Genomic DNA, 110,784 nt, shown 5'->3' with positions numbered 1-110,784 from the left:
AGAATGAAATAATGTTACTTACATAGCTTCCAAATACGAATAATTTTGAAAAGAACCAGTTTTAACAATTGAAAATTCATTTCCTGCTAGGTTCCTACAAAAAATAATAAGTCTGCATTTTGATTGGTTATGAATTTTGAATGTGCGTTAATCTAATCTTGTAATTTTACCGGCCGTATTACCTTTCAATATAACGAAAAGTATTACTCATTAAGTATATGTTATTAAGTACATTAGATATTTTTTACAAATAATGTACTGGTTAAACTAGACTACTATGATATCTTGTATTGCAGATGTATAAAATTTAAAAGCACAGTACCAATTTTATTACAAGCAGAACAACAGATGTTGAAACTATTTAGTTAGTTTTAATTATCTCAACATTGAAATATAACGAGAAATTACTTCTTTAAGCAAATGGAAAGACATAAAGCAGTGATCTCAACTTACCAACTGTTTTAGGAATTTGGACATTTGATGTTTAAATTAGTTTTGTTTATTACATACTCGTGTAGGAATTGTTTTTAGGCGTAAAATTAAGCCACACCAATAAAGGGGCTCCGTCAGGAAACTATAAATATGTATTTAAAAGAACATGAAAGGTAGTGTAATTGCAATTGTTTTATGTTTCATGAAGGTAAAAGGTGAGGACATTTAATTCCTATGTGTATGACTCACAGTGACAACAACTTAACAGTGTTTGAGCATTTGAATTGATTATAATAAGAATTTACCCATAACAATTTCTCCAACTCCAACATGATTTTAATTTCAATATTTCAATAAGAAAAATGAAATATATTTATTTCTGTTCATAGTTAATCAAACTAATTCGATAGTTGCGATCAGAGATCATGCATGTATTTGTTTCTTATTTAATTCCTGTTTATTTACTTGATAATGTCTATCTCATATACAGATATATAAATATATATATATAAAAAAAAACACTCAAAAGTTATCGAAGTCTTTACAGATGTCATTTCTGGACTACCTTTCAGCTTTTAAAAAATTAGGATCTGCGAAGAATTAATCACAATAGGTGTAGAATGTGATTAAAAGTTTTAAAATTATATCAAAATAACAAAGGTAAAAAATATCTGATCCATAGAAGTATTTTAGATATTTATCATTCAATTGTCATAATTTAGTTCTATTATGCATGCAGTCCATAATCAATACATGTGACATATACTCACATATACAACAAATTGTTTGGAAAGTCCGACGGAATGCTTGTCAATCCTTGATCTAAACACTCCACACTTCCACTGGAGCATGTGCATAGTACTGGACAGGTTGAAACCGTATTTAATTGCATTGAAGTAATTATAAACAGGACCAAAACCAACAACAGCTGAAACCTAAAATAACTTTTTTCGACAACACTGAAAAAAATAAAATAGTGCTTTCGGGATAAAAACAAATTTTATATATTTGATTATATTGATTAACAGTGTTATGATTAAAATACTCCTGTTTCCGTTTTACGTAACTGTGATGTCATTCAGTTGAGAATTAGAATGAGCATGAAACTAATTTTTTTCATTGTCTGTATACAAAGTTTGGCAGAGGACATTTCAGCTTGTATTTGCATGTCACAGAAAACGCTGTGATAATAACTTTAATTTTGATAATCATAGACTTGGTTTAACGGACATTTGTGCTTTTTATCTATGAAAATTTCCTATCACCTAAACAAAACCTACTAAAGGCATTGTAAGATGTTTCCATCTCTTTGACATTTGTCTCGTATAGAAAACAAAATTAAATTTTGCGTTGAGAAAAAGAGGAATTGAACATTTTATTAAGTGAAGTGAAACATTATATTTTACAAACAAGTAATAGCAAGAATTTATTATTACATTTACAAAATATATAAGAACTTTTCTACAGTATGTAGCTTATTTTTATGTCACAAAATAATCTAAATAAAGATACTTGATATATTTTCAATTATAAATTAATGTTATTTTAAATTTGATTTTTACCAATTATTCTTCTGGCAGTTTAACAATGTCCCATTATCTGCTCTTTACTTTAACGATTGAGTATAAGTCTAAATGTTGATTGTAGGTTTGCCAATATATAGATGTTATATATACAATGATATATTTAAAAGCAAAATAGCAGCGGACTTGTTTTGAGGCTATCAACTATATTTACGTTTGATTTCGTTGAATACTGAAAGCTTTTACATAAAGTATCGACCATGCTATTGCTTGGCATCCATTGTACTTTTCATTTGTATTTTATTTGCAGTGATGAATGTTGTCACATTTAGAAAAACTGTTAAAAAAAATAATGTTTTAAATTAAAAAAATCATTGTAATTCTTGTTTTAGCGTGCACATATATAATGTTAACATATAATTTTACCTACGTTATCACTGGTCAAACAAAGAACATGTATTTAACCCCCCACCCCCCCCCCCCCCCCAAAAAAAAAAATTCTCAGAATTATGGCTATATTGCTTCAAAGTATACGTTTTCTTATCTATATTTAAATTTTATTTTAAATCAAATGTCTAGACTCTGTCTATCACTAGTAAGTTATTTAATGTCGAAATGAAAACTTCTGCAGAAAATCTGGTACTTTTGTATTGCGTGAATAAAAAAAAACATGGAACAACTGTAATAAATTTAAAGACGACACACCATGATAAAACCCGGGAAAGAAATAATCAACAAAATATAATATTATGTCACTACAAGTAAAATGATAAATCTTTAAATTTAAAAAAAGAAAAAAAAAACAGCAAAAGTCTTACCTTGCTGTCGTCAACATAGTTGGTTGCTTCTAATTACTATTATTTGTAATGATGTTTGTCCAAGCAAGTCACTGGTCTTGGGCATTTTTATGTGGACGTGCATTTGTATTGATTCATTATGCAGTTTACTGCGTCATTGATAAAGCTGTAAATATATAAACAGAAATGTAATACAACTGAATTAAAATATTTTTTTTAATTTTCAACAACTTATACAATGTAATATATAGCTCATATATGACATATTCAAGGTTTTTATCAATTGTTTGCGTTTTATATATGGTTATGTTGTAATCACGATTTACGACGTATTTGTTGCTATAAGACTCAAACGTTAAAAACGATACGTTTTCGATATTGGCTACATACTTTGTCTGTTGAATTGTTCATGTTAATATTTGATTAGCTTTTCACATGTCAAATTACAAATGTATGACGTCTATTAACTGCACATGTTCAGGTCAAACTGTATAACTCAATTTTGCCAAATAAATGTTGGTAGACCTAGAACAATACTTTAATACTAAAAACTAAAATTTATGATAAAAGAGATGATTTCTCATTTCCTATCGTTAATTATCCATTTTTAGATGTAGACGTATCCTTTTCACAATCCTACGGTGTTTATATATCTCAACTTGAACGATTTGCTCGTGTATGTAACAACGTTTTAGATTTTAACGAAAGAAATTTATGTATTACTGAAAAATTATTACACCAGGGTTTTCGATATCACAAAATAGTCAAAACATTTACTATGTTTTATCATCTCATCTCATAAACATGTTTAATCCCGCCTCATTTTTGTGCCTGTCCAAAGTCAGGAGTCTCTGGCCTTTGATAGTCTTGTATCATTTTTTATTTTAGTTTCTTGTGTAAAATTTGGAGTTTAGTATGACCTTCATTATCACTGAACTAGCATATGTATTTGTTTAAGGACCAGCTGAAGGACGCCTCCGGGTGCGGGAATTTCTCGCTGCATTTAAAACCTACTGGTGACCTTCTGCTGTTGTCTGTTCTATGATCAGATTGTTGTCTCTTTGACACATTCCCCCTTTCAATTCTCAATTTTATAATATTTCTACTTTCAAAGTTTTTAAAGCCAATTGTTCCAATCATTTGTGTGTTACTTTGTGTTTTTTTTTACATACAGTTAATTTTCCTCTTATTGCAATATATTAGTATTCCAATTTTAATAGTGTCTTGCCTGTACTAAATGTGAAGCACATGCTATTTTAAGTTTTGTAAAATTGTTTTACACAGGCATTTTCCGTGGATTATTGTTTTAATAAAATAAAGACATTTTGTTTTGTTTAAACAAAACTAGAACTTTGAGTATTTTTTGCAATTAAATTTGTTTTCGGTTATTTTGATAAGAAAAAAAAATAATGTGATTTTCTTTTTTTAATTTCGTTGATCTATGTCTCAATCGACACGATTGGCAGCAGCCTAATGCTTTTTAAAATAAACTGAAATGACGAGTAGTTGTAAAAATCCATGTACATAGAAAAATAATTTCCCTGGTACAGATACCGTTACTATTTTTTTGTTGTATCTATGATTATTTTATTGAAAATTAAATAGATCGACTCATTTCATACGGTACAACAATTTGTGAATAATTTTGAGAGAGGTCAAAAGATTTGGTATAAAAAATTATTTTGATAATCGGATATCTTATATAATCATGTCAAGAAAATGCTACTCTTATTCTTTCTGTGACAATACTCATTGGCATACCATATGAACGCTTTGCGGGATGTAAATTTCACATGAATGTTTTTTTTATTTTTTTATCTAATGGTGATGTATGATCAAATGTATGGAACGCCGGAACTGTCTTATAGTGTAAATATTTAATGTGTTCTGTCGCTTTGTCTATACGTTCTGTCGTTTCTTCTTTATGTTATGTGCAAATGTCTGTATTCCATGACACGGCATCTCTGTGTTATGTCAAATTAGTTATTTGTTTGGTCAAACAGTAGTATGATTTGTCATTGCTGAAGTTTGTTGTGTACAATAGGCATTACATCATGCTTATACTACTATATATTCTGTGAATACTTCGAAACTTTATGATCCACCACCTTTACATTCTCTCATATTTTATCTATGTTCTATCTATTCTTCTTTCATGTAAGTCAGTTAAAAATTGTGTCCTGTTGCAAGTGTGATTGTTATGCCGAATTCTCTATAGGTTTTGTTTTGATACACCTTTGTTCTATGTAAACCTCATGATATTATAGTCTTTTGGCGTTATGTTGTGTTAATACATATATATCTCCATTGAAAAACACAACACATTATGGTATAGTTTCTATGCGTTTTGCCGAAAAATTGATACTCTCTGTGAGCATTCATTACGTCTTGTGCAAATGCCTTTTACATTATGTGCAAACAACTTATACGTTTTGTGCAATTCTCATTTACCTTATGTGCAAACATCGTTGCTTTAGGTGCAAACATCGTTTACCCTATGTGCAAACATAGTTTACCTTATGTGCAAACACCTATTGCGTGATGTGCAAATACCTATTAAGTTATGTATAACAACTACATCATTATGTGCAAACACTATTACGTTATGTGCAAATACCGCTTACATTATGTGCAAACACCATGTAAGTTATGTGCAAATGCCTATTACATTATGTCCAAACATCTATTACGTTATGTGCAAACACCTATGACGTTATGTCCAAACACCTATTACGTTATGTGCAAACACCTATTACGTTCTGGTAAACGCTTTTTTGACATAGATAAAAACAAACCGCATCAGTGATATACATTTTAAAAATTACGAAAATTATATGTTTTAGCTTTCTAAAAAGCTCTGAACTACTTCGCTGTATTCTTTTTCAAGGTAATATCAGAGGCGGATCCAGGGTTGGGGGGGGGTTCCGGGGGTTGGAACCCCCTTTTTTTGGCCGATCAATGCATTTGAATGGAAGCATATAGTTGGAAACCCCCCCCCTTTACTCTGGATATGTTCCGTCGATTTAAAGGCGAACACAATTGCATCAATTCAAGATTTTTACCGCACTTTGAGGATAATTTGGATTGAATCATATGAACTTCATGTCTCACTAGCTATCATAATAATATATAATAATCTCGCTTTAACAGTAGCCGAGAAAAGGGGGACCGATATATCTAAAAATGGCAATATTTAACGGAAACTGTCAAAACATATTCTAGATAATAAAATTAGATCCAAAAGAATATATTTGTATGAAATTTTATATTTTTTAACATAAGATTTCTCAAAATAATGATGTGCAGCAAATCCCTTTTATGAACATTTCGCTTAATTGTGTATTTAGCTATATTAATCGAACCATTCGCGTTCATAACTGAACGCATCGAAGCTTACCGTTTATACCGTATATTTCGCAATAATATTCATTGAATTTATAACTCTCCTTTCGGAAAATAGGTTGATGTTCCTAATTCATACGACGATATTCGTTGAAATATTGAACAAAAAGATAAATTCTTATCAACAACTGTGGAATAATGTATTGATTATAAATGTTCTTTGTCGGTAAACGTGAAATTTATTTGTACGAGCTTTAGAAACAGGACGAAAAGCGAGGCTTACCGAATTTTCTCCTGTTTCGCAGCAAGAACTAATACATTTTATATTTCTGACAATGTGCATATATTGTTTACAATTTACACCTGGCATTTGAGCATAAGTTGTTTAAATCTTAACCATTGTCTTTGATTTTTACAATTATTGAAACGCGGACTCGAAGAAAACCCCAAAATGAACTATTACCCAGAAAGAAATATCCGTATTACCGATTGATCAACAATGGAAACGGGTAGCAGGAAAATTTATTTGTACATGCACAAACAAAGCAAAAAAAATGTTGTTTATCTGTTATTTGTATACAATAACTAGCTAATTGCAGGATAAAAGCGAATTACTTAACTGTAACCATTTTTTTTAAAACTGATGAAAAATTAAATTGGGTAGAAAAATACAAAGATAAGATGACTATGCGGTATGGGTTTTTTGTTAAAGGCCATAATAAGATCTATTGTTATTTATTTTTTTGTCATTTGGTCTCGTGGAGAATTGTCTCAATGGCATTCATACCACATTTTTTTATAGATAGTCAGTTTTTTTTCTGAAATTCAAAGTAAAAATTATGTTATGATGACCATTTTAGCAACGAAATTATTTATTTATTCTTAAAGACAACAAAATAAACGATATGCATATCACTTATACAAGAAATCATAGAAGAAAACATTTCAATTTACTATAATATGTATTTTTTTGTATCGTTCTTGATGACACGGTTCGGAAAGTTACCGGACCAAATACGGATAAAGGAAAGTCATTATCTGGAGTTTCAAGTTGAGGGATTTAATTTCGAGTATGGCCAGCGAAGGTGAAACAAGGCTGATAACCCTTTCATTTAAACAAAATATATGTGTATGCGTCAGTTTTGTAGATTACAGGATAATGCAGTTTTTAATATGAAAAAAAATAATTTTTTTTTTAGAAAATGCAGCTTTTTGTTACACCCTTCTCAAATTTTTCCAACTTCCTTGTTAGTTTTACAAAAATTGTCAGATAAGAGGAGCGGGTCACCTGACCACCCCTTTTCAGGACACCCACCCGTCTCAACACGCCTTGTCAGGGACGGAGGAAACAATAAGTCTTATGAAGGTTATTCAGAATAATATTCACAACTGTTAAAGGAAATAAACGAAAATAAAATCTTCAACATTTGTAGAATTCCTTAGCTGCTACATGAATCGTGGGAGACGTCATTACATTTGTAGCATTAATCTAGTACACGTTTCTCACTAGATGAAAACCCTACTGGGAGGGTAATAACAAATCATCCTGGTCTCTTGTGAAGAGTTGTCACATTGGCATTCGTACCACATCTTCCTTTTTATATCGTATTGTTCCTTTCGGTTGCACCTCTTGAAAACTAAAGTCGTGTCTGTATATTTGTAACAATTTTCAACAAGAAAAGTAAACAAATTTTAATGCATTGAAGCATAACGCACACTCTTTAAGTTGAGCAAAATAATTTCCCATCAAACTAGATACATTGTATGTATATAGCATTTTTACACCAATCAATATGATTAATATAAAAATCCACAGTTTGTTAGAAAGGTCAAACTTTTAATTTTCTTCATTTTCAAAATGCATATCATTGATGCGTTTTGTTTTAATCTGTGTCAAAAAAAGCGTTTACCAGAACGTAATAGGTGTTTGGACATAACGTAATAGCTGTTTGCACATAACGTAATAGATGTTTGGACATAATGTAATAGGCATTTGCACATAACTTACATGGTGTTGGACATAATGTAAGCGGTATTTGCACATAACGTAATAGTGTTTGCACATAATGATGTAGTTTTTAGACATAACTTAATAGGTATTTGCACATAACGTAATAGGTGTTTGCACATAAGGTAAACGATGTTTGTACATATGGTAAACGATGTTTGCACATAAGGTAAACAAGATTTGCACAAAACGTATTAGTTGTTTGCATATAATGTAAAAGGCATTTGCACATGACGTAATGAATGCTCCCAGAGAGTATCAACTGTTCGGCAAAACGCATAGGAATTATACCATGATGTATTGTGTTTTTCACCGAAGATACATATGTATAAACACAACATAACACCAAAAGACTATAATCTCATGAGATTTACATAGAACAAAGGTGTATCAAAACAAAAGTTTTAGAACATTTGACATAACAATAACACTTGAGACAGGATGCAATTATTAACTGACTTACGTAAAAGAAGAATAGACACAGCATAGATAAAATATGACAGAATGTATAGGTGGTTGATCATAAAGTTTCGAAGTATTCACAGAATATATAGTAGTTACAGCATAATGTAATGCATATTTTACACAACAAAGTTTAGTAATGACATATCATACAATTGTTTGACAAAACAAATTACTAATTTTACATAACAAAGAGATGCCGTGTCAGGAAATAAAGGCATCTGCACATAACATAAAGAAGAAATGACAGGACGTAAAGGCAAATCGACAAAACACATTAAATATTTACACTATAAGACAGTTCCGGCGTTCCATAAAATGCGTCGCACAGGTATAGTGTCACACTTTCTACACGTTTCAGAACCCTTCTAAAAAACAAGAAGCGTCCGCGTCTGCATATTGAAAGACACTGCTTAAATGCCATCTAACCCTTATTTCTTTTCGTTGTGTCATTCATTGTCTCTGAGGAAACTTCCTATTGTACTAACTTATAAATAGTACCATTTCTATCATTAGATATGCATTTTGACAGTAAATGTCTCTTAAGTGGTGATCCCTTTTGTATAGCGGAATCCGATCATATAAATTAATGTGTTCGTGTCCTTATTCTGTGTAACTGTGCATTTAATGTGTGAAAGAGTATAAAGTTTAACAAACAATTTAGTTAGCATTAGCAGTTTTCAAATGTTTCGAAATAATAATGTTACATGAATACGGTACGAATTCACTCTTTGAAAAGATCATCTTAAATGTATGCATTTCAGTAATTTATTATATACTTAGTAGTAAATACAGATAAATTGTATGTGTAATACATTCAATGGCAAGCGTGCTGTATCAGCCACCAGTGATGATATCGATATCAGCACGGTTGCAAAAGCTTTATTACACCTTTAATCTGTATGACGTGACGTCATCGATTGCAGTCACTGTCAAACCTATAATCTGTATGACGTCATTTCAATCCTCCTTATCTGTATGACGTCATGTTACATAAAAAACATCTACTTGAGATATATGTATATAATAAAGTGTATATGATATGGCTTTTTCAATATCACACACCGTATCAACCCTCAACCAATATAATCCCTTGGTTATAGTTAAGTGTTTGTGTTTTGGTCTGTTTTTTTGATATACTGTATGCAACAGTTTTACTCTATTTGGTGTATGGAATTATTGTAAGGTGTACATGTCTAGCTGCAGGTTTATGTTTATTCGCCATACATTACATTTATATAAGTCATACTAGTACTGTCAACTGAAATATATCATATTTATCATGTTTGTTTATTTAAAGGTCAGAGGAGGGACGACACTTTGCACACGGCACGCAGAAACGGGTTATATTATCGATCACCGGAAGTTTACGGTTCATTAACAAAATGGAAGTGGAAGTGGTCACATCAAAAAGCGTCTGGTTAAATTCTTCAAATATATGGCTTTTCTGCATAGAAGAAGATAAATACAGTGTGTCAATGAGAGACTGTCCATCTGTGCAAGTAAATGTACGGGTTGCTCATAGCAGCCCAGCAGATAAACCATTGATAAGACGACGAGTGTTGATGCAGATAGCAGTTGTCTGCCGTCGTTGTACAACCAACCCCCACCACAGTTACTGCTCATCACTAACTCATGTGATTTTAAGGTATTATTTTGTTACTATGTATATTTATAAATCGTTTTGAGCCTGATATACAAAATTTCTCTCAATGAAAGAACCGAGTTGGAAAGTCAACATTGAACATAATTTTTTTTTTAATTTATATAGAGCCATCAATTTATTGCAAATTTATTTTGCAAGTAACATTATACTCCTATTGACAGAGTATGAGTAATATCAAGTTTGTTGTCCCTTAGATACCAACCAGTAGTCATTTTAAAGTGTTTTATTACACAGACAAATGAGACATGATGACACACCATATCATTTTCAAAAGACTACATACAAAAAAAACTGTAGTCTAATAGTAACATTAACACGCACATGATGAACTATTTTTGTTTTGCCTGTGTCATTGTGGTACACAGCATGGTATATATGTCAATATCTTATTTACTGTTTTAATCAAGATCAGGAATTCAGTGTGCATACATGTATAATTCACATAAGCTAAATTATATTAACATATAATTGAGAATAGAAAGCATACACAAAAGCAATCCCAGATTATGAAGAAGACGTCAGACCCTTACCATATTCAGGGGTAAAACCAGCTATGTCAAAAAGGGGGTATCCAACCCAGGATGAAGAGGGATTCCAATTATAAGTCCCCATTTAAATGCATTGATCATCTAAGAAAGAAGGGGTTCTAACCCCCCCTCTGGATCCGCCACTGATATAGTTGTTATGTTTTAGTTATTACATGTCTTGGTTATTAATTATATATAAAAACCATATCAAGTTATGATACGATAGATTATTTATGTCAATAAGACAATACAAAGCAACTATTATATGACATTTTTATTTTGTTACAGTTCAACAAAGATGCAGTTTCTGAAGTTTTCAGTGATGGGACAGATTCATTGGCTGTGCTAATTTGGTCCTTCGTCATGATTCCTGGAGCTCAGCTGAGATCCCAACCAGACCATTGCAATGCAGTCGACCTGCCAGGAATGCCAGTTTGTAATTATGAAGATTTAAACTGTTCATGTGTACGTGGAACAAGTATTTTCTCAACAACTTCAACAGATCAACAAGATCAGAGTAAAAGTATCTGTTTGCCTGAAGATGTCAACATGGAAGATGGACACTGTTCAGTACACAGTTACAATACCAATCAAAGGTTCAACATATGGTGAGGAGTATCAGAACAATCTAAAATTTGCACGTACTTCCATTAGATTGAAAAAAGAAGTTTTAGTTGAACTGTCACGTGAGACAGATAATCCAAAAGACAAAAACGCAATTATAATCAAGGCAAACATTGATGGTCAGCTACATCCCCTAGGTTATGTAGGACTTCAGCATATCCCCAAGGTTGCAGCAGCAATGAGGAAAAAAGAATTCGTGAAAATAACAGTTAAACATGTTACCTCATGGTTTGTGAAAAACATTAATGAAAGAAAGTTAAGAGGTTCTCTGTTGCTATGTAAGACGGGCAAGTGGTTATCAGATGCACAGGACAATATGTACAAATCTGAGTTCTGATCAACTGTACTGTATGTCATGTTTATGGGACATTTCTAAATGTTCATGAAATATCTCTTGTCTTGCTCAAGATGATCAATGTTTATATATTTATATTTGGGGTATTTATAATAAAGATTTATGTTGACTTTTACAAATTTTTGCTTCTATTTTCATCCCATTGTATGTGCATATGATTCATGTGATTGACTTGTCTGTACAATTAGATTTATGTTCAAGTTGAGTGTTGTTTAAGATTCAATCGACGGCTTTCTGTATTTTATTATTTCATGCATCAATGACAGAAGTATAAATGGTTTTAAATCAAGTTCCAGAAGTAGAATTGGTTCTTTTTAAGCAGCCTGTCTAGACTTGTTACTGACTGTTTTGATCTTGATTATTTTTTGCATCAATTTTTCAGGTTGTGAGGTGTCTGTTGTACTTGTACATTTTTTTGTAAGTGAATTTTTATTACAAAATTATGGGGTGTGAAACCGCGTGATATGATTGTCAATGAGAAATTTTCAACCAAAATTCAAATGATGTGGCTATTTGAAACTCTCTTATTGTACCAACATCAACAATGAGCACACAACCAATATTTATAAATGTATAGCCACTGAGTTATGTATAGTCCTGATCTGGTGTAATGTACAACAATTTAAATGAAACAATATACGATGAAAAATTAAAATTTTTGCGGTCGTATAAAAACAACCAGTCTGATTAAGAAAAAAAACCAATGAATCATACAAAAAAATGGACTGATCTACTGGATCCTTATTTTCAATAGGCACAATAGATAAAACAAGTTGTTCAGCACTAGTGTCTTTATATTGTGGTCATATAAAAAAAAAAGGTAATTTAAGCACACAATGTGTAAACTTGTCTTCAGGCAGCCAAACAGTTCAAGCCCTACACGTGGCAGGTACTCGCGTCTCAAATCTTTTGTGTAAAGGATTGTAGGTTCTTGACAAGGGTCGGTGGTCTTTCCGGCAGTCAAATCTTCCCTCTACTAATAAAATCTGACCACTTAAAAAAGCCAATATTGAGTTAAGCACAAAAAAAGATGGAATAAGCAACTGTTAACATAAACAACCAAGATAAGGAATGAATGCTGTATCAACCAACCGTGCAAGGGCTGTATAGCCAGTCAAGGTCAAATAAACTTCCATTTGTTGTTGCTGTATCATACCAAAAAGTAAACACTCGATTATATTTGAAGAAATTTATTATCAACAATAATGAGAATATGTACATGAACTAGTATGGTGACTTCAATCTCAATATAAACAATTAGTAATATCTCAAAATTAATCATATTCCTATCAAATCTCTTCAGGCACTATTATGGTTATCTCGTGCAAAACATCTTTTAATTCACGTGACAAAATAAACATGATGATGTTAAAAACAGTTACCATCTCTCTATATATATGCACTAGTATGGGGATATCACAAATTAAAAGGACTAATTCCTATACAATCTCATTATGCACTATTGATCTCACAATATTTTTTCTAACAAAACTTTATACAGAAACTAGTATATATGATGACTTTATTATGACATTAACATGATTAAATATTTTTTCTATTAAATCTATGTACATGAAGTAACCGTAGTATTGGGGACTTCATGGAATAAAATCATTTTACAATTAAATCTAGGTGAAGTACTGGTATCATGGGGTCTTCATGAAAAAATAAGGTGGCTTAATGAAATAAAAAAAAAATCTTATCAAAATGTACAGAAACTCATATGGTGACTAGGTGAAATAAATAAGGTGACTTCATGAAATAAATAATTTTCCTATCAAAATGTATAGAAATTAATATGGTGACTTCATGAAATAGATAAATTTTCTATCAAATCAACATTTCACTATAATACAACTTGTCAACATTTACATTTATTCTACCTTAAGTAATTCCTGGAATATGATGAAGGTCAGCATCATATATATATAGCTTTACAGACTATCAAAGAACACGTATCATCTTATTAATAACATTTAGGTTGTTTCTGTTGTAACAAGAAATAATTGCACTTTATAAATGATTTAATGCTATCACTGTACAAAATAAGTTTTTTATCACATACTATTAAATTGTCTTAAAAACAATATTGCACTATTATATATTGCAAACATTTACACATTTATAAAAACATCACATGGAATTCTGCCCTTCCTGATGTGAAGATGGAACAATCTTCCCTTTGAGTGTGCCGTACAGTGTGAAGTGTTTTCTTATCTGTATCATCATCAAAACATGATTCCTCTGTCCTAAACCTTTCATTCCTGGTCCAGTAATGAAAAGGAAGCTCAGTGTCCAAACGTTTGCAAAATTCTCTCACTATTTTGGCCCATTGGTTTTGGAATTCTGATAATGTAAAAGTGTCGCCGATCTGTCTTCTTGTCAGACTAAAAAAACATTCAACATCATCAGTTGTAGCTGCCCTGGGGTGCTCAGGGTATCCAAGTTCAGTATTTTGTAGGCGTCTTTCTTCCTGGCTTTCAATGTTTGTTGTGATTTCCACAAAATTCTCTCTAGTAAATCCTCTTATATTATCCATTGGTCTGAAATAAAATAAAGTAGGTAAGAACACTGTATATAATACAAAGAATACATATGTAATTTAAGCAACACCTATTGGTGACCTTTGGCTGTTGTTTGCTTTATGGTCTGGTTGTTGTCTCTTTGACACATTCACAATTTCCATTCTCAATTTTATTTATAACACACACAGGTATATTATATATGCATGTAAATCAAGCAATAATCATGATATTGTACATATGTTTTTGTGGACTGCTATTATTTTAGTCAAGGTATTCCTGGTGTTTTCATTTGGCCTTTTCAATTTTTTATATATATTCCATCAACTCTGCAAGTTTTGGTTCTAAATTCATTTTTTTGCAATATGCTGTCGCTTCAACATATATCATAAGTAATAGGTTTCACTATAAGAAACAAAACTTTTATTAACAATAATCTAATTTTTCACTGGACATTATAAGCAAATACTAATCAATTTATTTACAATTTAACATATTGTCTCATTATTTGCTTTGTTTAAATGAAACCAACTTTACAAATAAGGTAAAGATAAACACTGCTAAGAAATTAACATCATGCTTGAGCTAACACACTTACCGGTTGACATCGATATATGTGAAGTCGTTATTCTCCTGGTACCACGGCATAAGGTCTGCTACGATGTAGTTTAACATTTGGTAAGTTGCCTTGCAACGTCTCAGTTGTCCCATTCCTCTTCCATCTGAAGCCTCATGCCAAGCAGCCACAGTTGAAACATACTCAGCCTCACAGTCAAATCCATTGCGCTGCATACTAGCTGCTACATGGTATGACAACAGCTTTTCTGCATCCTCTACGGACTGGGGTCTCTGTCCAGTAAGTGAGAAAGTCCTGCTCTTGGATCTAACAATGCCTTGTCGAATGCCTCTGGGTCCAGTTCTTGATATCGGCATTCCCTTGTGGATGTAGCTATGCGTTTCAAAATATGATTATGGTCACCTCTCTCATGATACTGTTGGCACGTTGTCTTATCAATTTCTGGCACATACAGGTGTTGAGAGAAATCTCCCCCCTCTGATCTCAAAGTGGTGACAGTATGTCTATAAACATATGTTGATACACGACTTCTTAATCTATCAATAGAGGATTCTGGTGTATCTTTTCGGAATGGATATGGTGTGTACCCCTCTGGTACTAGTTTACCACGCAAATAAACAATGCTGTCTTCAAAAGTAAGACCATCATTTAACATGTCAATAATGTCCACTAAAACATGTGATGGTATATAATTATTTGGTAACTCGGCAAATGGGATGCCATTATCGTCATCTATATAAAAAAAAAACAGAATAAATATAAATGTTTAGCACAAATCGAAATATTTCATAAAGCATGTAACAAAAAACCAAACAATTAATAGGAATCATCACAAAATACATAAATAACAAAAATTTGTTGCAATGTAAATGATAATAATTGTTTCTTAGTTAAAAATAATTTCAAATCTTAACTAAAAAATAATTGAGGTCAAAAATATGTTAGACAATGTACATAAGTACATGTATAATAAACATGTGTAACCCGGACTATGCAGCATGCGTTTTGCACAGTGTTGAAGGCTGTATGATTAATTTCTGTGTCATTTAGTCTCTAGTTAAGAGCCGTCTCATTGGCAATCATACCACATCTTCTTATTTATATTTATTATTCTAAAAAAATAATACATACCACCAGCATAGGTAAGCATGGATTCCAATGTTCCTTTTGACATTTTTCTGACAACTTCTTTGGAGTCATGAACTAGTTGCCAAGTGTGAAGAGGCCGGCTAGGGCCAGTGTCTCCCTGCGTCCTAAGAGAATTGAATTCTCCATCAGTTACTAGACCTGAAAAAGATGTCAGATGAAATTAAATAGTCCTGGTAAATTGTATTTTCAATAAACATATCATATAGAAACTTGGCTATTATATATAGGAAATACATGAAAGTACATTGTAGTTCTAAAATTTCAGAAGGCGTCTACTGCCACTAAATGCAAATGTCAAGCTATCTGTAAAGATGTCTTTAGGGCTCAAAGTAATAAGAACAGTTTAGTTTCTGCATATCTTCATATTAAACCGTTTTGTCATATGATTTTTGTCTATCTAAATAATATTTATTCAGTATCTTTAATACAAAAAAAAATTCTACAATTTAAATTATTTTAACTTACCAACAACATTAATTCCAGCCTGTGTTAAAGCATTTTTGATTGGTGCTGTAATGTCTCTAACAAATTGGTCTCTCAGAGATCTGTCAGGTAGGTACTGGATTGGTAGTGCATAGGGCTTTACATTCCTCTGTTCATCAGAAATGGCAATAACAAGTATGTGGGTTGCTGCTGTCCTCTTTTTCTTGAATAGGTTCTTCAAATATATCTGGTATTCCTGACTTGTTGACGTAATAGCTGCTCTAGAGACTGAATCACTTTTAAACGTGGACATGAATGCCAAGCACTGCTGCAACAGAGTGTTACATTCCACAACTTCCCAGTTCAGGCCTTTTAACGTTTCTGAATTTGCAGTTTTTTTATTCATTTTCTTTCTAAAGTCGTTTGTGGCCTTCTTAAATGCATCTTGAAGAAACTTCTCATCCAGCTCTAAATTTACCAAGCCTGTTTCTAAACAAGTTTTGAGGTCTTCTGCAGTGGTGGAATGTATGGAGTTTATCCAGGCCAGTCTAGGTTGGTATTCCGTACGTAAAACATCCAGCTGCCAATCATTTAGGTCATCATCCCCATTCCAAATATCTTTTACTGAATGTTGTAAAGACTCTTTAACATCGGTTCCATCTAGCTTAAGCCAAAACCGCCCATTTGGATTACTTTCAGTAATAGATTTTACTGCCGGAGTCTAAAAAAGAAAAACAAGAACATTATATATTGAATTTCAAATGTTACCAAATACTGTATCATGCTTTTGACAAAGGCATTTTTAATTGGCGAGTTTAAATTTTTAATGGTTCATAAAACCTCAGAACTGAACAACCACAGATAAATAAAATATTAATGTATGTAACATTCATGAAATGTAAGTCAAGACAAAGCAGCTGATCTTTGTCGGGCTGTTTCTTTATTAACATTTTTTTTCAACATTGGTATTACTTAATCATGTAAATTAGTGCTTGATCTAACTTCTAAACAAATCTACTGTTGACGACAGTATGTTGACTTCTAGATTATGTATTGTGTTGTTTGGTTGATGCCTCATTGACATAGCTTCAACTTCTCTTTCTCTCTCTATATATATATATATGAATTACAAATATACCTGTATTTTCGGGGTGGTGGTAAATTCTGAGGTGGAAGTTCTTCTCTGAATTGTTCTCTTGCTCACAGCTGCGATATTGACACGTGCCTATGTAAAATAAAAGACCATAATTTAGTTATCCTTATTCGTTTGATATCATATGGATATGCTGACAAAATCAGACCAAGTAAATAAATGTTAGCAAAAATAATTTTAGTTGAAAAATTTCAAAATTAAGATTAACTGAAATATTTATTATTTTTTTTTAATCTATATAAAATAAAAATATTCATGACATTTGTTTCTAAAATATTAATACTTAGTCTTTATACGTATATATACAAGCTTACCAAAGAGTCAACATTTTTTTTATTAACTTGTTCTCAAACTTGAATCACTCACAAAAATATGGCATGAATTTGGATATTTGTTTTAGTGAAAGAAATTAACTAATGTACATGTATACCTTCAGTGGATCACCAAAATCTGAAGAAGGAAGGCCACTCCACATTGGTCCTCTAATCAAACGACCTAGTCTGTCTTCAAATTCTGCATCCAAGGTTTCCAACCATTGATAATAATCATCAGGTATTGATATCTGAAATATAGAATACAATATTAATGGTACATGAAAAAGAAGGAAGTTATAGTATGATTTTTTTTTTAAATAAATATATTGTATGTAACGTCAACACACAGTTTATGATACAATTGTAAAAAAGCAATTTACATGGTGTACATATTGGCTACTTACATTTTGTAAATGATACATGTACTTGTGACAGTCTAAATAGATATACTCATATACCTACTCCATGTTTATCAATTTGAAGGATTAATAAACCATTCATAATCATTAATCAATTGACATTTGAGAAAATATAAAATATTGTTACAACAAGTCATTACTGGCCCAACTACTAAATTTAAGCTTCTGACAGCTGAACTTCTGGAATATTAACATCTTCTATTTTAACTGTTCATCATGTTCATGTACGAAAAAAAATAATTGAAAATTTAATTAAGATAATTACCTTCTTTGTATTTGAATTACTGAAAAAACTGCAACTGATACTGAATCAAACCAAAGGGCATCCTGTCAACTGGCATAAGTGGGCTATCAGATTCTGGTCTTGTGGTGCCGAGACATTTGGCAAAATCTAGTAGCACATTTGGTTTCTCTTTTTTCTGCAGTATATCCATTGATTTGATTGATAGGCTTGTAAACTTCTCTGGTGGTTGTTTTATACCATTTTCAGCACATACAGTTTTAAAAAAGTGTGTCTAGAAGACATAGTTTGTCTGAACTTGATACTTTATCAAAGTTTTTTAGTACCATCTCATTTCTTTGGCATGCCGTAATGTTATCACTTCTATCAAAAATGTGGTAGATGTTTAATAAGTTGTCCTCGAGCTCTTGTATTATTGAGTTAAGCAAAGTTTTCTTGTTAATCTCAGAATTCTGCTGAAAAAGATAGTTTAATAAGTTTTGTTGATTGTCCAACATCTAATCTTTGGAGAGACTTCAGTAACACTTTTGTAATGACGTCACTTGCAGGTGATAAACTGTTAATGTTCTCATTTTCCAGGAACCCAGAGTCATTACTGACCTCCCTGATGTCCTCATAATCGCAACTGTAAGCATCTTCAGCTTCTGAAATGGTTGCATATGTATATCTCAGTTGATTTACTATCCTGGATCTGCATGATGTAGCTGTAAAATAGGAAAAAAAATATATATAGTTTAATGTTAAGAGTAAATAAATCTAATGGTAGGTCATTTTTTTTTATTTTTCATTTTTTTTTTTTATTTAACACAACTTCAAGTAACCTTTGCTATAACATGGCATCCAGTTAATTATCTGGGGATAATGCTGCCCTTCAACAGGATGAAATTATCAACATATAGTATTTGATATAATGCATGTTAAAATATTTACACAACTACATGTATCTAAAATGTCTAGCATACTAATCATGCTACTGGTCAGGTATACAAATTCATGAACAACATGGTAATTTGTTTTCAAACCACACAAAGCAAGGCCAAATACACACAATTGCAGTCTCTCTCTCAGTATCTGTCACACCCTAGGTGACCTTGATCGTGAAGAAACGCATGATGTATTTGTAGAGATATTTTAAAATAATTTAAATTCTACTAAAACTTACCACTGCGAGTGGAACCATCTATCATCTGAATATATTCAGCTGCTTTAACCCAATACACATGGTCTGATCTCATGGATGGCCATTCACTGTTGGTAGTTTGCAAATCTTTATGGAGAGCCACAAATTCAATGAGACTTCGAACTTGATCATCGGTCCATGGTCCTTCTCTGCTTTTCTTCTTTGGGGGACTCTTTACAAGGGTACGTTTAACAGGTGACCAGCCAAGTTTCCTATTTCTTTTCTGATTATTTGAACAGATGCTCAATGATGCCTAAAATTTCAAAATTTTGGTAAATTAAGTCAGACTTTAACTACACATTCATTTCAGAACAAATAGTGTTTTTGTATTCATCGTGTACAGGTTCATATTCATAGTACATAGAGTCTTCACACTTCAGTTCGGCCAACTTCCCAGGCTTGTACAAAATTATTTGGGCCTGTAATTTTTTGTCTCCACAAATATATTTCCATAAAATTCATTCAGTATGAATTTAACGAGCATCAACATTGTAAAATTATTTATCAACTAAGTGAAAATACATGTACATAACAAGATGTATCATCATTTTTTAACAAATTTTTTTGTTATAGCAATTAAATTTCATTTTTTAACTACATTGACTGTAATCCTACAAATATTTTAATTAGCCTTCAATAATCATTTAAAATTAAATTAAGAAGAACTATATCTAACTGAGCATTGCGTTTGGCATTATACATACCAAAGGTGTTGAAAATACATGTTCTGGCAAATCATTCTCCTTGACACTGTCAACTGGACTTTGAAATAAGTTTTTCTTTGGATTTTTCAAAATTGAAACATATCTTGTCACTGGAGTATCCATTTCATCAACTGCATGTCTGTAATCAAGAAAGAAATTATAAAGTATATAGAATAGTATATAAATTGTACTTATTCTTTAAAAACACAGATCAGAAGTTTCACCTCGTAATTGATCTTAATCTGTATATTGTATAATAAACCTGAATAAAATTCATACTATTCCAATCAACCTAGTAACAACAAAATGAATTATGAATTGAAATATAACAAAATTGTTCTTTGTAGAAGGTGATATGTTTGTAATAGGTTTTACATATTGTTAGGAGATAAGATAAAATATTTGAAAAACAAATTTTGAACACATCATTATTTGAAACATGTTTATAGTTTTAAATTCGGTTTTACTAACTTGATATCTTGTATTGTGACATTATACTTTAAAACTATAATTTTCCATATATACATAATAATTTTTAATAATAAAGGATTTTAACAATTGTTCTATATATTTACCAGTGCACTAGATGTCTTGTTCGTTCCTGCATATCACTTCTCCTGTATAGTTATAATAGCAATCGTTCTGGTTGCATACAATCGTCGAACATTGAGGTCCTGTATAGTTATATTTTGATGTAAGTTAGCTACTACCTTTGTATATTTAAGGAATGACTGTAATATTTTTTTCTGTCTATGAAGAAATAACATACAAAATTTGGTGCACACTGAATAACGGATTATTTAACAGTGTGCACCAGATTTTTTATGTTATTTCGAATAGACAGAAAAATATTACAGTCATTTCTTATAATTTAATTCTAAATTCCATCGTAAACCGTAGAAAACCATGAAAAAACGTTGATGTCGTCACATGACTAAATTATGTCTATAGGATGATAACAAAATAACGTCAGCCAATCAGAAGACGGATTTCATTCTAAATTAAAATATTATATTATAACATGTAAATATTTTATGTGCCGCTATCTTTTCCATATCAACTGTGCATATGTCTTGATAATGTTTGCATGTTGTTGTTACTATTACATCCGTGTTTGACATGTAAAAGCAGTTGTTTAAAGATAGGTGTCTACCGAACACACATGTTGTTAGAATAAAACGTTGGACCAACACATTTTATCTCATCCATACGCGTCTTATGTATATACATAATTTACGAGAACATTTGCCTGATTATTACTTTTAACATTGATATCTGTCACTTAGGCTTGTTTGTATTATTTTTTTTAATTTCATACTAGGACACGCAATCCTAGTTGGCATTTTCACTTTCAAATGTGTCGATTAATATAATATCTGGTTGTACATGTAAGTTATAAAATATGTTTGTTTAAAAATATACTTAAAAGTATCCATGATTTACCATTGCATTTGTCGAAAAAACAGGAAGGCAAAGTTGTCAGAAGAGCATGGTTGTGATCAACACATTTAATAGTGGACTCGTACTTTTCTACAATATTTAGCCAATTCAGGAACGGCTTTATGTTGCATTCACAATATACGTCAAGATTACTGTCAAAAGAATGTACAAGTTGTAGTATATTCTATCAGTTAAAAAATGGTTATTCATTCCTTGTAACTATACGCAACATTCGTTTTTTTTTATAAAAAGCCAACGATGTTTTCGTTTTGTTTGGAGTGCTGTGCAAACTGTCTTTTTTTCTCTCTGATTTGAACATTATGTTTTCTGTCGAGAGACAGGTAAATATATGAACGGGCTAATCTGAAGGTTTCTTCGAAATAATTTTACAACAAAAGGCACGCTAGTTAAGCAAACAAACAAATCAGATCAGCAATTGATGGCATGGGGTAGATATTTTATACTATTAAGAAGTTAGGAAAACGTATAATAGTATGTCAGGTTATCAATATTAGCTAGTATTTGTTGCGAGCATGTATTCGTTGATTGTGGAAACAAACGGTTTATCCAAACGCTGCATCCAAATTTGATGATTTTGTGTTTTTGCCATTTTTAATGCACCAAAATCTTTTGATTTTCAAAAGTATATGATTTTTGTTTTTCTTTGAGAATATTTTATGCAATGTTGTTCTGTTACGGCATTTCTTTTTAGTTCTGTTTTGATAATAAAAGTTCATATAAGTACTTTTTTTTTTATTTCTATACGTTATTATTATATGTTGTGTTATACATTTGTACGTCTTTTTGTCTTCTTATTTCAGCCTTGGCGATGTCATTTTCTCTACGATCTATGTATGTACTGCTCGTCATTATATTATAAATTATCACGTTTGTCAGTTTAGGAAGTTTTGATAATTCATGTTTCGTTTGTTTTTTTTTGTTGTTGTTTTTTTAAGATTATAAACTCGTCTAACAGAAAATGTTGATTTCGATAAACAACTGTCTTATGTTTTGCATCAACCCGGTTTGTTCCTTACACTTATAGGAATTTATGGACCTGAACATGCTGAACGCAATTTATCTGCGTACTTTATTTGACCCTTTTAACTTTTATTCTATTCGAGCATCACTGGTGAGTATTTTGTTGACAAAAAGCGAGTCTTGCGCGAATACTGATTCCAATCCTTGTTTCTATGATGAATTTATGCTGTGCCTGTTTTTACATATTTATAAAAAAAAGAATATGTGGTATGATTACCAATGAGACAACTCTCCAGCAGAGACCAAATGACACAAACATTAACACATATAGTTAACCGTACAAACTGCAACAATGAGCAAAGCCCATACCGAATATTCAGCATAAAAGGCTCCGAAATGACAATGTAAAACAATTCAAACGAGAAAACAAACGGCCTAAAGTATGTACAAAAAATGAACGAAAACCAAATATGTAACACATAAATAAACGACAACCACTGAATTACAGGCTCTTGCATTTGGACAAACACATACATACAGAATGTGACGGGGTTAAACATGTTAGCAGGATCACCTCCCCCCCCCCTTTTTTTAACCTGGGATAGTGGTATAACAGAAAATTATTAGAACGAACTATAAATATCAGTTGACAAAGGCTTAACTCATCAGATGAATAAAAATACAAATACTACAAATACAAGTTGACGAGACTGGATACTTGTACATCCCAACAACAAAAGTTCAATAAGAACAAATCTGAGAGTAATCGCCATTACTGGCAGCTAGTTCAAAGCCACTAGCAACTAATAAAAAAAATCATGCATCTGAGACTTAATGTGTTTGTTTTTCTAGGGATTTAAAGTTTAACACAATGTTATCTACTATACACTATTATATGACATTTTTCTATCATGTCTGGTTTTTTTTCCACATGATGCTGTCAATCTAAACAAGAGGTTACGCTAGCTATAAAACCAGGTTAAACCCACCTTAGTCTACATAAGAAAATCCCTGTACCTTGTCAGGAGTGAGTCAGGTGTTTTTGCTCCATTCGTTTGATGTTTTTTTAAGTTTGATTATGCGATTTAAATCTACCATGAAGTTTTTGCTATTAAGATTTTTGTAGTTTGCAATTTGGGGTGTTTTGCTTCGCTCAGTGTTGACCTGTGCATAATGTTAAAGCTCTACAAACTCAATATTATAATAATGCCCATTGTTTTATTTTACCAAGACTGATTATATACACATTATTTTCATTAAAGTATTTAAACTTACAGAACAGTTAAGTTTGTCATATCTTGAAACGTGTCTTCGTCAACAAATGTTCATTTATTTCCAGGCATCAATCTGCATGTACAAATAAAAGTAATTTAATTGTACTGATATTGAAAACAATGTTTCATTAATACATTTACACTTAAATTGAAAGAAACTTAAAACGAGGGTCATGTGTATCGAATATATCTCCGTGGAAGTATATATATACACATTCATATATTTGTATTCCTCAATTTATGCTAAACGTAAAAGACACAGCTGTCATATATCAAATACTGATGAATTGATTATTGGTTGCTTAACGTCAAGTGGCAAATATTTCACGATTGTGGACGAATCAAATATTATATATCAATTAATAATGTTTTTTATTCAGTTTGAAATGACACATTTGTTTTTATCTAAAATCAATTGCATATTTATATTCGCAAATGCAAAATTGAAATATCAGTGTAACACTTGTGTTTAAAATATTACACGGATGATAGCCAAAAGTATATCAATGGGAACTATAAATTTTTCATGTCTTATTCTTGTGTGTATTTCAAAATCTTTTTTTGTTTTTCTTTTCGTATTAGAATGTATCACACTATATTTGAATGTACTCGCTTTGCTTTATCAACATATCTAGCACACATGTATACTATGTATCGATAACTCACATTTCTTGTATATTGTCTAAGCCAGTAAAATAATTCGTTTTCACATCATTCATTCTATTGGAGGATAATTTTCTGTAAATATTTGAAATGTAAGTAGCCTGTTTGAGATAATACGAATTGTAAAGATTAAGGTGCGTTTGACTCCATTTTTGATCGACTAGGTTTTTCAGTTTTCGGAAGAATGAATTTTTTTTTATAAGGGAATCCGGCATCCTACACCAAAAAGAAAATGCTTGACAGGAAACTAACAAGACCAGAGCGCGGCGTGGCTTTAAACAACAATCAATCTATCATGCTCAGCTATCCCATTTGCGAGATCCTACTAACGTAATTCCGTAAAATGCGCCACGAATCAGGGATTCCGATTGCAGCCCTATGGAGGACGTAGACAATTAGGTGTGCCGAGCTAGTTCGAAAGGATAATGGATAATAGTAAGCGTTTAATCATCAGGCTTTCAGGTGTTAATTTAGATCGGTTAAGAAGAGCAAAGCTTTTTACATGCACACAAAAGACAAAACAACCATTGAATTTAAAAACAATGCGTTATTATTTGATGCTATTTTTTTCTTCAATATATGGGATTTTTGTTTATTAAAGAATAAATACTAAGGTCGCATCACTCTAACTAAGATGTGTCAGTCTTGTTGGAAACTCGACGAATGATTTTTTGTTAATTGAATATTTGGATGTTTTGACAAACATTATCATGATTATACCAACGTATCAAGCTATATTGGACTTATCTAATGTATTTTTTAAGTGTAACGCACCAAACACTTGTTTAATTATTGTAGTAGGTTCACTAAATATTTCATCGTTTAAAAGTCAGTGTTCTGGTGTAATTCCTTTATTCCATATGTTTTGTATCACACTTTATAATTATCAACATGATTTATCGTGTCTACAAACTTACAAAATAACCAAATTTGATAAGTGGGAAAACGCATTTGGCTGTATAACTGCTATATTATTATAGTCTAAATTCCTGAAAGAATAAAAAACATGAACTATATATTTTGCTTGTATGTCTGTATTTATTTATGTTTTAATTTATCACACTACATTGTAAAATAATTTTTTTTTATGTTTGGAACAGTTTGCTTAAAGAGTGTTTTGAAGGAAAACCATGGTATATTATCTGCAATTTGATGTTGTACCTTACTTTGCTAATTTAATATGCAACTCAACTTGAATTTAAAGGATAGAAGGCGGAGCTTAGCTATGGTACAACATATTTTCATGTTAATCCATTGTTGAAGCTCCGCCCCAATTTTTGAAAGATATCCGCCTCTGAAATATTTTAACGACTGACATGAACATTTATTTGTTTTCATTCTATAACAAAAATTAATAAATCCTTTATAAACATAACACACCTCACTTTTCAGTAAAAAAACCTTACTATAAGTTAAGTAGTATGTTTTACCAGTTACGTCAGTTTGAAATTGTCCCTCTGCAAAAATTCGAATTGACTTCATTTAAAATATTGGGCGGAGAAAAGGGGGGGGGTAACTACAGATAAAGGAATAAATATTACCGAGCGGAGCATGAAAAACACATTTTTGGACGATTTTATTCTAAAATTCATGTTAATCGTAAATAACATGATATTTTTGTTTGCGATCAAATACGGGGACGTACACTTTCTACGCCCCTGGATCCACCACTGTGTAGTGTTTGGCAGTTGTGCTGAAAAATGCGCTCATATGACTGACTTGAAAATAAAATTTATAACATAACTAATCAAAGCAGTTTGTACGAAATCTTAAAATATGTGTATTTCACCAGTTTTTTTTAAATGAAATGAACAACCTGGATGACAATATAATTTATTTGACCGTAATCTTAAGAACTAGTAATACAACAAAAATAACCGCCCTTAGAATAATGTTTTATATTCATTTTGTCCTTTTCGAAAGATTTCTATAATTTTTAAATGAACAGCCAGTCGTGCATACACGGGACTCATAACTGACTTGCGGAAGCTTTCATCTCATTCGATACAACGGTAACGTGATCTATTTATTGTATTAGTTCAAGCTGTCAATCATTTTACTTATATTACAACTTGTATATACCATGTGTCTTATTCGTTAACATATTTGAACAAACTCATCCTTCGGATTCGTTTGTTTAAATATGTTTAGATTCGTTTGTTCAAATATGTTAACTCGTAAACACAATGGGATATATCATGTATATAGTACTTAACGTTCGATAGCGTTTACCTTTTGATTGTGTTTGCATCTTACATGTCTCAGTTATCAAAATTAAGTTTCACTTGTACTGTATTTGACCTTCACGTTGATGTAATTAAAGATTGAATTGTTCTTTATTTTTAAGATTGTTTACATTTTAAATCTTTGTATGTTCTCTTACTATTTAGAATATGTAAACCCAATAATGTGTACCACCGATTTATTTTGCAACCTTCACAAGTGAAAAGATAACGCGACAATGTAAAACTGTAATCTCTCCTTATTGATCTTATTCATTAAATAACTGTAAGTTTTGAGAAGTTATGTCGCTGCAAAAGGGGCAACAAAACACAAAGCGAATAAAGTATCTGCACAAATATGATGTTGTCCCCTTCCCGTTTCACAAACGTGATCTACCGAATAAAACTTTTTGTCGGATTTGTAATTACAGGAGCAACACGACGGGTGACATATGTGGAGTAGGATATACTTACCCTTCCGAATCCCCTTCGATCACTCCCATTTTTAGTGGGGTTCTTGTTGCTTAGTCTTTAGATTTCTATGTTGTGTCTTATATACTATTATTTGTCTGTATGTCTTTTTCTTTTTTATCCATGGCGTTGTCAGTTTATTTCCGATCTATTTGTTTGACTATTTTTTTGGTGTCTTTTGCCCCTCTTTCACAGTACCTCAATACTTAATACATTAATGTTTCTCCAAATTATTCTGAGCGATACAATTGTTTTGTCATAAGCAAACTGTGTACAATGACCAGATATGCTTGGTAACAAAATGGAATTTCTATCTACAAACATTTCTTTTACTTACAGAGTGAACAAATTCGGTAAACCAGCAAATGTTGTATTTTCAATAACTGATATAGAATTTCTATGCAGGTGCCTACAATAATCAATTAGATATGAATGCACAAATGCTCACTACCCTTTTGTTATGATATTTCAAACCTAAATTATTCTTAACATCTTGTCGTCATGCATATTTATTTTACAAATCAATGTTGCCCGTATTTACATTAATGACAAATCTTAATTGTAAATTTCGACACACTTAATTGCATTCAGTGATCGACGATTCAAAACTTATTAACTTATGAATGAAGTGGTTACGGAAGTTAGATAAATAATTAATTTGTGCTTGTGGTAGATCCTTGTGAGTTCTCTTTTAAAAAGCCTCAAAATAAATAAGGATATTGTTTTGAGAATAACGAACAGAAAAATGGCATGAAGCATCTTCGCAAGCCAAGGGTTACGAACCTCTCCCGCTCTCTCCACCCTTGCAGGATTAAGCCAACATGTTGTGCCATCTTTCGGAAGATTAAAGTCATGCCCATTCCAAATACATTATTCTTGACCAATTTTCAAAAATATTACAATAATAATAGGTCACTTAGCTTTTTCTCAATGTCGTGATGAAATGACAACAATAATGTACGCTTTGACAAATATTTATATGAATGACTGTTTTAAATGTATTATTTGAAACAAAAAAAGTAGGTAACTGATTTAAAAAAATTCCTCATAAAAATTTCCTCTTTGATCGGGTTGCGGTATTTCTCTCTCTCTCTCTCTCTCTCTCTCTCTCTCTCTCTCTCTCTCTCTCTCTCTCTCTCTCTCTCTCTTTTATTTGCTTACAAGGTTATTAAGCTGGAAAGATTTTGAAAAGCATTTCCCGCAATATCTGCAATACCATTTATACCCAAATACCTGGAAAAGAATTAGAAAAATATCATGCAATTCTTTCTTTTGTAATTCATGATAGTATATTTGAAAAATATATATAGTATACTATGTTTACTGTCAAAATCACTTTGATATATGTTTTATAATATAACAAAATTGACTGTAAGAATAAGTGTTAAACAAGTTGTTTTCTTCAGAAAAAAAATATGAAGAAATTAGAAATCAAATAAAACGCACTACATTGTTTCTTTAACAAAATTAGAGGTACAAATTAAAACGACATAACTACTGCTACGAAAAAAATTAGAATACATATGGGTTGTTAGAACAGACATAAGCACAGCGGTTAAGCTTGATAGAACATATGCGTAGACAAACTGGTCAATTAAAAAATAATTCTGTTATAACTATTAAGACGAATGCATTATACCTTTCATATTATACTGATGTAATGTGATTTACATTTGTAATGAAATAGTTCTATATAAACGATAGGAATGTTTAGATTTATATTCAAAAATAAGATGATACAAATAAGTACTACTTCGAGCTAAGGCATGGGCAATGATTTATTAAAGTGTAATTAATAATCATATTATGTTTATAGCAATTGTGCTGACTAACAGAAATGCACATATACAGAATTTTCCACGAAAGTGGTTGAGACATTGATGTGTATACTTTTATTAATTGTTTTCTGCATGATAACTTACAAATAGTATAAGTTTGGCAGATCTTTAAATGCTCCACTTTCAATCCGTTGAACTTGACTCTGGTATAACCTTCTACGTGGTATTCATTATGAAAATCATACAATAAACATTTGAGTTAGTGTAGTTTTATCAAATACAGCTAATATATAAAAATATCATTTATAACAGGGACACCTGGTTTCTGATTTCTGAATTTGTTAATATGAGTGTGGGTGATTCCCTTCATTTGAATAGTCAGTCAGTTTTTTTCTCATGTGTATGTCTCCAAAAAAAATATAATATCATAATTCTGAATAAAAATCAGTAATCAAGATCCTTTGAGGTACATTTATTTGTAAATGTGCTTTGTGTTCTCATTATTTTTTTCTTATATATATTTTGATCAATAATATTTATATACAACTATGATAACATGCAAATAAGAACTCCACAAAGAATTCAATTTTTTTGAGAATTATTAATTTAAAATAACAGGAGGAAATATTGTGTATTTTAAATACAACTTTATATAAAACGATAACATACATCGTGTTAAGGCTTTCCAGTTCCACAAACGTGTCTGCTGATAGTGTTCCTATGTTGTTATAATGCAGATCGCTGTCAACAGATCAAGACAAAACAATTTTAACATTGAAAATATTGAACAAGGACAGTTATTTCAGTTACTTTTTAACGCATATGAATTATATGTTAGAACATTGCGGACGTCAGTTGCAAGTTAAAACAAAAAGTTTGTATACATTTGCTAAAGCTTGTTGTTTATCAGAATAAGAAAATTTAGATAGGAAATAAAACTGTATGAACTTGTAATACGAGTCTAAATTTATTAAAATATTTCACTCCCTCAAAAGGGATGTGTGTTTGCATTTTTGGATTGTTCAATTTATACTGAATATCTCTATAAACATAATGAACAAAAATGCTTACATATTTGTAAACTTCGACAGATTTCTGAAAGCATTCCCGTCAATTTGTGTTATCCTATTACCATACAGATATCTGGAAAAAAATATTGACACAATGTTTACTTATAAGTCATTATTGTTTTAGTGTGTCAAAGATTATTAACTATATGAAAGTCACCCACACAAATTGATCTGCATAAGTAACACGTTATGTATAGCTGAAATATTATATTATGTTTGAGTATACATGTATTACGTTGTATATTACGATCACAGTATTATTATTAAACGCTGACTATAAATCTATAGGGATATTATTGGTTAACGGAGAACACTTTGTGACTATATATATATGATAAAGATCTCCTAAAAATATGTGATTAGATACCATATAGGGTTAGTTACCGTATGGGATTAGTTGGGAATTATTTCACTTTAAAAAAAAGAATGTCCCTTTAAAAAAAATTATATGTTATAGGACAGAAATTTTTCATGGTATATTCAGAGGGTAGGACATACATTTTTTTAAAGGGATAAATATCAATTTCACCGGTCCCAACCCATCCCCTCCCCCAATAAATATTGACCGGTCCCTTAATGCTTGAAAAGCTATCATGAATTTTAATTAAATTTGACAAAGTAAGAAATGCATATTTAACAAACATATTTAAGCGGCAGAAAGTATCAATGACAATGTTAATTACACATTGCATATGCATAACACTTGCATTTAAGTAAACAATACTTGTATATGTATTAATACGTATGTATTATCACCAGTTACATAGTTTTCGATCTTAACAACTAAGTATGCTAACAGATGAAACAACTTACATGTAGTCTAAACTAGGCAGGTTCTTGAATGCTCCAGTTTTAATTCGTTGTATATTGCTTCCGAATAGTAGTCTAAATAGTTCAGAGAGGGTCATGATCAACAAATATTAAATATTCAATTGTTAATGGCTTATTTTAAATCATAAATAGATAGCACGGACAAGTTTTATAAATTGTTTTCGCTGTCTTAAGGAAAAAAGCATAAAGTAAAAATTCATAACCTTTATGATAAGCAGACCTTATTAAAAGCTTTGACTGTTCTGTAATTTTGAATGGCTTATTTAATTTCTATTGTCATCACTTTAATCAAAATGTTGTTTTCAATCTGGACCTAGATACACATATACCGCAGTTTATGCATCCCAAACTATATCAATGTGCTGCTTGGCGTTTTAGGAACACGTTGTATTCCTTACCATTTCGTCTCATGAATTGAGCCTTCGATCGTTTGATGACCGTGGTGAAACATTTCTATAAAATCAAAAACTGCCAACAAGTTTCAGAAAGGAGCATGTATATTTAAAATGTAGCACACGACAATCGACGATCGACGCCGTTGTCAAAAGCAACGTTGATGTACAATAAATCTTCATCTCGGTTAGACTATTCCTAAAACAAGTATAGGACTGAATATTATAAGTACAGTTGATAGTTCCACAGTTCCATTCTCAATGTTATAACAATGTAAGAAATTACCAATTACTCAAATCGAAGAGAAACCTATCATTTTTGCTCGACGGAAATCAGATTCATATTAATTTAATATTAACTCAATTTACTTTATATGGTTAATTTCATATCATAGTTTCCATATTTAAAATAAAGTTGTTGGTCAAAACAACCGTCTTATTTAATTGAACAAGTTGAAAAGATATGCAGATTTGTTTACTCTGAACATGTTGTTATATCACTTAAATCGATTGAAATGAAGATATACATCGTTGTTATAGATATAAATGATTGAAAAGGCATGTGAATTGTGTAAACCACACTTAAGTACTATTTTTTAAAGTCTCGTTGGCATATTGATTTGTTATGCCGTTGACATACTGTTTTCTAAATTAAAACAATCATGTGTGAAATATCAACAGTAATTTAATCAGAATTAACATGTGTTACTGTCGTATGTAGGGCTGTATGAATGTTTAGATTCTTTTAAAAATAATACGGTATAAGATAATAAAGTTCTTTTTTCTCCCATTCGTGGTTATTTATATATGAATTTTTCCTGATTTGAGATGACCATTTAGAAGTCTCGAGAGTACAATTAGTTCATCAAACATTAAACTATTGTTGAATTTAAGCGATATCTGCACCAAGCTGTAATATTTCTTTTATAGCGGTTATCTCCCCTAACACCGAAAACCATGTTATCATTCAAACATCGTAACCAAAGAAATAATATTTGGTTACAAGTATCAGTTGACACAAAACCATCTTGCGGTTAGTGCAATATACAATAAGGTTCATGTAAAGCAGTTGTCTCCCCAAACAACGAAAACTTTATTATGTTATTTTTCTAAAAAAAAATCATTATAATCACAAATTCGACAAAATGGATATTTCACTTTCCTTGTGATATGGCGCAACTTTAATACATGTAAGTCGAAGTTATCCGTTGAATATTAATATTGGTGATATCCGCTTAAATAATTGACGAAGGTGGTATGTTGATGAATCTTATAAGTTGTTAGTGGTTAAGGCCTAGGACCTTTTGATTTTAGGTCCTTGATACTGGCTATAAATTTGATGACAACTTCAAAGGTCAAAGTCATGATTGGTCATAAAGGGTACAATTGCTCAATTATTTACAATGTATTATCAATAGGGTACATTGTCTGTTATGAGCCTGTTATGAAGAAAGGTTTAAAATTCTGTATAAATTCTGAATTTAAACTGTGTATCTGCTGAAAGTACATAATAAATCATTTCAATGACAACAAAATTATCATGATAATGCACTAAAAACATCCTCAACAAGCAGTGGTTAAGGACGATCTCAAATTCTTAACTCATTGCAACTGCATAATTGTTAGTCAAGGAAGAAACAAAGATAATGTTATCTTACAAAATGCATTTCCATTGGAAGCAATTGACTGTTTTCCGCTGTTTGGACAAATTCGTGGCTGTTTGACATATTCCCTATTTCGTGTATTTCCAATCTCAATTTTGTTGAAATGGTTAAAGTGATGTTTTTCCTTGATTTTACTCATTACGTATTTTGTTTTAATCAGAAGTCCTTGTAACAACTGTTTTATAATCTTCATAGACATTCATAAACCAACTAGTGGTGAGAAAGAATGAATTTTGAAGTCACAGGTATTAAACAAATACAAAACGTCTGTCTTTTCCGTTTGCTTCCAAGCGATCAAAATACATGAAATATAAAGGCTTAGACCAATGCAGGCCTAAAAAAATATTATGATTGACACATCTACACGATTGTCAAACTCTAAATGTTCTATAGACGCTAGGTTACACGCTAGTATTATATATACATACAATAATTTTTCTGGCAAACCACTGTCATCTCTTCAATTCATATTAAATAGTCTATATTTACATGAGGTCGAGAGACAAAATAAAAGTTGAAACACTTACCTAATATAAAGACGTCATCGATTAAAGAAAGTTGGGTTTAAATGGATAAAATTTGCAAAGTTAACAGTCTGTCAGTATATTCTATTATTGATAAGAAGATCCTTTGAATTGGATAATGTAACATGTTTGTGCTCTATTGATTAGTAAACGCTTCCTGGTTCACATCTACCTATTTTATGTTTGTGTTTCCCATACTATTGTGAATAAGTTACCATCCGTATTCTTATTGACTATTTGCTTTATTTAAGCTTCACCTGTCGAATTCTAGCTAGCAGTTGATTTTAATTTGAAATTCATTTAAAAACCAATAATTGTATATGACATGATCTCTTGTCTTCTATAAATCTACGAAAGAATAGTACAGAAAGTTAAATTTGAATGATTTTGTGTCTTTTAAACATTCATAATTCGCAGTCATATTTTTACAAACAAATCTCACCTAAATATTTCTCGCTATTATCACATATAAGAAAAAAACTTGAGATTTGTATCATTGTATGTCCTAAATAAGTTAAGATTTGTATAAATAAAATAATGATGTAAGACATAAAAGGAGTATTTGTTGAAAAATAAAGGTTTTGAATCAAAATTGATTTCGTACTTTGTGACATTCAATTTTGCATATGAAATCAAATCAATGTTCCTCGTCTTCCAAGAATATTTTTATCAAATTCAACATCCTGTTTTAAGACTGCTATGTTGCCGTTCTAGAATTCAACGGCTTTTTTAAATGAACAGTTCTATAAACTGTAAATGACCGAATACACATATTTAGAAACTTTCTGTATTTCGGTCAATTTCAAGGTTTATCTATTGGTAAGTTTACTGCTGTTTAGACAATAAATTGCAGTCAATTAATATATGTTAAGTCAATGTTTTAATGTGTAAGATTATCTAGTAGTTCTTATTTACTTGTAAACATTGATAGCATACTGATTTGTCTAAACAGATACTGAAATTAGTAACAATAACATACTGGATAGGTCTAAAAAAAAATTTAAAAATAAAGTACTTCAATTCTTTGTTTAAAGTCTATTCCAAAATTCATCGAACATGTTTGTCATTGAGAAACTCCGTCATATAGATCACTTGTCACCTGGTGTAACATGCTCTTCCTCTTGTTTTATTATTAACAAACGATGTCGTTTGTTATGTATTTTAAACATGTCATGTTTTCGTCGTTTTGTGTATGTTTAGTAGTTTAAATGTTATAACCTAATTTAAATGATTTGTTCATTGACAAATCCAACGCGTTTATTGGTAAATTAAAACAATGTACTAAACAAATGGGAATCTAATATTTTACAATTTATACTAATGAGTCAATAATTTGACATGTTATTCTCACTAACAATAAATGTGTGACCCGTTATCCTTTTCCCGAAATTTAACAATCATTAATCATTAGTCAGCTTTGTACAAGTACAAGCTATGTCATATAATTATCTTTATATAACTTTTGGTATTTTCTTTTCTGTAAAAAAAATCTAAGTTGTATACATACTCCTTTATTCGTTACTTCAAATTCATAAGTTTAATAAGTCAACAAAACGTGTTAATGTCAAAAATAAAAACAAGTGTACAGACTTGTTAACAAGAATTGCTTACTCATACAAAAAAATATCAAAAAAACATCTGTTCATAAATAAGGATTAAGACTGAAGCTTTAAAATGTAGCATGTATAAAGATTATCTTTGTGTTCATTCAATCATGCAGGGTATAACATGGTTATGCAAAGATAAATACCATAAGTTCAATTATAGAAATGTGGGATATCATTTGTAACATGTAATGAAAATATGCGTCGCAGTTATTCGAAACTTTTAATTAGAATGTATCTATACAATTATGCATACACCCTATGATTACATTATGCAGGATATAGTTACGAAAGAAGTCTTTTGTAAGTTTCGCTGTTGCCACTTCAAAATATTTTATGTATTGAATAAACATGATGAATACAATTATAATCCCTGTGTGGGAATTTAACTAAAATGCATGTGATATTTAATACAAAGAAAATGTATAAAGTAAACTTTAGTCGAATATTATACATCGCATGTGTTATACCTCATCGCACTTTAAACTGTCTGTATACTAGCTAGGTCATTTATTCACAAAACAATCGAACAATACTTCAGAAAATTCGATTTGAAAAGTAATAAGGATAGTTATGACAGAAATAGAAGTATGCTGTTATCGTACACACAATATTGAATTCGTATTTATGTTACTTAAATATAAGAAGAATAAAAAAAACAATGATTATCAAAGGTGTTACGCAAATACATTTGCGTCGTGTTTTACACTGTATTATTAAGTCAAAGCAGTTAAGTGGTGAAAGTACTTTAAACAAATTAATGACGTTATCTTGCTATGATAAGTTATTTTTAAAATATTTTTCAGTGTTATTAGCATTTGTCATTGATGATTATGAAAAGTTAATCAGTAACTTGTAGTTGTTTTCGCAATTGCTTGTATTCTCTTTTTACTTCTTTAAGGGCATATCCAACAGTTTCAGGGGAGGTAATAACAAACGTAACCGTCGTCTATTGTTCCCCGTAATTTCATGGTGTTTCAGCGACGTCATAATGGCCGTCTGGAAAGGGCGGTTTCTTTCCTCAAAGGGAAGGGCACGGCGGGAATCGGCAAAAAACTCATACAGAATATTAACAGAACTAGAACTCAAAACTTAAAAGATATCTTTGTCCTTTTTGTCTATTATAAAAGAACTACAATTATCTTAATCATTACTAGACCATACTCACTTAAGTTTCCGTTTTATGAAAATTATCTTCAATACAGTAGAAAGGAAATGCGTAATGATTTATTATTGCATTAGAATGCAACACAAATTGTAATTAGTTCTTTACCAAACTTTTCCGAGAGATTGTCATTCAGGATAAAAAAAAAACCCTCAAAGTTTGGTTTTACTTGAGAAAGATGAAAAAAAATTATTTCTTGAGAAAAATAAAATACGGCGTAAAACTAACATTTATCATGCATCTAGCTTTGCGTTGAAGTGCTAATATATTTACAGTAGCTCTTTAAATAAATACGACCTTTAACCGGAAAACAATGTAAAACAAAAGATGACTCAGTAATAAAAAAACATTGAACTAGGAAAACATTGTAATATATACACTGACATACAAGTGGAAAATATCTGACGATGTTCGTGTTTACTTATGTATGAGGGAATAAATATAATTTAAAAAACAAAAAACCAGTGTAGGTCTTGACTAACTAGACACGCCCTCTTAAGTCAACGGGTCCATAACAGGATTGGAAAAAAAAACAGCCATCGAAATACCGTAATTCGAAATTGGGGGGGAGGGGGCTAATAGCTTAAGTCAAGATTTTGATCATTATTCAACTTTATCTAGTACGGCATACATTTTACCGCTAGTACACTATATCTTGATAATGTACATTTATCAATCATTTACTTCAGATCCATTCTCGCCTCGTCGTAAATATGCGTGAGGTATTTGCTACTGGAGCACGGGAGCAATCAATTCATCAGTTTCATATAGTGATGCATAATCATTAGTTCTCAACTGATAAGTGTCTCAAACAGTACTCCAGTTTTGGTATTTTATTTTTGTTTTATATCTTATTTCTAAACGAAAATTTTAGAATTTCTTTCCGCATCTTTCTCTTTGAATTCATTTGTTTGAATAATCAATGTCTACATCAGTGGTTACATTGTATGCAGCCAAACTATGTAGAGGGCAGTAGAACAGAAAACAATTTCCATTGTGTATATATGCAATAACTCATATATTGAAGCGTTATACCACGGCAGTCAGGCTCGTTTATGTGGAAAAATTACCGTGTCAATTTCATATACTTATATATTGTAAATATGTCATAAAAGCAAAAACACACGAAAAAAATGGCCACAATTTATAATAACATTCAACATTTTTCGGCCGTTTCGTTTATTCTCCAAGTTAATGTCTTACTAAACTGTTTTGTTAATCAAAGTATTTTGTTCATCTACAACTGCAAAAGGCGCAACAGATGCGACTTACTTGAAGATTCATGTGACCTTTGTTGTTGTTTATAGATTTTATTCGAAGTTCGTATATCGCTTCAACCATTTATTTAGATGGTATTTTAACGTATAGATAGCGCGAAACTCTCCTTACTCTGTGCGTCTGATATTACGACATTTTTATTTCGACTAAACGAGGCTGCGAATTTATACACGTAACTGTTGGAAGGGAGCAGTCCAGAGATGTGAATATTTCTATACCCAATCAATCCTTTTTTATGAAAAAGATTTTAAAGGTATACATTAATACGACGGCAACCCAACGACACATATAATTCAAAACACTAAGAGTCAACATACAGATTTTTTTATAGCTAGAAGCCTGTAAAGAAAGAAAAAACAAAACTGCAACATGAATATATAATATAGAGTCGGAGAGAATTTAGACAAGTGTTTGGTTGCAAAATTTCACATGCCCTTTATTGATTTCGATATGTGAAATTATATAGACAGTGTAATATAAATCAGTGTAAGAAAAACACTTCTTTGTAAAGTAACGGTAAAATAAATAATGATTATGGATGACGGACGTCAAGTGGCATATAAAATGAATAATCAGAACAAAAACATCAAATGTAAATATAATATGAAATTAACCCTGCTTTGTACTATAGACCGACACACAGAAACGGATTTCTAACGTGTAATTCGTTTGTTTTAAAAGAGGGATGAAATACCGTATACCAGAGACGGGGACTATTTTAATAGTTTGAAATTCCATGGTTTGCTAACCCGAAAATAATTCAGTCCCTCCCCGCAATCGATCTCTCCTACATGTAATCTTAGATCAGCGGAATATAACGCAGACTGAATTATTCGGATTAATTGTTTGCATGTTTCACAATTTTGACGAACACAATAGTAAAGCTAGATACTGGTCCATTATAAATAAGAAGATGCGATATGAGTGCTATCGAGACAACTATCCAACAAAGTCACACACCGTCGCACTGCCTTTGAAAAATTAGCGGGGAACTATAACGTTACTTCCCGAAACGTCTTAATTTTTGGCGCAATTTGTGAGGCTTACGGAAGGGATAGAGTTAACAATATTATATAACTGGATTTTTCTCAAAAACGAGTATGGTGACAAATATTTTTCAAAACGTTATGACGTTCCATTTTTTTCAAAAAATAACATATCTTACTTTGGTCAAATCGACACCGTTAGAAATATTTCAAAAAATCTAAAATGTGCATTTCAAATGTACATTTCTTGCCGTTTTTGGGGATAACCATGACGTTTTTGGCTTTATTTGAGTAAGAATTAATTCTTTAAATGGTAAAGTTAGATTTTTCTAACCATCTTGAACTATGTTGCTTCAATTTGAGCCCCATTATATAAGTATATGTTGATTAAAAAATCATATTTATTTTTTTTAAATAAAAACCGTTTGTTTCTTCAAAATTGCAAAAATGTCCAATTTTCAGCAGTATTTTTTGCAAAAACGAAATCGACAACAAATATTTTTTTTGGCAAAATTTTATTCTCTGTCAATTGAAGAATGAAATATCTTTACGGGAAAAAATTCTCACCGTCAAAAATAAACTGTTGGATATGCCCTTAACAAAGATACATTTTTAAAACTTCATACAGGATATCATTTAGGATATGAATTCATTAACCAGTCGTTTGATTCCTTTCTTATCCCATCAATCGATTGAGACGATAAATCAAAGGAACATAAAATTTATTTTTTTAGAAAAATATGATACAAAAAAAACCAGCAAAGACTACAAAAACAATGTCCTTCTCTTATCGTTATAGTTGATAACTGGAACTAGCAGTAGTTCATTCGATAAGACAGAAATCAACGAAACAAAAGCATGGACAATTGATGTAAAGCATAGATAGTAAGTAATACACAATGATACAGAAACATTAGAAATGAGTTTCCCTACATCTAGACCATGATTAACTGTTTAATGAATGTGCTTCCCTAAAAAGGTATACGTTTTCCAATGACAGTTTTGTTTTATTCAAACCCAATTTTATCACGACAGTATGCTCCCGGAAAGTATACATGTATTATTAACTTTAACCATAACAATTATATATGCCAAAAACAAGCATTTGAACACATTTATCAATAGCCATATTCGTCATAGTTTATGAATAAAGACTTATGTAAGCATTCATATATAATCTTGTCACTCATCAACATAAATTCTTAATTGTATACACTGAAATCTCCTGTACAAACAGCAACTTCAAATTCACATCGTGTTATTCTTAAGATTATCATTGCCCATTTCCTTTTGTGTAGTCACATGCAACTTCCTTATTCCTTTTTCCTGTTCGAAGCATTTCAAGTTTTTATACGCAGAACTCAAATTCCATTAATAGAACACTAAGTTTTACGAAATCACTATTCCAAAGTTGATACGATAAGATCCAAATATTATTGTATCTTCAGCTATGCATACACCTTCATTGTCTGGTGTCTAAAAAAAGAAAACAGGTGTAAAGAAATGAAAGAAATCAGTTGTTATAATATTGAAATTGACATGTCACAGCATGATTTATAGCACAGACAATTGAATATTGTTTATTGTTGAAATATGTGTATATATTTAAAAGAATAACCAGAACTATGAGAATACAAGAAAAAGGAAAATTGCTAAATTACTGAAATCCGAGGAGAATTCTATCATTTAATTAGTTTTACATGTATCAAAAGATGATTTGTATAAAGGGAAAAGGCAATTCGTGCATTAAATGCATAAAACAAAACACAAAATGTATGTGAATGATAACGAGTTAGTTATAAATACCACACTGTACGCAATATCATATATAGATATTGAAAGATATAGCCATGAGACAACTCTCCATCTAAATAACAATTTATGAAAGTAAACCATTATAGTTCAAGGTACGGCCTTCAGCACGGAGCCTTGGCTCACACCGAACAGCAAGGTATACACAGAATCAGAATGAGCAATTACAACCAGAAACTAAAGTATACCATTATATAGAAGAAACTTTGGTGAAATATGTTGCATTACTAAATCCAATCTACGGTTACGTTTCAACAAAAGTTGGTTCGAGCTAAAGGTCCTAGTGTAACATGTTACAACAGTGAATTGTAATAAAACGGTGTTTTGCTATTCATATTTTACACGTGAAACTTTTAGTTTCCCAGAGTGATTTGTGACTTGTGTTTTACGTCACTCGGTATCAGACCAACAATTCAAAATACATATATGAAAGATTTAATTGGAAATTAGAATGTATCCCTTGTCAACCGATGTTTATGTTTTGTAATAAAACAAAACATTCTCTTCGGAAGGTAACTACTTCTGAAATTAAACACTGGGGATGTTGTACCCTCTAATACGTACCAGTAAATAATAATATTAAAACAGTATTTGTATTAAGAAAGTGCCACCTTTTGATACATTTGAGAGGAAGAGTTTGTGGCCTGCCATCTTTTAACACGTTTTACCATTTGAAGGGGTCAGTTTTATTGTTAGTGGATAGCCTGGAGAGATTGTATGTCACGCGCTAGGTTTGCACTTACAACTTTAGTAGATAAACTTTAGAATCAGCAGTTGAAAAACTTAGTAGGCGGGCCAAAAGGTCTGAGGTGTCCTCAAAGTTATGATATGTCTGCCAAATAAACAGTACATGGCTACCTTTGAAGTTCATCATTGCTACACATAAACATTGATTACAAACGAGTTCTGACCGGTGAACAAATAATTATAACACAATTATTTAGATAACAAATGATTAACAATATTGCCTCAATTCGTAAACATTACATTCGTAAACAATACGCACACTCTGTCAAAAATGAGCATGAAAAGTATTGAACAAAATTTGTAAATATATGGATGTACATACAGCACCAATGACTGTGTTTCAATTAAAAATAATAATGATGTGTATAATAATGATGTGATATGCATTTCGATAAAATATACTTGTCTATGAAGAAGATTTCATTTCGATATGCTTACATGGGAATTTCAGTCACCTTTTATAACATATTTGCAATTACACTCATAAGTCATTTCTGTCTTTTTGTACCTGTAACCACCATCTTTAAGAAGTTGTTTTGTTGTCTATGTTTGTCTCTTTTTTCCTCTTTATCATCTCTCTGTTAACAATATAAGTCGCCATTCTAATAATAAAGAACAATGCACTATAGCATCAATCCATCACACAAAATCAGTACATATACAGTAAAACAAAACACAAAAAGCAAAGGAACATCGGTTTTTGTGTTGTTCATCATATCAAAGATTTACCGAGGCCTTCAACAGAATGCAAAAGAATATATTTTAAATATACCTGTCACCTTATAGTTTTAGATGACTCATAGGAAGGGTTTGACCGGAATTCACTGATTGACTTTGCGTGATGTAACACCACAATTTAAGACCGATAAACAAGAACAAACTGGAAAGTAGAATATAGTTAGAACAAAATAAATCCTACACATAAGTAAACAATTAAAACCTGTTGAATATATTCAGTAATTATACGAATTAGATGATTATGAGATATATTAACATTGCAATGAATAACGCCACTGAAAGGCATGCAAACAGCTAGAACCTTTCAAATAGACTACTTTTATTTTCTACCAGGTAGCTATTGATTACAAATGAATCTGTATCCAAACTCATAGTGAGCTCGTCTCAAGATGACTATTCACATAATTAGCTGTAGTCGTTTTAATTTTCTCGGTTGTTTTTGTATTAGATAGATGTATTTTGTATTTGGTTTTAAATAAAATGACATTGCACAGATAATGAATACATATAATAATTGTATTAGGATTTTTAGAAGTTTTCTTATCTATAGCTAAATAACAATATAGTAAGAAAAAAATACTACAAATGACTTCAAAAAATAGTGCGAAAAAAATTCATTATAAAATAGGGTATACATTTTCAGAAGGATTATCTGTCTATTATTATCTAACTTGGCCAAGCATTGTTCATCGCGGTAAGCATAAACAGTTAGACTATTCATCGACTTTGTAATAGCTCGAACAACACAAAAGGTGCTACATGTATGATCTGCTTACCCTTCCAAAGTACCTGAAATCACCCAAATGTTTTATCGGCTTCGTGTTGTTGTTGTACATTTTGTTTACGCATCTTTGTCAATATAGTTGAATTTGATGCGACTGTCGAACACGTGAGAGGTTTAGCACTATAAAAACCGGTTAAATCCACTATGTCCTACATTTGAGAATTCCTGTACCAAGTCAAAAGAAGACGGCTTTTATTCATTCGTTTGATGTGTTTTTTGTTTGATCTTACCGTTCGGTTGGGAACTTTCCGTTTTGAATTTTCCTCGGATTTCAGTATTTTTGTTATTTTACTTTTAAATAGTATTACATGATTTACACATTTGCATCTTCATTTATATCATAATGGTATTTCAAATTTCAGTTTCATTATATACATTTTTTCATGTTCAAATTATACCTACCTTAAATGTTTAAGTCATTAGCTGAAAGGAGTGTATTAACGCTATGCATTTATAAGTGTTTGCCTAGTTCGAGTGAATATTTTCGCAAAAACAAAGTTTAAAAACGTATGAGTTTTTTGTAAGACATTATATATTCATCTGACGATTTGATTGTTTCATATCGGTACTTACCAAATGTATCAAATACATCAAAGTATGTGCATATCCCAAAAACAATAACCAGCACCTACAACATATGTGTTCAAAATTAATATAAACATACATTACTCATAAAACTGTAATATGAAGAAGTAGCAATGATAGTGTAGCAAGGTAGTATAACGAATAAAAAACAAATGCATGTTGCAACTACAAAATGTGGAATAATAATTTTAAATCATTTGAAGTTGTTTTCATAATTTATCTTTCTGCTACATTTATTTTTTTAATTTTCAGACTGTAATCACGAGGGGAGTAGATTATTAACTTCGGGGTTTTTAAGTGTATTATGAGTCTTTGTCTGTCCCTACGATAACTAGAGGATTCATATTCATGTTGTTTTGTTCTCGATCCAATATTTTCATCAGTTTATATGACATGATTTTATCTGGACTGAATTGCACACGTTAGCAGTATGACAGTTGTTATACATTCGTTTGAAGTGTTTTATTTTGCCATTTGGTTATGGACTTCCTGTTCAAAAATGTCGTCGGAGTTTGTTGGTATTATTGCTATTCTACTTTTGCCTATTATTTTTTCTTGTCAAGCATATACGTGTTATAAATAACACAAAATATTACGTTATCAAGAGTTTTATTCTTTAAGAAATCACTTACATAGCTAAAAGTTTGTATAGGTTTGTTATATGTTATCGATTTTGTAAAATAAAAAAAACTATATTAATGAAAAATATCGCAGGAATCATAAAACAAATTACTAATGTTCATATGCATCGTTAACATACAACCAACAATGGCATGATGAACTGAAAAGATAAAAAGATATGAAAACAATCATTAAAATTATAATATTTAACAAATCGAATTCTGCTCTAATTAAACTTTAATTACATACCTTAGTGATAACTAAATGTTTTTTTTTATTATGAATGTGAACAAAGTAATTTCAATGAGAAATCATTGGTGATTAAGAGCACATGAACACAAAACTTTAACATTTATCATATTTAATGGATTTGGCAGTATGTAAATATCTAAACTACATCCTTCCTAATTTCGAAAGATCAATAATTACATGACAAATGTAGTAATAAATTCAAACAGATAATAGATTATGAAAAAAAAATGTAAATTGTAAGTATCAATTTATCGTTTGCTTTCATTATTGCATATTTTAGTTATATAGTGTTGTACTTAGTTTATCTATAAAGTAATATAACATGCATTTTTAAGTATATCATCCGAAAACAGCAGCTTGATTAAATAAACAAAACATTACATATAATAATACAACTTATACCAGACAATATGCTTTTATCATATGAACGCAGCTTAATCTAGCATAAACAAGCTATACTACTACATCAATGCATGAGGTGATGAAACATAAAGCTACGACATAAAGCACACACCAAACATCAAACATATAAAATACATAGTCACAATAAATGTTAAATGAAATATAACAAAATTGTTATTCCCAAATTAATATTTTTCTTAAATGTTTATCATTGGTTTTACTTATTGTTCATGTTGTTTAGAATAAAATAAAACATTTGATTAACAACATTATATCACACCACTATCGGACACATTTGTATAGTTTTAAAGTTGGTTTTACGAGTTTGATATATTGAATTCTGACATAATTCTTTAAAACTATAATTGTCCATGGATACACAACAACTTGTAATAATAAAGGATTTGAATAACAGTCCGATATATTTACCAGTGCACTTGATGTCTTGTTCGTTCTGGCATATGACTTCTCCTGTATAGTTGTAATAACACATGTTCTGGTTGCATACAATCTTTGAACATTGAGGTCCTGAACAATAGTGTAATGTTAATGTATTTTAATTTTCTACAGCTGTATATATCATTACATGCAAGTCGAATTTGTAATAACAATAATATTAACGGTACCAATTTTTCTGCACCAGATGCGCATTTCGACAATACATGTCTCTTCAGTGATGCTCTTGGCCTATGTTCAAACCTATGATTGCTTTTGATAAAAACCGCAATTTTTATACGTGTGCATGATAAACAAATTTCATTGCAGAAATACAGGACAAACAACATTTTCCAAAGGACAAAAAAAGTGAAGAAATATATTTTAACAAATCGCATAATGCGTATTGTTAAAATATGGGTTTTTTTTTTTACTTTTTTGATCCTTGTGGAAAATGTTGTTTGTGCTATATCATTACATGTACATGTATATATGTACATTTTTAATGTATTGTAAGCGTCACTATCTTTTCCATACCAACTTTGCATATGCCTTTATAATGTGTACATGCAGATGTAACTAACGAAAGTAGATGTGTCATACGTGTTTGTTATGTTAATATAGTTAATAAAAAAGATGTGTGTTTACCGAACTAAATTGTTACTAAAATAGTATCTTGCACCAGAAAATTGCATCTCATCCATATATGTCATACGTATACAAATAATTCAAGAGACAATGTGTCTGAGTATGGTAGTGTAATGTTCGTTTATAAACAAGTTTACTATTAACATTGACATCTGTTACTTAGCCTTGTGTATTATTCATTCAGTTAATACTGTAGTCGTACACGCAATCATTATTGACATTTTACTGGAAAATGTGTCGATACATACAATATCTTGATGATAATTATACAATCATTTTATTAAAACAAATACTTAAAAATATGCATGATTTACCATTGCATTTATCGAAAAAACAGGAAGGCAATGTTGTCAGAAAGGCATCATCTAGATCAATACATTTTACTGTTAACTCATACATTCTGGCCAAGTTTAGCCAATTCCAGAACGGTTGTATGTTGCAGTCACAGTATACATCTAGAGTGCTGTCAATAGAGAATATTCCATTCTCAATCATTTACAAGTTCCTTCTATGCGAATCATCCGGATTTTATAAATAAGATGTTGTTGCGTTTGTCGTACGTGCTATGCGAACTGATGTTTTTACAATATGTTTTATTTAATTTTTTTAGTGTACACAAAATGTTTTGTCATAGGACAGGTTTATCGATGAGTTCGACCGTCTGGTATGACAAAAGTGAAGCTATTGGTCTAAATCAATTAATTCAGCCACCGATAATGTCGGGAGGATTTATGTTTCTTTAAGAGGGAAGGATCTTGTCATTTGATATCAACCATAGTTATCAATACATGTATTTGCGAAATAAATATTGATTGCATGTATGGTTAATTTGAATTTGAAAATAGTTTTTAAAAAAAACACACTCTAGCTTCTTATGCATGACTGGTGTTGCGTTGAACTGTGAATATGTGGTAAACTGATGTTGCTTTAGTGTATATAAATGCCTGTTGTCGTTGTGTTTTCAAATAGTCTCTCCATACACATAATACAAGTTATACATTATCAATTATCAATATTTAGACTTACAGGATAGTTAAGTTTTTCATATCCTGAAATGCACCTTCTTCCACAGATGTTAATTTATTACCAGCCATCAATCTGCATATACAAGTACATTTTACTGTAAACATGTATTTTGGGAGACATATATTTTGATATAACTTAACACATTATTTTTGTTAAAAGAATAACACTTATAGTATTATAGAAACAGTAAGGAGATGTTGATTGTACATTTCCTCATTATATGTATGTGTATACTTGAATCACACTGTTTAAACTGTCACCTGTTGTATACTTACTATACCATTATCAGGCATTACATGATTTTTTTTACACTGATATGTGTGATATATTTTCAGCTTAAAATGAAATGACATTTTTAATGGAAAATAAAAGTAATACATTCAAGTGGTGTCTTGCCATGGCTTTGTTTGGACTTGTTTGTTTGCTTTTTGGCCTTGAATGTTTGTCCCTACTATTTTATTACCTGTGCATTTGCATTCAGATATCGCAGATCAAATTTATTCGTTCATAGTGTGTTAATTTACGTTTTTTGATTGAATTAAGTCTGCCAATTGATATTTTATCGTTTGTTTTTCTATGTTGTGATGTTATGATATTGTTTCAGAAAAAGGGAGAAGGTTTGGTACCATTAAAACGTTTAATCCCGCTGCAAATGTTTGCACATGAATCTGATGTACAATAGTTGTCGTTTGTTTATTTAATTTATACGTGTTTCTCGTTTCTCTTTTTTTTATATAGATTAAACCGTTGGTTTTCCCGTTTGAATGGTTTTACACTAGTATTTTAGGACCCTTTATAGCTTGTTGTTCAGTGTGAGCCAAGGCTCCGTGTTGAAGGCCGTACATTGACCTATAATGGTTTACTTTTATTAATTTTTATTTGGATAGAGAGTTGTCTCATTGGCACTCACACCACATCTTCCTATATCTATAAACATTTCACTCTGAAAGGCTACATTTAAATGTCATTAGCACACTTCTATCTCATGTTTGACATTACGGAGAAACACCACCATTACATTTCCACTATTAGTATTTATAGAATTGACACTAATAATAAAATGATGCAGAATTATCTTTGTTTCAAACAAATAAATACAAAGGATGAGTTAAGTTTTATACTTTTTAGTACTACAGCGAACATTTGACCCAACATTTTATTGCATCTAACATGTCTAAGGTAATAACTAAGAATTACCAAAAAAAATGTCATCCCTTTGTTCTCATTTAATTGGTTATCAAAGGTACCAGGCATATAGACGCGCGTTTCGCGATCGTCTACACAGGACTCACCAGTGACGCTCATATCAAAATAGTCAGAAAGCCAAACAAGTACAAAGTGTTAGTAACAATGTAGCCTCGTATATTCACATAACTCTATATACATAGCGAATAAAACAATAAAATGGTGCTTCAAAACTCCAGGATAAATGTTCATGACCCGTATATATTTTAAGGCAATGTAATGCAGGGTACGATTCTTACAAATTCAATATTTGTATCGACCTGTTTGTACACATCTTGACGTGACGCACTATGAGTTGGTGGTAAGACCTAGATGATAGACATCAGTCTATTCATAAACACTATGAAAATTTCTTGCTGTGTTTTTTTTTTTGGGGGGGGGGGTCACAATTACACGTTATCCTTTTTTCATTTTTTTATTGCACACTTCATTTTATTCAATTATTAATATTACTGTACGCTTTATAGATTGTAAAAACAATTAACAAATATATGCATTATTTATGTAGTGAACTCACATTTCCTGTATACTGACTAAACCATTGAAATAGATCCTTTTCACATCAATAATTGCATTGTGTGGTAATTTCCTGTAATTATTTAAAATAACGTATTCTGTTTTAAGACCACATCACAAATTCGCGTACATGTAGTTAGGAAATAGTGTTAAAAGTGGCAAACAAACACCAATAAATCAATCAAATAATCAATCAGTCCCTCATAGTCTCAACCCATTTGCAAGGATTTGCTACTATATACGATAAAAATGCGTCCGGTCTCTAGGATTTTGCGTGTTGCTCTCTGGAGGTAAAAAGCAATTAGTACGTAGCTGACTGTTTTCGATAAAATTGTGTCTCGAGCTCATTTCCGAAAGATTTTTAGACAAGAATTGTTTAACCAGCCCTTAATGAAGCCATAAAAGAGCACCGGAATATAATAACTTCACTAATCATTTTATCTTAAAGTCCCGTTTTTAGTAATAACCGACTTTCAACTCAGCTTTGTAGTGAATAACACAGAACATTTTATATTATTTATGCTATGTATAGACTAATTTTGTTTTGTTAGCGAATTTTTCCAAATCACTTCAGTGCATACAGGATAATATTTTTAATTATGATTATCGGAGAGTGGTATTCACCATATCTTTACCTGTTTGATTGATGTTGTAAGTATTGCAAGTATACAATATTAACTAGATATAAAGTGCTTCTAAACTTACAGACTAACTAAATTTGTTAAATTGAAAAATGCATTTGGTTCTATTACTGATACATTATTATATCCTATGTCTCTGAAAGAATAAAAAAACACGCTATAATCTATAAATACAATTAGATATGAATATGACAAATATTAACACAATGGGTATAGATAAGATTTTGGCAATACATGTACAAACACGACAAATGAATGATAACAAGGAGTATATAATTAATGAAATTGACGTTGAAAATTTTTCATTGTATTTGCTGATATTTTTTTTATGTCTTTGCTATTTTATTCATCTTATCAATATCAATTCGTTACCATCTACAGTTTGCATCTATCATGTTTTATTGAGTTGCACAATATTTGTTTCTAGTTTTGTTATGTCCTAATTATACATGTTAACTTTCGCTAAATTATTTTCAATTTGTATATTTCATTCTATATAGTGAGGAATGTCTTTTTAATATTAAGATTTTTGTGGGTTTAGAATTTCTCTATGCGTAACGCCTTGTCAAATATGTGTGTTGTGTAATATCTGATAACTATCCAGTAACTGTTCAAATACTAATTTTTACGACCGATTAATTTTCGGCAGAAGAAAGATATAAGAAAATGTAAAACGTTGTTTTCTTATTTATCTGAATGAATTAAATTTATGGAACGAACAATCAAACCACCTTCGACATGACAACAAAAGGCAAAGCGAAAACATTTCGTAAACAGTAAATAATTAAATAAAATTGAGGACGAAAATGGAAATGGGGAATGTGTCAAACAGAAGAAGAACCAGGCCACAGAAGAAAACAGCTAAAGCCCACCAACGGCTGTCCTTTAAACAAGACTGTGTAATAGATCAGTTAAAAATGGACATCAAACTATAAATAAACTAAAATCAAAACAAAATCAGAGATTAAGATTTTCAAAGGCCAGACGCTCCTGACTCGGGACAAGCGCAAACATACATAGGCGTTAAACATGTTTTGTAAGATATCGATACTTCTCCAATTCATCCAAAAAATCTCAAATAATAAAATTAAACAGCATTACGTACCGTAAAATTAAGTTTTAATAAGTCCGAGTACGATGTCAGAATAGGTTAAAGAAACTAATCAGAATGACAATGACACATAAATAAAAAAAAAAAAACTATTAGCAGTTACTGAAATGACATACAACATTTAAGTATATCACCAGGTCCCGAAAACTTAGATTGAATTACAGATTTGTGTTTGTCATAGACAAACAATGCAACTGACCACATTGTTTTGATTATAACATAAAATTACCATCTATAAATAATGACTTGTTAGTTGTACTTACAACGATAACAGATTCGGTAAACCGGCGAATGTTGTATTTCTTATAACTGATATAAAATTTCTATTCAAATCCCTACAAGCAACAATAAATATAAGTGTCGTAATGTTCATTACCAAATGTATATTGTTGTAATGATATTGCAAAACTTAATTAACGTTTACATTTCATCGTATCAATGTATTAAAGGTAAACATCCATACGTTTGATGTGTTTCAGCTTTTAGTTTTGCCAATTTTCATACGTGTTCGGTATTTTTTGTCAAAACGTTTGACTACTAAGTAATGCAAAGAAAAAATTTCGCATAGTTTGTCTTTGGAAAATAACATGGATAAGACGAAATACCTCACTAGACTAGATAACGCATTTTGCAATGTTTTACCAAAATGGAAAACAGGAACATTTTGCGGCTAGACATCATTCTGTCATCGTTCATTCAATTAGCATACATTTAATGAATGGCTATTATTTATTTTGAGTCTATGAAACCATGAAATTAATTTTTGACTCATCACATTGAATAATCCGAGAAGCGGATTATGTAAAATGTGAAGAGTCATTAAACGATTTTATGGTTCAATAAATTCAAAATAAATTATTGCTATTCATTATCAATTAATTTCTATCAAACATAAGGCTCAAAGAACGTTATATATTATTCAATTTAAAAAAAATGTAACAATTACAACGTACGCACATGTTCGCGTATGAATACACAACGTCAGAGTGGGCATGTCGCAATAAAACTTGACAACATTGAAAATAAAAGGGATACTTTTAACCAATCAGAAAGCAGTAAATACACCAATTTTATTCATTTTCTTATAATAAGTAGTTCAAGGTGGTACCTAACACTACTCTGTACAATCAGCTAAACGTTTTGATTACGTTATGTTGTTAAGGGAATATTAAGCTTCTAAATGATCAAAAGTAGTCTTTGTCAAACTGCTATATTACCAGTGTAATTTTTCTGAAAAAACGGTTGGTTCAAATTATCTGAAATTTTTATATTTTTGTCAAAGGGATAAAGTATATACTTTGTCAAAACTTTATGAAATTTAAACGAGCCAAATTAATTTTAGTGAAAGTGTTGGGTACCACCTTAATACATACATTTTTTGTAATAAGACCAATTTATATGATTAAAGCTTCCAATGCCTACATGTAGGTTCGTGATCATTTTTGAAAATACTAGCTGCTCTTGCTATAGTGTTGTATTTTATTTGCTCTCAACATTAACGGTCTGTTCATTTGCAACGATGTTATAATACTTTTTGTAACTGAAATATACTACGTATACTGGTAGGAAAGAAAGCAAACTAAAGAACACTCGGCATGATTATTGTAATTGCTTACATGTCTCTTAAGCTGGAAAGATTTTGGAAAGCATTTGCACCAATATCCGTAATACCATTTGAATAGAGTTTTCTGAATAATAGATTTTAATAAAATGCATATCTTAAAATTTTTACAGACAATAATAATTGTTGACCATGCATATATCAGTTGATGCTTATTTATTGTATTGTTGGTGTCAGTATTGAAAATTGACATGTTATGGGACCACAAGAACCTTAATACATGCACTTTCTTCATCGATGAAATATGATAAAATGTAGAATCATTGTAAAACACAAAATATCATTCAAAACATACCAAAGGTGCAAGCGATTCGGTAAAGTACAAAAATTATTGTAAAAAATGGCAAACACTTAAGTGTAAGTTTAAACGCACATAGAAAACACACATAATACTTCAATTTAACAAAATACTAATTTCAAAACTGTTAAGGAGTATACATTGTACTTTCTGTATTCAACGGATGTAATGTCATTAACGTACATGATTATATAATAATATAGGTACGTTAGAAGTCTCCGTTTCAAAACGTGAAACAAAAACTAATACTTCCAGTAAATACTTGAACAACTTAATTACAGACACATAACGAATTTCTTTCTAAGGATGTTTTACAATATTAATATTTCTCCTATTGAGCTTCGTGTACCAGTGCTTACCAATTCGCATACAATCAAACATATTAACGCAGGTTTATAATCAAATTATGTTGTATGACAATGTTTCTAGCTGTTGCATATCTTACAATTCTAACAAGCCCGGCAGGTCTTTGAATGCTCCACTTTCAATTTGCTTCACCCCACTGGTGTATAACAGTCTACGTGGTTTCCATAAGGGAAAAATACAGTTGTAATTAGTTTTGAGTAAGTGCGTTTTTGTCAAGTACAGGTGACATTTCAACATTTGAATGATAATGGGACGTCTCCTTTTGAGGATGTTATGCATTACATAAAAAAATATAATTCGTTCTTTAATCAAGGTTTTTTTCTGATAGGATTTTTTTTTATTGGTTAACCATGAAGTGATTTCAAATGCAGGTTTGTTTGTGCTTGATCCCTTTATGTACACGTCTTGTTTTTCCCTCTATGTTTCTTTCATATGTTCCTAATGTTTTTTAATACATCTATACTATTAAACGAGAAGACCTCATTTTGTGTGTCGCTTCTCTTCTTTCCACAATAAATTTATCAACTCTCCTCTGTGTTCTATAGGTACAGTGCATAGTCGCATTTGTCATCCATTCATATGATTATTCAGATTGAGTTATTTTGAGAGGAAATCGAGAAAAAAGGCATCCGGATATTGTCCCGTCATTGGACGAAATTTCAAGTCAGATTAGACTTCCGGTTTGCGTTTTTCTGTATACTTTGAACATACATATACTACGAATAAAGTGTATTTTAATTCTATCTGCTATCATTTTCAAGTTTACTATCCACGGCAGTCACAGAGTTTATTAGATAGAGGGTCTGTATACTATATCAATTACCACCATGGATCGATTAGTAAACTTAGAATTATTTGAAAGTAATTATGCTTTATTTATTTAGTAATGAATGTTCATAATATACAGATGACCGCTAAAATTATTCATGTGAACTTTTGATACCTTTTTCTGAAATTCTCCAGTCATTCATTGATAACAATAAAAAAGATGTGGTATGATTGCCATGTTGAGACAACTCTCCACAAGTGAACCGACACAGAAATTAACAACTATAGGTCAAAGTACGGCCTTGAACAACGAGCAAAGCCCATACCGCATACCCAGCTTTAAAAGGCCCCGAAATGACGATGTAAAACAATTTAAACGAGAAAACGAGCGGCCTTATTTATGTACTAAAAAATGAACGAAAACCAAATATGTAACACATAAACAAACGACAACCACTGAGTTACAGGTTCCTTACTTAAATATTCATAACATACTAAAGGTATGTTCATATTGAAATTGACAGAAAACTAAAAAATTGGGAACTTTGGAAATAAAGGAGGAGGGATAAAAAAAAAACATTTTCCTGGCCCAAATAACCTATGGCTTATGATACTTTTGCTGAAATTCTCCAGTCATTCAATATTTTACAAAATTCTTCCAACAATACTTTACATACTTTAAACTACGCTCTGAATGCCCGCGATATCGCAGGTGTGTTCTAGTATTATTTATTGTATCAATAATAATTCTATAAGAATAAGAAAAAATAAAAACTGAACTAATTACTGAAAATGTTGAATAAATTAATGCTTGCTATATACTTCAAATACATTATACTTTAAGCGATAACATACATCTTGGAAAGGCTTTCCAGTCCCACAAAAGTGTCTACTGATATAGTACCGATACTGTTATAATGCAGATCTCTGTAAAGAGAACACATTATTTGTATGCTAAACAAGGATCAAAAACAGCTACATCCGTTATACCATTTGGACTTTTTTTGAGTATATGCTAGAATATTGTAGACGTCGGTTGCAAAGTAATCAAATACGTTTCACTTTGTTTTAATACTGTAAGTTATAAATCCAATGTATATACGCTAAACGTATGATGCGTTTGACTTCAAATTAATTTGATTAGGATCGGCAGTTTTCAACAGCCATATATACATTTAACTTGAGAGATGTATTCCAAATACCGCAACAGTAGTTGACCTATTTATTCAACTGCTACGGATGAAAAATATTAAGGTAGACAAGAAAATCCAGAGAATCGCATGAACCTACAAAATAACGAGACCGGGTGCGTCATGTTGTATGCATACAATAAAGTCGACACTTAGAAAAACAGTTCTTTGTCGGGAATAGGACAACAATGGTGAAATAACAGATCAGATTCAGTAGATAGTAGATGTGCTAGGAAATCTGTTTGTTCAGATATATTGAACTGAGTTAGGTTCGTGGACAAATACTCGAAAACAATGAAAAAAAATTTCACCATTCTAATCGAAGAGGCGTTGTTGAAGAACCATCGGTTGTCTTCGGCTGTTTTCTGCTCTTTGGTTGGGTTTTTGCATCGATGACACATTCATAATTCCCCATTTCCATTCCCAATTTTACCTTAATTGTAATTTTGCCATGTATAAAAGAACTTTGAAATCCCACGGATATTTTTGGTCATTTTTTTCCCTTTTGAATGTTTAAACAGGTGAGTTGAAATAATTGATGTATATGAACGGGTAGAATGTACAAATACTTGTAAACACAATTTGTGTAACAAATATGTGCTGGATTGTTCAGATCTTTACAATATTAATATGTATTCATACGCATAAATATGCTTACATAGTTGATAACTTCGAAAGATTTGCGAAGGCATTCCTGTCAATCTGTGATATACCATTAATTTGTAGGTATCTAAAAATATTGTATAATGATATTATTGAATACACAAAAACAAATATACTCAATCAATAGTTACTATTTTGAAAAGAAATACGTCCAGACAAAGTCGAAAATAGAAAGAGCATAGTTACGTAAATAATTATGACTCTAACAATATAAGCGACTAAATAGCGATTCAGTCTCAATTCTTAATATGTTGTTTACTTGTGAAAATAGTATAAATTTTGAGTCAATGGTCGTTTTTATAAATCTATGTCGTTTTTTAGTAAACCTTTCAAAACATATATACTATGGGATAACAAGTACTGGCAAAACTGGTAATACGAGTAATTCTTATAAAAAAACATCAAATTTAGGAAAGCGAATTATACGTAAAGCCACAGGTGTCTTACATGGTTTTCTGACATTACCAGATTTCATGCGCTTTTCATAAAATTCAATATTAAATAATCATTACTTACGTTTTGTATTATATGTTTGTCTTAATTTGATATAGTTTTGTATTGACTGATGAGATTTTATTATTATTCCATGTGGTTGTGCTATAAGTTAATTTCGATTTGTTATCTCTTGATGTGAAAATGGGTTTAAGTAATGTACATGATCCAGTTGTGTTATTTGGTAATGATCCCTTGTCAATTCTTTACATAAAAAAAATGTTTTTAAAACCAATTAACGTATGGTTAATGTGGCTAGAGTTCCAGTTACTGTTCGCTTTAAACATCGTGTAAGCCTTTGATTTCAATTAATATTGAAAGCCATACTCATAATTATATTGAGTTAGAATTAGGTTTCAAGTTGAACACCGAGCTAAGTTTATTAAAATTTAAGTGTTAACTTTTACTCAATGAACAAGACACTCATCTTGAGCCCATTAAACAAACGACATAATATTATGGAATCGCTTTGAGAATTGAACTCTGTTTACCCAACATGGTCACGTGGATTCACCTCTCCAAGTAGTGAGTTTGGCATTGCCACATCAATGAATGGAAATAACACATAAAATGGAATTAAGACATCATGAAGTGTTAAATTGTCAAACTTTAAAACATCATTATGTAATGTTAAAGTCATATAAGATGTATACAGAATTAACATGTCGCCATTGCAAAAAACAAAACAACATCATGTAATGAAACAATAATTTTACGTTAAGCTTTATAAACATTAATGACTAATGACACAACCATATTGAACAATGGCGAAACCAAATTGAGTAATGAAAAAAAAAGTAATATCAAAAAGATATGAACTAACATCAAGTAAGGACACAACTGTATTAAGCAATGACAAAAACGATATTTAGTAACATCATAACATTAGTAAGTTATGTAAAAAGCATATAATGTAAAGCAATATATCATCAATTAAAAAACGACCATATAACTTAATATCATATGCAAACTATTATCGCTGTGGTGTTTCATAAAAAACGACACTGTTTGTTTTCCGTGTTGTTGCTGTTAATCGATCTCCAATAACTATATTAAAAACTTCAATGTTTCGATTTTATTTAACAAGTTGATGTACATCATTTATAATTCCGAATGTTAAGGAATATAAATCAAGAATGATTCAATCTTATTTACAAAAAAGTAAATCTAAATCTTCAGTAAAACAACAATTACTGAGACGGTAAACATTTATTGTTGAATGCCAAACATTATTTACTTACAAATAAAACAAAAAAATATGATGTAAAATTATTACCAACTGTTAACGTTTATCAAAGCCTTTTTAAATTATAGTATCATAAATTATCAAAAAACGGTCAATAAAATATACAGACGGTGATATACAGCCACATTTTATATTCATGTCAGTGCGAAGTTCACATTGCATATTAATTGAACTGTCAATAACATAAGATTTAAAATTAATAAGAATGAAATATTATAAGTTAATAAATATCAAATATGCTTTCAAATGAAGAACTTACAGGTAGTGCAAATTTGGCAAATCCTTGAATGCTTCAGTTTTTATTCGTTCCAAACCGTTACGGTAAAGGTCTCTAAATAGTTAAGGTTGTGCTATTATGTACATGTACTTTGATTATTGAATTGATTTTTTTTTTATCACTGGTAGTTTTTCTGTTATCTAAAATGTTCGTTTTTATATGAACAGCTCTTAAAAGACCGATTGTTATTTTGTAAATTCACTTCAATTTTTATCCGTATACACTGCAGACAATCCAGATTCTCCTTTATCTGTAAATACTCGTATTTATAACACATATGTTTAATTAAAACTAAAAACAATGCAAGAACATTTTGTATAGACAGTACTAATTTGACCTATTTTTGAACGGTGTATAATGAATATTTCGCATAATTATGTCTAATGGTTTCTGTGATTGATATGTCTGGTTAAAAGAAAATCAATACGTGGCATGCTACTGGGAACTATTCACATTAATGCCACCGTGTTTTCATAAATATTTGTTTAAACACCGCAACATTCTGTGTGTATGTGCAGCCTGTTCCAAGCCAGGAGCCTGTAATTCAGATGTTGCCGTTTGTTTATGTTTTACATGTTTATTGTTTGTTCATTTTTGATACATACATTAGACCGTTAGCTTTCTCGTTTGAATTGTTTAACATTGTCATTTCGGTGTCTGTTATAGTTGACTATGCCATGTATGCAGTATCGGCTTTACTCATTGTTGAATGCCTTTTTTGTAAGCTAATTTCTGTGGCATCTGTTGTGGAGAGTTGTGTCATTGGCAATAATACCACATCTCTTTTTATTGAAAAACATTTATTAGAGAGGTAATATATTAGTTTTATCAGTTTGTTCACATAAGTCTCTTTGCATATATCTGTTACAAGATTTATAATATAGAATATAAAATATTCCCGTCATAAATAATACCTTTTCGTGTAACGTAATCATTAAAAACAATACACATTTCAAAAACATAATTTCGTTTACTATAATAATGGCTATGTTAATACATACATTTCATAAACGTTTTCTAAACCATAAAATGCATGAGTCTCAATGGTGCGGAAAGTGTTGTAAGACAGATCTCTAGAATGACAAGAATAGTATCATATAATACGAGTAAGAGTATAACTGTCCAATAGACAACTAGTAGAATGTATTCATAATTTCTGATTGTTTCTTTAGTATTTTTTCTCGATACAAACATTTAGTTCGCTAATTTGACTTAGTATCTACGCTACAAACAGTCTGCTTTTGGGGTTATGTTTTACAGTTACAACAATGCCTATTATACATACTGAAACATATATGTTTGGCAATTTCATTGAATAATACCTAAATTGGTTTTAACGTTAAAACGAATAAAGAACTCGATAAATGGAAAATTAAGTTTTACCTACATAACCTATTCAAAATTACTCTGATTACGTTAATTGTATTTTCTACAAATCAATAAGGTCCGGTGTCCCAAGTTTCATATTGAAAAATGAAAGAACATTTACCTGTTAGTCTTTTACAGAAGTTTAGGCGGGACAACCGAACCGTGGATTATTTAGACACTGCATCTATCTTAATATTGTACTTGTTCTATTTGAGCATACAAAATGCTTTGTCATATACCGTCACTGAACCGATATCACTTTCCCTCATGAATATTTAAAAAGAAGCTGCCGAAACTAAATTTAATTATTCATACGACCTTTTCAACCTGTTCTTGTTTCCAATGTATACAAAGAAGCGTGGAACTCATTTCATTTACAATTTTTAAAAAAACATATTTCACTTGTTAATATTTTTTCTTTGAGACCTATAAATTATTATGTTTTTGCAAATTGTTGATATTTTGATCCATACTTAAACAAATTCGTTCACCATCGGTTGCGGGTTTCAACAGGTTTCATGTATGTACATTTCATTGTGTTGTATAATTCTCCACCTCATATGAGCCATTTTTAAAGGGGAGGGGGGGGGGGGTTCCACAATATTTAAATCAAATATTAACATTAACACATAAATATTTTTTTTGTTTTTTTAGATTGCAGTTTAAAGACATTAATAGTGCATTGACTTGGCATTTCAACGATAAAAGGATTCGGCCCAAAATGGAGAAAATCTCGGCAGAGCCTCGCAATTCCCGTTTATAAGCCTGATCTTTCTTTTGTTGCTATGTCAACTCGATGCACTATTATTGTCTATTAACAACTTTTCCTTATATATGAAGTAATGGTTTAATGACAGGTATTATCCCTGTCATTTCAACTAATCGGGTGGAGCTTACGTTTAAGTTTGTATAGGAACAGTCTATATAAAGATGTGTGTAATAACAATGAATAAGGAGAATGAACGTTATAATTATAATTGATTTCTAATCACTTATCAGTGTCATCAAACGGATATACAAATGAACTGAGTGTGTTTCATTTGGCGAATAACTATACACTTCATTGATGAGTTTATCCCGACACACCTGTATTTATGGACTGGCCTTAATTCAGCAAACCAGTTAAATCTTGCCCATTTAAATGTAATAAATCAAGTAATATGGTATTGCAACATTTGCATACACGATGTATTTCACACATCATTCATAAACTTTCTTTTTCTTTTTTGGTCATTAAGAATACTCGAAAGTGTCATTTATATACTAGTCAACAAAAGAAACGATACACGACCTTTTTTTCAAATCAAAGATAAAGTTTTCCGTTTATAGGACCAATATTGAAGGTAGTTATACTTAATCATTATGGAAATATAAATTAATCCGTTTAATAATTATTTTTTTTGCGTACGTGACGTTTTTTTGCGATTTTTTTTTTACATAAAACGACAATTTTAAAAACAGAAGTTCCAACTAATGATGACAACCTCTCATTTGAACATGTTAAAGGACACCTCATTGTTTTCCATCAATTTGTTTTTAAAAATCATTCAGTTTCTTTGGGTTTTTTTTAAGCAAATTTCGGCCCCACGAGAAATCAACTGATTTACCATAGACAGTATGTGTAAACTGAAATTCAAACAGCGGTAACAATCTTAAAACTAGATTTCAAATAACACTTTTTTCCCAAAAATTTGAAAAAACAATATTTCAACCCATTAGTTACAACATGAACATAACTTGATTAGCATATTGGATATTTTCAAACAAATTTGAAATTTTACATAGTACTTAGAAAATTGTTTGACGATTTTTTAATCAACTTTCCGCAAAACTAATTTTCACCCCATGATCGTTTACACGAAATTTAGATACTTTCCGACAAGTTTTGATTTTCATTATTATATGTGCATACATTGCAAATGAAATCTTTTTAAAATAGTGCATCTCATTTTGTCTTATATTAAACACTTTCTGATCAATTTTATTCCAAAGTCGTGTATCGTTTCTTTTGTTGACTAGTATATAACAAATACTGCATCAGTACCGTGGTTTTATAGTTTCATTCTTCTTCAATAGTTATTTACATACCAAGGATCCGTGTTGAAGACCGTACTTTGACCTATAATTATTTACTTTTACAAAGAATGACTTGGATGGAAAGTTGTGTCATTGACACTCATACCACATCTCTATAAATATATTTAATAAATCGAATAGCAAAATTGTTCTGTCATCACTTTACCTTTATTTTGTGAGCAGACATTGTTTTGGTTAAACACATGCATACGTTTAAGTTACGTTCAGTTCGAATACATGTTAGTTATATGTAAATGAAACTTAAATCTTTTAACCAATTAATCTAATAACGGGAACACTTAATTACTTACATGGTATACGTGTCATATGGAATGTCCAACGGAATTTGTGTAAGTCCTTTACCCTTACAATTAACTTCTCTACCGTCTATGTTCAAATAACAGAAACATTTTTCAGGACATGGTTCAACTATGGTTACCAGAATATAGTATGTCATCAGGTAACTTGGTACATTAAACATGTGCATCATGGAATGTCTATCATGTTAAAACAAAAATAAATGCACTTTTATATCAGTTTCTAAGGAACCAAATTTAAAGTCGTTTATTTGTCTATTAGTAACATTAACATCAGTGACGGTTATATCGATATTTTTTTTAAACCCTGAATACCAATACTTCTCATGTGAACGTCGTCTAGATGAAATAATCCTGTTGCTTTTCAGCATTAAAAAGGTAGCATACGCCTATTATGTATTATTCCAAACGGCATATTTCGTAAATAGACAGTGAACAAAAAGGTCAAACATGATTCACAGAGGCACAAATGATCAGTATGCTTGAGTCTATAAAATATAATGGGATATCTGGCAACTGTTTTACAAGTGAGATGTTTTACTAGCTTTAAAGCCATGTTTAATTCACCATCTTCTACACAATAAAATGGCTATACCAAGACAGACAGGAGTATGACAGTTGTTATCCATTCATTTGTTTTGTTTGAGCTTTTGTTTTTGCTAATTGATTCTTGACTTTCCGTTTTAATTCTGCTCGGGGTATCGGTTAATTGCAATTTTACTTTTTGCATATGCGTGATGTGAGAGTATCTATGAACTATACAAAGCATGCGTCACAAAATCGTTTAGTTTATTTATAAAACCTGTTCATGGTGCATTTTGCATTCTTAATTAACGCAAAATAACATGAGACGATCTCATTTTACAGAGGATTTCCATTGTTTACTTAATGTACCTCTAACTTATTTACCCAGTATAGGTCTCTAAATTGAGATTCAATTTATTAAATAGTAGTCGGGCATGACTCTTACAATACGCCCTCTGTGATTCAGGGGGTCCGAAATAGGATCAGGGAAATACACTCAACGAAAACAAAATGTTTAACAGGAAAAAGGTTGTCATAGTACCATCAGCGTTACATTGTATCCTTTTCTAGAAAACTAATAGTAGAAGGGATAAAACCCCAAAAAAAATTTTCATTTAGTGTCAATGACTTATATATTTAAGCGCACAATGACAGCGGTATCCTCTAGGTGACAATTGTACTAGCTAAAGTTGAAAAACAATCAGCCTTGCGACTTATTTGAAAAGATTAAGGTGACCGTTCTTGTTTTTTACACATTTTAAGCTTTCAACTTGGGCATAAATCGAATTATCCTCTTATGTTTTTAACGTTTAGATAGTGTGAAATTCTCACTACACCAGGGAGCAGATATACATTCTTATCTCGATCGGACAAAGCTACGAATTTATATATCCATTAAGCCAAACAACCTCCCTCCTCTCCCTCCATCATTAACAAGGAAATACTGTGAGACGGTAGAGGTCAAGAGATGTCACTATTTTTAAACTGCAGTGAATAATTTGATTATGAATAAAAGGAAACAAATGTTCATATTATTGCGATATCAACCCAAAGACACAAATGTTTAGATTCAACCTTTAGGCTTTTTTTTAAAGATGCCTATACAGACAAATATCCTCAATACCTCCCTTTGACTTAATAATAGTTATACGGAGTTAATGCAATACTTTTTACTGTCAAATATTAAATATATATCTCAAAATGCATATTGGATTAACTATCATTATTATTAGATAAATCAAAGATATACTAGCAATCACAAGTGTTTGTTTGGAAAATTTCAACTCCCCTATTTTGATTTTAACCGGTAAAAATGTAAGAAGTTGTAATATAAACAAGTAGAAAAAACAGTTCAATGTATAAAATAACAGTTCAATAAATGATGACGAACAGCGGTAAAAGAAAATGAATATTCAGGACGATAATATGTAAATTTAATGAAAATATTATCCGCGCTTTTTACTAGACTGACACGCTGAGTCGGTTGTTCTAAAGTGTAAATTAATAAGTTTTGGACTTGGACACGTTTCCGATGTTGAGCCGATCAGTATTTGATCTTACTCTGTGATGCCACTTGTTCAGCATTAAAAAGGAAATAAAATGTTAACGTCTTTTTTTTTACGTGTCGGGATCAAAAAATGACTTCCTGTCATCAAGACGACCACCCTCACACGAGATCAACTAGGAGAGAGGTAGTAAAGAATAGCAAATAAAAGACTCAAGTACAATAAACAATACTGTTTCACAGTATTAAGTTACTAAAACGAGCTAAATAAAAGTAACTTAACCAAATTGGATGCGTGAAATGATGTTGTAAACTACACGTAAACATCGATGATCGACTTCAGAGTAAATTTCATGGATGAACTATATCAGCAAATCAAAACCGCTTTCCCCTTTTATTTTAGTGGTCCGAATATTGCCAGCTGTTGCAAGTTTAAATGTCAATCGCTATACTCTCAATTTCCAGTGGTATTTTAAAGTTTAATGTCGAACCTCACTCTCGACCTCATGTAGCACGGCCTACTTATTGCAATTCATGAACATGCATAAGCCATTTTCTCTGGGCGTAAAAATGTAAAACAAAGAACAACAATCATCTTCATAAATTGTTCCATGTGCTTGTACTAGGTACAAACAGATAAGTTATTGTAAATTGCCATAATGTACAATGTCCATATTCATGTGTTATTTTACATTACTGACTGCTTATAATAGTTATCAAAGGTACCAGATTTATAATATAATACGCCAGACGCGGTTTTCGTCTACATAAGACTCATAAATGACGCTCAGATCAAAAAAAAGTTTTAGTTATTTTTTAATTTGTTTCTTATCTCCTGTTCTGCATGTTCTGATAAGATTTATAACATATGTTTGTTTTTCATGCAAGAATAAAACATAGAAAGGTAACAGTTTTCTCAAGTAGTTTTGCTGAGTTCTTTTTTTAAATAATTTCGTTATATTGCAAATGCATAATAAATACGCATACTCATCTAATTATGTACCGGGCATTAATGGAAAATTGTTAGAAAAGTGAGTCTCCATCATAAGCCTAATAACACATTACAGCTATGAAACTCTTTATGTAAATCGATATAAATGCAGTTTGGTAAAAAACCTCTAACATGTTAGTTATTGTGATGTAAGCGGTAACTTGGCTTGAATAAATTCTGGAAATGCAAAATTTGAAACGATTTACGGAAGAGGTATATATTTAATTTTCTATATAACTTCATATCATACATCAAATATTTAGTACCTGAGGCATATAGTTTTATTTGAATTTATCTATATAAAGGATAAAAACAATAAAATTGGAATACAGCAATGTTCAAACGAGGAAGTATAAAATGAAACATCCGAAAAATGTTAGGTCATGCAATTATGATATCTTGATATAAATACAGACGGCAGTGGTTTACAGAATTTAAATCTTTTCAATCGATTACACATCAAAAGTTCAGTTAAGTTAACAAACAAAACTTAGGGGTGGTGGTAGATTTAATCAACTTACAAGAGGAAAAGACCAATTTGTCTAAAGAGTAAAATGGAGTTAGAAGGCATCCCCTGCTAGGCATGCATCTGACTCAATATGATTTCAAAATCAGAATTAACATAATAATATATTTATTTGCAGTAGGTTTCGTCCCCGAGGGTATCACCAGCCCAGTAGTCAGCACTTCGGTTTTCACATGAATATCAATTATATGGTCAATTTTATAAATTTCTTGTTACAAAACTTTGAATTTTTCGAAAAATTAAAGATTTTCTTATCCCAGGAATAGACTGCCTTAGCCGTAATTGGCACAACTTTTTAGAATTTTGGCTCCTCAATGCTCTTAAACTTTGTACTTGTTTGGCTTTATAACTATTTTGATATGAGCGTCACTGATGAGTCTTTTATAGACGAAACGTGCGTCTTGCGTATTAAAATTATAATCCTGGTACCTTTGATAACTATTAACACCACTGGGTCGATGCCACTGCTGGTGGACGTTTCGTCCCCGAGGGTATCACCAGCCCAGTATTCAGCACTTCGGTGTTGACATGAATATCAATTATATGGTCAATTTTATAAAGTTCCTGTTACAAAACATTGAATTTTTCGAAAAACTAAGAATTTTCTTATCCCAGGAATCGACTTCCATGACTACATTAGCCGTATTTGGCACACCTTTTTGGAATTTTGGCTCCTCAATGCTCTTCAACTTTGTACTTGTTTGACTTTATACCTATTTTGATATGAACGTCACTGATGAGTCTTATATATGTGATGTAAAAAACATTATTGTTCACTTTAAAACATATCATGTGACGAAATGTCGATGAAATAGAAGTTCCTGCACAATATAAGTGAGTATAATCGTAAGTAGGAACACGTGTACGCTATTTTTATGTTCTTTAATAAATGCTAATATTTTCAAAAGAATATGATGATCGACATCCACTGGAGCTTTACCTCAAATTGTTTAATTTATTATATGTTTTCTTCATTTCATAGTTTGTTCGAAATAGATCAATTATACTTTCTTGTGTATTTCGGATCAAAAATAAGAAATGTTGGTAAACTGTAGCTTTAAAGTCAATCTAAATGTCACTTCTTATCAGCATCCGTGAATTATTTTGATATTAAGGAACATGTTGGCAGATACATTTGTAAACGAACAAAATCCATAGATCACTGTATTTCTCCTTTCTATCTTACTTTGTGATGTGTTTTGTTTTAATCTAATTAATAAACTCAACGACGTCTGTCGCAATGAAAAAAATGCAGAAAGAAAAACTTCTGAACCGCGATGAAAACACAAAACGGAAATTCCTTATTTTATGGCCATATTAAATACAAAAACTAAAATACATTAAAGTAGTACTGTCATATTCAACGACTTTGTATATGCATTCCCAAATGTAAAAATATTCAGTTCACATGGTAAAATGAAGCTTTAATCTTACCTTAACATGTGCTTAATATCTTTGTATCTCACCATTAACAAATACTGTCTTGATTATGTACAAATTATTTGAGTAAGTAAGTGCAAAACAATTATTCGCTACAGTTATCGTATACATTACTTTTAATACATTTATCATAACTCTTTTCAATTTTCCTTGTCATTATTGGAGATTTAAATAAATACGATGCTACAAGGTACAACTTATAAATTTAACCTTGACATGTTTCCCTCGTCAATATTAGTTGATATTTTTATATTGATACCGTTTTTGAATTGCAATCTAAATTTGGTGATTTAACAGCATTACATAATACATAGTACGCTATATATTCACAATACTCTAATGTTGCTCTTGTGTGTGTACTTCACACAACATATAAATTTGTCAAACATTAGATAAGACTTACTTTTTGATATAAACGAATGATTAAATGTATCCTTCAACCGTAGAGAAAGTTTTATTGACTTGTACATGTTGTACTGAATTATTTATTAGTTTGATACCCACAGAAATATTTTGTTCAAACTAAAAGTAAATACAAATGAGTTCATATCGTTTCAAATTATTTACAACTACAGTTATTTCAATCTGATTGCATACTGCGTTGGTCTGCATAAAAAAAAATATAAAAAAAACGATTGGTAAACACACCAAAAGCTGAAAGAAATGTGTAATAAAAGATGATAATTCAAAATAACGTGCGTTATGAAATGTTGTTTGTTTTTATAGATGAAGATGAAGAAGGTCAAATTCACATATACGCATGTCCATACTCAAAAGACAGTATCATTGACAATGAGAAAAATTGGCATTGAAGTATAGACTAGCAGCAAGAGATTACCGTACGACCTTAAAAAGTTATATGCTTCTGTTTTGTGGCGTTGCATACCCACCACATGCAAAATCAGGATCAATGAATCAACATCATAATATCATATCAAACTATAGCAATCGGCGGGAAAACATATATAATCTAAAAATCATCTAACAAAAATCTACAAATACATAAAGAGCATATACATGATATACATCTATGTGTCAATCACACTTAAAAAAACATAAGTTCAATGTAAAAAAATACTGTAAAAAAAAAGATATGCAACTTGAAATAAATATCAATCAGGACTCGCCCTGTGTTCAATTCATTAGGTGTTTGGAAGGCATTTACATGAAAGAAAGCACTTATCCGTTTGGTAAATATTTCAAAATTATTTTTCTTTAATAATAGCACCAGAAAAGGATTACAGAGATTAAGTATTGGCCAAAATTTTTTTCTCATAGTTGCTGTTACACGCTTGTATTAACACTATATATATTCATTGTACTTGTTTTACCATGAAAACAGTTTCAATTACTTTATTCAAATATCACCGACAAAAAGTTATTAAAGTTCGTGTCATACTTTTTGGTCTGATTGTACTTTACGGTGGATAAGGATGTTTTGTTAAAAAAAAACCAATAGATTTCTTCAATATTTATAATTTTGTAAGATTGGGGTGTCCTCAGCAAATTATGAAAGTATAATGACCACTTTCTTTGTAAATAAAGGAGATGACCCACCATGAGTTACCCCCCCCCCCCACCCCAATGATGATTTCGTCAATTTTTCAATAAAACACTAATTTCATGGCAATTTTTTAATTTTTTACAGTAAAAACATTTTTTTTCTACATAATTATAAAAAATACATTTCATATAATAACAATTGGATGTGTGCTTTACTTTCAGTTACAATCTGTGAACGGGGAAAAAATAACACATTTTGATGAAAATAAGCACTTCTGTAGGAGCCAATTATGCAAATTAGGTCACCCTGTACAAAAAAACCACCCAATAGATATTTTTTTAAATACAAGCATTTTGAAGGTCTTTACCTTAGCATTGTTTCAGCATAATATGAACATACATTTCTTACCTTGTTTATTGTCTATACCGTATACTGATAATTGAAGTAAAGTGGCAAAATTTTGAAAATTGATTTAAAATACCATTTAATAGATAAAATGTCATAAATCAGTAATAAAATTGATGAAAAAGGTATGGTGAAAGGGAGTTTGTTCTGTCAGTCATTCAAAGAAAAACCTTATCATGGACCTGCCAAAAAAAAAGAAGAAGATGCCCTATAGGTATAGTCTGTCTGTAAGTCCATCTGTTCAGATCAGGTTCTGGTTGTAACATTTTTGTCTTTTTATGTAGGCTATTGATATATGGTATAAAGGTAGCTCAGCTCAAACGGTTGTGTTACTACCATGAATAGTGACTTTTGACCTTGAACTCTGACCTCAAGGACAATTTAATGATTCTTTTTTTTCCAGAAGTGTAACTTTTGACTTTTGATATAGGCTTAACTGCAGATTAGATATTTGGTATGAAGGTAAATCAATTCATGAAGATGTGTCATGCACCATAGTGACCATAGTATTTTTGACCTGGAACAAAGACTTCAAGGTGCAAATGATTTGATTTTAGACCGAACACCAATGAAGCAACACCAATGAATAAAAAATTTCACTAAATACAGTATGTGGACAACTGAAACAGACAAACAGACAGGGTCATTTCCATATAAACACATTTTTGTTTACAGGTCTTATGGTGACAATACGTTGCACACATGATAATGCTATGACTACCCCACACTTGTAAAATTCAAAGTATTGACAACAGGAAGAAGGTATTGAACAGACCCAAAATTGAACTACGTGTTTCAACTTTTCACTGTCAGGGTGTTGGCCAATTATGAATGATGAAGTCATTAATTCTGCCAAGTATTTTCTGTAAGAAAAAAATATTCGACCTTAATTGTTACAAGTACCAGCAATTAGGCAGAAGTTTTCAGACAGACCAAAAAGTGACAATATTACAACAGACAACTCATTACTGTTAACTTGGTGGTGGCAAAAATTTTTTTTTTGGGCCCGAACCAAACGCTGAAAAGATAAACTGCAAATGAAGCATGTTTTACACTAATCAGAGATCAGTAAGGGGCCCAATATATGTTAAGCGGTTCTTAGTTAGAAGTGTAAACTGAACAAACACAGGTTTGGGACAAAGAACCACAGTTTAATATTTTCTTTGCATATCAATAAAGCAATACATGTAAACATAATTACAAACAAAGCAAATTCCAGTTGAAAATATGTTGTACTCCTAACACAAAGTACATAGCAACTGTTAGTTCTTTTGAAAACATTACTACTCTACTTATTAACAATATCTTTAAATAAAAGGCTGAAATGACATAGCAATAAGGTAAAAACTATCCTCTAGGGAGCGGAGGGTGGGAATAAATAATTTCCCAGAAAATTCGAATGTCTGCTCAAAGCATTGTTGCTTTCACAATAATTATGTGATTGTGCCTAAAACAAAAGCCCTGTTAATTAAGCCCTGATTGGTTAATTCAAATGCAGTCTTAATTTTGATTGGTTAATTACGATTAGTAAACGAGATTTCACATTCAGCAGCAACTGGGAAAACCCAAAAGCTGATTGGACCAAATAGCAGACAGGGATTCCCAATTAAAATTATATGTACCGTCATTGCACAAAACATATTGTGTATTAATGATCTATTTATACAAAAAAGTTCACTTTATAATGTTGTTTTTATTGACAAAACCTTGCTAGCATTAAAGAAAAGTTATTCTGTCTGTATCATTTGGTACAAAAAATAAATGTTTGTGTTGCTTTTTTTAACGTTATATGTACTTATCTCCAATGCCTATCAAATTTGCATTTAAAACCCCTTTTCTCATCCTAGCATTGAAAAGATATCTCAGTTCCATTAATAGGACTGAAGAATATAATTTAATTGGCTTTTGGTATAATGCAGAGTGCACGAAGACCCTTATAATAAAAAATAACATGCACTCAAATGGACCCGATTAACCATTATCTCAATTCTGAATACCATGTTATGGTCATAAAATGGCTGTGCCAATACAATCTGGTAACCTATAGATGTAATACCACCATTGATTTTCCCCTACAGTCTTTGTGAAATTTGCACTTTTCAAAGAATTGTACAGAATTCAATTTTGTTTCATATAAAATATACTTTTTCTGACACATTTTATATGTATGTGCCTGTTCTAACTCAGGAGCCTTTCATTCAGTGGTTGACGTTTGTTTATGTGTTACATGTACATATTGGTTTCTCGATTATTTTTTGTACATAAACTAGACCGTTAGTTTCCCCCTTTGAATTGTTTTACATTGACATTTCTGGACATTTTTATAGCTGACTATGCGGTATGGGATTTGCTTATTGTTGAAAACGGTACAGTGACATTAAGTTGTTATTTTTGTGTCATTTTGTTCTCTTGTGGAGAGTTGTGTAATTGGCAATCATACCACATCTGCTTTTTCATTATTCAGCCTGAATAAGGTTGTATCCTGTCCAGTACTGCATGTACTAGTACTATAGAAAAAAATGTCACTTTACATTGCATTGCATGTAAGAAACTAACCATCACTGGATATTAACCAATAAAATTTCCCTAAGCAACTGGATGTAACTTTCTATGATTTGGTGGTATTACACCTATAACAAGTTATTCCTCAGTACATGTAAAATATTTAGTAAAAGATGAGACTGTTTTGGCATTAAAGCCATGCTCTAACAAAATACATTTGAGGCCATTTTCACTGTCTCTGTTAAATGCTAACTGTAGATGTTTTAGACAAAGTCCACTGTGTGCTTAACGTCTAGCTGTAAGCTTGGTGATGCGTGAGGCCCTTATCAATGGAATGTAAGAATCTATTAGCAAAGCTGAATTGAATGGAAAAACATCCTTTTCTGAACATTCAAAGTGCTCAAGAAGTTGAAATAGACTTGTGACATCAGCACATGCATTGTGAGCATCATATTGTACGCCAAGTAATGTTGTGACCAATGTTTGTTGTTTATGATTTCCTATGTCTTTAGTTTTGAATTTCTTTCTTGCCAATTTTATTGTATCAATGCACCCATAGATATGTAACATAAATTCCGAAAGAAGACTGTGCGGACGTAGTTTGTTCATCAATATGGGAATGTCAAACGAAGCAATGTTATGACCGAAAAGAATTGGTTTCTTCTTTTTGCTGATAAAATCAATAAATTCCAGTAATACAATCTGAATATCTCTGCTTTTAACGGTTTTGGTTTACCATGATGGTACATCTGGTCACAAGAAAAACCAAAAGTCAATCCTGTTATTTCTGACGATTTGGGTGAAATAACCTCCCTAGGTGATATATACTTATTAAATACAGTGGTTCCATCAAATGCAGCCAGCTGAGTTATATCAGGCTTCCTTGATATTCCTGGAACAAAAATAAACAAATATTGTATTAATAATTAAAAGTTTATCTTTCCAGAAATGTGAGATGACTTGTTCCATATCAAGTTTGGTTAAATTCTGCTTTAAATACTGTCTTTGTCGTATTCATTTTATAAATTTAAGCGGCAGCAAGTATTAAATGGCGGCCTCTTTTAAAAAAACTTATAGCTTCTTGAAAAGTGCATCCAAATTAATGGGAGTCAAATTTCTTGATTACAAGAAAAACTGTTTCAATTTCACCAGGTTCTAATTTTAGCAGTCCACCCTATTTTTACATGAACATTATATTGCGATTTAATTTTCATTTCACTTAATTTTACCTATCAAGTTCCTCAGGAATAAAGCAAAATTTAGATCATCGCCTATAGTGTATGCTGTATAATTTTTCGTGATGTAAGGGGCATAATTCCCAACAAACATCAGTAATATATCACTTTATTCCAAGACTATCATTGAAATATTCCCAATACAAGTTTTGTAAATATCACAGAATGGATGTTTACTACGCTTTATGTTATGTCACTTTCATTTATTTCATGGAGTTACAATTACATTGTAAGCTTATTTCACTTACTTCCAATAACAATGTAAGTTTTAAGGTCATAGTAACCTTATTCCAAGCATCAATATTTGATTAAAGAATCACTAATGAGTAGGCAAATCATGTGTCGTGTGTGCATTTGTTTTAGCCTGATATCTGTGATTCAAATTGTTTTTAACACTTACCTGTTGTTTCTAAATCAAAAACTACTACTGATTCTTCTCCTTCAAACTTCATCTTTGATGGAATACTTTCTGTGTCAATATGTTCTTGCACTTCTATTTCTCCTCCATAGGTGTCTCCCTCTTTCACTGATTCTCGCTGATTATCCTTGGCCTAGAAACAATACAAAAAAAGTTGAGAACAATTATGGAAAAAGTAATTCAGATGCAAATGCACAGTGGGATCTTTAGAACAATTGCTATTCTATGTTGAAACATTTAATGTTAAACTTTTGTACATTAGAACAAATATCTCCTTCCAATCAAAATTAAGAGCCATTGAATTCTCTCTCTGTGGGTTTTCAACTACAATGTTTATAAACTTAAAGGCTTAAGGCTTCTCCTGGATATGAGGATTCCACACTGTTCATTGAAGACCCATTGGTTTTCCTGGACTGTATGTCTATTTTCACTACCTTGTTGGGTTCTTGTCTCTTTTACACATTCCCCATTTCCATTCACTTTTCTTTTTACAGAAATATTCCATACTTCCATTGCTAGGCCTACCTTTATTGTGAGTCTTTTTCTTTTGAAATTAGGACATGTAGTAGTTGACTGTGTTTTCCTAATCTGTATACGCCTTCGATCTTTTCGAATTCCATGAAGTATGTTCAAATTTCCAGGAGAGAGTAGAGACTTCTTATTCACCTGAAAAGAATGAAGACATTTGCATGTAATGTATTAACTTTAACAATTTTGAATGATTTATTTACTTTATAGATATACAATTGAGAATGTAGAGAAAAAAGTACATATCTGAAAAAAAATAATATCTCAAAAAATATCTAATTATAGTATAACTACAAATAGATTCACGGAGGTATGTAGTGCATGAGTTAATTATTAGTGTTGTTTGGTCATGAGTTGAATATTTTTCTCTATTTGAATTTGTGTACTAGTTATTCGTTTTATTACACTGGCATTTGGCATTTTTTCTTCTGAAAATAAGGTAGAAAGTTTAAGAAACATGACAAAACCTATGGTTGTATGTTGTCAGGGGAATGCAATAACCACATGTATACACAGAACTATACGACTTTTCAAACTTTCTATTTCTCTTTAAATTCTCTCTCCTCTTTTTACCATTGAAAGCTAGTTTAATATTCTATAAACTGTTTGCTTTATATGCATGTCCATTATATTATACTATTATTGTAATTGTATACTGTATTATGGAGAAAACTTAGTAGGATTTACTTGTGTCTAATCCATTTTGCTTTAATTCAGCAAATAAAATAAGTTTTTAAACTAGGCATACATAGTAAAGAAAGCCTCTAAATACATTTATCTTGCTTTACCAACCATAGCCTTCGTTCTTTTGCATCACAGCTGAAGACACCCTAGCTTTTAATGATTTAGTCCCTCCATAAAACCTGAAAAAATCGAATAAATAAATATTCAACATAAAACAAAATAGTTTATGCTCCACAAAATTAAAACACATAAATATGTCTCTCTGTTGCAGCTAGTCCTGGAAAATAGCAGTTAGTGGATCGTAACTGTGGGGCATATGCATATAATGGTAAAGGAATTAAGATGAGCTTCAGTTCAAAGCTGTCACGGTCTTCCACATCAAGGACGTTTATATGATTTAACAAAATGTTTATTTATGTTTTCCATTTTTAATGACAAAGTTAGACATTAAACACCACATATTGCATTGAAATCACAGTTATCACACATTATTTCAATATCAGAGGGTGTGTCACTGACAATTTTTATGTGTCTTACAAAACTGTCTGTTTAGAACTGGAATTGTTTTACTTTGAATGTTTGAAATCCTAAAGTAATGTAAGGCATACAGTACAGCCTGTGACATTCTCTTAATTATGTCCACCTTCTTGCATGGTCAACATCCAATGGTGGCCATTTAGTGGGGTATTCAATCTTGAGATGTTGGCCATTTTTTGGGGTCATAAAACATAGGTTGATGTTTTATCTAATAATGTTACCTGTTGTAATCAATCAGGGTTGAAGTTTTCAACTTGTATGTTTCTTTTAAATTTACCTGTACAGGTAACTTAGGTTTCTTTCAAAATTGAAAGTTCACCTTTTTTTGAAAATTTAGAATAAGACATTGTTTCAGTCTTTGTTAATTAATATTATTTTTGATTTTTCTGTCTTTTGAATTTATTCAAATTTTTTTTATTTTTATTTTTTCATTTGTTTTTATTCATTTTTGTATGATTTTGTTTCTTATTCTTTTAATGTCTTCTTAGTAAGAATCTTGAGAAGCAAAAAGGCAAAACAGACAAAGATAAATTTTTGGGTAGCATTTGAAAGACATGAAAGACAACAGACTGTAATGAATTTTTTTTAAAGTAAAAAAAATAAATAATGTACATGATGTTCATTGTATTTAATTGTTTATTTGCATTATTTGATGAATTATCATTAATAATATCTAATAATCAAGAGAATGATATTTTTAAAGAAACCATGAAGGAAGTAATTTTTAGCAAGCATGTTTCTTAACAAAATAAAATGATCAGACAATATCAATCTTCTTATAATAATTTTTTATAACATCTATTATTATTCAGGAAAACTACAAATATCATTATACGGTTTTAAAAGGGAAAACCTATTTTTGTCTATCTTTTTTTTCTTAATCTGAAATCAGGAGGTAACATAATGGACATGTTGAAGAGACTTCAGTTTGGCTAATATCTGTCAGTTAAAAGCCAAAATTTGACAAAATACACTGATATAGATGGTTACACTTTTATGATCTATTAATTAAATCATTCTTTTCTGTGTACATTTATATTGTTGGAAGTGCTGGACTGGTATGATACATATTCTTGGTATACATTTGCAAATATTTCCCTAAACCCAGGCCTTTTAGATAAAGTTAACAATTTCAGGGACTTGAATGAATTAAGACTTTAAAACACTTGATGAAAAATCAATTTAAAGAAAAATATAAGTACATTTGAACATGTTGAATGCCTTTTTTGTAATCTAATTTCTGTGGCATCTGTTGTCTTGTGGATAGTTGTCTCATTGGCAATCATACCACATCTTCTTTTTTATATTGTATCCTGCAGTCGACCATTTTACTTCTACTATATAGATAAAAAATAGTATTCGCATGAATATCATGTATCCTGCTTTTGTTGGAGGCGAACAGATACATTTGGATCATTGTTTATGTTGCAGCTTACTTTGCAGTTCCCGTTAAAATATTGTCGATTTTATTGGAAAGTAATATCGGTATAATAAAAGTACTCAGTGTTTTCATGCGTAAATTATAATTTGACTAGTTGGCTAAAACATTAGTTTGTATATTAAGAAATATAACATGTTTGTGTGGTCACTATGAGAAAGAAGAAAAGTCAGCTGCGAACATTGCCTCTCTTTCTCTCGTTTAGATTAAAGCTTTAAAAAAGTGTTACATATTCCGACAATATTCTATTGAAGTAATAAACTAGAAAATATGCAACGTGAAGCGGCTAGGATAGTTAGTGGTGGTACTAAGATATCGTCCATAAATAAATAATACGACGGAACAGGATGGGAGTTACTATCAGAAAGACGTAAAAAACACAAAATTATAAAATTTCATGAAATATTTCATAATAAGACCCCTGATTATTTAAGCGATATATATTATCCCTCAACAGTTGTTTAATATTCATAATTATGACACAAGACGAACGAATGACACGCAACATATAAAGTGTAGAACTGCATTCCACCAGAAATCGTTTCTTCCTTCAGTTATTCGATCCTGGAATGCTATTCCGGACGATATCAGACTAAGTCCATCTAAGTTGACTTTAAAACGTTACCTTAATCAAAATGTAAATAAAATACCAAATTATTATTATTATGGAGACAGTTAAGGACATGTACTTCATGCCAGACTTCGGATGGATTGAAGTAATCTGAACGAACATTTATTTAAGAGAAATCTTGTAGAAAGTAAAACCTGTACCTGTGGTAGAATCGAGAACAGTAAGCATTTTCTTCTCGAGTGTAATAATTACTCCCTTGTCCGAAAACGTACGATAGAAAAAACTCCGTTCCCAAACAATATCGAAACACTTCTATTTGGCCGCAATAACCTCCATCAAGAGGAAAATCTACTCGTGTTTAAACAAGTGCATCAACTTTTGGTAGATTCGAAGCGATTTGACTTATAGCGTCCTTCGTGCATGATTAGAATCGTAATTGGGTGAGACAGTCTTGACAAAGTCCTGTAAACACACTCCGCCGCCGGTACATATATATCATGTATATATAGGAAAGATCTGACGAAAAAAAAATCTACTTTTTTATTTGCAGTTATTTCCCTTTATCTTTTTTTACAGGGAGACGGCTTAATATATTAAAGGAAACTTTGTTTCCGAATCCCTTAGTATTATTGTATCACTGTATTTATATGTGTATGTCATGTACATGTTTTTTTTAAATAAAATATGTTTAAAATAATATTCTAATTTTGTATTTGTAATTTACAATGACGACTGTATGAGGAGGCGTTCCCATTAGTGATAGACTGTGTGAACGGCAATCTAAACCAATTATCTTTTGTAAAAAGACTATTTTTTAACCTCGATGTTTTAATCCCTCGAATCTTACCCTTTTAGTCCATAGCACTTTAGCGTGATATACTATCGTATTTTAGCGAACAAACAACCATCGCACTTTAGCGTGAGACACCATCTTACTTTAGCGTAGACCATTGCATTTTAGCGTAAACCATTGCACTTTAGCGTGACCATCGCACTTTAGAGTACCATCGCACTTTAGAGTCCTACATATGTATGTGAGACGTTAGTCGAAAACTAATAACAAAGCTGTGTGGTCCGAAAGGAAAGTCCACACTCTACATTAACAATCTGAACAAGTTCCGGGTTAAATTGACCACTTGTACAGGTTCCAGCCACGTCCGTCTTTTGCTAGAGAAGCATTATGTAAACAGCATGTCTTTAGGTCTTCTTTTCAAACCAAAGTCTGAATGAATGTACATATTGCCAATTTGGCTATCATATCGAACTTACCGTTTATTTATAATTTCTGGTCTTGAACTGGTTTTGTTAGAAAGTCAAAATTCATCTGACTTCCTTCAAGAATAATGTGCACGTGCAAAGGAAAATGAGACTGCAGTAAGGGTTGTGTGTGCTGCTTTAAAAAGAATTATTTAGTATACTGAACTTTGTCAATGTCAAACATCTGACTTTTGTGAAAATATCAAAAGATACCTGACAGAGATTGATGATAGGGGTGCTTGATTATCTTACCTTTTTTCGTCTTTAACATGCTTATGACTTTATAAAACTAATTTTACCTTTAAGTATACATTTTTGTAATCTACCTTTTTTCTGTTATTGATACGTTGATTTAAGTTTGACAAGTAAAGCTATCTCTGTTCTTGTGATAGGACAATTTTGACATTCCAAATGTCAAATATCTTCAAAAACGTTGATATGATGCTGATATATTTCAATAAACCTTATATAAATACATTTTGATTATGAAAAACAAATATTTTGGACAGCTTTACACTGAATTAAAAATTTCCTTTAATAGCCAGTGGACCTGAAATCAACTAAATTAACATTAACCCTTCTGTACTTTACTTTAATGTTTTACAAACTAACAAGTCGTGTTAAAACTTCATGTTTATTAAAAAAAATAGTACAAAAGTTCAATGCCATCCTTGTATGGAACAAATTGAAGTCCCAAATGAATTAAATCGAAGAAAAAAAACGTCAATTTTAACGTAAAAAAATAACGTTGTTTTTAGAAATACCGGTATTCCCTACAGGCTAAATTAATATTGAATGAACAAATGTCCCCTGCCTTCTAAATATTGCTTTTTCATATTTTTAATTTAACCCAAAATTTTACTCTAAATGATAGACAGCAGTTACTGTTTTTCAATTCAATAAAATATTTTTAACATACATCATGTATACGATTAGAATGTCCACGAATTAGTTTACACTTTGATATGCATACAATGAAGTTTTGGACATCTATTGTGTCGTATTGCTTTTCCCTGGTCCTTTCTAGGTATCTTGTCCCTGTTACCATTTTTATCAGACATTTCGTTGTCCTTTTTCATCTTTTTTTTGCCATGTAAGTGTTCCATCAACTGATAAAAACAAAGAATTACACAAAATCAATATATGTATAGCAACAAAACAAACACACACGTAAAACAAAGGAACAAAGCTTTTTTTCTGATCGTCATTTAAAGGTCATAACTAGACCGTCATCACGGAGGAAAAAACTATCATTTCATCGACAAAATACATCTAAAAGAATTCGTATCAGACGGTCTGTATAATGGGTTTGTTCGGAATTCTTTGCAAACAATTCTAATAGAATTTGAGAGAAGTAAAACCACCAAATAGTCCTGGTTTATGTTGTATATAGTTAAACAAAATAATTAATATGCATAGGCGTACATACAAAACTATGTAGAATATATTTAGAAATTAGATAATTTTAAGAAATATTGAAATCGCAATTTACTACGTTGGATTACAAAACAAGAAGTTGATACATTGTTTGTACCTTACCGAGAATAAAACCCCACACTAAAAAGATAAATAGTTCAAAATAAACAACTACTGTGGATTCATTTATTTTCGTGGGTACCAATTTTCGTGGTTTGAGGAAAATTGACATATTCGTGGATGTTTTATTTCGTGGTTTTGGCAAAGTCTACACTCATTCCTTTAGAAAATTAGTTTTTCGTTAAACATTTGAATTCGTGGTTCACCTATACCCACGAAATCCACGAAAATTGGTATCCAACGAATATTAATGAATCCACAGTAAGACTTTCAAATATTGAGCAACTCAAATCCAACAATAACAAAAACAGGGATGATGGAAGATGATACGTAGGGAACTCGGTTATTATGTAATATAAGAACTATGTAACATTCAAATGTGTAGTGTATATCGTTATCAACCTGAACAAATCTAACTGTGTACATATTTAGGACACTAAGTTAATATCCCCCATGTCCACATTCAGATAGATAACACATTGTAAATCGAAATTACAAATAATCTAGGACCCCATTCGTTATCACCTTAGTTGGTTCAACAGAAAGTTCACATCTGGTTATTCATGGTTTTCATTAACAATTACATACGTGGTGACTGCTTTCAAAATACATAATACATAAGTATTCAAACTACATTGTGTGCTATAGAAGTGTCCTTAGAGACGGAGAAAACTAGTTCAATATATCTTTTGACTTTGTTTCAATGTTTTTTGTGTTCACGTTTTTAAATTAATTTGGAGACATGAAGGATTCGACCCAAGTACAGTGTTGATCCATTGTTTGCATAAGTGTATATAATTATGATCAGAGGTGGAATTTATTGACTTGGTTTTGTTTTTGTCGTCGAGCATATTTATGTTTCATTACGTTTTCAATATCGACTAAAACGTTTTGTGTTACGAAATCATCTAAATTACTGCAAGTTTGTATAATGTATTATATTAGTATTGTATTTCTATTCATCGTTTAGCGTAAATATGGGGAAAATGTTAACAAAGAATTTAAATGTTTTCATCATTTGATGGTTAAACACTAGTAATTTGTGAGACCCTTAATAGCTTACTATTCGTTGTGAGCTAATGCTCCGTTTTTGATGACCGTCAATTGACCTATAATGGTTTACTTTTACAGATAGTGACTAGGATTGATTGATGTTTCATTGGCACTCGTACCACATCTTATTTTATCTATATAAAATGCTGATTTATTGTGTCTTTGCTAACGTATATCTGACAGTGGCTTTATGTACTGGAAAGAAATAAAATACGTGTATTTAACAAATTGAATATTAATCAATTGTATAATTAAAAAAATGCCATAGTAATAACACAATTTGTTTCTTTATTTTGAACCCGAACAAAATAATATTTAATGAGAAAACATCATATTAGGTAAATAGATTTAATTTCACGTAAAAGAACATAAACAAACTTAATTATTATTTTTAACGATCTATGAAAATAGAAAATATAACATTATAGATCTTAAAACTTCAATTACGACACATTAAATTATTTTAAGATCTAAATTTATAAAAAAGGAATGCATACGAACAGTTATTAAGTTATGTAAAAAGGTATCAAATTAGAAATTGCATTTTTGTATATTTTTGTTTTGTAATATAAAGAAATATAACATGTCTTTTGTAAAATATTATTTGATAGCCATGATAAAAGCAACATAATCAAATATACGAGACATTACAAATAATTATGTTTAGTACAATCAATACTAGAAAATATACTTTAGTCATAAAAACGCAGCTTCAATCATTAATCAAGCATACATCAAACTCTAATACTACAACAATGCATTAGGTGATTAAACAAAAAGCTACGACAAACAACAAACACCAAACATAAAACATATAGTAACAACAAAATCAATTATGAATTGAAATAAAACGAAATTGTTATTTATAGAAGGTGAAATGTTTGTAATAGGTTTTACATATTGTTAGGAGATAAGATAAAACATTTGAAAAACAAAGTTTGAACGCACCATTATTTGAAACATGTTTATAGTTGTAAATTCGTTTTCCTAACTTGATATCTCGTATTGTGACATTATACTTTAAAACTATAATTTTCCATGTATACATAACTATTTTTAATAATAATAAAGGATTTTAACAAATGTTCTATATATTTACCAGTGCACTTGATGTCTTGTTTGTTCCTGCATATCACTTCTCCTGTATAGTTATAATAGCAATCGTTCTGGTTGCATACAATCGTCGAACATTGAGGTCCTGTATAGTTATATTTTGATGTAAGTTAGCTACTACGTTTGTATATTATATTATAACATGTAAATAGTTTATGTGTCGCTATCTTTTCCATATAAACTTGATAATGTTTGCATGTAGTTGTTACTATTACAAACAAAAGCAGATATGGCATACGTGTTTGAAGACATGTAAAAGCAGTTGTTTAAAGATATGTGTCTACCGAACACACATGTTGTTAGAATAGAACGTTGGACCAATAAATGTTATCTCATTCATACGCGTCATATGTATACACATAATTTAAGAGAACATTTGCCTGATTATTGCAAGAGAAGGGTTCGATTAAAACCGATTTACTTTTAACAATGATATCTGTCACTTAGACTTGTTTGAATTTGTTTTTAATTCTATACTAGGACACGCAATCCTAGTTGACATTTTCACTTTCAAATGTGTCGATTAATATAATATCTGGTTGTAAGTTATAAAATATGTTTGTTTAAAAATATACTTAAAAGTATCCATGATTTACCATTGCATTTGTCGAAAAAAACAGGAAGGCAAAGTTGTCAGAAGAGCATCGTTGTGATCAACACAGTTAATAGTGGACTCGTACTTTTCGACAACATTTAGCCAATTCAGGAACGGCTTTATGTTGCAGTCACAATATACGTCAAGATTACTGTCAAGAAAAGGTACAAGTTGTAGTATGTTCCATCAGTTAAAAAAATGGTTATTCATTCCTAGTAACTATACGCAACCTTCTTTTTTTTTTAAAAGCCAACGATGTTTTCGTTTTGTTTGGAGTTCTGTGCAAACTGTCACTTTTTTGTGATAGGTGCCTGTGTCTTTTTTATTTTATCATTTGAACATTATGTTTTCTGTCGCGAGACAGGAAAATATATGAACGGGCTAATCTGAAGGATACTTCGAAACAATGTTAGGACAAAAGACACGCTAGTTAAACAAACAAATCAGATCAGTAATTGATGGTATGGGGTAGATATTTTATACTGTTAAAAAGTTAGGATAACGTATAATAGTATGTCAGGTTATCAATGTTAGCTAGTATTTCTTGCGAGCATGTATTCGTTGATTGTGGAAACAAACGGTTTAACCAAACGCTGGATCCTAATTTGATGATTTAATGTTTTTGCCATTTTTAATACACCAACATCTTTTGATTTTTAAAAGTATATGATTTTTGTTTTTCTTTGAGAATATTTTATGCAATGTTGTTTTGTTACTGCATTTCTTTTTAGTTCTGTTTTGATCATCTATGCGTTCATATGAGTAATTAGTTTTGAAACATTTTTTTAAATTTTATTTCTATACGTTATTATTATATGTTATGTTTTATGATTGGTCATGCGTCTTTTTGTCTTTTTATTTCAGCCATGGCGATGTCATTTTCTCTACGATCTATGTACCGCTCGTCATTATATTATGAATAATCACGTTTGTCAGTTTAGGACGTATTTGATGATTCATGTTTCGTTTGTTTATTTGTTGTTTGTTTGTTTTTTTTTTTTTTTGTTTGTTATAAAGATTATTAATTCGTCTCACAGAAAATGATGATTTCGATAAACAAACGTCTTATTTTTTGCATCAACCAGGTTTGTTCCTCAAACTTTTAGGAATTTATGGTCCTCAACATGCTGAACGCACTTCATCTGCGTACTTTATTTGACCCTTTTAACTTTTTTTTCTATTGGAGCGTCACTGACGAGTCTTTTGTTGACAAAAAGCGCATCTGGCGCGAATAATGATGTCAATCCTAATATCTATTATTTATGCTGTGCCAGTTTGTATAAACATGTATGTATAAATAAAGGAAGATGTAGTATGATTACCAATACGACTCTCCAACAGACACCAAATGTCACAGAAATTATCAACTATAGATCAATGTACGACCTGCAACATTCAGCAAAGCCCATACCGCATAGTCAGTATAAAAGGCTCCGAAATGAAAATGTAAAACAATTCAAACGAGAAAACTAACGGCCTAAGGTATGTACAAAAAATGAAAGAAAAACAAATAATTATGTAAAACATATATAAACGAGAACCAATGAATAAACGGTTACTGTATAGGGACAAACATATACATACAGAATGTGACGGGGTTAAACATTTAGCGGGATTCCAACCCTCCCCATAACCTTGCACAGTGGTTTGACAATACATTATAAGAACGAACTATACAAATCAGTTGATACTAAACTCATCAGATGAATATAAATACATGTATTACAGATACAAGTTGACGAGGCCGGGTACTTGTACATCCTATCATTAAAAATACACTAAGAAGAGATCTATGAGTAATCGCAATTACTGACAACTAATAATAAATTCATGCATCTAAGACTAAATGTGTTGGTTTTTCTAGAGATTAAAAGTTTAACACAATGTTGACTACTCTACCCCAATTTTGAATTTCTTTTTCTATCATGTTTGTTATGTTCACATTATGCAGTCAATCTGATTGAAGTCGTGCGTCTGTCGTACGAATAAGAGGGTGAGCTAGCTATAAATCCAGGTAAAACCCACCTTAGTCTACATAGGAAAATCCTCGTATCAAGTCACGGATATGTAAAGTGTTTTTGCTCCATTCGGTTGATGTTTTTTAACGTTTGATTATGCGATTTACATCTACCATGAAGTTCGGTATTTTTGCTATGTTGATTTTTGTAGTTTGTAATCTTGGGTATTTTGTTTAACTCAGTGTTGACCTGAGCATAATGTTAAACTTCTATCGCCTCAAACTATAATGATGCTCATTGTTTTATTTGACCAAGAGTGATTATATACACATCATTTTTATTATATTATTTAAACTTACAGAACAGTTAAGTTTGTCATATCTTGAAACGTTTCTTCGTCAACAAATGATAATTTATTTCCAGGCATCAATCTGCATGTACAAATACATGTAATTTTATATATGTAGTGAACTGATATTGAAAACAATGTTTTATTAATACATTTACACTTTAATTTGAAGGAAACCTAAAATGAGGGTCATGCGTATCGAATATATCTACAGTGGACGTATGTATATACATATTTATATATTTGTATTCCTCAATTTATGTTGTCCTTAATAGAGACAGCTGTCACCTATCAAATACTGATTGATTGATTGTTGGTTGCTTAACGATCAATGTGTCAAATATTTCAAAACTGTTGAGGACGAATCAAATATTAAATATCAATTGACAATGTGTTTATATTCAGTTTAGAATGACAGATTTGTTTTTATCTAAAACAAATAGCAAAATTATATATTCGCAAAGGCAAAATTAAAATGTCAGTGCATTCTTGTGTGTGTTTCATATTCTGTGTTTCTTTTTCTTTTAGTATTAGAATTTATCACAATCTATTTTACTGTACTCGCTATGCATGCTATGCTTTATCAACTGTTCATATCTAACACACACATGTATACTATGTATCGTTAACTCACATTTCTTGTATATTGTCTAAGCCATTGAAATAATTCCTTTTCACATCATTCATTCTATTGGAGGCTAATTTTCTGTAAATATTTCAAATGTAAGTTATTTGTTTAAGATAATACGAATTATAAAGATTACGATGCGTTTGGCTCCATTGTTAGTTGGTCGGGAGAAGGTAGTTTTTTCATTAGCAATCCAGCATCCTCCCCCCCCCCCTCCGCCCAAAAAAAAACCCGATCGGTTAAGAAGAGGAAGCGTTTTACATGCACACAGAAGACAAAACAAATATTGAATTTAAAAACAATGCGTTATTATATTATTCTATCGTTTTCTTCATCATATGGGATTTTTGTTTATCAAAGAATAAATACTAAGGTCGCAATCACTCTATATAAGATTTGTCAGTCTTGTTGGAAACACGAGGAAATTTATTTTTACTTGATTACTTGGATGTTTTGACAAAACTATACCTACTTATTAGGCTATATTGGACTACTGTTTTTTAAGCGTAACGCACCACACACTTGTTTCATGATTGTTGTAAAGTGGGTTCACTAAATATTTCATCGTTTCATAGTCACTGTTCAGATGTTATTTCATTATTCTGTATTTTTTTTTATAATACTTTATAATTATCAACATAATTTAACGTGTCTACAAACTTACAAAACAACCAAGTTTGTTAAGTGGGAAAACGCATTTGGCTGTATAACTGCTATATTATTATAGTTTAAATCCCTGAAAGAATAAAAAAAACACGAACAAAATATTTTGCTTGTATGTCTGTGTTTCTTTATGTTTTTTATTTATCGCACTAAATTATAAAATAAATTGTATTTTGTCTTTTGATGTTTCAATGAAATAATTTGCTTAAAGAGTGTTTTGAGTGAAAACCATGTTACAGTATCTGCAATTTGATGTTGTACCATACTTTGCTAATTAAACATGCAACTGAACTTGAATCTAAAGGATAGAAGGCGGAGCATAGCTATGGTAAAACATATTTTTATGTTAATTCATGGCTGAAGCCCCACCCCATATCCGCCACTGAAATATTTTAACGATCTGACTTGAACATGCATTTGTTTTTCATTCTATAACAAACATCAATAAATCATTTAAAAACATAACACTCCTCACTTTTCAGTCAAGAAACCTTACTTCAAGTTAAATAGGATTTTTTACGACTTACTTCAGTTTGAAAAAAAAAAGCTGAAAGTCTCTGCCTTCAGTTTTGAAATTGTTCCTCTGCACACATTCTAATCGATTTCATTTAAAATATTGGGCGTTTTTGGGGGTCACTCCAGTAAAAGAAATAAATATTACCGAGCGAAGGAAGACACACACATTTTTGAACGACTTTATTCTAAATTTCACATTAACCGTAAATAACATGAAATTTTATTTTGCGATCAAATAGGGGGACGTAGACTTTCTACGCACATGGATCTGCCACTGTTTAGTGTTTGGCAAATGCGCTTATATAACTGACTTAAGGATGTACTTAGGTGAGGTTAGGTGAAAATTAATAAATTAAGAAGTGAAAATTGATACTATAAGCTGGTAGAGCATCAATTAAGGATTAAAATAAACTAAAAATATTGATAGATCATGGACCTCCTTTTCGAGATATTTGAGATTTAAAATGTGGCGGGAAAGGGCTGACTCGGACTTTTACCTTATATTTGCATTGGTATTATTTGGTCTCAAAACAAACGAAAGAAAATCAAGAATCTTCTAAAATTTTGGTAAATGACCATTCATGAGCTAATAAGTCTTATTTGAAAAAAATAAATGGGTGTTATGGGGCAAAATATTTTACATTGTATTGTATGGAAAAACACCAAGGAGTCGGAACATTTGACACAGATTCCAAAACCTCACCTAAGTACATCCTTAATTATAAAATTTATAACATAACTAATCAAAGCAATGTGTACGTAATCTTTAAATACTTGTATAAATTTAAACGGGTTTTTTTCAATGAACAACCTGAAATACAATATAATTTATTTTAACGATATCTTAAGAACTATGGATACAACCAAATTTACCGCTCTTAGAATACTGTTATATATCCGTTTTGTTGGTTTTCGAAAGTTTTATATAATTTTTAATTGAACAGCCAGCCATGCATACACGGGGCGCATCGATGATTTGCGCAAGCTTTCATCTGGTTGGATAAAACGATAGCGTAATCAATTTCTTATAATGATTCAAGCTGTCAATTAATTTATTTATATTACAAATTTTATATACCATGGAAACATCTCTTCTTAGTGGAGTTCTTGTTGTTTAGTCTTTAGTTTTGTATGTTGTGGTTTACTATTATTTGTCCATGGCGTTGTCAGAGTATTTCCGATTTGTGGTGTCTTTCGCCCCTCTTTTACAGTACCTCAATACTTGGATAGATGGATGTTTCTCCACAATATTCTGATAGAGATAATTGTTTTGTCTTAAGCAAACTGTGTACACTGATCAAATATGCTTGGTCACAAAATGAAATTACTATCTACAATCATTTCTTTTACTTACAGAGTGGACAAATTCGGTAAACCAACAAATGTTGTATTTTCAATAACTGATATAGAATTTCTACTCAGGTCCCTACAATAACCAATTATATATAAACTCGCAAGTGCTACCCTTTTTGATGTGACATTTCAAACGGAAATTACTTCTAACATCTTGTCGTAATAATGTATAAAAGCACTTATACATGTTTTTAGAAAAGAAAAATAATGTTTGGCGCGATAATGTATGTTTTATTTCAATTTTTTTTGTTTTTGGAAAGTATAAAACAAATCTCACCATTTTCCTACAACACCTATTTTATGAAAAGAACATAAAATTAAACTGCTGCTAAGCACCATTTGCCACCCAAATGCAATCTCTACATGCATATATATTTTACCATTCAATTCTTACATTTATGACAAATCTTAAGTGTATTATTGACACGCTTAATTTTATTAAAAACTTATTAACTTCTGAATGAATTCGTTGCCGAAGTTAGATAAATAATCAATGTGTGCTTGTGGTAGATCCTTGTGAGTTCTCTTAAAGACATGAAAATAAATAAGGATTTTGTTTTGAGCATTAGTAGGTAACTTATTAAAGTTCCTCATAAAATTTTACTCTTTGGTCGGGTTGCGGTATTTTTGACATATTTCCGTTTCCATTCTCGATTTGATATCAATTAAACACATTATCTCTCTCTCTTTCTCTTTTATTTGCTTACAATATTCTTAAGCTGGAAAGATTTTGGAAAGCATTTCCATCAATATCTGTAATATCATTTAAATACAGAGACCTGGAAAAAAAATACTCCATGTTTTAGTGATCGGTAAAAATATCATGCAGTTCTTTCATTTTTTTATTATAAAATATGTATTATAGTATGTTTACTGTCAAAATCACCTTGATATATGGGGCAATATGCGAAATTGTTTCTCCATAGGCCTAAATGGAATCGTTTTATTCTATTGCTGAGCCCATATCGTAAACTTGTATATGTGGTTAAATTTTCGTGGTACGAAGTGTGATTCATTTTTCCGTAAATTAGCAAACCCCGAGTATCCTTTTGCGATGCGGCTCCTCATGGTAAAAAATCCCATTTTAAACACAATAAGTGCTTTGAAAATTTAATACTTTGAACACATTTAATAGCTCCATAATTTTTACACATTTATTTTAAGTTCCCCTACTTTCTAAATTAACACAAATGGTTCAGCTCAGTCATTTGTTTATTATAGAAATGTGTCAAATATCACTACACAGAGATTTTTCGTTTACACGTGACTTTTGAGTTCCTCATTTCAAGGCGCATTAGGGATATTGTCCCATATGTATTATAATATACCACAATTGACTGTAAGAATAAGTGTTAAAGAAGTTGTTTTCTTCAGAAAAAAATATGAAGAAATCAGAAATCAAATAAAACGAATTACATTGTTAACAAAATTAGAGGTACACATTTAAACGACATAGCTACTGCTCCGAAGAATTGTACAATACATATGGGTTGTTAGAACAGGCATTAAAGCAACGGTTAAACTTGATAGAATACATGCGTCGACAAACTGGTCATTAAAAAAAACGATACGAAATAATTCTTTATAACTATTAAGAAATCAGCATTATATCTTTCATATTCAGCTGGTGTAATGCCATTCACATTTGTAATGACATAGTTTTATATAAACGTAAGGAATATTTAGTTTTATATTTAAAAAAAAAATACAAACAAGGAATACTTTTAGCTTGGACAAGGATTAATCAAAGTGTAATTATTAATCATATTATGTTTCCAGTAGTAGTGCTTACTAACACAAATGCAAATATACAGAATTTTCAACAAAAGTGATTAAGAAATTGATGTGTACGCTAATGCTGATTGTTTCTGCATGATATCTTACAAATAGTATAGGTTTGGCAGATCTTTAAATGCTCCACTTTCAATCCGTTGAACTTGACTCTGATACAAACTTCTACGTGGTATTCATAATGAAAATCATACAGTTAACACATTTTTTTTGAGTAAGTGTAGTTTTATCAAAATACAGGTAAGATATTAAAATAATATTGATAACAAAACAATGTCAGTATGGGCGGTTCCCTTTTTCTTATATTTATTTTGATCAATAATATTTATATACAACTATGATAACATGATGTAGCAACTTTACCTGACCATATCGGGAACTAGGTATTTAGTCGGATCTTAATAATTATCAAAGGTACCAGGACTAAAATTTAGTACGCCAGACGCGCGCCTCGTCTACACAAGACTCTTAACACGTACTTGTGATTTGGTTAAACCGGTTTTGATAAAAATATACGAAGAAATGTCGAAATGTTCAGGACTTAATTAAATCTATATTTCGGTAGGATGGTGCAAGCATACGATTTTTATTGCGTCTTACACTGTGAGAAGCTAATAATCTTTAACTACTTTATTCAAATATGGTGTAAAAACGTTAATTTTGAGCTATGAAAGTCAAGTGGCTGAGCATTTTTCTGAGGAAGTTTGAAAAAATTGCAAAGAAATAGTTTTACAGTGGGTTAGCTTTCATTAGTCTTCAATATCTATAGATTAACAACTTTTTCACTATCTATAAATTAACAACTTTTGGTTATATTTATAATTTAGAATCATCATTGAAGGTGGAGGACGATTGCACAGTTAATTAATTATATTGATGTGCCATTTGTATGCAAGAGTGACATTCCGTTGTATTATGTGCCAATTCGAAAAAGTTATGCGAGTATTCTCTCTCCTTAACAGGTTCATTATTTAATAATTAAGTTTAGGTTTCTGATATAATTTTGAATAATTACAAAATGTATCAATTCAATATATTTCAGTTTTTGTTATTGGTGTATCAAAAACATTGATGTACGTATATAATTTCATAAATTTGAAACGTTTTAAATGATTACATACAAATATAAAGAACCGTTCATCATTTTTGAAAAAGACTATGAACGAAAATCGAATTATTTATCTTCCCTTGATGATAGATTGATTGGGAAATGAACCAGCGTTATCTAATGGTAATCACAGAGAGGGACAAGCAAGCAATTTTTAATTTTAGCTTATTCAACGGTAAAACAATTTCCCACTATAAACAAAATATATTATACAAATATAAGGACTTTGTTAGCTAAATCTACAAATTTTATTAGATATTATGACTTTTTATTGCAATAGATTAATATGCTATAACATGCATATCAAAACTACAAAAAGAATTTAAAAAAATAGAGATTTATTAATCGGACATAACAGAAGTAAATATTATGTATTTCAAGTACAACATACTATAAGACGATAACATACATCGTGTTAAGACTTTCTAGTTCCACAAACGTGTCTGCTAACAGTGTTCCGATGTTGTTATAATGCAGATTGCTGTCAACAGATCAAGAAAAAACCTTTCATATTGCACATATTGAACAAGGATGGTTATTTCAGTTACTTTTTAACTCATGCGAATTATATGTTAGAACATTTCGGACGTCAGTTGCAAGGTTAAACAAGTAGTTTATATACATTTGCAATAAATTGTTGTTTATCAGAATAAGAAAATTAAGATAGGAAATAAAAATGTAGGAACTTGTAATGCGAGTCTACATGTATTAAAATATTTCACTCCCTGAAAAGGGATGTGTGCTTGCATTTTTAGTCTGTATACTAAATACTGAATATCTATATAAACATATTGAACAAATATGCTTACATATACGTAAGCTCCGACAGATTTCTGAAAGCATTCCCGTCAATTTGTGTTATCCTATTATTCCTCAGATATCTGAAAAAATATCCAAACAATGTCACTTAATAATTCATAATTGTTCTGGTGTGTCAATGGTTAGAGGGCTACACTAGGTGACTATAAATATTTTATATAGGTGCCCAAAAAAATATGGGATAAGATACCATATAGGGTTAGTTACCATATGGGGTTAGATAGGAAAACTTATTTAAAGCTAACAAGTTGTTATTGTTGGCATTTGTTGTTTGCATAGGGACAAATGGGAGTAGGGTCTAAATACTAATTATTAAAGACTTAGTCACTTTGATAGGCATTCATACCAAATATTAAGATAGTCGGTAAGATAAATGCGTTACACGGTATGCTAGGAACCTAATACGATATATATTAAGTCAGTAAAATCCATATGTAAAGTACCGCCCCATATATATCATAGTCGGTCACTGACATATCATGTAATTAATATTATATTATATTAGTTAAATATTTTATACAAATAAATGATGACTGTTGAAAACAAATGTTGATTGTTGAAAACGAATGTTGAATGTTGAAAAGTTTAAGAATTTGTTTTAATTATTTTTTTTACAGTCACTTGAATATAGGTGTTACTGTAAAATTCTACCTGTTGTCTAACCAGTTTATGAAATTGACAATACAACTGGGACATTTAAATTGACCAGTTGCCAGATTTAAATCTTATTTAACCTTGTTAGATTTACCTATGAAAATCCATGAAGTGACTTCACCTGTTCAATGTTTTTTTTTTTGGGTGGACAAACTTTTAACTGACTATTGTTGATTTAAAGATGAAAACAGCAATTTTTTAAGAAAATATTATTTGATATTATAATTAAGTTTGTATTTAGATTAAAAACTATGATATGAGAAAAGAATTTGGGATGGGTGTACATTTTTGTACTTTAGAAAACAATCTTAATTATGCATGTACATGTATGCTAGGAATATCACAGAACAACAGATTATTTCTTCTCTACTATCATAGTCAAATACTTATTACAGTAAGTAAATAATTTTTTAAACTGTGTCTCCTAGCCAAATGAAAACTTGAACAAAAATTAATGGAAAACTTTTTATTTGTTTAATATTTTTAATTCTTCATACATCAAATCAAGAGTCACAACCTTCCTTGATCATCGGATATATCCACAGTGTTGGAAAATTCTTTCAGATAAAGATTGGTTGACACTATTTAAAACAGAGTCAGCTATTGCAAGTTCCATATGATATTCATAAAAATTATTTTCTCTTTTAATTCCATCCTTGATAAGTTTAAAACAGTACTCGCAAGTATTTAATTCTGGATGATATGGTGGCTGATAAATCAAAGTAACACCATTATTTGCAAATGAATAATCAAGATTGTTTTGAATCAGTCTAGCATAATGAAATCTACAGTTATCCATAATAACAATATCACCAGGACTTAATATAGGTGCACCATATAAATAATGGTTGAAAACATCACTACAAAAGTTTAATAGATGCAAACTATTAGATGCGCCTTCAACTAGATTGAAATAATCTATTCCAGTTCGGCTGTGTAATAAATTTAGTGTCAAAGTAGCATCAAATGCAAAACGTTGTATTTCTATTGCCTCATGTCCATACAATGAATATCCATATTTTCTGTTACAAGTGTTTTTCAAAAATGAACTTTCATCAAAAAAATGCAAGTTGAAAGAATTTGTTGTAGAAATGAAATTTATGTAATCATCAAAACTGGTTTCTACATTCAGTGTTTGTGATTCCTTTGCAACAGGTCGAATTTTCTTGCGAGTTAATAAAAGGTCATTTCTTAAGGCTCTGCATATTGAAGATTCAGTTGGACAAGTTTCTAATGTACAAACTCCAGTATCTAATAACTTATTTTGGATTTCTCTAATTTGTATCGAGGGACGGTTTTCTACAAAAAATGCAATACACTCTATCACATCATTAGTCATAATTGGTCTGGAATATTCTCTAGGTCTTTTGATTGGTTCATCCTTATAAAAGTACTTTTTGACTGTAGGTACAATTACTCCAGTTTTCCTAGCTATTTCAGATATTCTTTTACCACTTTCCTTTAAATGATGTATTTGAAATTGTTCTGTTTCATCAAGTTTAATTCCTTTTTTATAGAATCTATTTGATTGGGAAATCATCATCCTTTTTTTCCAATGAATGAACTGTATTGAATAGCCTATGATTTTACCTGTCTTTTTTGTTGTATAAAAAGAATTGGCTCTGTGACAAAAAAACTGACACCTTGCTTTTCACCTGAAGTCCAGAATTGATTATTCTACTTAAGTTTGTGGAAAAAAAGTTGAACATAGTTTCATTTTTGTTTGTCTTTTTAAGTTATATTATCCTGGATATATTCAAAATTAAGAAAATAAAAAAAATTAAAAGTCAATTTTAGCTAATTTATAATTCAGGTACAGAAAAATCCTAGTATAACAAGCTACAATTTCTGACCCCTCTTCTCTAATAAAATAGATATTCCCAGTGACCAATCAACCATGTGTTTAGGTGACCATCTTTATTACAAATTTATTTTTCAAAGTGTAAGGATGGATATTTCTGTGAGTGAATTTTTGCAACAATTAGGATCTGAATTCGTGAAATATAAACAAACTTTTATGGAAAATGAATTTTGCGATTCAAGTTCACTACGTGCCATGAACATTGAAGTTGATTTGGACTACATGTTTGAAACTAACCCACTACCATTAGGACATTAAAGAAAGTTGCAATATGCACTAAAAAACTTAGAGTCAGTTACTTGCGCTGAAAAAAATGAAGTCTATATTGCACCCCCAGAAAGTTCATGTACTGAAAAAAAAAACATGGACAAAATAAAAGAAAAATTGGGATCAAATTTGCAACTTAAAGAAAAAGAAAAAGCAGATTATGTTCACAAAAGAAGGCAGATGGACATAATAATCAGTGACCCCGACCCAATAGGGCCATTAAAATCCACAAGATGTGGCAACTGTCACATGAGGGGCCACAAACAGATGGAAATAGGGGAAACAAACCCTGCACACTCCCGCCATGCAATTCCTGGAAAGACTGTGGACAAAAAGACAAACACACATACTATAAAGTCCAATGTGAACAATTTGATAAAGATATAAAAAATGTTGACAAAGAGATAGAAGAAATGTCGGGTGAAATTGCACGTTTAACTTCCTTTCAGGAAAAAGCCAACTCCTCCTTTATTGGTGTTATCAAGGAGAGACTGAGACAAACAAACAAAAAAAAGTACATTAATAGCAATGTGTTAATGAGAGATGTTATCTACTTGAAAGACTTTTTCAATAATGAAATTCCTAATCATCCTCAAAGTCTTGATGAAGAGGAATTTTCCCAAATTTTGAATGATCGAGCTAAAAAGACTCTTGCAAGATATCAAATTAAAAAAAAAAAATTTATGACGACATATCAGATGAAGAACCTCCCAAAAGATTCAGAAGGTAGTAACATCCAAGCCTGAAACCCCATTGATAGCCCCACAAGCTACCAAAGTACAACAGATGGATTATTCAAATCTGTTTATGCAGAATCCATTGCAGAATTCATATCAGAATCCATATCAGAATCCATATGGGATGTATGCAGCAGGCTATTATGGTTATAATCCATATATGTTGTATCAACAAGGTCTTCAGCAGAATGTGGAAGTTAAACCTCCACTTCCACTTGGACCTCCCCCAGACTCTGAATAATTAACCAAGCACTAAGAATTCAAAAAGTGCTTCAAATGGATTTGAATTAATGTGTGATTAACTTTAGTTTTTTCAAAGATATTCCTGGAATGGAATTATTAATTTCTATATTTTAATGAAATTGGAAATATTGATTATTTGGGATTTACTGATTTACTCTTGAAAGTAATAATTAATGGAATTATGAAAGTTGGTACTACTGATACAAAAGTTAGAAGTGATGTAATATATTTTAAAGGAGGTGTTACTGATACCAAAATTTGGAATAAATTTTTGAAAGGAGGTATTAATGATTCTAAATTTATAATGAAATGGAATATATTTTCAAAGGAGGTGGTATTACTGATTCAAAGTTTATAATGAAATGGAATATATTTTAAAGGAGGTATTACTGATTCAAAGTTTATAATGAAATGGAATATATTTTAAAGGAGGTATTACTGATTCTAAATTTACAATGAAATGGAATATATTATAAAGGAGGTATTACTGATTCAAAGTTTATAATGAAATGGAATATATTTTAAAGGAAGTATTACTGATTCAAAGTTTATAATGAAATGGAATATATTTTAAAGGAGGTATTTCTGATTCAAAATTTATAATGAAATGGAATATATTTTAAAGGAGGTATTACTGATTCGAAATTATAATGAAATGGAATATATTTTCAAAGGAGGTGGTATTACTGATTCTAAATTTACAATGAAATGGAATATATTTTAAAGGAGGTATTACTGATACAAAGTTTAAAATGAAATGGAATATATTTTAAAGGAGGTATTACTAATTCGAAATTTATAATGATATGGAATATATTTTCAAAGAAGGTATTACTGATTCAAAATTTATTATGAAATGGAATATATTTTCAAAGTTGCAATATCTGAATGTATCTAAAGTCAGATATATAAGGAGAAAGTATTAGTTTATTCCAAAAACAAGTGTTTTGTGTGAATTTCAATCTGGTTAAAACCGCTCTGTTCTTTAATTTGGATAGGATTTACAATTTACAATGAGAAAAACTTATATTGGAGAGAATTTGAAGATGTGTTAATTTAATTTCAATCTTGTGATTTTGAAAGAAATTTACAACCAAAATACAGTGTCTTATTTTCAAACTTGCAATTTGGAAAGGATTTTTAAATAACAGAATATTATTTCTGTGTGTATTTCAACATGTGCTAGTAATCTCAACCCAAGACTTGATTTATGAATTTAAAATTTTGAATCATTATGAATAAAATTTATTGTCTTCTTACATGAATACACTTTCATACATAAAAAAACCAAGACAGTTTCCTTTCTTCTCTCTTTTGATGTTATCTAAGTATATTTTTGCCAGATTATATTCAGATTATCAAGAACTGATTTGAGTTATCTCCCATTATAGATAATAGAAAACTAAGTACAGAAAAAATTCAATTCTTTTATAGTGAATTACAGTAATGTCATGCAGAACAATTTTTTAACATTTTAGAATTAGTGTGGATATTATGCTAAGATTTAAACTATCAAATTAGAATTTTGTTGATCTGAATTTAGTCTTTCCTTTACAAAAAATACTTATATAACATTCAAACAAATTATGTCCTTGAATTGTACATCTCATCAAAAGGTTGATCTTGTGGATTTGTTGGAGGCTGTTCTCATTCAAATGGTATGATTCTATGTTGTTTTTATGAGTTATTTCAGACATGATATGAATAATGTGTAAACACCAATGAGAGACATCAATCACATATTTCTTAAACTGGTAATAGTTATACCAGAGATATTTAGAATTGGATGTGGTCATCGTGGTATTATTGGTCAACTTTCTGTATTGATAGCCTTGACAATTAAATGTTTGCACAGTAGTGCTGTAAAAAGTTTAGAGCAAATTTCCATATATTATGCAATATGATTTGTCTGGGTTATACACATTGATTAATCTAGTTGTTATATTCCGGAGATATAAGGTTCTACAAAAACATGTACTGTTAAATTTACAGTTTGAGCTACTGTAAATTGACATCAGCATTCAGATACAGTTTTGGTAAAAACAAGCACATTACCATTAAACCCATTTGTAGTTAATTTACCATCATTTTCATCAACATTGAAATTTTTAGGCTCTGAATGAATTAAATCTTTTTAAAGAAATTTAGTAAATATTTTCTTTTCTAAGACTAGCAAATCTGATATATGTATGTGGTCAAGGAACACAGCTATTGTCCCTTGATTTTCCTTGTCCAATATAGTCCCTAGTGCGGACAGTGTAGTACTTCCTTGCCAATCTTTTTAAAACCCACTTCAAATTTATTTCTTCATGTTTTATGCCTCAAATAGCAAGTAGGGGGATAAGATTACAGCTTATTTCCTAAAGCATGTAGAGCAAGACTTTAGTTAGCTTGCTTGCTTTGTTTTTATATTGTACAATGATTAAGATAACACCCAATTAAATTCAAATATTATATATACAGGTTAAACTATGTCTATATATATTGTTTAAAGATGTCAATCTTATTTTCAAAGCTTGCATAAACAATTATACAAACAAAGCAAGCGAGCCAACCAAAGTTTTGCTTTACATGCATTAGGAAATTAGCTGTAAACTGTCAAAATAATTGATCCATGAATTTTAAAGTAAAGTAGTGATTTGGTTCAGCTGCAAAAAGGTGAAATATTAGCATTCCAGAAACTGTCAACAGATTTTAAAACCCCTTTGCATAAATTGTCCATACTTTGAGTTAGAGCCAATTGAGTTTTCTATAACTTATCCCAACACATTGTTAAAATATGATTGAGAAAGCGCAGGTGGTATATCTTTATATCCATTTATTGTACATTTTATAAAAGATATGCACCACGAAATAACTGTGTTCTCAGAACAAGTAACTGAACATGTGATCCTCTAAAATCATGCTACCAAGACTCCAGATTTCTTTAGGAATCAAAATTTCATCTTCTTCCCCCGTTTTGAATGACATCATCCGATAGATTATTTGCAAGACAAAACTTCACAGCCTTGTTATTTAAAGCAGGTGTAAGAAACTTACTCATACTAGTGCTTACTGATATGTGTCAAAAATTGTTAAAAACAGGTTATGGGACATAGGCCTTTCATAACAAGAGTGCTCACACCGAAATGTATTGCCTGTGTTAGTGACCATTGATTTCAAGTCGATAGTCCTAAAAATAACATTTTACTACAAGTATCCCATAAACAGAACATGATCAAGGGAAATGAGACCCGGATCAGATGAATCAAGTCAGAAATACATGAACACCTAAAAATCTTTCCATACACCAAATATAGTAGACCTAGGCTTATAGTATACAAGAAACAGACAAAACTATGAAATCATTATATTGAGAAGAACCAAGTGAAAATGAGATCAAGGTCAGATGATAACTGTCAGGCAGGCACTCGTATACACCCCACAATCACTCTATACACAAACTATACTTGACCTATTACTTGAAGTTTAAGAAAAACTGACCAAAACACAAAAGTTTAAAATTGAGCAATGAACCACAAAAATGAAGTCAAGGTGAAAACAAAACTGACAGACTGACATGTACAAAGTACAATATCTTCATATATCAAGTAAAGTTAAAATTTTGCATACAGTACTTATTAAAAAACAGACCACAAACACAAAAAAAACTGAAATTTATCCACTAAACCATAAAAATAAGATCAAGATCAGATGGCACTTATACATGTACACCTTACATTCAATAATTATCAAAGGTTCCAGGATTATAATTTTATATGCCAGACACATGTTTCGTCTACATAAGAATCATCATTGACGCTCAGATCCAAATAGTCAAATAGCCAAACAAGTTCATAGTACTGAAAATGGAAAAATTATTATCTCATGGGAATTATCATGGAAAAGAAACAAAATGTTAAATTCATAAAGTGTATATAGTCTAATGTACTGGTAAAGTGAAAAGAAAAAAAGAAAATGGATAATCAAATATTGCAAAAGTCTGGACCTGTTTTTAGGGATATATCATGGGAAAGTTAACAGAATATTGATATAGAGAGAAAATCTATAGTTATATAGTGAAAAGCGTGAACAAATATTCAAAAGCTTTCATCAGGTTCATAAAATCAGAGAAATGCAAAAAAATTATTTCAGATAAAGAAAGTGGAATACTGGATGAGATGTAAAATGTGTAGAGTAAATAAAATAGTTCATTCAAATATGATTTTGATATTTCAATATGAATATACATAAACAATTTGTACAAGGAACATATTAAAAACAAGTTATTTTGACTTATTTCCCATTAGAAAAAGCCAAAGAGATATTAAAAAGTTGGGGTTTTTTCAACAATATATGGCTTGCCTTCTTTTAAAATTTCAAATGATAGTAAAAAAAATCTCTTTTTCTCTAAATGTTGTGGTTTTTTTTGGGCATTTGAATGACCAATTATTTCAGGGAAAACATCCATTTCCATTACAAAAAGACTAACAACAATTTTAATTTATTTACCTGTTTAAGGTTTCTCTAATAAAAAAAACATAAGTTTGTGTCTTGTTATCATTTATAAGTGGTCATATTCTAGCATTATTCATACCATATAATCTAATTTAGACTGAATGCATATTATGTTTATTATTCAACAAAGATAAAAACTGAAGCCTTGATGCTATATTTATAAGTTTAAAAAAAACTATCTCAATAATAATGAAACAGTAACAAATACACAGGTGAAGTGATAGGATAAGAAAAGCTTCAGGATAAAAGCATGCTGAAAGTTTTGGTTAGGTGAATAAAAATCTTTACAGGTAGCATCAAGGTAGATTTAAATCTACCAAACCAACTGGTCAATTTAAATGTCCCTATTCTATTGTCAATTTTAAAAACAGGTTGAGCTACAGGTAAAGTTTTACAGTAACACCTATACTCAAGTGACTGTAATGTTGAATTAAAAACCGAATGCTACAGAAAATAAAATATAAAAATATAAAAATATAATAAAGCATGAATGTTGAATGTTGAATGTTGAATAAAGAACCAACTTGACATCCGTAAAAAAGAAATATTGTTGCAAAAAGTAATATATATTTTACATCAAACCTTTTTATTTTGTAACAATTTTCTATTGTATATTAAAACCTATTGCTATTATTATAACTGTAATGTTCCTTTGCTATGCATAATTTACAAATAACTATCCATTTATCACCAGATTCGAAGTTGTTAAACAAATCCTGTATACCATGATATGCTAATAAGACGTATCCAAATACATTTAATTAGGGTGTTATTTAATGCACGAAACTATCATGAATTTGAATTATATTTGACAAAGTAAGAAATGCAAATTTAACAAAAATAGTTTAGCGCCAAAAGGTATCAATGACTATGCTAATCACACATTGCATATGCAGAGCATTTTCAGTTAAGCAAAACTGTACTTTGATATCTAGTAATACGTATCTATTATCATCAGTTACATAGTTTTTGATCCTTAAAACTAAATATGCTAACAGATGTTACAACTCACATGTGGTCTAAACTAGGCAGGTTTTTGAATGCTCCAGTTTTAATTCGTTGTATATTGCTTCTGTGCAGTAGTCTAAATAGTTCAGAAAGGGTCATGATATACAACGAATAAAGATTCAATTGTTAATGGCTAATTTCAAAACATAAATACATAACACGGAAAAGTAAACCGTGCATGAATCATATCTATAGAATTAAAAACCGGCAAACAAGTTTCAGAAGGAACCATGCATAATTAAAACGTTACAGCCGACAATCGACGGTAAATGACGATAGACGCAAAATTTTTGTTTGGCAATAAATCCCAAACTCAGTTTCATATCCTCTCTATTGCGATTGTTGAATGTTGGGAATCGAATGTTGAAAACGAATCTTAAATGTTGAAAACGAATATTGAAAATTGAAAATCGAATGTTGTAAAAAAATGTTGAATGTTGAAAACGAATGTTGTATGTTGTAAAAGAATGTTGAATGTTAAAAGCGAATGTTATATGTTGAAAAAGACTGTTGAATATTGAAAACCAATGTTTTATGTTGAAAAAGAATGTTTAATGGAATGTTGAAAACGAATGTTGACAGTTGAAAATCAAATGTTGAAAGCAAAGTTGAATGTTAAAAGTTAAATATTGCCTGCGTAGTATTGAACATAAACTACTGCTTAACAATGTAAAACAATTCAAACGAGAAAACTGATGGCCTTATATATTACTTAAAATATGTATTCCAACGTGCATTTTTCTGAAAAGTGTGTTGATGAATAGAAGTACAAAGTGAGTCAGACGTGTGCTAAACTACTGTTTGACAATTGAACAGTTTGAACAGTAACTTATTCCGTCAATTTTCAGATCTGTAACTTCAGTGCTGTTCAGCTTATTCGACTGCAATTCGTTCATTTCAGTTCAGAAGTTTTTCAGACGATTATGTTCAAAGGATGTAGACCAAGCATTACATTAAGTGGACACATGTAAACACAGCGTGCACATATTTCGTTAGTTAACTTCAACTTTCTCATTTACTATAATAACGTTAACGTGGTCAAAATGGAAATTTCTAATGTCTACTGTGTCCTTCAAGTCAGAAGTAAACCAGCGTTTACTTCATATTATTACGTGCACTTGAGAGTCAACGCGCTTTTACTTTTCGCGTTAATTTTATTTTTGAAATATAGAATAAACTTCGTGAACATTTGTACATTTGATTTATTTTCTTAAAATGTCTTTTACCTTAACTTTTGACCTTTATGTGTTTAAAACCGTAAAAATCTAAAACACTTTAAATTTAAATATTAACTTATAAATTGAAAAAAAACAAGTTAAGTCAGTATATCAAGGAAACGCTGACAATCTGCATGATTGCGCGTTTACAACAAACAGTTAACGTCTATTAACTGTTTAAAAAACATATAAAATGTGAAAGTAAAAGCCTGTATACTTATTATAATTATGCCGACTGAAATTTCGGCTTTAGTCGAAGTTAACGTGGCGTTTACAGTAAGTAAACGCAAGAAAAAGCTGCGTTTACCCGCTCCGTCTGTTCACAATCTTTGTCTGTAACTACATGTAGCTCTATGTTGTTAATCTTAACTTGTATAAAACAACTCAGGAAACTGACTGAACAGGTCTTAACATGCAGCAATTAGAACTGACAATTGACTTAAATGCTCCAAATCACTTCACTTTTCTTATATACTTTGTCAGTTTGTCATTTTGTGCTTCCTTGTAAAAAGTTTGTATGTTTTTTTAGTGATAAAGATTAAAGCACAATATGTTGACTATTGTATTATTGACATTTGTGTCACAGTATGTCTCTTTGTTTTGTTCACGCATCGTCTTCAATATACTCAGTAATGTAATTTGTAGCGACTGTCATACACGTGAGAGGTTTAGCAACGTGACAGTTGTTATCCATTCGTCTGATGTGATTGAGCTTTTGTTTTTGCCATTTGATTAAGGATTTTGTTTTTGTGATTTTACTTTTTTGATGATATAATGTTCAAAGATATCAGAAGATCTGGTATGAGTGTAAATGAGACAACTCTCCATCCAAATCATAATTTGCATTGGCACACACCGAACAGCAAACTCTAAAGAGCTCCATACAATGATTTAATTATGCTAACGGAAAAATAAACGGTCTTATATACTGTGGAAGTACTTTAATTCGAGGGTATCAATTTTCGTGGTTTGAACAAAAATTACATGTTCGTGGGTTTTTAAATTCGTGGATTTTAGTTTTCCAAAAAACAATTAAAGCCCTTAGAAATTAAGGTTACAAATAGTCTGGATTGAGGAAATTGCAAAGTAAACATTGACCCTGTAAATCGTTGTGATAACACTAATTAACCCCTGATAGAGTGATCAACAGATTAAAGACCATCAAAGGTGTTAATTAGGCCATAAACATGTCACCTAAAGAAAACAGTAACATAAACAAGTGCTATAAACGTATCTTGAATTGTCAAAAAATTCTTACCAAAATCAAGCTCAGCATGAAACTATTATTTCCCATTTGTACGAGAACTATGAGGATATAAAATGAACACTTTATCATACTAGCATACCAATGCCGAAAATCTAACTTTCATCGATCAAAAATATTTTTATGATAATTAAAAGATCAAAAGTTGTACAGTTTAGGTTATTAAAGATTAAATGGGTATAATCCTTCATGCGGTTGTAGTTCTGTGACTGCTATACAAGTAGTCTCAGATTTGGCGTTATTCAATATATTCTCTAAATATTATCAGTAGTCAAATCTACCGATGGGGATCTTTCCATGTTTTGATTTGGACAATGGTTGTTTTATTTCGTTGGACACTTAAATTCGTGGATAAAGTCATCCACGAAAACCACGAAAATTGGTACCCCACGAACAAAAGTATTTTCACAGTATATAAAAAGCAAGAAACGAAAAACCTTTATGAACCACATGAACGACAACCACTGAACCTCAGGTTACTTTTATATGTTGTTAAGAAAATATGACCGTTTCAGATAAAAATGTGTGCACTTGCAACAATTCAGATAATTATGATGGTCACTAGATAAAAACATACATTCCATAAAGGTTATTCAGATCAGCGAACGCTTCAGCTTCTATTGTTTGAATGTTGTTGTAAGACAGATCTCTAAAAGAAAACAATAATGTTGTGCAATGGGAATTATAATTACATTATTCGTACCATTCCCCGTTTATCGTCAATTGTACCTTACAAGTTATTGGATCAATACAATAAAATCATGTTTTGGGGGATTAAATTGTCCATGAATAAAAGTAGTAGAATTACCTAGCTATCACAAACCCTAAGCGATACATGACTTTTGACTCATATCCCATTCACGAGAGACATCAAAAATACTATTTACATAATATATTATAAAAAAAAATGATACTTCAGCATGTCTAATCTCCTTGAAATCATGCATTTTCACATACATTTATTTTGATTAAAAATATAGATAACTATATATCTGTATGTTTGTATTATTGTTGTTTCTAACCATTTGAACTGTTAAAGGGCACTTCCAACAATAAATACTACAAACACCTGTCGTTTATTTTTCTCATTTCTAAACTTAAAGATTAACATCTATTAAAAATTTCCAAGACATTTGAACCAATAGTTTAGAAAATTTGGCAACTAAAATGTGGGATCTCAAACATGCTTATCTTGGCCAATCTATGAAGTTTTAGAAATATGGGTATATATGTTTATATATTTTTTTGTATTTAAATAGCACATCCAGGCTCACCCATGAACATGAATGTTAGGACCGGTGTTCTGTCGTGTTTGGGGAAAAAATCCCTGAGTCCGTCGTCATCAGTGGTCGACTCAATAAGTTGTATATTGGCGTGTTGTTTATGTTTTTTGTTTTATCTCGTATATTATATTGGACCATACAACGGTTGTCTTTGGATAACATTTTATTTGATTATGATTTCTTTTTTGTGAGCTCAGTATCATATTGTGTTGTGGAAGGTCGAGCAGACTATACCCGCCTTATGCTTTGATAACAGTTCTTGGAAATGTGTATGTCTTTTATAAGCTATAATAGGCTGATGATTAGATATGTTCACACATTCAGGGTTTAATGAAATAAGGTTCCAGTGTTTTGTATTTATATTTTTAAGTTTCTGAATAGATGGGTTGAATTTTGTTAACATAACTAGTGGTTGTTCCCGTTTCGTGTTTTAAAAAACATATTGTAGCCCTCCAGATTTTGTTTTGTTTTGGTTGATGGATTTTTGTGTCATTGACATACTCCAAAGGTATCTTTTTCATTCAAATTCAAATCGTTTGAATTCCACATTTGTTCTTATTATTAAACTTATTAAAATGTTTGATTTCTTGAATAACAGCATATGTGTTATGTTTAGGGGATATCATTTTTAACAGACTGTTGGCAGTCCCATGGGAACTAATTGTGCCCAACTTCTTGTCAACTTGTTCCTATATTATTTTGAGGCTTAATTCACGCATAAGCTTCATATGATGTAAGAAAAGAAGTTAGCAGTATCCTTTATCTTTACTATCTGTTATATAGATGTTGTTCTATCAATAATAAATTCAAAATTTAATGACAATGTTGAACGCATCTATCTCATCGAAAAACTAGAGAATAAGGATACACCAGACAGTTAAGTCTGCCTTATATTCCGACTAACATCTCGATATTGACAATGAGGGTCGGTTGAAAACAAAGTTTTACGATGAAATAGATGATTTGAACTTCCGAATAGTGCACTTTCTATTTCTATGTAGCAACATTCCAGCAGCGCCTGCACACGGATTATATATCTCCCAATTGATACGATATTCTCAGGCTTAACGTTTGTATTATGATTTCCTTGATAGATGCTTGCTGCTCACAGGTAGGCTATATAACCAAGAGTCCCAATGGTAAAGTTGAAATCATCTCTTACTACATTTTGTCGGACGCAATCAAGAGAAAGGTTAACCGTAATGACATATCTGTTTCAATGATAATATCGTGTATGCTCCTTATGTCGTAGCTACAATTCCGTTCCATTTTCACTTATGTAAGCTACCGAAATAAACTATTTACCGGGTGTGCAATAACATGAGCAACACAATGGGTGCCACATGTGGAGCAGGATCTGCTTACCATTCCGGAGCACCTGATATCAACTTCAGTTTTTGGCGGGGTTCTAGTTGCTAAGTCTTTAGTTTAGTATATTGTGTCATGTGTATGTACTGTTGTTACTCTATTAGTCTTTTTTTCATTTTTAGCCATGGCGTAGTCAGTTTATTTTCGATCTATGAATTCCTCAGGCATTTTTCGTCCCTTTTTTATACAAGTGAATGTAATCTTCACAATAATTTTAATAATTTCAGAAAATTTTATCTGGCATAATAATTTCAATTTATATCTGAAAAAGGTAATTGTAACCTATACATGCATACATCATAATTTTCGTTTTTTTTTTTGTCCTATTGATTCACCTGCCAAATATCAAACATATACTGCCCGAAATTACAATTTTAGAGCAATTTACTCAAAGCATTTAAAGTCTGATTATTAACTGTTTAGAAGTACCATATAATGAATTTTTTTTTTTTGGGGGGGGGGGAGGGGGGGAACTAGGCATCAACAGCGGAAAAGCTCTTGTTACTTGTTTTTAAATCGTGCAATACTGTATTAAAACGGTAACTTTAAATTACACAAGTACTGACTCAGAGGTAGTTTGTGTAATTTAGAATTGTTTTGAATGACAAGAATGGGGTCTCACACTTTATCATAATTCATAAATAAAGAACAGCAAGAACAGACATTTTGTTGATGTTTACAAATTAATCAGGTTGAATCTTTTGAATATTCTTTTAAGTTCGACTAACGGAGATAGCAAGGCGCGATGCATGTCTCAAAACTAGAGCAATATTTTCCTTGATTTATCTTTTATGGATGTTTCTCACGTGGTGACAATTACTTTCAAGTCACCACTCTGCTAATTATTTAATCATATATCTGACTTTGATTTATAAAGACTAAAAAAAATAATAAAAAATAATGTAAGCTACGTTTATATATAAATTACTTAAACAATAGAAAATACTCACAAAATATACACATCATTTGGAATGTTAAACGGTACTTGCGTAAGTCCTCTACAGAATACATTTAAATTACCACTCGGGTATGGACAGGTACAGTTATCTGGACACGGTTCAACTATGGTAACATGCATAATGTAGGTCAAAAGCAACGCTGATATACAAAACATCGTCATCAAGGTTGGACTATTACTAAAACAAGTATAAAGACTGATAAACATGATTAAGTACAGTTGTTAGTTCCACATTTACATTCTCAATTTCATATTAATGTAAGAAAATACCAATCATTCAAATCGAGGTGAAACCTATCATTCTTGCTCGACGAAAATCAGATCCATATTGATTTAATATTAAATCTTAAATCAATATATATGATTAATTACATATCATAGTGTCCATGTTTAAAATAAAGTCGTTGGTCAAAACAACCCGTCTTATTTTTATATCACCAAAGGTCATTTGAAATGGATATATATCGTTGTTATAAATATCAATGATTGTAAAGTCATGTGAATTGTGTAAACAACATTAAAGTCCTATTTTTAATGTCTTCTTTATACCTTATGTTTCTAACATAGCAACACTTCTACCAATAGATAACTAAAACACAAACGTATGTTGTCGACTACCTTGCTGCTTGTGTATTTTCTGAGCTGTCGATTTTATTAAACAAATATGTACAAACATGTCACATCAATACACATTAAAAATTATGGCAATCAAAATGACTTCTAATATCTTCTACTTATATCTAAATTGTTTCGTGCCCGTCCAGGAAAAACTTCTTTTATAAACCTGTGTCCTTTTGCCAATGCCAGGCGAAGCCCCAAGTGTTGAACCGCACTTGATATAAGAATGTTCAAAAAACATTTAAGAAAACATTTAAATGCAAAGAATCTGCTATCAGTCAAAAGACTGCGGCTAAATAAAAATAATTTGAAGACATAAATGAGTCTGAAATAACCAAATCCGATTACGTTTGTATAGCCATACCACCTATATATACGAACAAGTTTTAATTTTAATGCTTATATGAACATACTTAAAAAAATTTGATGTACATTCAAGTAAGACAGGGCTAGAAACGACCATATATATACCTATCATTTAACACAATAATTTTTTCCCGCCCAAAAATATCATATGCCTTCGAACTACTACTTGAGAAGACAATTAATTCCCGTCACACTACGTGTCACGGAAATTAGAAAGTCTTCTCTATACCTTATGTTCCTTACAAAGCAACACTTCTACCAATAGACAACTGAAACACAAACGTTTGTTGTGGACTAACTTGCTGCTTGTGTATATAGAAAACAACAAAGACATCTAGACTATATAAACAAATAATTTGAAATGAAACAAAAGTAATTCTTAACACCAAACTTGCGATTCATAAATTATAAACCTAATTGCTTCGACACTTTTGATGTGTTTTTAATAGAATCAGCCACATAACCATCTTTACTAGAATCGTTTTTCTATCTATATACCATGGCGATTCCAGCATCTTTCGTTTATGTCAGAATTAGCCGCCGCAGTGGCACCACCAGACCTCAAAGAGTGCAAACCAAGAGTTAACGCTCGAGCAACTAATTTCAAACGCTTCAGTATGCATTCTTTAGCTGTGCTATAGTTGATCGGTTTATTAACCTAAATTAAATCAGACTTATTCTATACTTATTCTTAGATTTGTACAATGGACGAAACAAATACTTGTCTGAAAAAAATATCTAAATGCGCCATACCAACATACATTAATAACATGTCAAAGAGACAAGCCATTGATTGACCTTTAGAAACTAAAACTTCCTCTCCAGCTCTATATTGGTCAGTTTTGCTCTTTTTAATCTTTACAATTAAATAGTTATCTTTAAAAACAATGTTGTTACACTTCAGATTACTCAACTCACTAAATCTAAGAAAAGCGCCATAACTCAGTAAAATCATAGACAGATCCCTAACTACTGTTAAATCATTCGACCCTTGAAACATAGAACATAAACTTATCAAATTATCATTCGAGACAGGATCTTTCTTTACAACTGGAGCTTTAGCAGTACGTTTAGCCGCTCAACTATATTTGTTATAAAAGCATTATCTGTAGGATATAACTGACCTGACATATCATGAGCCCATTTAATGGAATAAAAAACACTATTGATTGTACTGCATGTAGCACCTGAGTCAAGCAAATGAACTAAATATAAAGAAACATGAATAGGTGAGGCTGGCAAATAAGTCAAATTATGTTCACGCGAAAAACATATCCATTTTTTAAAAGCATAGTTATCTTGACTAACAGTACTGTCACTTCTGGCATCAAGCAGTCTCGGCGAAAAACGATCATGTAAAGGATGATCTTCTACGATACAACTTTCCTCCACGGCTTCTGTTACAAAACGTCCAAGCTTTAACCCTGTACAAAACTACAAAATAAAATCAATCAAATCTGATCTTAATTCATATATTTCCCGAATACACCATTTCCCTCCTTCCGGGAACAACAGGACTATTGCTCATTATATGATGCTTGTCTGTTATGAAATGTTTCAAATTGCCAAAAATATCATGTAACATCAACCAGTAAGGTGAAGAATACCACAATCACTGAGGTAAAGCTGATGACCGTAACTGTATTTGTATTGTCTGTTTAAGTGTTGCTTTTTTATTTTCTTTACAAAGCATACATTGGTACGATGTAAATTGGTAAAAGATTCACGCTGAAATCACAAATAACTACCGAGAAATGTGTATGAAACAGGAAATTGGATTTGAAAAAATCGCTAAGATGACCGTAAATCATATTCGAGATGACCGTAACAGGATCAGCGATTCATAACAGGGGTGACCGTAATTGGTTAAAACATGACCGTAACTTTTAAAGGATGACAGTCTTTTCTAAGAAATATCTATATATTCATAGCTTTTTATGAGTTTGTCTCAATAGAGGCTCGGTTAGTGGATATATATATATACATATATATATTTGCTCAATTTCTTTTAACTATTTGCCGTATTTAGAGTTTATGACAATGTTAGTAGATTGCATATTTCTCGTAAATAATTAAATATTTATTGAGAACGACATTAAAATTTGATTACAAATTGACAGCGATGCGACGAAAAGTTGAAAAAAAAAACAAAAAACTATACAAACATATGACTATCCAGTAATCGAGCCCATGCGTATGGTTCTAGAGGAAACACATCGAAATCTTAACATCTGCCAAAAAATTAAACATTCGATTCCCTTGACAATACCGGAATGAAGAATACTTGCAATGGAAGTTGAAACGATATAATGTCAATGGGTGTACATGCTTTGGCATTTTTAAAACAGTATATTTATTATATGATATTAAAAGGAATTAATAGGAATCCCAGAAATAAAAAAAAAATCTGTTAGAGTGTACTTGGAGGAGGCTACATATGGTGAACTATGTATGTTTCTTCTACCTATAGGATAATGCAGTGTTAGACATACGTTTTATTCCAATACGATTTACTATTTGATGCAAAAAAGGTAATTTCTTAGAATTGATGATCATCCTTTAAATGCTACGGTAATCTTTAATAAATTACGGTCATCCTTTACAAATTACGGTCATACATTTACCAATCACGGTCATCCTTGTTATATGTTACGGTCATCTTGAAAATATTTTAATCACGATTTACGGTCATCTTAGCGATTTTTTCAAATCCAATTACCTGTTTCATACACATTTCGCGGTAGTTATTTGTGATTTCCGTGTGAATCTTTTATAAACTTACATCGTACCAATAAAGAAAATAATATAGAAACACTTAAACAGACAATACAAATACTGACCTTATTTTTCATCCGACATCTTGGGATGACTGTGAATACAGTTACGGTCATCAGCTTTACCCCAGTGACAATGGAACCACCAATGTACAATTTGCCGTATCACTGCACAGTTTTCTTATAACCTTCCAAACAACATTTGGTGGTGGTACTAACCAATTGTTTTCATCAAACCAGTTTTGTGAGAACGCATCAATTGCTTCTGTATTCTTACACCAACATTTATAATTAAATCTCGAACATTTAGCGTTGTAATCTGTAGCAAATCTGTCTATTGTATGTCTACCCCATAACTTATCTAACATTTGAAATACAGATTCCTTAATACCCAAGTCGTCGCAATCTGAATATCTACTCAGACCATCACCAATTTTATTTTGTTCGCTTGGAATCCAATGTGGTTTCATTTTTATATTGTTCTCTGAACATAAATAATTTTGCTCACAAGCAATATTTTGCAGTTCCGATTTTTTTATGCCATTTTTAACTATGCTATCTACATTATTATTGTCTGTATTCAATTTTAAACAATGGTTTTCTAAACATCTTAACGAACTTCATGCTGCGAACTTATCACTGTTCTGCTTACTGCTTCAAGCTCACTCCATGTTGAACTTTTATCACTTTCCAATACTGTCCAACTACCTTCTACAGTATTCAAACTGTTACCTTGCAATTCTAGACCACAGTCAGTCAGAATTTCTAACGAGTCACAGACCGAGTCGGCACATATGCCATAAACTGCGGGCACAATATAGTTCCCAAAACCTACTTCTGAGGCACCAGTGAACGCCACCAAATCACAAACATCTGACTCATGCATATCTTTACCTTTCTCATTTACCTGCGTTACTGAATTTAACCAGTATCTGAGCTCCTCGACAACCGGAGCTGCCAGAGCAACAAGTGACTTCCAACTTGCCCTTAACAGTATACAGTTATACAATTCTCTAGTTCTTAGCCTAACTAAATTACCTAACACAACTTGCATTGATATAATATGGCCAACAATTCCGGCAACAAACTTTGCACTGTGCAACATTTTTCCGTTCC

The 110,784-nt window shown here is 30.9% G+C and overlaps 6 protein-coding genes across 6 annotated transcripts; all 6 read right to left on the bottom strand.

Annotated features, from left to right (window-relative positions):
• Positions 1-14,955: 14,955 nt before the first annotated feature.
• LOC143042234 (uncharacterized) lies at positions 14,956-18,885 on the bottom strand. Its single transcript, XM_076214495.1, has 6 exons — positions 18,559-18,885; positions 17,991-18,122; positions 17,546-17,632; positions 16,450-17,128; positions 15,967-16,122; positions 14,956-15,567 (listed from the first exon to the last, which is right to left on the bottom strand). The coding sequence occupies exons 2-6, from the start codon at positions 18,033-18,035 to the stop codon at positions 15,092-15,094; spliced, it is 1,443 nt and encodes a 480-aa protein (XP_076070610.1). The 5' UTR covers positions 18,036-18,122; positions 18,559-18,885; the 3' UTR covers positions 14,956-15,091.
• A 92-nt stretch (positions 18,886-18,977) lies between these two features.
• LOC143043396 (uncharacterized) lies at positions 18,978-20,598 on the bottom strand. The gene is made up of 3 exons (XM_076215716.1): positions 20,419-20,598; positions 19,697-19,967; positions 18,978-19,238 (listed from the first exon to the last, which is right to left on the bottom strand). Exons 1-3 carry the CDS (start codon positions 20,539-20,541, stop codon positions 18,979-18,981), a joined length of 654 nt encoding a protein of 217 aa, XP_076071831.1. The 5' UTR covers positions 20,542-20,598; the 3' UTR covers position 18,978.
• Positions 20,599-20,840: 242 nt separating this feature from the next.
• Positions 20,841-106,083, bottom strand: LOC143042232 (uncharacterized). The gene is made up of 12 exons (XM_076214493.1): positions 105,903-106,083; positions 102,879-102,950; positions 31,131-31,202; positions 30,319-30,390; positions 29,917-29,988; positions 29,392-29,463; positions 28,631-28,702; positions 25,694-25,765; positions 24,780-24,851; positions 24,115-24,186; positions 21,862-22,010; positions 20,841-21,092 (listed from the first exon to the last, which is right to left on the bottom strand). The coding sequence occupies exons 1-10, from the start codon at positions 106,070-106,072 to the stop codon at positions 24,165-24,167; spliced, it is 768 nt and encodes a 255-aa protein (XP_076070608.1). The 5' UTR covers positions 106,073-106,083; the 3' UTR covers positions 20,841-21,092; positions 21,862-22,010; positions 24,115-24,164.
• On the bottom strand, positions 39,864-57,288 carry LOC143043394 (uncharacterized). Its single transcript, XM_076215715.1, has 13 exons — positions 57,228-57,288; positions 55,226-55,297; positions 54,233-54,304; positions 52,689-52,760; positions 51,941-52,012; positions 50,588-50,659; positions 49,278-49,349; positions 48,574-48,645; positions 46,812-46,883; positions 46,100-46,248; positions 43,416-45,230; positions 41,829-41,922; positions 39,864-40,237 (listed from the first exon to the last, which is right to left on the bottom strand). Coding segments are annotated over exons 5-11 (693 nt in total). The 5' UTR covers positions 51,943-52,012; positions 52,689-52,760; positions 54,233-54,304; positions 55,226-55,297; positions 57,228-57,288; the 3' UTR covers positions 39,864-40,237; positions 41,829-41,922; positions 43,416-44,976.
• On the bottom strand, positions 70,498-78,119 carry LOC143042917 (uncharacterized). The gene is made up of 4 exons (XM_076215424.1): positions 77,991-78,119; positions 72,582-72,722; positions 72,039-72,189; positions 70,498-71,295 (listed from the first exon to the last, which is right to left on the bottom strand). Exons 1-4 carry the CDS (start codon positions 78,117-78,119, stop codon positions 71,012-71,014), a joined length of 705 nt encoding a protein of 234 aa, XP_076071539.1. The 3' UTR covers positions 70,498-71,011.
• LOC143042233 (uncharacterized) lies at positions 80,739-86,902 on the bottom strand. Its single transcript, XM_076214494.1, has 6 exons — positions 86,837-86,902; positions 84,968-85,039; positions 84,310-84,381; positions 83,686-83,757; positions 81,370-81,519; positions 80,739-80,858 (listed from the first exon to the last, which is right to left on the bottom strand). Exons 3-6 carry the CDS (start codon positions 84,360-84,362, stop codon positions 80,810-80,812), a joined length of 324 nt encoding a protein of 107 aa, XP_076070609.1. The 5' UTR covers positions 84,363-84,381; positions 84,968-85,039; positions 86,837-86,902; the 3' UTR covers positions 80,739-80,809.
• Positions 106,084-110,784: the final 4,701 nt, after the last annotated feature.

The sequence above is a fragment of the Mytilus galloprovincialis genome, chromosome 8 (genome assembly GCF_965363235.1).
Source record: "Mytilus galloprovincialis chromosome 8, xbMytGall1.hap1.1, whole genome shotgun sequence".
Taxonomy (NCBI): domain Eukaryota; kingdom Metazoa; phylum Mollusca; class Bivalvia; order Mytilida; family Mytilidae; genus Mytilus; species Mytilus galloprovincialis.
The sequence above is the reverse complement of the archived record's forward strand: the minus strand, read 5'-3'. Positions and strand labels throughout refer to the sequence as shown.

Bases quoted from the DNA above. Each gene is read 5' to 3' on its own strand.
- LOC143042234 (XM_076214495.1), bottom strand. From the start codon at position 18,035: ATGTGGAGTGGCCTTCCTTCTTCAGATTTTGGTGATCCACTGAAG. The intron at 17,633-17,990 runs GTATACATGTAC...TATTTTACATAG, and splicing joins ATTTTGGTGATCCACTGAAG to GCACGTGTCAATATCGCAGC. The intron at 17,129-17,545 runs GTATATTTGTAA...TTTCTTTTTTAG, and splicing joins CCACCACCCCGAAAATACAG to ACTCCGGCAGTAAAATCTAT.
- LOC143043396 (XM_076215716.1), bottom strand. From the start codon at position 20,541: ATGGATACTCCAGTGACAAGATATGTTTCAATTTTGAAAAATCCAAAG. The intron at 19,968-20,418 runs GTATGTATAATG...TTGAAATTTTAG, and splicing joins ATGTATTTTCAACACCTTTG to GCATCATTGAGCATCTGTTC. The intron at 19,239-19,696 runs GTAAGTTTTAGT...CCTATTTTACAG, and splicing joins AGATGGTTCCACTCGCAGTG to CTACATCATGCAGATCCAGG.
- LOC143043394 (XM_076215715.1), bottom strand. The intron at 49,350-50,587 runs GTAAGTACAACT...TTATTCTTTCAG, and splicing joins TTACCGAATCTGTTATCGTT to AGACATAGGATATAATAATG. The intron at 46,249-46,811 runs GTAAGTCTAAAT...CTCTATTGACAG, and splicing joins ATGAAAAACTTAACTATCCT to CACTCTAGATGTATACTGTG.
- LOC143042917 (XM_076215424.1), bottom strand. From the start codon at position 78,119: ATGGTAACAGGGACAAGATACCTAGAAAGGACCAGGGAAAAGCAATAC. The intron at 72,723-77,990 runs GTATGTTAAAAA...CATTCTTTTCAG, and splicing joins ATTCTAATCGTATACATGAT to GTGAATAAGAAGTCTCTACT. The intron at 71,296-72,038 runs GTAAGTGTTAAA...TTTTTGTTCCAG, and splicing joins TTTTGATTTAGAAACAACAG to GAATATCAAGGAAGCCTGAT.
- LOC143042233 (XM_076214494.1), bottom strand. From the start codon at position 84,362: ATGAATGATGTGAAAAGGAATTATTTCAATGGCTTAGACAATATACAA. The intron at 83,758-84,309 runs GTGAGTTAACGA...TTGTACATGCAG, and splicing joins TTAGACAATATACAAGAAAT to ATTGATGCCTGGAAATAAAT. The intron at 81,520-83,685 runs GTAAGTTTAAAT...TTTTCTTGACAG, and splicing joins ATGACAAACTTAACTGTTCT to TAATCTTGACGTATATTGTG.
- LOC143042232 (XM_076214493.1), bottom strand. From the start codon at position 106,072: ATGACGATGTTTTGTATATCAGCGTTGCTTTTGACCTACATTATGCAT. The intron at 31,203-102,878 runs GTATGTTTTTAT...TGAACTATTTAG, and splicing joins CTGAATAACCTTTATGGAAT to ACTACTATTCGGAAGCAATA. The intron at 29,989-30,318 runs GTAAGCATTTTT...ATCTGTTGACAG, and splicing joins CTGTCGAAGTTTACAAATAT to CGATCTGCATTATAACAACA.